Genomic DNA, 144,179 nt, shown 5'->3' with positions numbered 1-144,179 from the left:
CTTGAATCCCCATGCTAGAAACTTCACTTTGGCCAAAAATGCCTTAAGGGCCGTGGCCCTCCTTTGCCATGCCGCGGCCCGCCCCTCAAACAGAGGCGCCCAAACTCAGCCTTCACCAAGGGCCGCGGCTCTCCCTAGCCATGCCGCGGCGCAACCCCCAGTTCAGCCAAAACCCCTGTTTTTCTTCCCTTGCGTTTTCTCTTGAAACTGATGCGTGTCGTATGGCGTACCAAATTTAATAAAGATTTTGATTACACTATCACTAATTAATTTAGTACAATGGCAAATAGAGGTCGAACCCAAGGGAACTATATTCAATTTATTATTCACAAAGTTTAACAAAGTTAAAAGGAAAATGGGATTTTGAAATTTAAAACTAATAAGACGATTAACAAATAAGGATTTATAACGATTTTTAAAGAACAGTTAAGAATTATTCTCCACCTCAAACAATCATGCATGAATATTATTCCGATTCCCAATTAAACTATTAACCCCGTAGATAAAGCTTAAGCAGTCAATTATCCCAATCTCCCTATTACAATCAATCACGGCGAAGCGCTCAATAATTAACTCTTTTTACCAAATAACAAACCTATGAAGCATATGATTCATTTAATTTAGTAAAAGCATTAAGAACAATGGAGATAGGTTAATCTAGGCAATGAATCAATTAGCATATAATTCATTTAACCTAGGTTCTATCCTTCATCACAATCAACAACATATTTGACCATATCATCAATTGCAATTTATCACCAATACTTAGAACCCTAAACTATTAGGTGAATAGAAATTCTAAGGTGATAGTGAAATACTGTAAACCCTAATTAGTTGTACACCCTAACAAGGAATCACAAAATTCATAAGATAATCATAGAAGAATAGAATCAATTTAATATGAAGGAAATCAAGAAATAATACTCATAACTGAAGTCAAACAATCATGTCTGGGTTTTGAATAACCCTTAACCTAAAAGAAACTAGCCAATAATCTTCATCATGATTAAAAACATAAACATAGATAAAGAATAATAGAGTAGGGGAAGAAGAAAACTATTGAGATGTTGATTGCGATCTTCATTCTCCTCCAAAGCTCTCTCTGAGTTTCTCTCTCTAAAAACGTAAAATAAAACCTAATTCCCGATTCTAACCCTAATCCCCTTTTATATCTCCCCTCAAATAATCAGAAAAATTGAATTTAAGTTCAAATTTAAGCGCGCGCCGCGGCAGGCACTTTCCCTTGCCACGGCAAAGAACTTCGAAAAAGCTTTGCTGGGCTGTCGTGCCGCGGCAGGGATTTTCTCTTGCCGCGGCAAGGAACTCTCTGACTTGCCTCGTAGCGGCAGGGACTTTTCCTTGTAGCGGCGAGCACTCTGCTGACTTGTCTCATAGCGGCAAGGACTTTTCCTTGTAGCGGCGAGCTCTCTGCTTGATCACACTTTTATTCTTTTTCAATTTTTTTCTTCTTCTTTGACTTCACTCCACTCGTTAGAATACTACAACATTATCATTTAACCAAAAACTCATAAAAAATATAGACATTATCCTCAAAAATGACGATTTAGTTTAAATGAAACAAATTAGCAAAACGATTCTAACCATCCCCAAACACACTACTTATGAACATAAAACCCTGATGAATACGAAGTAAACTTTATACAAAAATATACTTATCAGAAACCAACCCTTCAAACCCAATTTAAACACCATTCAAACCTCCAATACAATCCCTAGACTTGTTCTATAACACACCCTTAGCAAAACCCAAGACAAACCTCCATCAAAACCTCCATCAATTCCAACAATCCTCCATAAAAACACAAGCTGAAACTTAACATTAAAACAGGGAAAAACCAGAAAGTTAATGGACAAAGCTTACCTCAAACCTGGAATTGAACCCTCTCCAATGGCTGAACCAAGTCTACAACCTAAGCCCCTTGATTTCCTAGCTTAGTTCCACACCTTGAGCTCAAAACTCCAAAGAGGAAAATGAGAGAGATGAACGTACGGGAGAGGAAGGAGGAAAAACTCTGTTTTGGTTCTATTTACTCTACAGCCTTCCAAGCTTCATATATATCCAATCCAAAAGACCAAAGTACCCCTAGGTCTTTTAAAGCTTCTAAACCAACTCAAGGGTAATTTTGACACTTTCCACCTACACCGTTAATCATAATTAACGCTTCCTAATTCCCGCTAGTCTCAATATTCTCAAACTCCAATATTCCACATCTCGTTACCCTTTAATGCCCGGTAACACTCTAATCATTAAAACACCCCGAGACTCACCCCGAGCCCCGAGCTTAAGCATGTTATGACCAAACCGATAATCAACATTCCTTGATCGTCTCATGCCAAATGGCTCGAACAAACCCACATCATAATGTGGTCTCAATTTATATCACCAACATGCGTTCAAATAATCAATTTACCCTCAACGGGCCAAATTACCATCACACCCCTGTATAAAGAAATATGGATTCATATGCATGCATTTCACATCATATCATAATATAATCAACATATACATGCACTTTATCAATTAAAAACACAATTAAGCAAGTATGGCCCTCCCGACCTACTATTCACGCCGTTAAATACATCGGAGAATTTGGGGCATTACATTAAGAGTTCTCCCGTACCTTCTTCTTTTCACCTTTCTCTGTGATTTTTGAACCAATTTTGAGGATTCAAGCTTGGGAAGTAAGCCTTGGGAGTTTGGGAGTGTGTTCCACCATTGAAGAGCATCATAAGCTGAGCTTTGGGTAAGTTTCTAACAATAGATTTCTCTGGTTTGCCCTGTTTTGGTTTTGTTTTGCAGCTGAGATTTCTAGGGTGAATTCTTGGTTTTGTTGGGAGTTTTGGCTAGGGTTCCTATGCTTGTGATGTTTGGGGTGTGTTGGGATGGTTTTTGGGTTCTTTTGGCATCAAGAATGGGATTTGGAAGCTTAGGAATCAGGTTAGAATCGAAGGAGTTGAAGAAGGTCGGTTCAGGGGAGTGCTGGTCTGGAGGTAGCGCTATAGCGCCCACCCTAGGACGCTACAGCGGTCCTCAGGAGGCTTTTTGGCATGTTGGTGGTTCTGAGTATAGCGCTGGGGCGCTAGGGGTTGAGCGCTGTAGCGCTACCCTGTTCCTTCTAAGTCACGTTTTGAGTGTTTTTAAGGGCTTTTGACTTGGGGTTTCAATCCTTAAGGCCCGGGATCAAATCTACTCACCGTGTGGGCATGTTTCGAGGTCCCGAGAGTGGTGCTTAGGTTAAGATCCTATTCATGTGGATTCTCATTAATGGAGGTTATAATTGGTTGTGATTAGGTAACCGCTAAGGAACTAAAAGATCGATCATTCTCAGGGGTCGTCCTTATTATACTTCTTGCTCGAACCTGAGGTAAGAAAATTGCACCCTGTGTATATATGACATGCGTGTTGGCTATTGAGGCATGTTGATTGATAAATGTGGACATGGATTGCATATTAAATGCTAGTGAATATTGATTATCTGTATATGGCACTGATTAGTCAGGGACACTGATCTAAGAGTCAGAAACGGAATAAGCGTCCTGAATGCAGGGCGGAATGAAGATTGGATCTAATCGATATCAGTGTTGAATGGCTCTAAGGCATTAACACTGGACCGACCCTAAGGTCGATGAACTTATAAGCGCTTGGCTAGTTTAAGACTAGTTATTTAGAGCCAGGGCATAAGGCCCGGTGACTGTTGTCACATGGCTAGGGAACGATGTTCCAGGGTTATGACTCTATGGTCATGAGGAAGGTTATGTTGGTGACTATTCACCATACACCTATCCTGGTCAAGCTTATGAAAGGTTCACTTATCAGTTATGCCCTGGTGACCCTATCGTCACATGGCTAAAGGGGGCTGTACCCACTTTTGTGACTTTTGCGACTATCACCTATCTGTTTTGAATTGATAGTCCTCAATGATTATTAAGATCATTGTTGATATTATATCATGCTATATTGCGTTTTCTTGCTGGGCCTTGGCTCATGGGTGCTATGTGGTGCAGGTAAAGGGAAAGAAAAGCTCACCCAACCTTGAGTGGAGAGCTTAGGTGGTGATGTGTACATATGCGGTCGCTTAACCACCATGGCCAAGGCGTTCTCAGAGGAACTAGGGGGTTTACCCTATTTTGCCGCTTAGGTCGGCGGGATTGTAAATTTGAAACAGTAATGACTATTTTGTACTGAGAACAACTTGTAAATATGTGATTAGCTCTGCAAAGCAGTTTGTAATGAAAGATATCCATTCGTTTTTATTAGTTATTCACCTTAACCTGTTAATCACACTTAGAGCACGTTTTTAACCAAAGGACTCGGGTAGCGGATCAAATTTCTGGTTCACCGATCACCGTAACTGTTCTGGGGTAACTAGGGTGTAATGACCCCAAATTTGCTATTAAGGCTTAAGGGCCTGGAGTAGTGTGCCTGGAGGGCATAATGGGATTCTGTGTGTGTCTTTAATGAGTTTAATGCATGATTATGATTTAATGCACGTTATATGACTATTTGATTAATTGTGATGCATGACTATGTGAATTAGTATGCATGTAGACCTGATTGAGCATATTTGTAATTTGGCCATTTTGGGCATGACTGTGTTGATATCGGTGATCCATGACTCGAGACGATCCTAGAGTGAGCGGGTTAGCGGAAAAGTCAAAGCGGGAATCTATACCCGGCTTGGGTTAAGCCTGGGGAGTTTAAATGAGAATTTGGAAATATATTGAGGTTAATATTGATGATGAGGAATGTAAATTTGGTGATTAATCAGGTATTGGGTAGCGAGCGAGAATTATTAGGAACACTTGAGGAATTAGTGGGAATTTGGGTAATATGACTAAAATGCCCCTTTAGGGACATAAAGGTTTAGAATCATTAAGGGAGGGCATTTTGGTCATTAGGCTTGTAAGAGATAAATTAAAGAAGGGCTTTATACTTAGTGGATTTTGTAGAAAAAGGGTTATAGGCTGAAAAGAAAGAAAGAAGAAGAGAAAAGAAAAGAGAGAAAAGCTGAAGGGGTTTTTGCTCCAAAAGAACGGTTTGTGGCTCTCCCAACCATTTTCCTTCATTTTTCTTGGAGTCAAGCTCAGTGGAGAGCTAGGGTAGGCTGAGCATCAAGGATCCTAAGCTAGGCTTGAGGATTGGCAAGGGGTTAGCAAGATCACATCTGAAATTGAGGTAAGTTCTTGGGGATTTTCTGTTTTAGGGCTTGACTGGTTTGGATTGTGTTTTTGAGCTAAATGGATGGGGTTTTTGGGGAAAATAGGTCAAGGTTGTGAAGGTGCAAGCCAAGGAGGTCTAGGGTTCAATTCAAGGTCGAAATTCCACCCACGGTATGATTTCTAAGACCCTATCCTTGTTGTTTGAGTGAATTTCTAGTTTTTGGGTTCATACTGTTAGATTTTGAGTTTTGGGTTGCTTGAGCTTGGGATTGAGTTCATGGGATGCTTGGGATGAGTGTGAGGTGTGGTTATGTGTGTTTTTGGGTTTGGAAAAGGTTTGGGCAAGATTTGAGTTGAAATGGGAGAAGAAAATCGCAAAATGCGATTTTGGGTTTGGTCTGGCTGCAACTAGCGCTACAGCGCTAGTCAGGGGGCGCTGTTGCGCTAGCCCCTATTCTGGTGGGGTGGTTCTGCTTGTAGCGCTACAGTGCCCTCTTTTGAGCGCTGTAGCACTGCACTGTTCACAGAGGGGATTTTTGGGCTTTTGTGAAGGGATTTTGACCTAGGGTTCGGGGCTCGATTCCGCCACTTTGTTTTGGGGATCTAGGACTTCCCGGGGGCTCGGGATTAGTCTCGAGGCTAGGTTTTGGACTTGAGTTTGGTGATGACTTTGACTTGTGAATTTTGCTTAGGTAAGCGCTAGGGCTCGGGTAGGATCGTGCTCAAGGAGTCAGGTGATCAAGGCTACCGAATCTAAAGGTAAGAAAACCGTAACACCCGAGAATAGGGCATGGGCCCACTGTGTGATTGCAGGGCACGGCCCTAGATTGTATTGTGTGCAAATGTGTAATCTTAGATGAACTATTGTATGTTTGAATGGTTATTTCATAATGTATTATATGTGTGATTATAATGGAATGAACGGCTAAGGCCGAGAGCGGCGAAGGCCGGGTACGGCCGTGGGGCCGAAAGTAACGCTCAGCACATGGGATGCTATAGCCAGGGTGGGACCCAAGGGATACATGAGTTATCCTACGGTGAGGACCGAGACCCCAAGCTTTGGTAAGGCCTCTGGGGCGGCATGGCCGTGCTTGTTTAATCTGATAGTTTTCCTATTTATCAGTGAATTATGCCAGCTATATTATTTGCATATGTTATGTACTATTTGGGTTTTCTTGCTGGGCTTCGGCTCACGGGTGCTCCGTGTGGCAGGTAAAAGCAAGGAGTCAGTCAACCGGCCATGAGTATGGAGAGCGTGGGGGCGGCGCGTACATGTTCGGCCTGCCCGACTGCTTTGGTTGGGGGCATTTTGTATATGGCTGTATTAAACCATTCTTTTGATAGTTGATCAAGTGTAAATCTATTTTTGAGTTGTAAATATTTTGTAAACCTTATTTTGGGATCCCATATGTTTGATACTTAACGTTTTCAATGAAACGAAACATTTTCAAAGAGTACAGCCTTAAATTCTGATTTATTCACACTTTTGGTTTTAGAAACCACTTAGAGTCAGTCAAAAGCACGATTTCTATTTTAAACTCACTTAGTAACGGCTCTAAGGTAGTAGGGCGTTACACAGGGCGTTACATAGACTGGGAGAAGAGGCTTAGGAGTGCTTTGGGATGAAGATTGGATCTATCATTTAGAGTTTTTTTCTTCTCTTTTTTATTTTTAGTTTATGTTAATTTCATGTTTATGGATTTCTTAGTGATGAACATGAACTAAATTCTATTTAGGGTTTTTAATTGAATCTCTTGAATCTTTATTATGAATTAATGCAAGTTTATAATTTCTTCTTCATCTAAGATCTATTCAATTTGTAGTATTTATTATGTATGTGATCGATTGCGCACATCGTACATGCTATTTATGAATTCAAATCAAAATCTGAGAAGTGAGATTTGGATATGCTAAAATTGAATAGACATAGATTTCAATTTAGAACGAGAGTATCAAATTGGTCTATGTGATTTAGGGCTGAGTTCATTGCATCCTATTGTTTAGATTTCTCATAGAAATATAGAGAATTTGCATTAGGTCGAGTTTTATATTTTTTAACCTGCATATTTAACACTTTTGCATGTCTTTCATCTTAATGAGAAGAATTATCTTTGTGATTGCATTAATGAATAATAAAGTGGATAGTAGAGGAGATTAGAATCCCTAATTTCTTATATATATTTGAATCGAGTTTGCTGCAAGATTATTGTTCTTTGTTGTTTTTCATTTAATTCTGTTTTTATTTATTATTTTAGATTTAAAAAATTCCAATTTTTGATTACCAAATAGAAAATAAAATAGACTATTGGTACTTGATAATCAGTCTCCGTGGGAACGATATCGGTCTTACTGAAATAAAATACAAAAGAGATTACGTATACTTGCGTAGCTTTAATTTTCGCAACAAGTTTTTGGCGCCGTTGCCGGGGACTGAAAAATTATCAATATTAAAATAGTTAATTTTATTTCTAATTTGGCTGTCTTTTAAATAATTTCTAATTACTTTGGCTGTGGTTGTCCTTTATCTCAGGTACTTTCCTTTTATACGCAGTAGAAGAGGAGTTGACAGTCCAGTTCCAATTAATCTTGAGATCGAGAAATAGTGCAAGCGAAACTGAAGAAACAAGAGGGCTGAAAGTTCCACTGTTGTTGCAGCAGATATTAATAACAACAGTGTGGAAAACATGAGCGGGGGAGCACCACAAAATCATAATCCTGCTGATCAAAGACCTCTATGGGACTATGTACTCCCTACTGTCATAGGGGTACACTCATGCATCCGTCCACCAGCAGTAGAGGCAAACAATTTTGAGATCAAGCCTGCTATCTTGCAAATGGTCCAAAGTGTAGTTCAATTTGGTGCCACTTTCAAGATGACTGGGGGTTGAGTGATGATGCCATTAGATTGCGCTTGTTCCCATTCTCACTAAGGGAGCAAGCGAAAAGTTGGATGAATTCACTTGAGTCCAATACTATCACCACTTGGGATGCTCTAGCTCAGAAGTTCTTAGCGAAGTTCTTTCCACCTGCTAAGGAGAGATCAATAACTTCTCTCAACTTGAGGGAGAATCTTGGTATGATGCTTGGGAGAGGTTCAAGGACTTGATCAGAAAATGTCCCCACCACGATATTGAGAAATGGATGTTGGTCCACAACTTTTACAATGGTTTGTGCAAGACCACTCGCACAATCATTGATGCAGCAGTGGGATGAGTGTTTATGAGCAAAAGTGCTAATGAAGCTTATGAACTCTTAGAGGAAATGGCCACTAATAATTACCAATGGCCAAGTGAACGAGCGGGCATTAATAAAAATGCTGCATGAGTTCATGAACTAGATGCAATCACAACCTTAATTGCTCAAGTTGTGTCTCTAACTAAGCAGTTGCAACAAAATACCATGTCTGCCCAGGTTGTGCAAGCCCAAGTAACGTGTGAATTGTGTGGGGGGGCTCATCCTTTTGACCAGTGCCAAGCTGTTTTAGATCCCAACAATGTCCCATTAGATCAAGCTCAAGTCCAGGCAGTAGGTAATTTTCAGAGGCCCTACAACAACCCCTACTCCAACTCGTATAATCCGGGGTGGAGAAACCACCCTAACTTTTCTTGGAGAAATAATCATGACCAACAAAAACCGTTTCAACCACAGTATCAGCGGCCTATGACTCAAGCTCCACCACAAGCATCAACCTCTCAACAACCTAGGCCACCAGCTCCTACAAAATAACCTAGTGAATTGCGGGCTGCCCTATTGACTCTCACCAACACTCAAACTCAGTTTATGACTCAGACTAGATCCTCCATCAGAAATTTGGAAATGCAAGTGGGGCAACTGGCCAATATTTTGAATACTAGGCCTCAAGGGAATTTTCCTAGCAATACTGTGGTAAATCCTAAGGAGCATTGTCAAGCTATCACTTTGAGGAGCGGGAAAGAAATTGAGGGTCCTTCTCTAAAAAAGAAAAAAAGGCAGAATAAGAGAAGAGTTGTGAGAAAGTTGAGCCCTAAGTGGAGGAAAATGTTACTGAAGGCCTTGCAACCAAAGAGAAGATTCAACCAGTAGTTGTTGATTCTAATGTCAAAATCCCGTATCCACAATGACTTCGGAAGAATTCTCTTGACAAACAATTTTTGAAGTTTCTTGAGGTGTTTAAAAAGCTTCACATTAACATCCCATTTGTTGAGGCTTTGGAGCAAATGCTGAGTTATGTGAAATTCATGAAAGAGATTTTATCGAAGAAACGAAGGTTGGAAGACTTTGAGATAGTGGCACTTACTGAAGAGTGCAGTGCAATTCTCCAAAGGAAACTTCCACAAAAGCTTCAAGATCCGGGGATTTTTACTATCCCTTGTACTATAGGCAAATTTGAATGCAAACATGATACTTGTGATCTTGGAGCAAGTATTAATCTCATGCCTCTATCTGTTTTTCAGAAGCTTGGTCTTGGTGAGGCAAAGCTTACTACTATTAGTCTTCAGCTTGCGGATCGATCAATCAAGCACCCAAGGGGAGTTATTGAAGATGTGCTAGTCAAGGTAGACAAGTTTATTTTTCCAGCAGATTTCATTGATCTAGACATGGAGGAGGATACAACGATTCCCATTATTCTTGGGAGACCATTTTTGGCTACCGGGCAAGCCCTCATTGATGTGAAAAAGGGTAAGTTGAGGTTGAGAGTTCAAGGGGAAGAAGTGGTCTTTAATGTATTTAAGATTATGTCTTATCCAAGAGCAAGTGATAGTTGCTTTAATGTTGATGTGATTGATGAGGAGGTTTCGAAAAAGAGGATTACTAATGATCCTCTTGAATTGGCTTTGGCCTTGGGTGATGATAATGAAGAGGAGGATTCGGAGACTCATGAGTATGTGAAATGGATCAATTCTTATGGTTCATATTACAAGAAGAAATCTGAAGAATTGGGGCAAGGGCCTGAGCGCCCCATAACATCTATTGAGAAGCCTCCAATCCTTGAGTTGAAGTCTTTACCGAAGCATCTTTGTTATGTGTACTTGGGGGAGAAAGAAATGCTGCCTGTTATTATTTCTTCATTGCTGTCAAAAGGTGAAGCAGAAATTTTTTTGAGGGTTTTGATGGCTCATAAACGTACTATTAGGTGGACTTCGGCTGATATTTGAGGAATTAGCCCTTCAACGGTAATGCACAGAATTCTTATGGAAGAAGATAGCAAACCTTCCATTGAAGCTCAGCGAAGGCTAAATCCCTCTACAAAGGATGTTGTTCGGAAGCAAATACTTAACTAGTTGGATGCGGGGGTGGTCTATCCTATTTCTGACAGTGCTTGGGTGAGCCCTGATCAAGTGGTGCCTAAAAAGGGAGGAAGAACTGTGGTAAAAAATGAGAACAATGAACTATTCCCTACTCGTACAGTGACGGGATGGAGGATTTGTATTAACTACCGCAAGCTGAATAAGGCGACGAGGAAGGACCATTTCCTGCTGCCATTCGTGGATTTGATGCTTGATAGGCTTGCAGGCCACAGTTATTATTGTTTCCTGGATGGGTATTCAGGTTATCACCAAATCGCCATCGCTCCGGAGGATCAAGAGAAGACAACATTCACCTGCCCATATGGTACTTTTGCTTTCCGAAGGATGCCTTTCGGTATTTGTAATGCACCAGCCACTTTTCAAAGGTGCATGATGGCTATTTTCTTCAACATGGTAGAGAAAAGTATCGAAATTTTTATGGATGACTTCTCGGTGTTCGGTCTGATTTTGATGATTGATTGGATCACCTAGAAGCGATTCTTATACGTTGTGAAGAATCAAATTTGGTACTTAATTGGGAGAAGTACCACTTTATGGTGAGAGAAGGGATTGTCTTGGGCCACAAAATTTCTAGTGAGGGCATTGAAGTAGATTGGGTCAAGATTTCTATTATTAAGAATTTGCCACCTCCAATTTCAGTTAAAGGAGTGAGGAGTTTCTTGGGCCATGCGGGGTTTTATCGGAGATTTATCAAAGATTTTTCCAAGGTCTTAAAGCCGCTGTCCACCTTGCTAATGAATGGGATCCCTTTTGATTTTAATGAAGAGTGTTTGACTGCTTTCAAGACTCTCAAGGAGAAGCTCATTTCAGCGCCTATAGTGTGTGCACCCAATTGGGACCTTCCATTTGAGCTTATGTGCGACGCTAGTGATTATGCGGTTGGAGTGGTTCTTGGGCAGCGAGTGGACAAGGTATTTCCGAACCATATACTATGCTAGTTGAACTTTAAATGATGCTCAACTAAATTATGCAACAATAGAAAAATAACTTCTAGCTATAGTTTATGCTTTCGATAAGTTCTGTTCGTATTTAATTGGCAATAAGGTGATTGTGTACATGAACCACTCTGCTATTAAATATCTCATGACAAAGAAAGATGCCAAACCCCGTCTCATTCGGTGGGTCTTATTACTCCAAGAATTCGATATGGAAATCCGTGATAAAAAGGGTACCGAGAATCTTGTGGTGGATCATTTGTCTAGGCTGGAAGTTGAGGAAGATCAAATTACCAAGAAAGTGCAAATCAATGATTATTTTCCAGATGAGCAATTGTTCGGGGTGATTGACAAAGCCAAAGCACCATGGTATGCAGATTATGTCAATTTCCTAGTGGCAAAGGTTGTGCCTCTTGATATCTCTAGAGCACAGTTGAAGACTCCGAGAACAAACATTATTATTGGGAGGAGTTCATCCTCTATAAACATTGTGCTGACCAAATAATCCATCGTTGTGTACCAGAAGATGAAATGATCTCTATTCTCAACCACTGTCACACTCTTCTTTGTGGGGGTCATTTTGGTGCTACCAGGACAGCAGCAAAGGTATTGCAATGTGGTTTCTTTTTGCCTACTTTATTTAAAGATGCAAATACTTTTGTTAAGTCTTGTGATAGATGTCAACGCACCGGTAACATCTCACAAAGAGATGAGATGCCGCTGAATGTTATTCTTGAAGTTGAGTTGTTTGATGTGTGGGAGATTGATTTCATGGGCCCCTTTCCATCATCCTACAATAACAAGTATATACTGCTCGCTGTGGACTATGTTTCTAAATGGGTGGAAGCAGCGGCAACTCCTACGAATGATGGTAAAGTAGTTCTAAGTTTTCCGCATAAGAATATTTTTACTCGGTTTGGAACTCCCCGCGCTATCTTAAGCGATGAAGGGGGTCATTTTTGTAATAAATGGTTTGATGCTTTGCTTGCTCAGTATGGAGTACGACATAGAACTGCTTTACCTTATCATCCACAGTCTAATGGGCAAGCCGAAATTTCTAATAGGGAGGTCAAGAGCATTCTTGAAAAGACCGTTAATAGCTCAATGAAGGATTAGTCTAAAAAGCTTGATGACGCTTTATGGGCATATAGAACGACATTTAAGACTCCCATTGGCATGTCTCCTTATCAGTTGGTTTTTGGTAAGGCTTGCCATTTACCAATAGAATTAGAACATCGAGCATATTGGGCAATGAGAAGGTTGAATATGGATTGGAATGCAACTGGGAAGAATAGGCTAATGCAATTGAATGAACTCGATAAGTTTAGGAATGAAGCCTATGAGAATGCTAAAATTTACAAGGAACGCACTAAGAGAAGGCATGACAAGAACTTGTCTCGTAAAGAATTTCAACCCGGTCAGCATGTATTATTGTTTAATTCAAGGTTGAAACTTTTTCCAGGGAAGTTGAAATCGAGATGGTCGGGACCGTACACAGTAGTAATGGTGTTTCCTTATGGTTCGTTGGAGTTGAAAAATCGAAATAATGAAACATTCAAGGTGAACGGTCAACGAGTGAAGCCATACTTGGGTGGTCCCATTGATCAGGTCAAGTCCATTATTTTGTTGAAGCCTCTTTGATGAGGAGTTCATCGGCCGGCTAAATGACATTAACGACAGCGCCATTGGGAGGCATCCCAAGTTCATTTAAGTTTTTTTTTTTTGAGTTTTTAAGCCATTTTAATTGAGACAATTTTTATTTTTTTTATTAGTTTTTGGTTTATTTTATATATTTTTTAATTTTCTTGTAAATATTTGGGATTTTGTCATCGTGAAATACGTGAAAAAAAAAAGAGAAAAGAAAAAAAAAAGGAAAGAAGAAGAATAAAAAAATCGATGAAGTTGTGGTTTGTAGAGCATTCCTGCGACCGCATGAACCACTATCTGCGGTCGCATGTCCAGAAGTCTAGGCGCAAGAAGGAGAATCCTGCGACTGCAGGAATGGTGTCCTGCGGCCGCAAGATCACGTATTTCTATTTAAAAATTATAATAATAATGTATATATTTGCATCAGACTCTTTCTCTCTTCTCATTTTAATTTTCTCACTTTCCTCTTCTTTTCATCCCCAAATCTCATTCTTCTTTCTCTCTTTAATTTTTTTTTTTCAAGAGGCCATATCACTCCAAGGTTTTGTAAGTATAGTTCTCCTTTATTCATTCTCAAATTTCTCTCCATCATCATCTACAATTGTAAGTCTCCTTCATCTTTCTCCTTTTAAGTTCTACATTGTGTTTTTGAGAAAAAAATTTCTTGATTAGCTCTTGAATCCGAAATTTGTGTGTGGTATTTGATAAATGTATATTAGTTCTGGATTCTTAAGTTATCATTGAACCAATTGTATTGCATGTTGGTGGATTTGCATTTGTGTTGAGTTTGCGATTGGGAAATTTTGACCTAATTTTGGGTCCGAATTTTTTGTTGTTGATGATTTTGTTATATTGAAGTGACCTTGGTGAAATTGAATTAGCATGTTTAATATTGATAATTAAAGATAAAAAAAAATATTCACAATAATAGTACTTCTCTAAAATTTTAAAAGTAAAAAAAAAAGGTATCGGTTGTAAATGACTCATAATATAGCATAGATATCCTTCCATAATCATCAAAATTTCTATAATTTAATAAAATAAAACGGAACAAAGCATAACATAACATAAAACATTACAACAGAAAATCAAGATGAACATTGATCTATTTATAGTAGCCAAGATAAATATGCAGAGTTGTTTAAATTAAAATAAGAGAGAATTAATGAAATCGTTTGGAATTCTTTTTCTTCCTAAATCCAAGATCTAAACACATAGGGTTAAAGAGACATTATTAGTAAACTTACTATCTCCAAACTGCTTTTGATTTTCGAGAAAAACCACCACCAACTTTACAATTCAATACCACAAATAAGAGAAAATATAGATGTAAGACTCTCTATTGTACTCTCTTTTAGACTCTCATTCATCCATGCATGATATGTGAATATATTCAATTTTTTATATTTTAATATTTTTTAAATCATTAGTAGAATCCATTTGTCATTCATTGATTTAAGAAAGTACAAAATAAAGTGTATTATATAGTATATTTAGATATAAGAAAAAAAAATATATAGATCTAAGCTTCAACTAAGGATAGAATACAACAACCACTTGACCTCAGAATATAGATTACTTGGAAGACTGGGAAGAATCATTGGATTTAGGAGAGCAGTATATCAACATCACACACACAGTCATGATATAAGCCTTGCCAATCATAATTTCCCTTAGCCAAGTCTTTCTTTTTTTACCCCGTCTTCTACTCCTAAGTGAAGCCTTTCATAATATGTCAATCATTTATAGTTGATGATGACACAAACCTCATCATGTTTACCATTCCTTGTGCTTTTTTTCTCACGCATCGTTTTCCATTCATAACAAATAACACCGAAAAAGATATATTCAAAGTCTGTGAGAAAAACGCGTAATAGCGTTTTCATCATACAACCATTAAGAAGAAAAAGTAGTATTTTTAAGAGAGTTCGAAATGCCAAAGAGTCAAGTTCTCAGTGTGGTCGAATACTCTGCTTAATAATCTGTTGTGGCTGGCTTAGCCAAAACGGAGTACAAACCTCTCCTGTTTTGCATTAAAAATCGAAAGATCACATGGCTCCTATTCCTCTGCTTGTTTTCTTATTTCTCATCGCTCATTCTATGCTTCCAAGCTCTGCTGAAAAAAAGGGTTCCCTTCCAAAATGTCCACCAGTGCTTTGTGGAAATGATGACCAGAATGATTTCTCTTTTAACAATACTATGAGTCCTGAATGTGGGGAGCTCAAAGTGAAATGTTCAGAAGATGGACCGAGGATCCAATTCAAACGAGAAGGGTACTGGTATAGAATTGAGAGAATCTCCCAGCTACATTCTAAAATTTCTATTGTTGTTAAGGAGGAAGCAGTACCGTTTCCGCCGCCGGATTCTAACGAACGACGTTGCCAATTTATCAATGAACACTCACTTCCGAGCCCAACTGATTCATCGCATTTCTCTTCCTATAACTATACGGCTGACAACTTATCAACGATTTACAATTGCGGCAGAAATCTTTGCGTTACCTCAAAAGATTTTGATGAAACTAATTGCACAGGGTATGATTTGCACTACAATCTTTCGTATGGACAACAACGATGTCCAAATATAACGCTTCCATTTTCACTTCCACCACCACCACCACCACCACCTCCACCTCCACCTCCACTTCCACCACCACCACCACCACCTCCAACAATTCATTTCAATTTCAAAGTGCAAATAAGCCCAACTTGTTTGGGATGTCACATTGAAGGAGGAAATTGCCACGATTTTCACCACGAAGATCAATTTCGGTGTATTTTGCCGCATAAAGGTATTTGTATGGGAACTCACACAATCACAAGTGTACGTGAAATGAATAGTATCCCTTGTTTTGTTTTTTTTAACCAACATGTGTTGTCTTCATGGTTATTGTTTCAGGACAAAAGAAGAAACTGAGCTTAGGACTAGGACTAGGACTAGGACTAGGTAAGAGTCCCCTTCAATTGTATTCAATATTCTAGAAATTAATCTCTGTAATATCTTAAATAACTCGAACAAATCATCCATTGGATTAACATTTGACTATTTATTTTCATTTTTCAGGGTTCGGTTTGGGAGTTCTTTTAACTGTAATCAGCTTGGCAATCATTTTGTGGCGCAGGAAACAAAAACGTCAAAAAGGTTCTGCTTCAAGGAACATGGCTGATCCGTACATGAATATGGAGGATCCATGGGGCCCTAGTAGTTACTATCTTGGGGTCTTTGTCTTTTCCTACAAAGATCTCAATGAAGCCACTAATAACTTCGATGCTGAGAAAAATCTTGGACATGGAGGTTTTGGAACTGTTTACCATGGTAAGAAACATCTTTTATTCTTTAAAAAGAAAATTTCATAAGCTAAATATATTTTTACAACTTTTTTCCTAATTTTGTAGTTTTTTTTAATTACAAAAATACATCCCAACACATTTATATATATATATATATATTTATATGGTCTACTTAAATATACTAAATATCTAATAAACTCAACTACACATACAACTTTAGCCGAGCTGAATTTTTAAAAATAATATAATAAGAAAAAATATATATATTTAGAAATTGTATATCAAATTATTTAAATTGATTTTAAATAAAAAAAAAAGTGTGAGTGCTAGGATTTGAAAAATTGTCTTTATTGATTTATATAAATAAACCTGACCATTATGTCAAAATCTTAATTGTTACATATTAGACTTAATTAGAAATATATACATTAATTAATTAAAATACATACATTTCTTTTAAAAATATTTTATATTTTTTTTGGAGCGGTCACTCACCCTAAGCTCTATGTGGGTCCACCCCTATCCTCTCTCTATTCATATATATATATATATATATGTATATATATATATATATTAAAGTCATAAAAAAGAAATTAACAAAATTCCTTTAACAAAATCCTGAAAATAATCATTTTTCTTTTAAAAAAATAGATGTAAATTAATATATCTAATTTTTTACTTGTCCTCATAATTTTTTATTTATTTATTTTCAAATCTAGGCAAACTCAAAGATGGGAGGGAAGTAGCAGTGAAGCGCTTATACGAGCACAATTATAAAAGAGTAGAACAATTTACAAATGAGATCGAAATTCTTACACGCCTGCGCCACAAAAACCTGGTATCTCTCTATGGCTGCACTTCACGCCGCTGTCAGGAACTCCTCCTCGTCTACGAGTACATCCCCAATGGCACAGTTGCAGATCATCTCCACGGAGATCGTGCCAAAACCAGCCCCCTAACCTGGCCAATCCGTCTGAGCATCGCCATTGAAACAGCCAGTGCTTTGGCCTACCTCCATGCTTCAGACGTAGTCCACCGCGATGTCAAGACAACCAACATTCTCCTAGACAACAACTTTTGTGTCAAAGTTGCGGACTTCGGCCTATCACGGCTGTTCCCCAACGATGTCACTCACGTCTCAACTGCTCCACAGGGGACCCCTGGCTACGTTGATCCAGAATATCATCAATGCTATCAGCTGACTAGTAAAAGTGATGTTTATAGCTTTGGAGTAGTTTTGATCGAGCTCCTATCATCCATGCCCGCGGTTGATACAACAAGACATAAGCGTGAGATTAATCTCTCTAACTTGGCAATATGCAAGATTCAAAAACGAGCTTACAATGAGCTGATTGATCAGGGTCTTGGCTTTGATTCAGATACTGAAGTTAGAACGATGACCATTGCAGTAGCAGAGTTAGCTTTCGAGTGTTTGCAACAAGATAAGGAAATGAGGCCTACAATGGATGAGGTTCTGGAGAGATTGAGGAGAATCAAAGATGGGAAAATTGAGACTCACGTTTTTGATGATTTTGAGTTGAATATGAGTATTGTACACCTGCCGCCACCACCTTCACCTGATTGTGATAAGGTTGGGTTGTTAGAGAAGATAAAACATGAACAGTCACCATCGCCCAATGCTGTGACAGAAAACTGGTGTAGTAGTACATCTACCACGCCTAATTTTAGTGGCTAAAAGTCCTATTATTCACTCACACATCTGCTAAAATTTGAATAGAATGGTATAACTAGTCATGTTTGTGGTTCGTAAATGTAGTAATTAAGCAAGTTATGGCTCCAAATTTATTTTTGTTTTTCCTATCTTGCTTGTTTCGTTGTATTTGTCTACTTATGATCTAAGAGACGGGGGGTGAAAATCACCATTATTGGACACACCTAAACAAAGTAAAAATAAACCAAACTTAAACTATAAAAAAAAAAAAAAAAGAAGCAAAAAACAGCAAGACAAATAAGAAGAAGAAAATAAAATAACAATAGACAAATATGCATGAAGAACACTCTTATACTCACACAACCTTAATTGAAAAATAGTAGCTGTCAAAATAACATCTCTAACAGCAATAAAACATTATAGCACATGGAAATTAAATCAAGAGTGTGTAATTCCATTAACATATATTGATTATGGTGAAATTTTGGGAGTTACAAATTAGTAACCTAATTTGTAACTTCCTTTGTATGTTACCAATTGACAAAATAATGTTTCACTGCAAGAAAAAATATTATGGATAGTATATATATATAATATAAGATTAGATATTTAATGATTATATTTATATAAATTTAAATATTATAATATATTTGTTGACTGAGTTTTTAGCCAAATGATGTGGTGTCAAATAATTAATTAGAGAGCTTTCAATTAGACAATCAATGCACCATAAATGAGTCAAGAACCTGATAATAATGAGCAATAAATAATAAAAAAACACCAGGATTTAGAGAAGTTCGACCCCAAAGATTGGTAACGAGCTACTCCCTCTTAGATTTGTATTGATCTTAAGAGTTTACACAAGATAACCAGTGAATATAAGTAGATTTCTAAGTGTAAATAACAATACAGAATGGCAGAATCGCTGCTAAGTACCAAGCTAGGCTGCTTGGTATGTTTTTAATACTAGTCGGTAGGCAATTTCTCTGAACCTCCTCCACTATGGTAGATGGTTCGTATTTATAATGCTTCTGTTGCCCAGGAGTTGTGCCCAAGCGTAACAGTTACAATCCTATTTGTTAGGAGGTTTGACCAAGTCTTCAGGGCTGTTAGGCACTCTTTGAGGGTGGTTGGGCGATTCTTGCAGAGTGCTAACGGAGAGTGTAACTACTTTCATTCGGGCATGTATGTCTATTCGTCATACCGACCAGCTGCTCTCCTGGCAAACATACCGAGCAATGTCTGTTACACTGACCAGCAAGTTTTCTGGGGGTCCTGTCAAGTAGTAATTGGTCGTATATGTTGCAGGTATACATCGACCAACCTTTCGGGGAGTCTGCCTAGCTTACTCCACGTGTCCAATTCTTGTGACATGTCATACATGTCAATTTTTGGGATAACAATATTATTATTATTATTATTATTATTATTATTATTATTATTATTATAATACACAATTTTTGTTTTTATAAAATTTTAGTAGAATAAATATTTATTAATTATATTAATATAAACTCAAATATTATAAAATATCATTATTATAATAATATTTGATACGAGACTAGATATTTAAAAGCCTATTAATATAAATTTAAAAGTTATAAAATATCATTATTATAATAATATTTAGTACATAATTATAATTTTTATAATTTTTCTTATTTGAGTATAAAAAGAAAATATGTTACTTTTTTCATTACTTAATCAAATTTACATAAATATATATATATATATATATATTTATATTTGTTATCCAACAAATTGACATGATGACGTGGCAAGTGATTCCCAGACACGTGGCTGACACCTGGAGGAACTCTGCTAGAGTATCGACCAGAAAGACATACTATAAGCAGTAGGCGGCCCAGTTTTACCTGCGATCAGTCTGGTCGATGGTTCCGCATGCAACATGATATTTCAATAAAGATCTTTATAAATCCCGAAATTAACTCACACAATCTCCTGAGTATCCGATTATTTAGGAAAGAATATCTGTAACAAACTCATGTGATCCCCCTTGAACCTATAAATAGAGAAAGATAGCTCAAGGAAGGGACTTTTGGCTTTTGGATTATTTGAGACTAGAGTAACTCTATCTAAGATATTGTATTGCTCTTCAGAGGTCAGTGAAACTCATTGAACCCTAATTCTTTGATCACCCCTTTGATTCTCACTTCAATAACAATCTAAGTGGACGTAGGTTATTACCAGATCCTGGGACCGAACCACTATAAAAATATCGTGTTCTTATTATTTTTGTCATCACGTTCTTTTCAACGCATTCATTCACATCAAGCATATTCTGACTCCGTGTCAGTTGACCAAAATCTGGGTCAACAATATTAAATAATGATAAATATTATAAATACATTATATATAGGTGTCATGTACAAATAATATGTTTGTGCTTTGAATAATATCATGAATGTTTTGTACCTATTTAATTTGTGATCTAAAATGATATCATATTATTATTTTGTTAGATTTTTCTTTTAACATGCTTATGTTATTTATTTTATATATAATATTGTTTTTTTAAAATTTATATGGCAATCATAGAATCATCTTAATAAAAATAATTAATAAATTTTCTATATAAAACTAAACAAATGTGTATTCCACGTTGCTTATACCTAGTATTAATACATTATCACATTTCTTTAGGTGAGAAAATCTCACTTAAAAAATAATTATGCACATATTATATATATTTAAAATATACTATGTACAAGTAATGTGCAATGTATATTTGCACATTTGCTTAGTTTTATTTATAGAATTTATTAATTATTTTTATTAAATTTGTATCATTGTCATATAAATTTTAAATAAATAAACAATATTATCATAAACATATTAAAAGAAAACTAAACCGAAACATTGTTTATGATTTTTTTAAAAATATATATATATATAATATGTTGACCTTTTTAATTATAAATGATATTTTTTTAAATAAAAATTAACATTATGTATTATATATTATTGTAATAAAGATATTTTATAATATTTAAATTTATATTAATATAAGTATTAAATATCTAGTATTGTATTAAATATTATTATAATAATAATATTTTTTAACATTTGAATTTATATTAATATAATTATTAAATATTTAATTTTGTATTATATATTATTGTAATTATAATATTTTATAATATTTGAATTTAAATTTATATTAATATAATTAATAAATAATATTTTGTTATAGTTAACAAAAAATTCTAACAATGTATATTAATATTTAAAAACTCATTTTGTGGATGATATTGAATTTATAACAGGCAACCAATTAACTCTTTGATTGCAGAGTCATTTGAATAAACATTATTTAATTAGCTTACTTGAGATTATTATCTAGTTTCTACGTTTTTCATTTAAGAGAGGAAAAATATGTTTTGCCGTGGTTTGGGGGGTTCAAATGAGCATTTATAATTAGTCGACTTTGCAAATCAAGTCAAGTCATGAAGCCGAGTACTCAAGTCAACAGGAGTATGGGAAAGTTCGTGGTGAATAGGCAGTTTTGCTTCTTCTTCTTACGCGGCATTTTCCTTGAAACTATTCTCTCATAAATTTCCAAGTCAACAACCAGGTCAAGCTTAGTCTCTCTCTCCCTAATAATAATATGATGTGGCAGGCTTACCCAGAAAAGGAGTACAAACTTCCAACTCCAACCTCTTTGTTGTTTTGCATTAGAAATCTTAGTTTTTGGGATGTTGAAGATGGCTCTGATTCCTCTGTTTGTTCTCTTCTTTCTCATCACTCGTTCTGTGCTTCCAAGCTCCGGTCAAGAAGAGACTGAGTTCCCTTTTAACAATACGACGAACCCTGAATGTGGGGTGCTCAGAGGGAAATGTTCAGAAGATGGGTGGAGGATCCAATTGAAACCAGAAGGGCACTGGTATAGAGTTGAGGACATCTCTCAGCCACATTCTGTAGTTTCTATTCTCGTCAAGGACAAAGCAGAGACCGAGGATTTACTCGATCGCTGTAAATTGATGAATGAATACTCCCTTCCAAGCCCTACCGATTCATCCCATTTCTCTTCCTATAACTATACAGCTGACAACTTGTCAACTCTTTACACTTGCAGCCAAAATCTTAGCGTTACTTCGAAAGATTTTTACCAAACAAAGTGCGGAGAGTATGATTTCTACTTCAATCCTCCAGACGAACAACAATGTCCAAATATCACGCTTCCATTTTCTCTTCCAGTTCCACATCTATCTCATCATCCACTTTCTATTAATTTCACTTTTCGATTGAATATAAGTTTCGAATGTTTTGGTTGTGACATGGGAGGAGGGGAATGCCGCAGTACTCTCCTAAATCATTTTCAGTGTGCTTCGCCCTCGCCCTCGCCCTCGCCAAAAGGTATTTGTATTGGAACACAAATCACAAATGTTGGGCTCCCTCAATACTCATACATCCCTGTTTTTGTTCTCTTTCGAATTATGCATTTCAATCATGGACCCATTGCTTCATTCAATGAAGTTCATTGTGGCTTTATTTGTTAATGTTAATCAAATGCATTTAATTATATGAAATAATGGTATTCTAGAAAGATTTTGTATTATTATTATGAGTACTGTGGCCATTTTGATTTTTATAAATTCCAATTCATCTACGCCTCTCCCTTGTTTTATTTCATTATTAACTGACACGTTTTTTTTTCTTCATGAAGTTGTTTCAGGACTAAGCAAGCAACAAAAGTTGGGACTAGAAGCAGGACTAGGACTAGGTAAGAGTCCTATTGAATTGAATTTTTTATTCTTGTAGTTGTACATACATACATATATATCATCTAAGCTCAAAGCTTGGAAATTATATCAATTCATTCCCCTGCGGATACTACATCTCACAGTGATTAGTGTAATCTATTTAAAATACCTCAAATCACTCAATGCAGTATCCTTTTTTTTTTTATTTAATTCATTATATCTATGGATAATCTATTTAAAAACCAAACATTGAACATCAACAGACCTACTTATCAATTGTACATGAGTGTCCGGTTCTTAATTACACAATTATTTGAGAGTAATTAAACAACGGAAACAAAACCCTCACAATGAAGTAATAGCTATTTCATGTGTATTAGAGCTTTGGAAATATTTGAGACCTCTCAAGTAATAATTTATTATATGTTGGGGAGAAGGGTGCTACGGTTAACCTTCTATTTCAAACTCTTAGTCAACTTCCGACCCAAAAAATACATGTTGGAGTATATTTTTTCTATTTTTTTTCACATAGAAGTGTTCATTGTAATTACCGCATTCTTCCTGCAATTTTTTTTTTTTAAATCTGAATAATTTGCAGTGCCAAAAATATAATTCTTGATATTTCATAATATTCTAGTTTACCATGCGTGTTTGAAATAATATAAGTCTGTTTTCGGCACTATAAACTATTTGTAATTTTTCTAAAATTTGCAGTAAGGATGTCGTAACAATAACGAATACTTACATAAAAAAAATATTTCGACATGTGTTTTTGGGAGTGAAAGTTGACTAAGATGTTGAAATAGAAGATTGTTGCTAGCATTCCTCTTTTGGGTAATATTTGTAGCGTGAGTCCATCATTTTTCTTTCTTTCTTATTGCAGCGATTGCTTTTGGTGGAATTGGAACACTTGTGGTTATGTTGATCTACTGCTTTAGGAAGAAACATAATCATGCTCATCAAAGTATTGAGGCATTCCTAAAGAACTGTGGTCCCTTTCAAATTAGAAGATACAGTTATTCGAATATTAAGAAAATGACGAACTCATTCAAAGAAAAACTAGGCCAAGGAGGCTTTGGTAGTGTTTATAAAGGAAAATTACATGATGGACATCTTGTTGCAGTGAAGATGTTAAACAAATTGAAAGCCAATGATGGAGAAGACTTTATTAACGAGGTCGCAGCAATCAGTAGAACTTCCCATGTCAACGTTGTCAGATTGTTAGGATTTTGTTTTGAGGGTGCTAAAAAGGCTCTCATTTATGAGTTCATGCCTAATGGTTCTCTTGAAAAATTTGTATACGATGAAAATGAAACTGAAGAAAGTTATCAATTGGATTGGGAAACATACTATCAAATTTCACTTGGCACTGCTAGAGGACTAGAGTATTTGCATCGAGGTTGCAACACACGGATTTTACATTTTGACATTAAACCTCATAACATCCTTCTTGATACAAACTTTATGCCTAAAATATCAGATTTTGGCCTAGCCAAAATCTGCACAAGGAAAGATAGTGTAGTTTCAATGTTGGGTCCAAGAGGTACTATTGGGTATATTGCTCCAGAAGTTTTCTCTAGAAACTTTGGAGGGGTTTCCCACAAGTCTGATGTCTATAGTTATGGAATGATGGTTCTAGAAATGGTGGGAGGACGAAAAAATGTCAATATTAGAGTTGCTAACAGCAGTGAATTATATTTTCTGCAATGGATCTACGAGCGCCTTAAGCTTAAAGAACTAGGACTCAAGAGAATTATAAGTGAAGAAGACAATGTAAAATCAAGGAAGATGATTATGACGAGCTTATGGTGCATACAGACTGATCCCTCAAGCCGACCAACAATGAGTAGAGTCATAGAAATGTTGGAAGGTAGCCTTGACTCCTTGAAAGTACCACCTAAGCCTTTCTTGTCCTCCCCACCAAGATCATCACCCTCTGATTCTTCTAACACACTTATATCTCTATAAGTATAACATTTCAAACATATTTGGATTTTATACAAAAACTGTAAGAATTGAAGAACATATTTGAAGAGCAAATTGTCTAGCACAGTTTCTCGGGAAAATTTCAATTTTTTCCCCAAATGTTTCAATTTGGGCCAAAATGTTATGGTGCTGATCGGTAACACTTAAAAAAATAGTTTTTTATTTAATTAATTAAATATAGAAAGTGTTTGGTAACTCTATTTTTATTTATTATTTTCTAAAATTTTAATTAAAATTAATTAAATTTTGAAAATAGAATTTTTCACTTTCAAATTTTTTAAAACTATTTTCGACTTTTCTCTTCTTCAAATCAATACATTTTGTAAACAAAAAATAAAAATAGTTACCAAACATATTTTTGTTTTTTAAAAATAAAGAAACAAAAAAAAATATTTTTTTATTTTTGTGTTTAAAAAATTTTAAAACAAAAATTTTACCTACCACAGCCTATAATTTATTGTTTTTTATTTAGCTATATCACATGTCTTGATAATTATAAAAGCGGTACTAGTTACCACGTTTCCCTCCCCCAATGCATTAGCTTTTTTTATTGGTGCGTGACATGACATTTTTTCCTTAATATAATTGTTTTGTCGGACATGAAGTTATAGAATATTATAGGTATTTTTTTTAATTTATTCACTTTTAGGGGACATGAATTGTATTAAAAAAATGACCGGCCACATATCACATTTTCATGTTAAAAAAAAAAGGACACACTTTGCTGAAATGTCTCTCTGATTGTACCAAAAATGTCACACATATGGTTTAAAAACAAAACAATCTCATTTCTTCCTTCTATAAATTCAACATTTAACTATCTTTCTCAATTAATAAAATAAATTTAAGATTTTAATATTATTAATTAAATAATTTAATAAAAAAATAAAATAATTTTTAATTTGAACTAATAAATAAATTAATTAAATATATAATAAAATTAATTAAAATATAAAAAAGATGATTTATAGAATTTGAAATAAAAAAATATTTTTCATGTTCCACTTTGAGGGGCATTTTTTTAAGACTATAGATATAATGACCTACACACTTTGAGGGGTATTTTTCTCAACTATAAATATAATAATCTGCGCACGTGAGAAAGATTTAATATCACCAATTATACATTTTTTATCCAATCTGTTTTCCATTATTCTACATTAGCTTATCCTAAATTGCTTCAAATTACCTTAAATTATAAAGTTTAATCTCATGTAAAGAAGCCAAACAAACAAATGCAACTTTAGAAAGTTGGATTATATTGTATGGTCAGGGATGGAAATGGGGTGAGTAATTGGCGGGGGTGCTCCCTCCGCCTCATCCCTATTTATCATTTTAATAATCCCCATCCTCGCTCCCATCTCCTCATATTCCTTGTCGGGGGTGGGGTGGAGAATACCCATTGGGGAAGGGAATCCCCACGGGTACCTATTTATTCAAAAATAAAATAAACAAAAATAGATTACCTAAAATTAATATATATTACACTATATTATCACTCAAAGTATTAAACATGTACAAAATAAAATTAAAAATCTTTAAAAAGTTACTAATATTTTACAAAATCAAATAAAGAAATATGTAAACTAAATTAAAAAATATTATAAAATTAATAAAAAATAAAACGGGGCACCATCGGGGCGGGGACTGTTATCCCTATCCTCGCCCCATTTAATATTTGGGATTTGAAAATGGTCTCCGTCCCCGCACCGTTCCTTGTTTAGGCGGGGAATTCCCGCCCCATTAAAGGCGGGTACCTACAGGGCTTTATCATTGTGGGGTAATTTTTTATCCCTATATATGGTTCTTCCCAAACATATTATATATACAAATGCAACTTTAGAAAGTGTCTGCTGTCTAATAATTTAGTGTCTGTGGATGCTAAAATTCCACCAAGGGAAAATAAGGAGGTCGACCCTCATTAGCCTCAGACAGTTCAAGCAACCCGATATTTATCCCTCAACCCATGTCTCATAAGAGGCCTTAATAAAAATGCATTAGGAGATCCGAGGAGTCACGCGAGGCTCCTCAGCGTGTCCCGCGCGAAGCCTCCGCCTCGTCCCCACTGCGCGTCCACGCGAGGCCCCTGCCTCGCTCCACGGTGCGCACCCGCGAGGCCCCTGCCTTGCTTCATCCACGCGCACTAGAGCTGCGCGCGCGAGGCCTCGTCTCCACCTTCGGCACGCCCGAGTCGCACCCGCGAGGCCCCTGCCTCGCTTCATCCACGCGCACCAGAGTTGCGCACGCGAGGCCTCGTGTCCACCTACAGCGCGCCCGAGTCGCACCCGCGAGGCCCCTGCCTCGCTTCATCCACGCGCACCAGAGCTGCGCGCGCGAGGCCTCGTCTCCACCTTCGGCGCGCCCAAGTCGCCTCGCACCCGCACCTTCGGCGCCTCGCGAGGGGACGCCTCGCACCAGCCATGCCGCATCCCTAGAGCCTCGCGAGGGGGCGCCTCACACCAGCCATGCTCCGCCACTAGGGCCTCGCGAGGGAGCACCTCGCGCCAGCCGTGCCGCGCCACCAAGGACCTCGCTCCGCATGCCCAGACATTTTACGAGGCCGCTTTTCCACGGACATCCACGACCGTCTCGCACGCAAACAGGCATCTCGTCAAGAGTGGCGTCACAAGCACCCATCATCCGCGCCTCGTGGGTAGCCTTGAGGCGCTTCGGGTGTCTTATGCCAAGGACCTAAGGAAACCCCACCGTTTAGAAGTGCAAGCCCAAGCATGATTCCGAAAGGTCATGATGGTACAATCTCGTACAGGGTACGACTTGTAAGGCCCCGTACGTCTGACCGTGGCACTCATGCTAGTCAGGTAGTGGAAGCACTGGGAGAAAGGACATGGCTTGCATACTCCTAATCAGATGTCAGAGTCGACACCACTACCACCTGCACCATTCCTCTGACATTGGTACGGACAAGTAATGGAGACATCCTCCTAGTACCTGCCCCTGTACTGGTTGCAAGACCACAACCTCTGTAACCACTCTCCTAACAGAGTACTTGTGTACCACTTGGTCCCCTGGACCACCATGTATCTAAGGCCATTAGAGCCTACTATAAAAAGAACCCCACTCCCACATGGAGGGGGGTTGGGAAATTTACTGTAGCAAGTGCATCCTAGTGAATGAAAATTGATTTCACCATTGTTCTGTTGCAATTGTTCTTAGAGTTGATACTTAGATTCCAAGAGCTTTTCTTTGCATAATCCTAACTCTATAATTTTTCCGACTTAACTTAGTTGACGAGTTCTCACCGTCAACAGTTTGGCGCCGTCTGTGGGAACGTAAGTACCAAGCTACTGTTCCACCATTACTTTCGGCAAGATGAAATGCCAAGACGTTCAAAGCGATTCAGGGAGCCACGAGAGGTGGAGGTCCACCTTAACGGAGTCCAGCTGAAGGCCTCCATGAAGGATCCCCCTCCACCCAGTGAGGTGGAGCCCCCAAGGGACCCTGAGGTTAACGAGGGTGATAGAGAGGCCTCATCACCGGGCGTCCCGCCTGGAGAGAGTCCTCCAAGAGCACCACCGAGAAATGCTAACGAGTTCCCACTCCCTAAACCACCACAAGTACCGAACTCCGGCCGGCAGGACCCGGGTCCCTCTACGCGTAGGCATGATAAGCATCCCCGGGTCCATTCCGTGAACTCGAGTTCGAAATCTCAATTCTATGAAGAAGAAATACATGAGCTCCACCGTAAGAACCAAAGGTTGGAGACCACCCTGGAGAACATGCAAGAGGTGCTGAATGGCTTATTGTAGGATAAGTCAAGCGTGGCCTTTCCCAAGAGGAAAGAGAAAGGTCGGGAGGGGGTAGAGACCACTATACCAGTAGATGATGGGAGGACCCGACACTCTACCAGTAACACCCCCCAAGCAAAGCAACACGAACATCCTGAACCACCAAAGCAGGCCCAGAAACCAGAGCCAAGGACCAACGCTGCCCCTCGCAACGAGGACGAGGTCACCTCTAAGAGAGCACCCTCAGATTTACGGGAGGAGCTCAATAAAAAGAGGGCGGGTAAAGGGACCACGCCCCCTATGGCGCCTCGAGAGGGCAACGGAAAGGCGGATCTTAAACCGTCCGCTTTAAAGGACTCCCTAAGCAAGAGAAGGCAGGACTTGGACACAGAAATGAGGAGCCTGCGAAGCAAGATCGTCATCGCCTCTGGAGGTCAAATTTTTGAGGAGGAGTTCGACCATGAGTCACCCTTTGTCAGGGAGATCCAAGCCATCAGGCTCCCTGCCAACTTTAAAGAGCCCTACATGACCCCCTACGAAGGAAGCACGAATCCAAAATATCATCTAGATACATTTAACGACCTGATGAAGCTGATGGGAATTGGCAGCGGGGCAAGATGTCATTGCTTCGCTGTCACATTAAAAGAACCTGCATGCAAATGGTTCAAGAGGTTTAGACCTGGGTCCATCCGATCTTGGCAACAACCTTCTGATGAATTCCTCCAGCAGCACCACGCTGTGCGAGACTACACGATGTCAGGCACCAGCCTCGCCAATGTGAAGCAAGGAGAAAATGAGAGTCTGAAGAGCTATATCCACAGGTTCAACATGGAGGCAGCTAAGGTAGGAAGCCTGACCCGCCAAGAGCTGAAAATGGCCATCACGGCTAGAGTACGCCCAGGGAGCAAGCTATGGGATAACATGCTCAAGAGAGAGGTCACAGACTTGGATGATTTCTACGAGCGGGCACAAAAGTACATTCGCGTGGAGGATGGTCACGAGAACCTCAAAGCTGGAAAAGGCCCATCGCCCCCGAAACCTTCAGTCTGGGATAACCAAAGCGGTGCATAGAAGAAGGGGGTTTATGAGGGAACGAGGGATGATCGACCCCAGAAGCACTAACGCTCTGATGAGCGCACATAGAGCCCCTACACCTTTTACACTGACCTCACCCACGCGAGGGAGGATATTTTTGTTACGAACGAAAACCAAGTCCCTTTCAAAAGGCCCCCGCCAATAAAAAAAGATCGGTCTAAAAGAGACCCCAGCAAGTATTGCCAATATCACAAGGATATCGGCCACACCACCGCGAAGTGCAACCATTTGAAGGTGGAAATTGAGGAGCTCATCCATAGAGGACATTTGGGCAGATATGTGCGCAAGGAGAACTAGAGGCCAGAAGAAGGAGTGTCCCCGTCGCGGGCATGAGAGGTGGCCCTAGAAGTGCAAGGAGAGGTCAGGACCAGGATTCAGAGGCGATTCAAGGAAGGGGCGAGACAAGTACGCCAAGGAGGCCCGACGAAGTCCACCACCTTGCGTTTTAAGTTTGGAGCAACGCCCCCCGAAGATCTTCAAGGGAGAGAATGACTCGATAACTTTCATTGAAGAAGATGCGCAGGGGGTGAATTTCCCTCATAATGACCCCCTGGTGCTAACTGCCCAGCTTGCTAACATGAGGGTACATCGGGTCTTGGTGGATAACGGGAGCTCTGTGGACATCTTGTATCGATCGGCGCTGGAAAAGATAGGATTGAGCCTCCATCACCTAAAGCCTTGAACTACGACTTTGTATGGGTTTACGGGAGATTCGATGCACCCCCTGGGGGAAATCGAATTAGCTCTCACCATGGGGGAGCAACCCAGGCAAACCACCGTAATGGCTAACTTTGTCGTGGTGGATTGCACCTCAGCCTTCAATGCGGTATTAGGGAGACCCTCTCTGAGAGAATTGAAGGCGATAACTTATGTGTATCACCTAGCTATGAAATTCCCAACCCCCGGGGGAGTAGCATGCGTGAAAGGGGAGCAGAAGGAAGCGAGGGAATGCTATAACATGTCCCTCCGCACAGCCACCAAACCATCTGTACCGATGGCAATGATTGTGTATGAAGGAGCGACCCACACAAGTTAGATTCGCACAAGTTGGACCCACGAGTTACGGAGCCTCTCGAGAAGTGCTACCAGCGAGGCTTCGGCACTCAGTGCAAAAAGAACCTATGTTTAGTTTGTTCCTTGTTGTTTTAGCTTAAGTAAGTAAGAATCAAAGAGGCTACCTAGGTAACCTCCTAGTTAGATGTAACCATTTTATTTACAAGGTTGGCTGTAAACCGCATGCTATGAATGAAACTGTTTGCAACTACATGTGTTATTTTTCTTCGCTACGCGAGCATCAGCCAAAGTGCCTGCCAAAATAAATTTCACCGAACACTTGGGGGGCAGGACAGGAGGCAAAAACATACAGCTAGCAAGGGGAACCTAAAAAGGGCTCCTAAAAAGGACCCTCTATCAGGAGGATCCTAAAAAGGACCCCTTGCCCTCCTTTTCCTCCTAAAAAGGAGGCTCCTAAAAAGGACCCTTTATCAGGAGGATGGTAAAAAGGACCCTTTAACGGAGGATCCTAAAAAGGACCCATTGCCCTCCTAAAAAGGAGGCTCCTAAAAAGGAGGCTCCTAAAAAGGACCCTCTACCAGGAGGATCCTAAAAAGGACCCTCTAACAGGAGATCTTAAAAAGGGCCCTCTATTAGGAGGACCCTAAAAATGACCCCCTATCAGGAGGATCCTAAAAAGGACCCTCCAACAGGAGATCCTAAAAAAGGACCCCCTGCACTAGAGCCTTAAGCAAAATTCTTTGAAAGAGAAATATAATTTGTGGCGAACCCTAGTAAACAGGGAGAGGACCTTGTAAGGCATCTCTTGGGGTTCACAAGGATTAGCTACCCTTGTGAACATCAAGGAGGCCAAAGGGACTTACAAAAAAAATGGTAATGACAGTAATAAGTCTAGAGCGGCCACCAAGCTGTCTAGCCAAAAAGGGTCCTAAAAGAGACCCTTGCAGAAATAGTACTATGAATAATGACGAGAAGGACGCTTCTCGGGAAAAAATAATAAGCGCGCGCAAGAATATATAAAAGGATAGCTAGGACCTAAGGGGTCAAAATATTCTTATAAAAGTAATCAAGAGGCACCAAAAGAGGTCCTAGTGAACCCTTTCACATGGGCTCCAAAGGACCTCCAGCCTGGTAAATAAAAGAGGGGAACCAACCAAACCCCATCATACAGGCTCAAAAGGACCTCAAATGCAGTGGAATAAGAGATAAATAGCAACACATGTATATATACATTGAAAAAGAAAGTTTTGAAGATAGTACAAGATTTACAAACAAAAAAAAGAGAAATAGTAATGACAAGGATATTACAAAGGCTCAAAGAAAAGAGCATACACCCATAAGCGGGCTGGCTGACAAAAGTTATGAAACAACAACTTCAGGGCTTCTTGCCATGGGCGCTCCACACGGCCGCTCGAGCAACAACGTGCTCACCGAAAGAGGAGAAATCAAAATTAGGGTCCTTTCTCCACACGCCGTAGAGAGCTCGGTCTATGGACCTGTACTCAATAGCCGTCCTGTCCGCCTCCAAGGAAGCAATTCTCTCCTGCGACGTGGCAATGTTGGCCCTAGCAGCCTGGAGTTCGGCCCTGGTAGCCTCGACCTCGGCCTCCAAATGAGTGACCCTCTGCTGCGACGCGGCTGCGATAGCTTTGGTCCCCTGGAGTTCGTCCTCCAGGCTCGTAACTTGGCCTTGCAGCTTCGCTGCTTTGGCAGCCGCCTTCAGCCTCCTCTTGGACGAGGCAGCAAGTTTGGTCTGGGCCCTTTGTAGTTCAGCCTAGGTGTTCTCAAGCTCTTTCTCGAGCTCCCTGACTCGGGCCGTGAGACGGTCCCTCTCAGCACTTGACACGGAGAGAATGTTGGTCGACTTAGCAAACCGTCGAGCCACAATATGGGCCTGCACAAGAAAGTTAACAACAGAAATAATGAGTAACAAAAAGAAAAGGATGTATGTATATCTATATATAATAGAGCCGACACAAGATGCATGAACTCACCCAAGCAGTGATGCGCCTCAAGATTTCCCCAAGGTCTGATAAAGCAACACTCCCAAGACTGCTCTAGTCGGGCTCAGGGAGGTCCGAGGCGAGTTGGGTGAACCGCCGCCCATAGGTGGTCGACATACAGTTCACCCAGGGCACCCCATCCAGGTCGGGAGCCTCTGGCTCGGTAAGGACAGATGACCCGCTCGCTGAAACGGGAGGGGGCGCAGGAAAAGTGGAAGCCTGAGGCCCTGGAAGGTCAGAGGGGGGCTCCGGAAGATCGGAAAAGCAAGCACCCGATGGACCAGGGTCGAGGGGAGCTTGAGTGAAGGTGTCATAGCCCTCAGGGTCGGGGCAAACAAAACCCCCCGGAACGGCCTGCTGGTCTCGAGAAGGAGAGGCTATGTTCGGATCATAAGAGGCAAATGGAGGGCACCCCCCAGGAGACGAAGGTGGCTGGTGGGGGCCCCCACGTTCAAGGGGGCTTCCTCCGACTCATCCTCAGCCTCATTTTCATCTGGGCAGGGCTCGACCGACACCTCCTTCATCTTCTTGGACCCAGAGATAGTGCACAACAACTTGGGGTCGGAGACGGGGGACAGCTTATGGCGGTTGAGATTTCTCACGGTGAATAGGCACACCGCCTTTTTCGTAGCGGGGTCAGCGCTGAGGAACTTTCTCATGTCTCTCGCTTCCGACTCGACAACTGCGGGTTCGGCGAATTGCTCTGCATAATACACGCCACGGTCGACACAAACGTAAGGCGCGAAACAATAAGTTGCAAAAAAAGAAAAAGAGAGAAAGTGATGCTTAGGGTACTTACTGGGAGTGGCTCGGAAATGCTCACGGACAGAGAGTGGGCCTTACATGAAGAAAAAGTCCTGCTTCCAGGACCTCGGATTGGACACCGAGCCCTCTATCAAAGAGGCCTCGCTGTTGGTTTTTTGTAAATAGTAAAAGCCCATTGACCTGGGAATGGGCATGAGGTTGTAGAGGAAATGCACCTCTGTCGCCGTAGGAGCGCGTTTCCAACAGCTTCGTAAATGCAACGAAAAGGCAGCTTAAAGTCAGCCAGCCATTGGGTGCCAGCTGAAGCGGGGCAAGGTCGAAGTAGTTGAGGACCGCAACAAAGAACGGGTTTAACGAGATGGTACCACCCGCCTTCAGGATGTGCTCGCTGAGGGCCACGAAGCCGGGCCTAGGACAGTGTAACGACCTCCTTTCTTAACATACATATATAGTGTAAAAACAAATTTTAACCTAAATACGACAATACTGAAATTCTGAATTTACAAAAACTTTATTAAACAATACATAAATAATGTTTATAACCTCAAACCACACAATACTCACAACTAAATAAAAACTTTATCTTACATACAAATCTTAATACTTTTATAAATCATTTTCGTGGCGTTACTACACCTTAACGTAGAAATGAAAATGTATCCAACTGATAAATTGAAAAGCTTTATGTAAATTACAAAGTTCATGAAATACTTTTAAAGCTTTAAGTAAGTGATAAAGTTCACAAAATACTTTTAATGAAATATAATAAAACCAAGTTTCTTGTTTATTTATAAAATAGCATAGCAGAACTCCACTCCCTTCAGGTCAGCCCCATATGTACAGTCATGTTGGCTCCACGTATACTCATCAACGATTTATATTTGGGGCCTCTTACCTACAATACAAAACATTAACTGATGAGCTAAGGCTCAGTAAGCAGAATAACTACCTCATATGCATTAAAATAAACGTGCAACATGCTATGTATTCTCTTTCTTTCTTTCACTTTCCTTTCTTTTGGGCCCTAGAGGATGCTGCTGCCGGCATTACATAGGGAATCACATTCCCACCTGAACATAAACATGATAATAGGGAATTTCCCGCATAAACATTCATCATATAGGGACGTACATCTCCCTCCTTACATTTTTGGGACTTAGGTCTCCCAAGCAGCACCTCTACTTTAACGTTTTCAATAACTTGTCTGTGAACATTAAGCGTGCTTATGCATAATATAACATTCTTGAAAATAACTTATGCATAAGAACAATATGACAGATTAACATATAAAGCATATAAATGCACATAAGACACATAAAATACTTGTATTGTAGATGAGGATTCTACTTACCTTGCGTCTTGATAAAACAACCGAAATTGTTAGCTTCCTGGTAAAAACACAAACTATTAACTTACATAAAATCTACATGATGTAATTTTAGTTTATAATTGTTGTTATTCTATTTTTCTTTTCTTCTTATTTTATTGTTTATTTTATGTCCAGACATATGGTCATACTATAATTGTCCATGGCAAGATCCTGGTCTAAAAGTCGTGGTCATGGTCATGGTCATACGGAAATGTCCAGGTCATAGTATCAGTCCATAATAATAGGGAATAAGGCCATATAATAAAAATCCAAATAGTCCAAAGTGTGACCATAGCCTATATAAGTTTAGTATTATAAAGATACATAACAAAAATAGTTTATATTTCAATTTTGGCATTTGTAAAATATGACGACATGGTAAAATAATCCATATATAAATTTTAGCATTTTAATGGCATAGTAAAGTAATCTATATAAATTTTGGCATTATAATGGCATGGTAACATAATCCATATATAAATTTGGCATTATAGTAAAATAATCTATATATAACTTTTGGCATTATAACGTCATAGTAAAATAATCTATATATAAATTTTGGCATTATAACGGCATAGTAAAATAATCTATATATAAATTTTGGCATTATAACGGCATAGTAAATTAATCTATATATAAATTTTTGCATTATAACGGCATAGTAAAATAATCTATATATAACTTTTGGCATTATAACGGCATAGTAAAATAATCTATACATATATAATAACTAAATAACTGAAAATAAAGGCTCGGGAAGAGCTTACCTAAAAGGTTTTCGTAGGCTAGCGTTATGGATAGAACTTCGCCTAGATCTCCGAGGTTTAGAACTTTAGAAGGATGTTAAGAAGATTTTTAGGTATAGTAAGAGAAAGGAAAATGAGGTTTTTGTGATTTCAAGATGAGTTTTGGAAGGGCTATTTATAGGAAAAACTTGGGATACTATTCTAATAAAATATTAAAAATAATAAGCATAGTGGAATAATAACATATTCAAAATATCAAGCATAGTAATTTGCTTAAGTCATCACTGTGTCACTACTGCATCAACATGTGGAACCCATCGGGTGGACCCCGCTGTGGGACCCATGTGGACCCTACTGTGGGACCCTTGCGGACCCCACTATGGGACCCACTATGAATAGTACCCGATGAATAGTAAAAAAAATGAAAATTTCCCAATCTTCTTATATTACTTAGTCCAACATTTTTTACTCACAAACTTTTCTGAAAAAGTTTCTCTAACACCCATAAATTAATTATTCCCACCTGTTGGTTACTTCAACAACTTAGAATTGTTAAAATCCCATAATAGAAAACAACTATACCCCCAACGGTCATGATCACTATTCACCAACGGTCATAAACGGCTAGTTTTTGTCCTATAAATACTTGTTCCTTCAACCATTTATTTGCACAACTTCTTCACCTCTTAACCTTCTATAAAAATTCATCATCAAATCATGAATTTCTCTTTATTTTTCATAACTTTAGTGATTGTTTGCTTGTATCATTCTATGGGTATTATACTAATGAAATGCCCATGAATGTTATAGTTGCATATTCATTAGTTATTCTTCCACTTTACTTAATAGCTCTAGCCTTCGGTTAGCATTGTAATGCACTTAAAAGTATGAATAAAAACATCTTCTCTTATCTTTCATAATTGTTATAATTTGTAAAAAGAAATGGGAGTTACAGACAGTCAGCCCGGCATGTCTCCAGAGGAACATATAACGCGTACTCCGGAGGGACGCGATAGTGATCCACAATGTCTCTCAGTTTGTTTTCGGACACACGCGACACCAGTTCGGATGCCAATTGTCACGACCCGAGCCCTAGGCCATGGCAAAATTGTAATATCCATAACTTGGGTGGTCAAAGGTCAAACTTTGACCCTCGGTGGAAAATAGTCTTTATAAATGATCCTTTAATTTATATTAAATATTACTATAATTATAAGTCGAAACAATGGAATAACTCCTATAATTATATATGAAAATATTACAGATAAAAGTATGATCATTTATCTTAATACATAGAATAATAATATCCCCGCAGTTATGTAGTCACCAAACAGTTAAATTTAATAAGTCATAAAATACCCAAAATAATACTTAGCATCCACCATTCCTCATTTCTAACTAGGACATAGCTAATTTAGATATACAGATCGATAGGTTCCAAATTAAATACATACAATGTTCAAAACATAGGACTATGGCACTAAACACATTGGCTTCAACAATAATTCACATTTTCCACGTTCGCGTCACTAGGCTCCTGGAATGGGAGAGATAGGGGTGAGCTTATAAAGCCCAGTAGGAAAGCAACTAACAACATAGGACTCAAAAGTTCAATAAAAACCCTGCATGGTTAGCTTTTTAAAACAAAACATACATCATCATGTATAAACCAAAATAGAGAGAAACCACAAATAATCATAAGAGCATAGCTACTAGTGCACATCACACCGTCCACTAGACCCCTAGTTTCCGTTACCCACCATAGAAAATCCGACATCCTAAACCGGGTAGCCGGACCTGATAACCACCACAATGGGGAGGCTCAGAACACTTCCTGTATACAGATGCTAGGTCTTTACACCTACAGGTGAGTGGACACCTGATCTACCTATGATGACACAGAGACTAGGTCGTGAAACAACAACATGCACAAATCATGATCACTATGGCTCTCATCGGTATAACCAAATGCAGGTAAACATGAAAAGAAAGAAACATATTCCCTTTATATTTTAGAAAATTGGGCAGCATAACAACTGCATTTGAATAAAACCCAAACATCATAACCTGCATAATTAAGTGAACAAAAGAATATATTTGGCACTCAGTGCCCTCAGAACAGAACAGAAAACATGCAGATTAAGTTTTCCATTTTTCAAACATTTTATAAATATCAAAATTGGAATATGCTTAATGCAATTCAATACGAGTAAAACAAGTTCAATAGTCAAGTTGAGTCCCTACCTCTTAAGAATTTTCAATCCGAGCCCAAAGCGACACTCCCAAGCTTATCGATGATCTTAGTCCGATTTTAATATCACGTTTTTCCTACGTGCACCAAATGAGCAAAAGATTATCATAATTGCATTCCTTATTCAAAACAGTGTCCAATGACATATAACATGACCATATTTAAAATTTCAAGTTCCGGAACCTCACCCAAGCGGTTGGCGGCGGTACCGGAAACGTCGACGAATATATGCATGGCATATATCAAAACGATCCTCTCGAGTATTACATCATGGAAGTACAACCCCTTTTCCCAACTGACCTCCGGTGTCGCCAGAAAATGCTTCCAAAGGGCGGAGATACCCAAAATTTCACCGGAGAAAAACAGTGAGTTGACTGAGTCCCCGACCACCAAATCTGAACCCGGGTTACCTGACGACGATAGAAATGGAGAACATATAGTTGAGGAGTCAGCTATCCAGAGCAAGTAAGAAAATCGAGGAAGTCTTGGCCCGACTACCCCCTCTTGCAACTGACGTTAACGTTGGAAAGAGGCAAAGCGGGACTCACAAGTCCCACAGGGATAGTCAGCCCAGACCCAGTCGATCAGTCAGAACCTCAACCCCGAGTTCTACACCCATGTCACACCATAAACAGGAAGCTATGTTTGAGGAGTTTCCCAGGGCCAATCAGCAATTCAGCCGATCAGTCAGAACCTCAACTCATAATTCGGCTCCACCATCGAACGCGCCCAGAAGGGCTCGTGGCAGCTCGCGGAGAAGGTCCGGGGAAAGCTCGCGCAGACAACCTGCTCCGGCCAGCCTTCCCTTGCTGCGGTCAGACCATCGGGCGCAGGAAGCTGGAGACGGCAGAGTAGAACGACCGCGAGCTAGTTTAATACGATCGGACGGGACGAGGATCGCTTCACCAATTAGGCATCCCCCTTCACCGATAAGATACCCATCTCTCCCTCATCCTGCTAGAGATATTCCGACGCCTGAGGGCAGCAGAAGGAATCCTCCTCCCACCGTTCTTGCCCATCGCTCACGAGAACGCGGAAATGTTCTGGATCCTCACCCCTGGTAACAGGCTCTAAGCTTTCCCAACGGGAGATGCTGGACCAAGAGCCACCGAAGTGGCAGATCTGGTGGAGACCTGCGTAACCGTTTAAGTTCGGCGCAAAGCCCTCGAGCTGCCTTGAGGGCCGACCTTTGAGATCGCCTCAACTCGCAGATGGGAAATCCGGCCAGAAATGACAGTCATGCTCGCTGAGAGGATGGTCTTTCTGAAATACATGGCAGTGGGAATGTCTCGCCAAACCAAGCTCAAGCTTGGAGGGACAATAACCCGCCTAACGCGTACAATGGAATTGGAGCTGTTGAACAGCCCCAGAACAACCAAGGGACTAAGGACCAGACCCTAGAACGGTTAGCTCAGATGGAGGAGCTAATGAAGAAACTCTTGTCAGAAAAGGACAAGGACGAGTATGACTCGGGGGACGAGCTTGAGCTTTTTGCCCCCAGCATAGCAGCCACGACGTACCCGTCGGGTTTCCGGATGCCCCATCTGTCCAAATTCGATGGGGATGGGGACCCGTCGGATCACCTGGGTATGTTCAATACCCTGATGATGGCCTATAATATCGGCCTCGAGCTGAGATGCTTGATTTTCCCTTCCACCTTAATCGGGCCAGCTAGACAGTGGTTCAAGCAGGGTAAAAAGCAGTCCATTAGCTCGTGGAAGAATTTTTCTGCCGATTTCAAGAGGGCATTCCGAGCTTCTCAAGCGGCCCGCGTCAAAGCCAACACCCTGGAAAACGTGAAGCAACAACCCGGGGAACCCTTAAAAGCTTACTTGAGCAGGTTCGCAAATGTTGCGGCCTGAGCTAGGGACGCAGATGATAGTTCCAAGCTCATGGCTTTGAGGATTGGAATCCTCGTTGGGGGCGGGTTGTGGAAAGAAATCCAAAGAAGAGGTGTCAGCACAGTGGATGAATTCCTGAACAAGGCACAGGAGTGGATAAAGCTGGAAGAGGCGGGAGCATCGGTCACGGGAACTAGCCAAACCCTTGATCAGCCCGTTGGAGCGAAAACGGATGTCGTGAAAACGACTCAAACCGTTCCCCAGAATAACCAAGGGGGTGGAGGCAAGAGAAAGGGGAGCGGCGAGGGTGGCCATCACAGCCCAAAGAAGAACAAACCCACTGAAAAGTTTAAGCCAAGCTATGCGGCTTATACCGAGCTCACGAACACTAGGGACCACATTTTCCTAGCAAATTATGCCCGCCTTCCCTGGAAAAAACCAGAGCCTTTGAAACATCAGAAGGCCAAGAGGGACCCTTCCAAGTTCTGTCGATTCCACAATGACATTGGCCACAACATTGATTGTAATGCCCTGGATAGCCAAGACCGTTACACTGTGTTTATAAAAGTGCCAGACTTGTTAATTAAGTCATTTAATTAAAAACGTGTTACTGAAACTATAATGGAACTAGGGTTAAAAGATTTTGGTCTCAAAAGCTACATTTCTTATAAAAAAAACATTTTCTGTTTACACGGGATCCCAAAAATATAACGATTAAAGTCATTTACAAAGATCCAAGATTTAAATGCAGTAATTAGCCACTCTAAGGCAAAACAGACTGATAGGCATTCCTTGTCCTGATCCACTCCTCGGCCATGGCGGCCGAACAGCTGACTATGTACATTCAGCCCCGCAGCTTTCCATCTCAGGATTGGTCCAACTTGCTTTTGCCTTTACCTGCACCACGTAGCACCCGTGAGCCAAGGCCCAGCAAGAAAACACAATAACAGAGCATAAACAATCAACAGACAACCCAATATCTCACATCACATAAACACGCTCTCAACAATTTAAACATTCATGATAACCAAGTATTCAGCATACTAAACATATCATTTCATATCAATAATCAGTTCACAAATGATAACTAGGGTTAGTGCCCTTAGGCCGCACCCTCTGTTTATCCCATGACTCCGGCCCACTTAAACCGAGCTCAGTGAATATTAAGCTGTCCTCGGCTACCAGTGGCCAAGCCGCACCCTGTGCGCAAATATTGTATACGGCACGCTTAGGTCGCTTATCACATGTCCCATGGTGTAATACCATCATTGACATTATACAGATATCGGGAGCACTTAGTCCCATCTCAAACATATAATCGGGTGCAGTTTTCTTACCTTTAAATTTGCTAGCTTCGTTCACTTGATCCTTGAGCACGATCCCCCTTGAGCCCTAGCGCACACCTATTCGCAACCATAGGCCAAAATCACCACCAAACCTCAAGTCCAAAACCTGTCCTCGGGACCAATTCCGAGCCCTCGAGAAGCCTCAATTCCACCAAACGAGGTGGTGGAATCGAACCTCGAACCCCCGGGCAAAAACCCTTGAAAATAACTCAAAAACCCCTTTCTGGAAACAGGGTAACGCTACAACGCTCTAAGGATGGCACTACAGCGCTACAAATAGAGCCCAAAATCTTCCCAGGACAAATGGCCTAGCGCTACAGCGCCCAAAGGCTAGCGCTAGTCACAGAAAACCAATGTTGCACTTTTCCTTCCTGCGATTTCCTCGAGCCAACCCTTACCAAAACTTTTCCAATTTTCAACCAAACTTAAAAACAAGCTTATCAACACACTCCACTAATCCCAAGCATCCCAAATACACATAACCCAAACACATGCATCCCTAAGCATAGAATTCACCATAGTTGAACCTAGAGTTCAAAAACTCAGAAACTCAGCAAAACCAGAAATCACCAAGCTTGAAACTAAAGTTCCTTACCTCTGATGAATGATCTTAGCTTAGGTTAACCTCCTCACTAGCTTGGCCTTCACCTCCTCAAAGCTCAACTCCAATCGCCCTAGAATTCCCCATCAAAACTCAGCTCAAAACCACAACTATACCAAGAACCATAAACTGAAGAAACCTCAAAATCTTACCTCCACTGAATGAGTTGCCCTGCCAATTCCTCAAGCTTAACTCAGAAACCTAATTTCTCAGCTTGAACTAGCCCTCCTCTGAAATTTGCTCCAAGAAACCTCAAGAAAAATAGTGGAGAAGAGCCTAAACCGACCTTGCTTTTCTTTCCCTTCTTTCTCTTTCTTTTCTTTCCTTTTCTTTCCTTTAGGCTTCTATTTCATTCTACAAACTCCACTAAGCATAAAGCCTCAGTTATGCCTATCCTTATATTCCAAACGACCACAATACCCTCCCCTTTAATTATAAATCCTTTAATCCACCTAGGGGCATTTTGGTCATTTCACCCAATTCCCGCTAATTCCTCAAGTGTCTCTAATATTTTCTGCTTACTTCCCGATACCTAATTAATCACCAATTATATTCCTCAATGTCAAAATTAACCCCAATATATTCTCTAAATTCCCATTTATACCCCCAGGCTCGCCCCGAGCCGGGTATAAATCCCCGCCGTGACTTTTTTGCTAACCTGCTCACTAGGATCGTCTCAAATCACAAATCACAAATATATCCACATAATAATGTGGTCTCAACAATTATCACATATCCATACAGTTGTGCCCTCAACGGGCCAAAATTACAATTATGCCATTTCTAACCTAATCAGGGCCTACATGCATACTAATACACATAATCATGCATCTCAGATATTCAAATAGTCATATAGCATACTTTTAATCATTAAATAACATATATTCCAATTATGCTCTCCCGACACACTAATCAAGGCCCTTAAGCCTTATTAGTAAATTTGGGTCGTTACATTGACGATTGTAGGCACTTGAAGGATGAGATCGAGATATTCATCAGAGCCGGACCTTTGGCTCAGTATGCGCGAAATCGGGTTCCTACTAGTCAGCCAGCCCCGAAAGCTCCGATAAATCAACCCGGGGCCCGGGTAAATCAGGATACCCCTCCTCCTATAATAGGAGGAGAGATAACCACCATCTCCGGAGGCCCTCATCTGGCAGGCACGAGCAGAGGTGCCCAGAAGAGGTACGTCAATGAGCTGAAGTCTCATAACAGAGTTGAATTTATTCCGGAGCAGTATCTACCCAAACAGCGCCGATTGGAGAGGCAACCAATCAGTTTTACGGAAGAGGACGCTAGTCATGTCCAATTTCTACATAACGATCCTCTGGTGGTAACTGAACAGCTCGCCAATCGGAGAGTTAGGAGGATGTTGGTTGATAATAGGAGTTCGGTGAACCTGCTGTTTTGGTCCACGCTAGAAAAAATGGGGTTGTCTGTAGCCGAACTGAAGGCCACCTCCATGATGTTGTATGGGTTTTTCGGAGAAGGGTCGGCAGTGATAGGAACAATCGAGTTAGTATTAACCTTGGGAGGGGACCCTAAACTATCTCAAAACTCCTCATGTTCGTGGTTATCGACTGTGCCACCGCATACAACGCAATTCTGGGTCGGCCTACGTTGATGGCATTTGAAGCCATAACTTCTATTCGCCACCTTGCATTCAAATTTCCCTCATCTACGGGGATATGTATGGTCCGAGGTGATCAGCTCAATGCCAGGGAATGTTATAGCATTTCCATGAAGGGAAAATCACAATCCGGGCAGCAAACGATGACCATCCAGGGTGGAAGCGAGGAATCTCAGGAAGTAAAATCTATTCCTGGGATAGAAAAACCTCAGGAAGTCGATGGCGTAGGTATCGCCTTGAGTGATGATATCGACCCAAGGATAGGCAAAGATAGATCCGAGCTCCAGGCCATCGAAGAGCTCAAAGAGGTGAACATCGATCCTAGAGACCCTTCGAAGGTGGTAAAGCTCGGGAAAAACCTTTGTAATGAGAGAAAGGCGGAGCTGCTGAAATTTCTACAAGAAAATCTAGACGTGTTCGCCTGGTCTCATGAAGACATGATAGGGATCAGCCCAAGCGTCATCATGCATACCCTTAACTTGGACAAAAACATGCCTGCGAAGTCCCAGAAACAGAGGCGCCTGGGCACAACCCGAGCTAAGGCCCTAGAAGAAGAAGTAGCTCGACTTTTAAAATGCAGCTTTATTCGCATAGCGAAATACCTGATCTGGGTCGCCAATCTTGTTTTGGTCATGAAGCCCAACGGGAAGTGGCAGACCTGCATCAACTTTTCTTATCTGAATAAAGCATGCCCCACAGATTTCTTCCCCTTGCCGAGAATTGACCAATTGGTGGATGCCACTGTGGGGCACGAGCTCATGTCATTCATGGATGCATACTCGGGCTATAACCAGATCGCCATGAACCCTGTGGACCAGGAACACACTAGCTTCATGACCCCAACCAACGTTTATTGTTACAAGGTCATGCCCTTCGGGCTGAAAAATACGGGAGCTACATATCAGAGATTGGTCAACAAAATGTTCGCTAATCAGATCGGGAAAAACATGGAAGTATATGTTGATGACATGTTGGTCAAGTAAAAAACAGCCGATAACCATGTTCCCGACCTGAAGGAATGTTTTGAAATCTTAAGGAAATATGGTATGAGGTTGAATCCCCAAAAATGTACCTTCGGGGTTGCGTTAGGAAAATTTATGGGTTTCATAGTCAACACCCGAGGAATAGAGGCGAACCCCGATAAAATGAGATCGCTACTCAAAATGCCATCACCCCAGTCGCGAAAGGACGTCCAAAGTCTGACGGGAAGGGTGGCAGCCCTTAATCGGTTCATTTCCAAATCAACCGACAAGTGTTTGCCATTCTATAACCTGCTCTGGGGAAATAAAAAGTTTGAGTGGACCGATGAGTGCAAGTGTGCATTGCTCGACCTAAACTCACATTTAGCTGAGCCACCCGTGTTGTCTAAACCAACAGCAGGAGAGCTTCTTTTTCTTTACCTAGCTATCACGGAAGATGCGGCTAGCGTCGTACTGGTCCAAGAAGAGAACCGGTCTCAGAAGCTAGTCTATTATATTAGCAAAAGGCTCCTCAGAGCCGAATCTCGATATCCGTTGATGGAAAAAATGGCATTCTGCCTCATCACGGCCTCCAGAAAGCTCAGGCCATATTTTCAGTCACATTCAATCCACGTCATAACCGATCAACCTTTAAGGCAGGTATTGCAGAAACCTGAGGCATCGGGATGTCTTTTGAAGTGGGCCATCGAGCTCAGCCAATTTGAGATACTCTACATACCACGAACTGTAATCAAAAGCCAAGCTCTAGCTAATTTCGTGGCAGACTGCACTGGATTCCAAGAGGAACCGATGGAAGAACCGATGCAGGCCTTGTGGAAAGTCTTTGTGGATGGCTCATCTAATGAGAACGGGTCCGGAGCTGGAATCATTTTTATATCCCCAGAGGGACATCGTTTCCACTCCGCGTTATGATTCAGATTCAAAGCGTCCAACAACGAGGCCGAATACGAAGCTTTGTTGGCTGGGCTAAGGGTGGCCCGAGAGCTGAAGGCCAGGGCCATCCAATGCTATAACGATTCCCAGCTCGTGGTTAACCAGGTATCAGGAGAATACTAGGCACGGGGAACCAAGATGGCGTTCTACTTGGCCAAGGTAAAGAAGGAGCTGTCCACATTTGAATACAACGTAGTCAAATAGGTCCCTCGGGAGTAGAACGCCAATGCTGATGCCTTAGCAAAGCTCACCACCTCCAGGGAAGCCAAAACCTTGGTTTTAATACCGGTGGAATTCTTGGAAAGGCCGAGCGTAGATGAGACTGCGAGAGAGGTCGAGATGATCGACGCCAGGGCAACCTGGATGACTCCCATAATTGAATACCTTACAACAAGAAAATTACCTGAAGAGCGAAGCAACGTGAGGAGAATACTTTATCAGGCCTCGAGGTATACAACCGTAGATGGGACTTTGTACCGACGTGGCCTTTCTTTGCCTCTTCTGCGATGTGTTCTACCAGAAGAGGCCAAGGCTATTCTGCAGGAGGTGCATGAAGGCTTTTGTGGGGATCACGATGGGGGGCAAAGCCTGGCCTTTAAGATATTGAGGCAAGGATATTATTGACCCACTCTATCAAAGGACTCAATTTCTTACGTCCAAAAGTGTGACAAGTGCCAGCGGTTCGCCACGATCGCCTGAGCTCTGCCAGTCGAGCTGAAGATGATCTCGTCCCCGTGGCCGTTTGTGGTTTAGGGAATTGACTTAGTTGGTGCCCTGCCCACGGGAAAAGGAGGAGTTCGCTATGTGGTGGTGGCTACTGACTACTTCATGAAATGGGCAGAAGTGGAGCCCCTGGCGACAATAACATCAAAGAGGGTCCTCGACTTTGTGGTTAAGAATATTGTTTGCCGATTCGAGCTGCCAAAGAAGATCGTATCGGATAATGGAACCCAGTTCGATAGCGACCTCTTCACCGAATTTTGCGAAAGGCACGACATAGTTAAAAAAATTTCCTCCGTGGCCTACCCCCAGGCTAATGGGTAGGTCGAGGCTGTGAACAAGACGCTCAAAGCGAGCCTTAAGAAGAGGCTGGATGAAGCTAAGGGAGTTTGGCCTGAACAACTCCCCCAGGTGCTAAGGGCATACCGGACCTCACACCGAACTTCGACGGGGCATACTCCTTTCTCCCTGACCTTCGGAAGTGAAGTCGTCCTTCCTGTCGAAACAAAGATAGCCTCGCACAGAGTTCGGGCGTTCAGCCAAGACCAGAACGATAAATTGCTTAGCGCTTCCCTTGACCTAATTGACGAAAAACGAGAAGATTCGCAGCTGTAGCTCGCGCATTATCAATAAAAAATCACTCAGTATTTCAACTCAAGGGTCAAGAAACGCGTCTTTAACTTAGGCGACCTGGTGCTCCGAAGGCTCTTTTTAGCCGGTAAGGATCCTAAGGACAGAGTTTTGGGACCAAACTGGGAAGGACCCTATCAAATAATAGAGGTTGTGAAGGAAGGAACCTTTAAGCTCGTTCAACTTAATGGGGAAACAGTCCCACAGACATGGAATGGTGTGCACCTAAAGAAATATTATCAATAGTCGTGCCTTTGTAAGGCTTAATTATAAAAGCCACCCTGTTTTTTGAAAAATGAGAAGTATATTTCTTGTATTGTATGTTTCCATGTGCATATAGGCTTAAAAGAGCATGTTCAAAGTAACTGAGAAAGATCTCTTTCTGCTTACTTAGGGGGCGTATATCCTGGACCTAACCAGGTCCTAAAACTTAGAAGTTAGTTAAATTGATTAACCAGTGTTTTTCCTAAAGAGCACGAGGTGTCGATAAAACTAACGCGAACTAAGTTTTTAAATTAATATCCTGGATACAACCAGGTCCTAAAACTTAGAAGTTAGTTAAATTGATTAACCAGTGTTTTTCCTAAAGAGCACGAGGTGTCGATAAAACTAACGCGAACTAAGTTTTTAAATTAATATCCTGGACACAACCAGGTCCTAAAACTTAGAAGTTAGTTAAATTGATTAACCAGTGTTTTCCTAAAGAGCACGAGGTATCGATAAAACTAACGCGAACTAAGTTTTTAAATTAATACCCTGGACACAACTAGGCCCTAAAACTTAGAAGTTGGTTAAAATTGATTGGCAATACTTTGCAATCTCAAAGAAAAACTGTCAATAAGCTAACACGAACTAAGTTTTTACCAAACACATCAAAAAATAAATAAATAATAAGAGTAATAATAAATAAAGTAGATTGAAATAAAATTCAGGGTAACTGAAATCAATTGTCTCAAGGAGGAAAAACCTCGTGGTAGATTATTACAGGTAAATAAAAAAAGAAAAATACAAAAGTACTAAGCCCCCCCAGATCGCTCCGATGAGGTCACCCCCTCGGTTTCTTGCTCGTCGGCAGTGGAAGTCTCCCCAGTCTCAGAAGGCGGCTCCTGTTGAAGACGGGCCTTGAACTTCTCAAGGAATGGCTCCCACACCTCGGGCGCTAGAAAGGAGAAGTCACCATCTTGGTTGAAGGCCTAGCAATGGTAGATCATGGCCTCCATGGAGGAGCTGGAGGACGCCCTCTCTACCACGGTGGCAGCCTCGGCCTCCAACTGCTTAGCCTTGGCCTCCTCGACCTTGGTCTTCGCAGCGGCCAAGGCGGCCTGTACAACCTTTTTGCTTTCTTTGGCAGCTGTCAAGGCAACCTTGGCACTTTGCTCTTGTTATTGGGCAGACGCGAGAGTGGCCTGAGCAGTCTGGAGCTCGCCCCTGAGCTCGTCAATCCTAGCCCTGGACCGAGCTATGCTGCGGTGTAGAGCCAAACCCGCCTGCAAAGGCATAGATAGTAAGGCACGTGCTGGGAAGAATGCAAAGAAATTTAACTAAGTAAACTTACCGTGAGGTTCATCCTAGCGCGAACTCCATGACATTCTCGGGGCTCCTCGCCTCGGTCTCCCTCAAGTCCCTCGAGGTGGCCTTATAATAATGCTCCACCATATAGCTCGCGATCTCATAGACCGTCCCTCGGAAGGTCTCGGGGATTTTCTCCAGGTCCTGGGCATTAACCGGGATGCGCACGATGGGAAGGGGGACTGGCGGGGTCCCAGCTGGTGCCTCCTGTTCCTGAGTAGGGGCTGGAGATCACGGGGGAGGTGGGGGCATGTTCTCTGTGGCTGCAGGGACCTGGCTCCTCCCTTTGGCGGGAGACTTGGAGGTGGTCCCGGAGGCAGGAGTCTTCTTGGCCAGCCGGGGTCTCTTGACCAGTGGCCTGGACGGTCCGGAAGATGGATCGCAGGGCGTTGTCTCTGGGCTGTGCCATCTCCTCGTTTGAAATAAAAAGAAAGGAACGTTAGTATACATGTAAGGTTATTTTATTACAAGAGAAATCTAAAGGTGTATTGAAAAAGTCCTACCCTCCAAGCTAGAGGAGGAATCTATTGCCACGACCTCCGGCCTCAGAACTTCTATAGGGGAGTCTAAGTTTATTACTACAGGGATAAGAGGGGGCTCTGGGTCCGAATCCGCCTTAGCACTGGACTCCTCTACGTATTGCCTAAGCCCTGGAGCAACTACACCCTCCAGAAGGGAGGGCCACGACCTAAGGTTTGTCCTGTACTCCTCAAAGAAGGCCGACCTAAAGGACAAGGTGTTGTCTACTACTACGGTGCCCCTAGGATGGCCCATATCATGGCGTAACACTAGTTGGTCTACACACTGGAGTAGGGTTATGTTAAGGTATGGGTCATCTCGATGGCGATGTACGAGCTGGTTTGGGTTAAACCTAACAAGCCTTAGGTCAGCGGCAGCCTTGTCTAGGTCCCTAAACGGGTATGGGTTACCTTGGTCGGAGGGGCCGACTGCTGCCCCTGACTAAACCCGGTCCACATCAAGGCCCCGAACGGCCTCGGGAGCTCGCCTTCGTCGCACGAGCGGCACCTCATCTTCTTCGTCCTGCTCGTCGCCGTCACCATCTGTGGCATCCCCCTCGGGGATAGGCACCAGCTCACAAGCTACAGGGTGGTTAGCCAGCGTCCTCCTCAAGGCTAGAGTCTGGCTCGCAGAAATTAACTTGCACGCCATCATCGTCCCATCAGACACGAGCTAGCGATAGTCTTTCTCACTTGACGGAAGCCCCGCCAAAGTATCGTATTGACCCCCAAGGGTCACTGATTTGGCCGTCCTCGCAAAAATGGTTGCACGATGATGTTCAAGTCAGTACGCGCGAAAAGAAATAAAACAATATGGTGATTTCGCGAGTTGAGAATAGAGAGAACTTATGAAGACGATTGAAATAATGATGTTCGCAGTTGCGAAACTCGTTCGACATAAAGAACTGGTCTTTGAAGTCGTTGGGATGGGTGGGCAGTTCGATAACTGGAGGAGAATTCGAGAAGCGGGTTAGGTAGTAGAACCCGTTGCCTCGTCCCCGTTGATCCGGGCTAGCCTTGAGGCAGAAGAAGTAAAGGATGTCCGCAGGGGTGGGAACCTCCCACATCTGTTGCAGGAAAAGATACCTTAGCCCGGCCAGCAGATGGTATGAGTTCGGGGGGAGTTGAAATGGCGCCAGCTTCACATAGTTGAGGAAGTCAGTGAAGTATTGATCGAGGGGGAGGAAGGCCCCAGCCCTCAGGTGCTCGTCACTCCAGGCTGCGAATTCCTCCTCAAGTGGCGCGCAGCTCCTCTCCCCCTCATAGGGAGGTCGGGCAATAAGAACGCCAGCCCCAATCTCGATGTTATGGGACATCATAATCTTATTGACCCTCCCTTGGGTCGTGATCTTCGAGGCTATCCTCTCTGCCTCAAAGAAAGCGTCAGGTTCCACCTTGACCTCCTTCTCCACTGTGGGACCAAATTGGGGGATGGGAGACTCCACCTCGATCTCCTTCCCTTTGTTGGACTGCTGGGATGATGAGCTGGCTGCACTTTTCTTGAACACGTTCTTTCTGGGTCCCATCGGATCGCCTAGCGAACAAGAATGAGGAAAAGCTTAATAGGCGACCTAAAAAGTAAAAAAAAAAAAAAGCGCGAGAAGAAGCGATTTTCATACACGGGCTAAGGTAATCTCAGCCCGTGGTGTGTGAAGCCACGCGTTGCCATAGTCACGCGCCCACGTTTCCAACGGATCCCTAATCTCCAGGGATCTTTGTGTCAGGAGGGGCATATTATTGCTTGCCATGAAAGGGAAGTTTTTAGAGCAAAACCACCTAGGAAGCGTGACCCCTAAGCTACCCAGTTTTGCACCCTAAAAACCTCTCACCTTTCATATTCCAAATAGACATTTCCTAAATTTACCCAGAAAATAACCCAGAAAGTTACCCAAAAGTCCCCTAGTTATGAACATCACATTCTTAGACGTGTTGCTAAGTGTAATCAATATGCCTAGAATTGGAACCTACGCGCCAAAGACTAGCCAAAAACAACCTATTATTTACGACTAAGAAATAGATTTGCCTATCAAAGAAACAGGGAAATCGAAACATGCAAACAGACACGGAACTTACAGTGTATTTTTCTAAGTGAAAGTTGCAGAAAGCGTAAGGGTTGTGGCGAGAACGTGGGGATCTCTGAGATTATGATCGGAAGAAGAAGAACTTCTGAAACTCAAAAAGAGAAAATGAGAAAAAAAAAATTTCAAGCAAAGAGTGACTAGTACTAAAGATTGCCCACCTTATATATACGTAAGAGGCATGAGGAAGCAAGGACCGTCCGATCAAATTAATGCGAGATACGAGGGTCACAACTCGGGAGGTGAAACGACAGCAGAAAGGTGGCTAGGCCATTTAATGCAATTCTCGGAATCCGAATAGTCGCCAATCACGACGTTCCACGTGTCCGATACCAATGTAGTGGGCAGGACATGAAGAGTCGAAAGGGAAGTTTAAAAGCCCCCGCCGTGAAGATCAGAGGTGACGTCATAAGTCACGAGCAGGGGCTTAGGGGAAAATGTACACCTTGAATATCCGCACACTTCGACGAGCTAGAAAATGGCCTAACTCGGTCTGCCATGTGTCAACCGTCCATCCGGAGCTGTTTGTTACCATCCCCTAATTTAACCAGCCCGAGCTGGTTAATCATTTAGCTTTTCCTTGGAGCCATTGTGTCGACATGGTGAGAGCCACGAGCTAGCATCACCTTAAGCTCGTAGTTCATCAGAGGCCTGACACCCCCGAATCCTTGTAAAGTCAACCACGCAATATAAACGTGCATATCCCAGATGTCACGTGTCTATTCTATTCCTGAATTCTCGGACACGCAGTATAAACGTGCGTGTTCAGACGTCCCACACCTGATTTGGGCCATGCGGCCCATTATCCATCCTTACCTATTGATTAGACCACACTTCACTGCAAGGTTTAGGAATTAATCATCGATGTCACATAAATGATTTGATGGATGAAGAGGTCACGGGATGATCCCAATACCTACTCAGAGATCAATCTCCTATAAATACTGAAACCCTGGATAGTGCAATGGGTTGGCTTATTCTTGTAAAACAAACACTTTGTAAGAAATAGTGAGGAGATATCAATAATATCGACTGGTTGACTAAGGGGATTTTAACCTCCGAACCACCTAAAAAAGGAGTGACTATTGTTTCCTTGCAATTAATTCTCACATCCTAGAATACTATCATTTTCATATTACGGTTTATCAATCAACACTAATCTATCCTATTTATTCGTATAATTATCTGTTGGTGAAAAACCGCGTCAACAAATATTATACTTGGATTTTAAATTTAAGCCTCTTGCTAGTTTGTTTTAAAAAAATAATTTGTTGCTAATTGACAATAGATTATATTATATGTTTAATATGATATTATTCTAATAAGTGAGTTTAAGTTTAATTAAATTTTATTTAAGTTATAAAACGTAAGATTTTATTATTTTTAAATAATTATCATTGTAAAATATCTTATTTTAATTTGTTTAATTATTTATTATTTTTAAATAATTACTATTGTAAAATATCTCAAAAATATCTTATTTTAATTTGTTACTTATTTATTATTTTTAAATAATTATCATTGTAAAATATCTCAAAAATATCATATTTTAATTTATTTTATTTTATTTATGTTTAAGTGTTTACAAACTGCCGTTAAATATAAGAATATTCTGTTAAATTTAACATAAAAAAAAAATAAAAAACCGTTAAAATAAAAAATTTATATTATCTACACATTTATATAGAATAGAAATGATTTTTTTTAAAATAAAAATTAACATTATGCATTATATATTATTGTGATAATGATATTTTATAATATTTAAATTTATATCAATATAAGTATTAAATATCTTGTCTTGTATTAAATATTATTATTATAATAATAATAATATTTTTTATCATTTGAATTTATATTAATATATTTATTAAATATCTAGTCATGTATTATATATTACTGAAAGTATAATAACATTTGAATTTATATTAATATAATTAATAAATATTTATTTCTATTAATTTTAAAAGTATATTTGATCAAATATTTAGAATATTTTGTTATAGTTAACAAAAATAAACCTTTAAAACCAAAAATTCTAACAATGTATATTAATATTTAAAAACTCATTTTGTGGACGATATTGAATCTATAACAGGCAACCAATTAACTCTTTGATTGCAGAGTCATTTGAATAAACATTATTTAATTAGCTTACTTTAGATTATCTAGTTTCTACGTTTTTCATTTAAGAGATGAAAAATATGTTTTGCCGTGATTTGGGGGGTTCAAATGAGCATTTATAATTAATCGACTTTGCAAAGCCAAGTCATGGTGAGTACTCCACAGGAGCATGGGAAACTTCGTGGTGATTGGGCAGTTTTGCTTCTTCTTACAAGGCATTTTCCTAGAAACTATTCACTCATAAATTTCCTTAATAATATGATGAGGCTTACCCAAAAAGGAGTACAAACTTCCAACTCCAACCTCTTTGTTGTTTTGCTTGACTGAGAAATCTTAGTTTTTGGGATGTTGAAGATGGCTCTGATTCCTCTGTTTGTTCTCTTCTTTCTCATCACTCATTCTGTGCTTCCAAGCTCCGCTCAAGAAGAAGTTGAGTTCCCTTTTAGCAATATGATGAACACTGAATGTGGGGTGCTCAAAGTGAAATGTTCAGAAGATGGACGGAGGATCCAATTGAAACCAGAAGGGCACTGGTATAGAATTGAGAACATCTCTTGGCCACATTCTATAGTTTCTATTGTCGTCAAGGACAAAGCAGAGCCCGAGGATTTACTCGATCATTGTAAATTGATGAATGAATACTCCCTTCCCAGCCCTACTGATGATTCATCGCTCTTCTCTTCCGATAAATTTACAGCTGAGAACTCATCAACGCTTTACAAATGCAGCCACAAGCACAGACACAAGCTTGGCGCTACCAGGAAAGATCTTTACCCAACTGAGTGCGGAGACTATGATTTCTACTGCATTCTTCCAAACATGAGTTTCCCATACTACAAACCACAATGTCAAAATATCACGCTTCCATTTTCTCTTCCACCTCTATTTCATCATGATCATCCACTTCTTATTAATGTCACTTTTCGATTGAATATAAGTCTCGAATGCCACAATATTCTCCCAAATCAATTTCAGTGTGCTTCACCCTCGCCAAAAGGTATTTGTATTGGAACACAAATCACAAATGTTGGGGACCCTCAATACTCATATATCCCTGTTTTTGTTCTCTTTCGAATTATGCATTTATAACGTGTCATATTTCAATCATGGATCCATTGCTTCATTTGTTAATGTTAATCAAATGCATTTAATTATATGAAATAATGGTATTCTAGAAAGATTTTATATTATTATTATGAGTACTGTGGCCATTTTGATTTTTATAAATTCCAATTCATCATATACGCCTCTCCCTTGTTTTATTTCATTATTGACTGACACTTTTTATTTCTTCATGAAGTTGTTTCAGGACTAAGCAAGCAACAAAAGTTGGGACTAGGTAAGAGTCCTATTGAATTGAATTTCTGATTCTTGTAGTTGTACATGCATACATACATATATATCATCTAAGCTCAAAGCTTGGAAATTATATCAATTCATGCCCCTGCAGATACTACATCTTACAGTGATTAGTGTAATCTATTTAAAATACCTCAATTCACTCAATGCATTATCCTTTCTTTTTTATTTATTTATTTATTTCATTATATCTATGGATAATCTATTTAAAAACCAAACATTGAAAACATCAACAGAGCTACTTATCAATGGTACATGAGTGTCCGGTTCTTAATTACACAATTATTTTAGAGTGATTAAACAAAGGAAACAAAACCCTCTCAAGTAATAATTTATTCTACTTTTGGGAGAGGGGTGCTACGGTTAACCTTCTATTTCTAACTTTTAGTCAACTTCCGACTCAAAAAAATACATGTGGAGTATATTTTTTCTATTTTTTTCACATGGAAGTGTTCATTGTAGTTACCGCATTCTTCCTGCAATTTTTTTTAAAAATCTGAATAATTTGCAGTGTCAAAAACATAATTCTTGATATTTCATAATATTCTAGTTTACCATGTGTGTTTGAAATAATATAAGTCTGTTTTCGGCACTATAAATTATTTAGAATTTTTCTAAAATTTGCAGTAAGGATGTTGTAACAATAACGAATACCTACATAAAAAAAATATTCCGGCATGTGTTTTTGGGAGTGAAAGTTGACTAAAAGGTTGAAATAGAAGATTGTTGCTAGCACTCCTCTTTTGGGTAATATTTGCAGTGAGAGTCCGTCATTTTCTTTCTTTCTTATTGCAGCGGTTGCTTTTGGTCAAATTGGGATACTTGTGATTATGTTGATCTACTGCTTTAGGAAGAAACATAATCATGATCATCAAAGTATTGAGGCATTCCTAAAGAACTGTGGTCCCCTTCAAATTAGAAGATACAGTTATTCGAATATTAAGAAAATGACAAACTCATTCAAAGAAAAACTAGGCCAAGGAGGCTTTGGTAGTGTTTACAAAGGAAAATTACATGATGGACATTTTGTTGCTGTGAAGATGTTAAATGAATTGAAAGCCAATGATGGAGAAGACTTCATTAACGAGGTCGCAGCAATCAGCAGAACTTCCCATGTCAACGTTGTCAGATTGTTAGGATTTTGTTTTGAGGGTGCTAAAAAGGCTCTCATCTATGAGTTCATGCCAAATGGTTCTCTTGAAAAATTTGTGTACGATGAAGATGAAACTAAAGAAAGTTATCAATTGGATTGGGAAACATACTATCAAATTTCACTTGGCACTGCGAGAGGACTAGAGTATTTGCATCGAGGTTGTAACAGACGGATTTTACATTTTGACATTAAACCTCATAACATCCTTCTTGATGCAGACTTTGTTCCCAAAATATCAGATTTTGGCCTAGCCAAAATCTGCACAAGGAAAGATAGTCTAGTTTCAATGTTGGGCCCAAGAGGTACTATTGGGTATATTGCTCCAGAAGTTTTCTCTAGATACTTTGGAGGGGTTTCCCACAAGTCTGATGTCTATAGTTATGGAATGATGGTTCTAGAAATGGTGGGAGGAAGAAAAAATATCAATAATAGAGTTGATAACATCAGTGAATTATATTTTCTGCAATGGATCTACGAGCGCCTTGAGCTTAAAGAACTAGGACTCAAGAGAATTATAAGTGAAGAAGACAATGTAAAATCGAGGAAGATGATTATGACAAGCTTGTGGTGCATACAGACTAATCCCTCAAGCCGACCAACAATGAGTAGAGTCATAGAAATGTTGGAAGGTAGCCCTGACTCCTTGAAAGTACCACCTAAGCCTTTCTTGTCCTCCCCACCAAGATCATCACCATCTCATTCTTCTAACACACTTGTATCTCTACAAGTATAGCATTATGTCAAACATATTTTGGATAGTATACAAAAACTGTATGAATGGAAGAACTTATTTAAAGAGCAAGCTGTCTAGTACAGTTTTTCAGGAAAATTTCAATTTTTTCTCCAAATGTTTTATTTGGGCCAAAATCTTATGGTGCTGTTCGGTAACACTTAAAAAAATAGTTTTTTATTTAATCAAGGGTTTATACCTTTTTGGACCCTGTGTTTTTTCCCATTACCTGTTTGGACCATGTGTTTTGACAAATTACTTTTTGGACCCTATGTTTTGTAAAATAGTTAAAATAGAACCCTGAACCCGATTTTGGTCAATGTTTTCTCAACTAAAATCACAAATAATTTACCAAACTAACAATTCAGAACAAAAATAAAATCATTCTGCTTAAAAACTGTGTTGTTATATTCAATTTTTTGTTCATCAAAATTGAGTTTATGGTTCTATTTTAACCATTTTACAAAACATAGGGTCCAAAAAGTAATTTGTCAAAACACAGGGTCCAAACAGGTAATGAGAAAAAACACAGGGTCCAAAAATGTATAAACCCTTTAATCAATTAAACATAAAACAATGTTTGGTAACTTTATTTTTATTTATTATTTTTTTAATTTTAATTAAAATTCATTAAAATTTGAAAATAGAATTTTTTTTCTCTTTGAAATTTGTTTTAAACCATTTTCGACTTTTTTTTCTTCTCTTCTTCAAATCGACACATCATTTTATATTTTTAAACAAAAAATAAAAAATAAAAGTTATCAAAAACATTTATTATTTTTTGTTTTTAAAAACAAAAAACAAAAATAGTTACTAAACATATTTTTATTTTTTTAAAATAAAGAAACAAAAAAATATATTTTTATTTTTGTGTTTAAAAAATTTTGAAACAAAAATTTTACCAAACACAACCTATAATTTATTGTTTTTTATTTAGCTATATCACATGTCTTGATAATTATAAAAGCGGTACTAGTTACCACATTTCCCTCCCCCAATGCATTAGCTTTTTATATTGGTGCGTGACATGAAAAGTTTTTCTTAATATAATTGTTTTGTGGGACATGAAAAGTATTATAGAATATTATTGGTATTTTTTAAAATTTATTCACTTTTAGGGGACGTGAATCGTATTAAAAAATGACCGACCACATATCACATTTTCATGTTAAAAAAAAAAAGGACACACTTTGCTGAAATGTCTCTCTGATTATACCAAAAATGTCACACATGGTTTAAAAACAAAACAATCTCATTTCTTCCTTCTATAAATTCAACACTTAACTATCTTTCTCAATTAATAAAATAAATTTAAGATTTTAATTTTATTAAATAAATAATTTAATAAAAAAATTAAAATAATTTTTAATTTGAACTAATAAATAAATGAATTAAATATATAATAAAATTAATTAAAATATAAAAAAATGATTTATAGAATTTGAAATAAAAAAATATTTTTCATGTTCCACTTTCACGGGTATTTTTTTAAGACTATAGATATAATGACCTACACACTTTGAGGGGTATTTTTCTCAACTATAGATATAATAATCTCCACACGTGAGAAAGATTTAATATCACCAATTATACATTTTTTATCCAATTTGTTTTCCATTATTCTACATTAGCTTATCCTAAATTGCTTCAAATTACCTTAGATTATAGAGTTTAATCTCATGTAAAGAAGCCAAACAAACAAATGCAACTTTAGAAAGTTGGATTATATTGTATGGTCAGGGATGGAAATGGGGCGAGTAATTGGCGGGGGTGCTCCCTCCGCCTCATCCCTATTTATCATTTTAATAATCTCCATCCCCGCTCCCATCACCACATATTCCTCGTCGGGGGTGGGGTGGAGAATACCCATTGGGGATGGGAATCCCCGCGGGTATCTATTTATTCAAAAATAAAATAAACAAAAATAGATTGCCTAAAATTAATATATATTACAGTATATTATCACTCAAAGTATTAAATATGTATAAATAAAATTAAAAATCTTTAAAAAGTTACTAATATTTTACAAAATCACATAAAGAAATATGTAAACTAAATTAAAAAATATTATAAAATTAATAAAAAATAAAAAGGGACACCATCGGGGCGGGAACTGTTATTCCTGTTCCCGCCTCATTTAATATTTGGGATTTGAAAATGGCCTCCGTCCCCGCACCGTTCCCTGTTTAGGCAGGGAATCCCCGCCCCATTAGAGGCGGGTACCCACATGACTTTGTCATTGTGGGGAAAATTTCCATCCCTATATATGGTTCTACCCAAACATATTATATATATACAAATGCAACTTTAGAAAGTGTCTGCTGTCTAATAACTTAGTGTCCACTTAATCATAAAATGACACTTATCTAGTTATGTTGACTTTTTAACAAATATCACACCTAATTAATAATTAATAGTAATATACAACTAAAGTAAAGATTATTCTATAAATTAAAATTTTCCAGTATTCAATTGTACAAGAGACACTTGAGTTGACTATAATGATCTCATCTCTCTCCTTTTTCCCACTTCTTCCTACCAAGCACATTTTTGGTTCTAGTTTTGAATTTGTTTCTTCCAACTTGGTTTCCTCTGTCCAATCATGTCTTTAGATTTTTCCATTCAAAACTCCTCACCAAAATAAGAAAAAATATAGATGTAAGCTTCAAATAAGGATAGAATACAATCCATACAAGACTAGGAAGATTGGGAAACAGTCATGGCCTCAGAATATCAACATCAGATACACAGTCATGACCGAAGGCTTGACAATAGTAAGTAAAATTACCGAAAAAAAAAGCTAAACTTGATTGCTGTCATTTATTGTAGTAGAACATTTCATTATGTTGACCAGCTCTAGTTGATGACACATATTTCTTGGTCCTCATCATGTTCACTAGTCCTTGTGCTTTTTTTTTTCTCATGCATCATTGTTCATTCATTACTCTCAATCTAACACCAAAAGCTATAATATTCAAAGCCTCTGTGAGAAAAACACGTAATAGTATTGTTGAACTTATTGAAGAGAGTTTGAAAAGCCAAAGAGTCAAGTCCTCAGCGCGGTCGAATACTCAACAGAGAATTGTTGAACTTGAACGCATTTACAAGGTATTTTCCTTGGAACTATTTTGTCATCCAAATTCCAAGTCAAGCAGAATAGCCTCTCCTTAATAATATGTTGTGGCTTAGCCAAAAAGGAGTACAAACCTCTCCTGTTTTGCATTAGAAATCTAGATTATTCTTTGGAATTAGAAAAAATCTATTCACAAGTGACTAAATAGTCTCTATATATAGAATTTTTTATCACCATTTGATTTTAAATTTTCATCAACCCCTTGGATATTATCAATGATAAATTTGGATTTTATGAAATTAAATGGAAGATTTGAGAGTTACTTGGGGAGCTACAACGTTCAAAGAAAAGATGCTTTAAAACAGAAACTGTCATGTTACTCATTTGTAACCCCAAGTAACAACTTTGATTACAAGTTGTCAAAAAGTCTCAACTTTTCTCTCGTGCAATTTTGTAACATCCAAACATTTATTGGTTGACAAAATAACACCCTAAGAGCATATAATACATTATAGCACATGAAAATTTAAATCAAGAATGTGTAACTCTATTAACATATTGATTAAAGTGATATTTTGGGAGTTACGAATCAGTAACCAGATTTATAACTCCCCATACTATGTTACAAATTGAAAAAATAGTGTTTTGTCACACCCACTTTTTTTCACTTATTTAATCAACATTATTAGACTATGGTGTCCCACATGGAATAAGTGTAAGAATATTGAACTATTAATAAGAACATGTGTAACTCCACTAATCACCAATTGATTTTTAGATGGAGTCTCATGATTCTTGTCATGGTATCAAGAGCCAATTCCCTAGCGGGCATTCGATCCACATTGATCCAAAGAGTGAGCCAAGCCGCATGAGATCCGCATAGTGCGAAAAGACACTTGAGATCCAAAAAAATAAGCGAGCTGAAATAAATGAGTCACTTGTGATCAGGTGATTCAAGATTGGTGAGTGAAAAAATCGCCACCATCTTGAGGGGGGATATTAGACTATGGTGTCCCACATAGAATAAGTGTAAAAATATTGAACCATTAATAAGAATATATGTAACACCACTAATCACCAATTGGTTTTTAGATGGAGTCTCATGATTCTTGTCAAACATTATATTATTTTGTAAAATAAATAATATAATATAAAATACAATTTTGAATAGATTTCCTCAAGACTAGGAAAACAGTAATCATGACCTCAAAGAGTATGATATAGCTCTATCTCAACAACAACTCAGGTTCTCTTGTAATGATTGTGAGAATATATATATATATATATATATAATCTTTGATTTAGTAAAGCAGACATATAGTGAATGCCAACCTAATAAGAATTGACAATGGTAATTCTAGTTAGCAAATTCTTACTTTAATTTGCCACTATTTATTAAGACATAATAAAGAGAAAATTTTAAATCTAGAATTCGGTTTTCGGTCCGGATTGGTGCGATCCAAAAACCGAAGTTCATTTTTTTTTTTAAAAAAATTCCATAATTTTTTAGAAAGTTTTAGTTAAAAAAATTAAAAATTTTGGATTGTTGGAATCCATTTTTGTGTTTTTTTAAAACATAAATACACAGAACACAGTTACATTCACAACTTTAAAAGTTTGAAAACATAATTAAAAGTCCATAAACATAACATAACCTACATATATTTATAATTTCGGTCGGTATTGGTTCAAACTGGTCGGTCCACAACGATTTTTCAAACCGATCGAACAGTGGTGGTTTACACCGTTAATGGTTTTTTCGGTGTTCAGTTTAATTGGTTTTTGTTTTTTCGATGTTCGGAAAGTCGGTGTACTTGGTTTTTTTAGTTTTTCAGATTTTATGCTTAACCCTACATGCACCTAGTATTATGTTGACCCTGATTTTGGCCAACTGACATGGAGTCAAATATGCTTGATTTGGACAAACACGTTGGAAAGAATGTGATGACGAAACAATAAAGAACACAAGAGTTTATAGTGGTTTGGCCCCAGAATCTGGTAATAACCTACGTCCACTTGAATTGTTATTGATATAGGATTCAAAGGAGTGATCAAAGAACTAGGGTTCAATGAGTTTCACCAACCTCTGAAGAACAAGACAATATATCAAATAGGATAACTCTAATATCCAGTGATCAGAAAGCAAAAAGAAAGAGGATCCTTTTCCCTTGAGCCCTCCTCTCTATTTATAGGCTCAAGGAGGATTTACATTAATTTGTTATAGATATTATTTCCTAAATAATAGGATACTCAGGAAATCACGGGAGATAATTTCGGATACTATCATAACTGCATAGGATCTTTTCCGCGTATAGCATGCGTACGACCAGGCTGGTCGTATGAAGAGATCGAACGTCGTGACAATAGATGTCTTCCTGGTCGATGGTCAAGCACGAATTCTGCCAGATGTTAGCCACGTGTACTAAATGTTTGCCATGTCATCCATGCTTATTTTTTGGATAACATTTTCCCCCCAAGTTTGTTTAGTGCGACCAGCAATAAAGAAACTTTAAGGAAACAACCGTTCATATCCCCACGATGTCTGTCAGGATCCCCGTGCGTTTTTTAAAACCGTGACATAATTTTGTCTAATCAAGCCTTTTCAGTTTTCAAGAAACAAATTGATGGCTTATACACTTCCCCACGTTTCGAGAATTAAAAGTAATGATTGCTACTTTTTGGCCATACCTTGGTCCCCATAAATACCTTCTTTTTCTTCTTTATAAAATTTTGTATCCTTCAGGGGCTGCTAACTCTAACTGCTGGCTAGCGCCGCGTTGGGGCGTTGGTTTCTCGCGGAAAGAATTTTGACTCTAGGCTTGCTCAGGCTAAGCAAGTACTTGAGGCTGACAAGGACAAGCTGCTCGAGGAGAACAAGGAGCTGTCCAGACAGTACGAACAAATGTGTGAGGACCAAGCTGTTCTCACTAAGGAGCTTCAGGACAGCCAAGAGGCCTTGAAAAAAGCCAACGAGGACCGGAAGAAATGGAGGGAAAGTTCTGTACTTGTTACCCAAGAGTATAAGCAGCTTGGACTCGATCTGACCGCCAGCAGGGAAGAGGCGAAGAAGCTCGAGGAGCGAGTGCAGGAGCTCGAGGAGGAAGGGGCCAAGAGTTTGAAGGGGTACAAGGAAGCTACCCACCTCTGCTTCTACGAGTTATGGAAGCACAACCGGGAGGCCAACTTCAACTACTTGTCCGAGCGGTTGAAGAGGAATCTGATGGCGCAGTGCGCCATCCAGTTGGAGGCAGAGGAGAAGGCTAAGGCTAAGGCTAAGGCTCCCGCTCCCGCTGCTGATGCTGAAGTTGGTCCTCCTGCCGACTAGGGCACTCCCCCTAATCCTCAAGACCCTCCTGCTCAGTAAAATTTTTTCTTTTGTTTTGTTTTTATGGCCCACAGGTCTGCTTGTAAAGACAATTTATTTTTATTGCTGCAAGGGCAGCTTTTTTACTTATAACTGAACAATTACATCCGAGCAATACTGCTCGCGGTGCAAAAGCTTTTTACTTTTAATTAAACAATTACATCTGAGAAATACTGCTCACAGTGTAAAAGATTGCCTTATTGATATTATAATGTCTCTTTTTATTATAATATCTGTTCGCATGACCGAACTTAGCATAGTACTTTGGTTTGATTTAACAAAACATAAATTTTGAAAAATACTCTAAGTACCGTAGCATGCTTTCACTCATTTTGTTCATGTGTTTACATACCCTTTGGTATGCTTTGCTATCGATGTACCTTATGTGCCCCCCAAGTGATCGAGGAGCTTTAGGTCCTTGGTCACTTGCCTTGACCACGACCTGTGCGAACATTGATGCTCGGGAGGAAACGTAACACTTATAATATAGCAAAACAACACACGTAATGAACAAATACTTGTAAAAATAAATGTACAATGGTTGGCAAGAATGACTGGCTGCGCACAGTCCCTTATAATCTCGTATTAAAAATGGACTAAACATGTCTTTACGAGTGATCTTAAATAAGATCTTACACTTATAAACGATTAGCCATACAACGTGGCTAACCCTTTTTCGAAACTTGTAAAAAGTAAAAATTTATACAAGCCAGTCCTTTAAAAAGGACTGTTCATTGGTAGTACTTGCGCAGGTGTTCACCGTTCCAATAGCGTGGAACAATCCATTTAAGCGTGCAAGTTTGTAGGTGCCCGGATGAAGGACTTCTTCAATCTGGTAAGGTCCTTCCTAGTTTGGTCCGAGCACTCCAGCAGTGGGGTCGCGGGTATTCAAGAAAACTCGTCGTAGCACTAGGTCACTGACGTTGAATTTTCTTTCTTTCACCTTTGAGTTAAAATACCCGGCAACCTTTTGCTGGTACGCAGCAACTCGGAGTTGGGCCCTTTCTCGTATTTCTTCAATTGAGTCTCGGGATTCCATCATCAGTTGGCTATTCTGGCCCTGGTCGTATGTAAGGCGCCGATGTGAGGGGGGATCTAATTCGACAGGTAACATAGCTTCATACTCGTATGCCAAGGAAAACGGGGTGTGACCTGTCGCTGTTTGATGAGAAGTTCTATACGACCAGAGGACTTCAGGCAGCTGTTCTAGCCATGCTCCTTTAGCGTCTTCAAGTCTTTTCTTCAGGGTGTCCTTAAGCGTTTTATTCACTGCTTCGACCTGCCCATTTGCTTGTGGATGCGCGACTGAAGAAAAGCTTTTGATAATCCTGTGCCTTTCGCAGAAGTCGGTGAATAAGTCGCTGTCAAATTGGGTTCCGTTGTTTGAGACAATCTTTCGAGGCAAACCATATCGGCAAACAATGTTCTTGATGACAAAGTCAAGAACTTTCTTGGTCGTTATGGTAGTGAGTGGTTTAGCTTCGGCCCATTTGGTGAAGTAGTCGACTGCTACAACTGCATACTTCACTTCGCCCTTTCCCGTTGGTAGGGATTCAATCAAGTCTATACCCCATACTGCAAAAGGCCAAGGACTCTGCATCTGTTTTAACTCATTTGGAGCTGCGCGTGGGATTTTGGAAAATCTCTGACACTTATCGCACTTTCGCACAAACTTCATTGAATCTTCGTTCATAGTCGGCCAGAAATAGCCCTGCCATAGAATCTTTTTCGCCAAACTTTTCCCCCCAGCGTGATCCCCGTAGAAGCCTTCATGCACTTCCTTCATCAGTTCCTTAACTTTCTTTGGTGTAATACATCTGAGCAGTGGCATGGAATATCCCCTTCGGTATAGAGCACTGTCGATCAGTATATACCTAGCAGCCTGCCTCTGAAGAGTTCTGGCCCTGTTCTTATCTGCTGGTAGTACACCATTTGTAAGATACTCCAAGTAAGGCGCCATCCACGTATCTTCCATTTAGATTTCCATACTGGTTTCATTTGCTCGTATGCTTGGCTCGCTCAATCTTTCCACTGGCACAATATTCAAAGTGTCAGCATCTTTTATGCTCGCGAGTTTGGCTAAGGCATCCGTGTTCGAATTCTGATCCCGAGGTATTTGCTGGAGGGTATACTTAGTGAACTGGGCTAACAGGTCTTTAGTTTTGTTCAAGTAGGCCACCATTTTTAGGCCTCGTGCTTGATATTCCCCTAGAACTTGATTCACTACCAGTTGTGAATCACTGTAAATATCCAGCACCTTTATACTCATGTCTTTTGCCATTCTTAATCCAGCGAGGAGTGCTTCATATTCGGCTTCATTATTTGACGCTGTGAAGTCGAACCTAATGGCGCAGTGAAATCGATGCCCTTCTGGCGTTATCAAGATCACTCCTGCTCCCGCGTGAGATTCGTTTGACGACCCATCTGCGAATAACTTCCACGAAGGAGCTTCATCTTGAGGCTCAGGCGCACTAGGCTTTTCGCACTGCTCGTTATCTGGGAGTTCGGTGAACTCTGCAATAAGATCAGCCAAGACCTGTCCCTTTACTCCTGCTCGCGGTGAATATGTAATATCGAACTACCCCAGTTCGACAGCCCATTTCAATAAATGCCCAGCCGCCTCTGGTTTTTGGAGTACTTGCCGAAGGGGCTGGTCAGTTAAGACGGTAATGGGATGGGCTTGGAAGTAAGGACGTAGCTTCCTTGAGGCCAAGGTTAAACAATACGCTAACCTCTCAATGGGAGGATACCTCAGTTCTGCTCCGATTAGCCTCTTGCTTACATAGTAAACCGCTTTTTGTACGCCTTCTTCCTCTCGTACTAGTACTGCACTAGCAGCAACTTCAGTGATCGCCAGGTAAATGAACAAAGTTTCTCCTTTGATAGTGTTATCCCCAAAAATTGGAGATCGATGACGTGGCAATAGAGGTGACAAGTGGCAGTGCATGGTCAGTAAAAGACACATTAATAGTCAATAAATATATTAGCTCCTCAGAGTTGTGATAAAATTTTGATTGGCTTGAAAAGTGTCATGACCGACCAGGCATGACTTTGTCCGACCAGTAGTGACATTAGTGCCCAGGAGTGACATACTGCCCAGAAATGTCATGCTAGACCAGTGTGCCATGTTAGACCAGAGATATGGCATGCTAGACCAGAGTGCCATGTTAGACCAGAGATATGGCATGCTAGACCAGAGTGCCATGTTAGACCAGAAATGTCATGCTAGACCAGTGTGCCATGTTAGACCAGAGATATGCCATGCTAGACCAGAGTGCCATGTTAGACCAGAGATATGGCATGCTAGACCAGAGTGCCATGTTAGACCAGAAATGTCATGCTAGACCAGTGTGCCATGTTAGACCAGAGATATGCCATGCTAGACCAGAGTGCCATGTTAGACCAGAGATATGGCATGCTAGACCAGAGTGCCATGTTAGACCAGAGTGCCATGTTAGACCAGAGGAGTGCGTGTCCTACCAGCCAAGTGCGTGACTGTCCAATAGAGGTGTGTTCGACCAGATTGAAGGTGATATGGATCAACCAGGTAGAACAGACTACGTCAAGATTCCCAGAAACAGCTTCAACAAGAATCGGTCTTGGCATACGCGGGAATCTCTCATTCTTCCCACGAATTAGGGGTTCTGTTACATTTTGAATATTTGTGTAATTTAAATGTAATCAATATAATAAAATATCCCGATTCTAGGGGATATCAGATGTATGATCCTAAGCCTATAAATATATGGCTTATGGGATTAGAAAAGGGGCTTCTTCTTCTTTGGAGACTTTTGGGAAATTTTGGGTCTGAGTTTTCTAGAGAGAGAAAGTGCTTGTATTCTTGTAATCTGTACTCAAGAAACTCAGTTGGCTCAGTTCATCTGATCTTGAGTACAGATCTATAATCACAACTCTAAGTGGATTAGGCTATTACCAACACATTGGGGCTGAACCACTATAAAAATTGCGTGTTCTATTTACTTTCTGTTAAAAACTGTCTGTGTCGTTTTATTTCTCTTGAATGCTTTATCGTTTTTGACGTTCTCACGTCGTTGGCCAAAAACGCGGTCAACAGATAGGCTTTGATAAAATAGGAGGTTGTGCCATATGGGCTTTTAAGGCCTGAAAAGCTTGCTCGCAGTCTCCTGTCCATTCAAACTTCTTGTTGCCCCTAAGTAGATTGAAGAAAGGGACGCATTTATCCGTTGACTTGGAAATAAATCTACTTAGGGCTGCAATTCTCCCAGTTAAACTTTGTACATCCTTGATCTTTTCTGGAAATTGCATGTCGATCAGGGCTTTTATCTTGTCGGGGTTGGCCTCGATTCCTCTTGAATTAACAATGAACCCCAAAAATTTCCCTGATCCAACTCTGAAGGAACATTTGAGAGGATTTAGTTTCATCTGGTACTTGTTCAATACATTGAAACTGTAACGCCCTGGTTGCCCCAGAACAGTTACGGTGAACGGTGAACCGGAAATTTGACTCATTGCCTGAGTCCTTTGGTTAAAAACGTGTTCTAAGTGTTACTAACAGGTTAAGGTGTAAACTAGTAAAAAGGAAAGGATATGTTTTTATTGATACATAAAACTGTTCATGGGCCCACAAGAACATTTACAAGTTATTTACAACCCAAAAAGGTCATTACAGTTCCAAAATTTCAAACCCCGCCGACCTAAGCGGCAAAAATAGGGTAAACCTCCTAGTTCCTCTAAGAACTCCTTGGCCGTGGTGGTCAAGCGGCCGCATATGTACACATCACCACCTAAGCTCTCCACTCAAGGCTAGGTGAGCTTTTCTTTTCCTTTACCTGCACCACATAGCACCCATGAGCCAAAGCCCAGTAAGAAAACATAACATTATATGTAAACATCATCAAATGATTATTATTATAATCACACATAGTTCATAGCTTTCAAACAGATGAGTGAATATCACTTGAGGTTCTGATAAACCATACTGAGTGACTGACAAGCAAGTCACTAATTCAAATGGAAGAGTGGCTACTAGGTAAGCCACTAGCCTTCAATAGGTTCTGGTAAACCATACTAAGTGACCAACAAGCAGGTCACTTATTCAAATGGAAGAGTGGCTGATGGGTAAGCCACTAGCCTTCAAGCGCTTATAATACTCCTCGAACTTGAGGTCAGTCTAGCATTAATGCTCTTTGAGTCATTCAATGCAAAAAGTCGATTAGATCTAATCTTTATTGGCTTGCGTTGAACACGCTAAGGCCGTCCTGACTAATGAGTCAGCCCATTGTGACCAGTGCCCAGTACCACTGTCGAACCTGACTAATGAGTCATAGCTTCACAGTTTATACTAGCACCTTTGCCAAATCTGACTAATGAGTCAGTTCAATGCACAAGTGAGCAAGATTTGCTAAGCATTCCACAATCAATTCATGTCCACATTTATACAACCAACATGCCTCAAGAATAACCATGCATGTCACATTTGGGGCGTAGTTTTCTTACCTCTGATTCGAGCTAGAATGAACAAAAGAACGACCCTTGAGAACGGTTTAGCTTTTAGTCATTTAGCGGTTACCTAATCATAACACATTATAGGATACCATCAATAACATGATAATCAAAGGTTCTCAAACCAATATCTAGCCTCCAAGAGATCAATCCAAACTAATCCAAGTAGTAGGGACACTCCCGAGGCCTAAAACTAGGTTCCCGGGGTCAAAATGAGCAAACGGGGCGAAAACTGGGCAAGGGCTGCGGCCCTAGCAACTTGGGTCACAGCCCCCAGAGTTCCCTGAGACAAGGGCCGCGGCGCCCAGCAAGCACAAAAACTCCACCTGCTTCTTCAAGGCAGGGCCGCGGCACCCCAAGAACAGGGCCGCGGCCCTCAACTCTGGGCCATTACCAAACGTGTTTTTAACACTCCAAAGCCTCCACAATCATACCTAAACATTCCCCAATCATCAAAACAAGATTCCCAAGCTTCCCAATGCTCCAAAACCCTCAAAACCCAAGGTTCAAATGGATCTAAAACTCAACAATTCACCAAGTCCAATTCAAAGCTTAGAAACTCTAAAAACTCAAAACTTTAAACTTAGATTACCTTCGATTAGGTTGTTTTATGTCAAATCCTTCGGTCAAGAATCTTCTAATCTTTCCTAGGATCGCTATGCCTCGATCCTCGCTCGATTCCGACTCCTAGAACTCCAAACTTCTTCAAATATGCTTCGGGTGGCAAAAATGAACTAATGAAGGAGAACGAGAGGTTTTATTAACGTACGTTCTATCTGACAGCTACTTCAAGCTTAAGTAACCTCAAATAAAACCTAATGCTCGGGGTCCCGAAAATACCCCCTGGGACATTATAGTCAAAACCTCCAGAATTTCATCCCGATCTCAAATATTTCCAATTTATCATCAAATAAACATTCTTATTACCCCAAAATTGACCCCGTTATGACAAAACCGCTAATCTACTAAAAATGACCGTCTCATGCCGAATAGCTCGAATATATCTCCATAATAATGGAATCTCATTCACAAATCACATCATGCACCCAAATACACAAATTTACCCTCAATGGGCCAAATTATCAAAACAGCATAGTATATCAAATGTGGACCCACATGCATGCATATATCATTATATCATAATATAATTCACATAAACATGCATATATTCATTTAATGACGTAATTAAACAATTACGGCCCTCCCGACCAACTAAACCGCCACTAAACCACATCGGAGAATTCGGGGCATTACAGAAACACTCTTGTAAATCCTTCACATGTCCTTCTGCTTTTTTCGACTTTACCAGCATGTCGTCCACGTACACCTCCATGTTTACCCCGATTAATTCTTTAAACATGTGGTTAACCAATCGCTGGTAAGTCGCACCTGCGTTTTTCAGTCCGAAGGGCATTACTTTATAACAGTATAATCCCGTATCGGTCTGAAAGCTGGTGTGATCCTCATCAGGGGGATGCATGCTGATCTGATTGTAGCCTGAGTATGCATCCATGAAGGAGAGGATCTCGTGTCCTGCAGTAGCATCGACCAACTAGTCGATCCTTGGGAGTGGGAAGCAATCCTTCGAGCAGGCTTTATTGAGGTCTGTAAAATCCGCACAAGTTTGCCATTTTCCGTTAGGCTTGGGAACCAGTACTATATTAGAGACCCACGATGGATAAAACGCCACCCTGATGAACCCATTCTCCTTTAATCTTTCAACTTCTTCTTTTAAGGCTCTCGATTGATCCTTATCGAGCAGCCTTCTTTTCTGTTGCACGGGTGGAAAACTCTTGTCTATGTTCAGGACATGGCTGATAACTGCAGGATTTATCCCAGCCATGTCTTTGTGCGACCAGGCAAAGACTTCCTGGTTTTTCCGCAAAAACTCCACCAGTGCATGCTTCGTGGTTGGTTCTATGTTTTTCCCGACCTTCACGACTTTGGTCGGGTCATTCTCGTCAAGTTGGACCTCTTCTAGGTCCTCGACGGGTCCAACATTTTCTTCAAAATCCCCAAATCGAGGATCTAAATCTCTATCCTCACTTTGGGCAACACCCTATTTGGTGACTTCATCACCGGATTGGGCTTGTGTATCAATTGCCATCTACAACCTATCTGGGGGAGTGCTCTTTGATGTTCCTTTCTTCGCCTTCGTGACTGAGGCATTGTAGCACTCCCTGGCCTCCCTCTGGTTTCCCAACACACGTCCTACCCCTGCGTCTGTCGGGAATTTCATGGCTAAGTGCCCTATAGAGGTGACGACCCGTAGATCAACCAGTATAGGCCTCCCAATGACGGCATTGTACGCTGAAGGACAATCGACTACTATGAAAGTAGCGAGTAATGTCCTGGTAGCAGGCGCTGTACCTGTTGTCACTGGTAGTCTGATTGACTCTGTTGGGGCGAGTCCCTCACCAGAGAAGCCGTATATTGTTTGGTTGCAGGGCTCTAGGTCCTTAACGGACAACTTCATGCGTTCTAGCAAAGACTTATACAGAATGTTCACCGAATTTCCTATATAAACTAGCACTCTCTTCACCATCATATTGGCCATTTGGATATCCATGACCAGCAGATCGGAATGTGGGAACCGAACATGTTGGGCGTCGCTATCAGAGAAGGTCATTTCGCCCTCTTCTAACCGAGCCTTTTTCGGCGCGCGGTCATCCACAGTCATCATCTCGATGTCCTGGTCGTGGCGCAGAGTCCGAGCATATCGTTCCCTGGCCTTTCCGCTGTTTCCCGCGAGGTGCGAGCCTCCGCAGATGGTTAACAATGTGCCAGTTACGGGATCAGGCTGCAAAGGTGGCGAGCGTTGGCGTGTAGGCGCTTGCTCGTTGCCACCTGGAGCTTCTCGTTGGGAATTTCTCGAGGCCCGTATATATCTTCTCAAGTGTCCTTGTCTAATAAGGAACTTGATCTCATCCTTCAACTGGTTGCATTCATTGGTATCATGTCCATAGTCGTTATGATAACGACAGAACTTGGTAGTGTCTTTTCTTGAAATATCCTTTCGAATGGGAGCAGGTTTCTTATAAGGCACACTGGAACTCGTGGCCTGATAAACCTCTCCCCGAGACTCAATAAGGGCAGTATAGTTAGTGAACCGAGGTTCATAACGATTACCCTTGGCTCGTTTATTGTCAGAGGTGGAAGGCTCATTGTGTGGCCGTTTCCCCCCATTCTTGCCATTGCCGTTGCCGTTCCCGTTTCCTTTGCCGTTGCCGTTGGGCTTGGACCCATTGGCGGCTTTGGCGGGCTCGACAGTCCCCTTGTCCTTGCCTAGGGGATTTCGTTCGTTGGCGAAGGCATCTTCGAGTTTGATGTAGCGATTAGCCCGATCCAAGAATTCCTGGGTAGTTCTATACTTGCAGGAGGGAATTTGAAAAACCACACATGTGCGGCATCAAAAAGTATTGCAGGGAAGATCCTGCACCAAGCGTCTTCGGATACTTTCTGAATGTCCATTTGTATCTCAAACTTGTTGACGTGAGATACCGGGTCACCATACCCATCAAAGTTCGGAAGCGTAGGCATCTTAAACTTGCCAGGAGTTTCTGCCATAGCTATCCTCTGGATGAAAGGAGTGCATTTTCTCCTATCGTGGTCGATATAAGATGTTCTTCCCCTGACCAGCTGCTGTACCGCCTGGTTGAGGGCATCTATCTGGGCTTGCACGGCGCCAGGAATCGCCGTGGCCTCTGGTGCTAGGGGGACGTTCTCGTCTTGCCGCTCCCAGCGATCGTTGAGTACGTCTCTCAAATCCTCGTCTCTCCTCCGCTGCTCGCTATCTCCGAGCCGGTTGAAGACGTTATTTTGTCTGGGTTGCCCCCCAGCGTCCCGTCTATCGGGTTGGTCATCCCTAGGCGGCAGGCTTCTGCCTCCACCCCTTTCTTCATTCCTCCAACCGGCATTTCCTCTGCCTGAGTCGGCCTCATTATAACCATGGTCATCTCTGAATCTTGATTGGCTATGGTGGGATCGACTGTTACCTCGGTTGCCTTCCCGGGATGGAACCTCCTGAGCGTTAGAGGGTGGTCTGCGTTGGTCGGTAGGTCCTCGTGCATTATCATGCCGTGGGGGGCCTCGGACTGCAGAGCCTAACTCTGAGTTCCTCCTGTTACCAGGAGGACACTGTTCTCTGCTCGGAGGGTTTGGCTCATCGCCCCTATGGCGTCTAGGACTGCGAGGCAGCTGCCCGGCCCTATTCTGCCTCTGCTACGGTGGATTACCACGACCAGCTTGGGATGGAGGCTGTGCTTCAGGGTCCCTTAGCGGGACATCGTCCTGAGGCGCCGGTGGCTGCTCGGGCCTTTGTGGGCTTGAGAGTTGGATAGGCGGGCTAGGATTGGGACCCCTGTGGGGTGGCCCATTCGCAGGTTGATCAGGCTGCGAGGCAGGCGCAGCCTGATTCCTAGCCAGTTGTAGGGCTGCCTCGAGGGCTGCCATGGCCTTCCTCTGGCGACGGTCCATCTCCGCCTATCTTTCACTCAGCTCCAGGCGCTGCCGTTCAATTTCTTGTTGCTGTCGCGCCATGATTTCGGCAGCACTTTCCTGGCTGGCCCTCAGATTGGCCAGTTCATCCTGCAATACCCCTAGGGTATTCTTCAGTGTCTCGGAGTCCATTTCTTCGTCATCAAATTCCAAATGTGGCTCATCCTCAGCCACGTTTGGAGGAGGAGGAGGCGGGTGAGATGGTGCAGCGCCAGCCGCCTGTCCAGTTTTCTTAGTAGTTTTCGCCATTGATCTTTCAATGATAATGTATCAACCTCTCAATGAAAGCACCAGAATGTTGACCCTGATTTTGGCCAACTGACACGGAGTCAAATATGCTTGATTTGGACAAACACGTTGGAAAGAATGTGATGACGAAACAATAAAGAACACAAGAGTTTATAGTGGTTCGGCCCCAGAATCTGGTAATAACCTACGTCCACTTGAATTGTTATTAATATAGGATTCAAAGGAGTGATCAAAGAACTGGGGTTCAATGAGTTTCACCAACCTCTGAAGAACAAGACAATATATCAAATAGGATAACTCTAATATTCAGTGATCAGAAAGAAAAAAGAAAGAGGATCATTTTCCCTTGAGCCCTCCTCTCTATTTATAGGCTCAAGGAGGATTTACATTAATTTGTTACAGATATTATTTCCTAAATAATCGGATAATCAGGAAATCACGGGAGATAATTTCAGATACTATCATAACTGCATAGGATCTTTTCCGCGTATAGCATGCGTACGACCAGGCTGGTCGTATGAAGAGATCGAACGTCGTGACAATAGATGTCTTCCTGGTCGATGGTCGAACACGAATTCTGCCAGATGTTAGCCACGTGTACTAAATGTTTGCCATGTCATCCATGCTTGTTTTTTGAATAACATATTAATATGTGGGTATATTTATTTACGTGAAGAAATCTCACTAAAAAAAATAATTATGTACGTATTATATACATTTAAAATTCATATCTCTTCTATATAATAAGTGTGTAGATAACGGAAATTTTTTGTTTTAACGGTTTATTATTTTTTTAATGTTAACTTTAACGGAATATTCATATATTTAACAAAATATTATTATATTTAATTGTAGTTTGTAAGCACTTAAAGTTAAATAAAATATATAATTAAAAAAATTAAATAGGATATTTTTGAGATATTTTACAATGATAATTATTTAAAAATAATAAATAATTAAACAAATTAAAATTGAATATTTTTGAGATATTTTACAATGATAATTATTTAAAAATAATAAAATCATACGTTTTATAACTTAAATAAAATTTAATTAAATTTAAACTCATTTATTAGAATAATATCATATTAAATATATAATATAATCTACTGTTAATTAGTAACAAATTGATATTTTAAAAATTAGCAAGAAATTTAAATTTAAAATATACGTATAATATTTAATATTACATTAAACATATAATATATAATCTTTTGTTGTCACTTCCAAATTCAAAAATTAGAACAAACATAAACTTAAACAAAAATAAATAAATTATTTCATTAAAATATTATATTTATTTAAAATTTATATGAAATTAATATAAATTTAATAAAAATAATTAATAAATTATATAAATAAAACTAACAAAAACGTGCAAGTTTGTATCTAGTAATAATAATGTATATCAATATTTAAAAACTCATTTTGTGGATGATATTGAATTTATAACTCTTTGATTGCTGAGTGAAATGAATAAACATGATTTAATTAGCTTACTTGAGACTATCTATCTACGTTTTTCATATAAGAGATGAAAAATATGTTTTGCCGTGATTTGGGGGGTTCAAATGAGCATTTATAATTAGTCGACGTTGCAAAGCCAAGTCATGGTGAGTACTCAACAGGAGCATGGGAAACTTCGTGGTGATTAGGCAGGCATTTTCCTTGAAACTATTCTCTCATAAATTTCCAAGTCAACAGCCAGGTCAAGCAGACTCTCTTCTCTCTCTCCTTAATAATATCATATGATGTCCCAAAAAGGAGTACAAACTTCCAAGCCTAATATGATATCTGTTGTTTGTTTTGCTTGCATTAGAAATAATCTAAATTTTTGGGATGTTGAAGATGGCTCCTATTTCTCTGTTTGTTCTGGAAAAAAATTTGCTGTCCCCAATTTCCTATCCCTTCTGTGTCCCACCAATTAGTTTAAGACACCTCATTTATTTATTTAATATATATTTAAATTATTTACAACTTTCTTTTTTTCCAATTATATTAATACTATAAATAAATGATGTTTCTTACAATAATTGGTGGGACATGGAGGAGATAGAATATTGGCGACAGCAAATTTCTTTTCGTTTGTTCTCTTCTTTCTCATCACTCGTTCTGTGCTTCCAAGCTCCGGTCATGAAGAGATTGAGTTCCCTTTTAATAACAATACGACGAACACTGAATGTGGGGTGCTCAGATGGAAATGTTCAGAAGATGGACGGAGGATGATCCAATTGAAACCAAAAGGGCACTGGTATAGAATTGAGAACGTCATCTCTCAGCCACATTCTATAGTTTCTATTGTCGTCAAGGACAAAGCAGAGCCCAAAGATTTACTCTATCCTTGTAAATTGATGAATGAATACTCCCTTCCCAGCCCTACTGATGATTCATCGCATTTCTCTTCCTATAACTATACAGCTGAGAGCTCATCAACGCTCTACAAATGCAGCCACAAGCTTGGCGCTACCAGGAAAGATCTTTACCCAACTGAATGCGGAGACTATGATTTCTACAGCAATCCTCCTGGAAACACGAGTATCCCATACGAGCAACAATGTCAAAATATCACGCTTCCATTTTCTCTTCCACCTCTGTCTCATCATCCAGATCCTCCACTTTCTATTATTTTCACTTTTCGGTTGAATATAAGTCTCGATTGTTTTGGTTGTGACGTGGGAGGAGGGGAATGCCACAACACTACTCCCGAAAATCAATTTCAGTGTACTTTTCCCCATCAAAAAGGTATTTGTATTGGAACAAAAATCATTCATCCATTGCTTCATTTCATTGTGGCTTTATTTGTTAATGTTAAACAAATGCATTTAATTATATGAAATAATTGTATTTTAGAAAGATTTTATATTATTATGAGTGCTGTGGCCATTTTGATTTTTATAAATTCCAACTCATCTACGCCTCTCCCTTGTTTTATTTCTTTATTAACTTAACTGACACATGTTTTTTTTTTCTTCATGATGTTGTTTCAGGACTAAGCAAGAAACAAAAGTTGGGACTAGAACTAGGTAAGAGTCCTATTATATAGAATTTCTGATTCTTGGAGTTGTAGAAACATATCATCTAAGCTCAAAGCTTGGAAACTATATTAATTCATTATACTATCTTACAGTGATTAGTGTAATCTATTTAAAATACCTCAAATCACTCGGAGCATTATCCTTTTTTCTTTATTTGTTTATTTCATTATATCTATGGATAATTTATTTAAAAATCAAACATTCAACATCAACATAGCTACCTATTAATGATACATGAGTGTTGTTTTCGACACTATAAATTATTTGAAATTTTTCAAAAATTTGCAGGAAGAATGCTATATCTATAACGAATACCTACATGAAAAAAATTGGAAAAAAATATTTCGGCATGTATTTTTGGGATTGAAAGTTGACTAAAAGATTGAAATAGAAGATTATTGCTAGCAATCTTCTTTTGGATAATCTTTGCCGTGAGAGTCTATCATTTTTCTTTCTTTCTTATTGCAGCGGTTGCTTTTGGTCAAATTGGGACACTTGTGGTTATGTTGATCTACTACTTTAGGAAGAAACATAATAATGATCATCAATGTATTGAGGCATTCCTAAAGAACTGTGGTCCCCTTCAAATTAGAAGATACAATTATTTGAATATTAAGAAAATGACAAACTCATTCAAAGAAAAACTAGGCTAAGGAGGCTTTGGTAGTGTTTACAAAGGAAAATTACATGATGGACATCTTGTTGCTGTGAAGATGTTAAACGAATTGAAAGCCAATGATGTAGAAGACTTTATTAACGAGGTCGCAGCAATCAGCAGAACTTCCCATGTCAACGTTGTCAGATTGTTAGGATTTTGTTTTGAGGGTGCTAAAAAGGCTCTCATCTATGAGTTCATGCCTAATGGTTCTCTTGAAAAATTTGTATACGATGAAGATGAAACTGAAGAAAGTTATCAATTGGATTGGGAAACATACTATCAAATTTCACTTGGCACTACTAGAGGACTAGAGTATTTGCATCGAGGTTGCAACAGACGGATTTTACATTTTGACATTAAACCTCATAACATCCTTCTTGATGCAGACTTTGTGCCCAAAATATCAGATTTTGGCCTAGCGAAAATCTGCACAAGGAAAGATAGTGTAGTTTCAATGTTGGGTCCAAAAGGTACTATTGGGTATATTGCTCAAGAAGTTTTCTCTAGAAACTTTGGAGGGGTTTCCAACAAGTCTGATGTCTATAGTTATGGAATGATGGTTCTAGAAATGGTGGGAGGAAGAAAAAATGTCAATATTAGAGTTCATAACAGCAGTGAATTATATTTTCCGCAATGGATCTACGAGCGCCTTGAACTTAAAGAACTAGGACTCAAGAGAATTATAAGTGAAGAAGACAATGCAAAATCGAGGAAGATGATTATGACAAGCTTGTGGTGCATACAGACTAATCCCTCCAGCCGACCAACAATGAGTAGAGTCATAGAAATGTTGGAAGGTAGCCTTGACTCCTTGAAAGTACCACCTAAGCCTTTCTTGTCCTCCCCACCAAGATCATCACATTCTAATTCTTCTAACATACTTATATCTCTATGAGCATCACATTTCAAACATATTTGGATTGTAGACAAAAATTGTATGAATGGAAGCACTTATTTAAAGAGAAAATTGTCTAGCACAGTTTTTCGGGAAATTTTTAATTTTTTCTCCCCAAATGTTTTTATTTGGGCCAAAATCTTATGGTGCTGTTCGGTAATACTTAAAAAAATTGTTTTTTTTATTTAATCAATTAAACATAAAACAATGTCTAGCAACTTTATTTTTATTTATTATTTTTTAAAATTTTAATTAAAATTCATTAAATTTTAAAATAGAATTTTTTCACTTTCAAATTTGTCTTAAACCATTTTCGACTTTTTTTTCTTCTCTTTTTCAAATCAAGACCTCATTTAATATTTTTAAACAAAAAATAAAAAATAAAAATAGATGCCATGCTCCAACAAGAAGATATACAATGATGACATCAAATATAGCTAAATCAATAAATGCTGCATTGAAAGCTGCAAGAACACTGCCAATCACTACAATGATGCAGGGCCTTCAAAGTTTAGTTAAAAAATGGGTATGGAAAAATGGTAACGAAGCAAACGGAACATTCACACAAGTAACAACAGATACTGAAACTGTGCTTAGAGAAAACTTTATTCGTGCCATTAAATTTCAGGTACCTGACATATATTGAGCATTGAATATTATTTACCAAAACTTTTAGTAACCAGTTACTCAAAAATATCACAGTATCCAGTTTCTAACATGTATTCCTCTACTAAAATAAGCAGGTCTTCCCAGTAAACACTATACTGTACCAAGTTGTGGTTGAATAGAAAGGAAATTTTTTGGTCAACCTAATGGAGAAAACATGTGAATGCAAAAGATTCCAACAAGACGAAATACCGTGTGCACATGCAATAGCAGTATTCGCCAAAACACGGCTGAAAACATATGATTATGTTGCTGATTACTACAAAACTACAACTATGAAAGCAACATATGACTCAACTGTTCATCCATTGCCAAATGAAAGCGAATGGACACTGCCAGAGACTTTAAACATAATTTTCCTACCACCAAAATCAAGAAAACCACCAGGCCGCCCTAGAAGAAAAAGAATCAGATCTAGAGGAGAACCAAATGTGCAAATAAAATGTGGAAGATGCGCGCAGCAAGGGCATAATAGAAAAACATGCAGGAGTGAACCAATCCCAAAGCTGCGAAACTCAATAAAGTCAAAGAAAATAGACAAATAATTTTCTAAAGAATAGATATACTACAATTTCAATATTTTCATTTGATGTAATAAAATTGTATCCTAATGTTTTCTACTTCAATAAAAGTACAAACTTCTTAAACATTTTACATTTTATAAACTTGATACTCAACTTCATGGTTCCAAACACAAAGATATTCAAAATCTGAAGACTCAAGTACCTGGTTACAACACATTAGAAAGAAAAAAAAACAGATACTATAAATAAATTCAACAAACAACTACATATACATGTAACCAACGATTTAAAAACCTAATTATATAACCACAAATCTTTCACAAAAAACAAAAAAACATAAATATTATAAACTTGATACTCAACTTCTAGGTTCCAGCACAAGATATTCAAAATCTGAAGATTCAAGTACCTGGTTACAACACATAAAAATAGAAAAAAAAAAAAAGCAGTTACTATAAGAAAATTTAACAAACAACTATATATTAATAAAACCAACTACTTAAAAAACCTAGTTATATAATCACAAATCGTTCACACAAAAAAAAAACACAACAAACATAAATAAATAATAAAATAATTAAAAAAATAGAAATAAAAACTAAAGAAACAGTAACCAGGTACCTGAAACATATAACTTTTACAATCTAACACATAAGTAATTGGTTACACCATCTTCATACAATAATAATCGAAACCTATATGGAAAAAAAACATGTACATAACAATATCTTCACACTTAAAAAAAAAAAAAAACACCAACTCTATTGAAAAAAAAAACACACACACACATTAAAATAAAATACATTCAAAAAAACTTTATATTAAGCCAAAAGTTGAAACCAATTCTTTACATTGACCAAAAAAAAAAAAAAAAACCATACATAAGTCCAGTACTAAAACAGTATCCAGTTACAAACCACAACTTCACTATTAAACAAAGAAAAAAAAAAGACATAGTCGTTAATACAGCTAAAGAAAAACTCCAACATCTCTACTTATAATTCCTCCTCCTCTTTGATTTCTTTGATGGAGCTTCATATTCTGTCTTGTACCCACCAATCTGCTTCTTTTTTGCATGACTATACAAGTTAATGGCAAGATAATCACGATAGGTAGCAATTTTCGCAGCCATGTTCTTCGGGATGTCATCAATCTTCCCATGGATAAACAAATCAGCATACTTGATAACAAATACTCCACAATCACTGCAAAAAAAAAAACACAAAAAACAGCATATGAAATTATTTAAAAACAAACAAAATAGAAAAATAAACAACAATATACAAAAACCAGTTACTTACTTATCATCTTGAAACGACAAGTCTTTGACAAAGTTAAAATCAATTGGATCCTTCTTCCCAACAGAATATGGACCAACATTCAAGTCCAAATCTTTCCTAGAACAATAAAAATCAAGAAAATCTAGAAAATATGGTAAAACAACAGAATAAGCATTCACATATGGCAAAGCAATACTCTCATTCTTCTTCCCCGTCAAAGAATTGTAGACAGTTAACATCCTACTCTTAATGGAAAAGTGAATAAAAACTCAATGCAACTGAACCTTCACATGCACAGGAAAAAGAACATGATCCACATCCACCCAAGGAGTGTTACAAAACAAATATTCACCAATAATGTAATCTGAAATGAGGTTATCAAAACGAATGCTCCTTGAATCACATTTGGCTGCCACAAAGTTATCATACAAACTCTTGATAGTTGCATCAAACCAAGAGTCTGTAGTTGTAACCCTCTTGTTCAAACCATCAATCAACTTAATCTTCTTCCTCAAGTAATAAAAACATATATTGATATGCTACAAAAAATAAATAAACATACAAAAGTTAGGAACCTGGATACTAGCCAATATATAATAAAAAAAACAAGTTACACACAATACTACAAGAACCTGGTTACTACCCATAAATAATAAAAACAATTTACACACAGTACTAAAAGGAACCTGGTTACTTGTCTTAACCATGATCAACAAAAAAAAAACAAAACATCTAAACAAACAAATACTAATTAATAAACATTATACCAAGAACCTGGATACTAGCCAATATATAATAAAAAAAACAAGTTACACACAATGCTACAAGAACATGGTTACTACCCAAAATTTAAAAACAATTTACACACATAACTAAAAGGAACCTGGTTACTTGTCTTAAACATGGTCAAAAAAAAAAAACATCTAAAAAAACAAATACTAATTAATAAACATTATACCAAGAACCTGGTTACTTACATTGTCCATAAGGTCCTCCCCACAAGTTTGAAGCTTGTAAAACTACATCTTCTCAGAAATTTTAACAAAAGAATAATCCATTGGTGGATTGATAATGTTATTGACATTAGAAAATTTCTTCTTCCTTCAAAAAAAAAAAAAATATATATATATATTAACAAACAATTAAATATCAAGAATAATAATATTAAACAAAATATAAAAAAACATACTTATTCTTAAAATTCATTTTATCCTCAATCCAAGAAATATAATCCAGGCATTCATTCTTTGAAGCATTCTGCCCAATTTCATCTTCAAATGGAAGCAATCCTGTAACAATCACCACTTCCTCTCCCTTCCTCTTCACAATTTCTTTTACTTCAGAAGAACCAAACTCAGTAACAAAAGGAGATTTGACATGAGTACTAGGTTTAGGCTCCCTCTCTTCAATAGCAACAGGAACTTCATCATCATCACCAACCATCACAACTTTCCAATCATCCTTACTCCCACTAAATCTCTTTTCTCCTTCTGCATACTTAACAGTTTTATCAATAACATTCAAAATCTCTAGATCCACATATACTTCTTCAAAACTTAAACCAACTGAATTGAACTCAGGCTTCTTTGAAAAATCCTATAATGAATAAAAATAAAATCAATTACAACAAATTCAATTTTAAATAAAATAATACAAGAAACAAAAACAAAAATAAATTACAAAACCTTATCTCCACCCACAACATTTGACAACTCCAACCCAGAATAAACAGCATCAAAATTTTCATTTAAATCCTTCTCGACACCCTAAAATAAATAATGAAACTGGTTACAACAGTAACTGGTTACACTAAACAACTACAAAAACACAACATACTATTAAGAAACATAAACCAGTTACCTTACTACCATCAGACTCTTCAGCTGAATCAATTCCACAATCCTAACCCAAAAAAAAAAAAAACAATCTGGTTACAACTAAAAATGGTTAAAAAAAACAATAAAGCATAAAAACAAACAAGTTACCTTAGAATCATCAGAAATAGGACTGGAAACATTATCAAAATCAGCTGGCTTTCCCCCTTCATTAAAACCAGCACTTTCATCACTTGTATTTGCAACTTTTTCAGAATTTTTTGCAACAAATTTTGCAATCATTGCAGATAAATCACTGAGTTTCCCCATGAACTCAGATCTCATAACTGCAATGTCACTAATAATAGTTTCTTGGCATGCTTTTATTGATGAGATTGATTCACAAATCAATCTCAACTTTTCACTATCAACCTAAAAAAACAAAATAAAATACTTTACAAAACAGCAAAAAAAAAAAACATAAAAAGTAACCTATAAATTTCAAAACAAAATAATATATTTTTTTTAACTAAAACAAACAACAAAACTAACCAGTACCTGGGTACCCAGACTACTGTGTCCATCTTCAACACACACCTTCGGCAAGTATAGAGGCTCAAACTTAAACTTCTTTACTGCCAGTTTCTTTCTCTCCTCAGAAGACGGATAGACATTCAGGATAGTCAACTGAATAAATTAAAAATATATATATATACAAAATCAAGAAGCTGGTTACCATCAACTGCAACCAGGTACACAAACACAAATCCAAAAATGAATAAAACAAATTTAGCAAGAAACCATTTACAAAACAAAAATATTATACCTTCTGATTGTTGAAAACCTTTCCCACCAAGTTTGCATAGAAGGCATTATCAGTACTCTTCCAATTCAACAAACGTGGAAATTTTTTCCCAACCCGTTGACAAAACTCAGGACTCAACTCAGCTATACTTTCATATATCCATACAAGAAAAGCAATGGGAAACCCAAGAAGTTTGTAAGGGTGAAGGCCAACCTTCCCATCAACGAAAAGTCCATCAAAGATTTTATTCCCACCCTTCAAAGCAGTTTTCAAATAATGAAAACTCCTATCCCATACAAACTTGCCAAAACTAATATTTGCTAATTCAGAAAAATCTCGATCAACCATCTCAAAAAAGAAATCATCAACCAACTTATCACTAGTATAGTCGTACAAATAGTTAACTAAGATATGAACTATACCCAATTTGACAACATCCTCATCATCAACTAGATCCTTACTAATAAAAGCATTTCGTAATTCAGACTTTGACACCTTACTAACAAAACGGCCAAATATTTTTTTCTTAAACAAAATTTTCTTTTTTTGAAAACGACTTAAATCAAAATCACCATCACATCTAAGACCCGTAACTAGAGCAAACTCTTCAACAGAAAACCTACACACTCTACGACCAAGCTTAAACCACATTTCCTCTTCCTCCCTCTCATGAGAGACCTCTCTTAATAACACAAGCTGGGCAAGTTGAGTTTGAAAATGAATATCACATACTTCTAAAAAGTGTCCAAATGGTGTCTTCTTAAACAATGATTTCTGACTTTTCGTCAACTTAGATTTCAAGTCAGTAATGACACTCTTGTCATTAAAATGTTGAACCTTACTACCAAACCTCTTGGAGGGGTTTATCTTTAAATGAGCCTGCAGAAAGAAAAAAAAAACAATTAAACATGTAACCAGTTTCAAAAAATATAAACATGAAAAATTGATAAGTACTTTACATTTATAAAACCACTTATATGTATTTAACTTTGTATGGTTGAAATATACATATAAAAAAAAACAATTCATTCACTAAGGTAACCAGTTAAAAACTCATTAAGCAAAATCGTTCACTATTATCTGCAAAGTAACTAGGTACACATGTAACCAGGTACAAAAAAAAAAAAACAGTTTAACAAAAAAAAAACACAACAATAACAATAAAACAAACACAATACAAAATTGAAAATTATGCAAATTAACTACAAATCTACAAGAAACCAGATACACAACCATCAAACAATAAAACAAATAGAATCCACATGTAACCAGGTACAAAAAAAAATAAAAACAGTTTAACAACAAAAGAAAACACAACAATAACAATAAAACAAACACAAAACAGAATTGAACACTATGCAAATTAACTACAAATCTACAAGAAACCAGATACACACCCATAAAAAAATAAAACAAACAGAATCCACCGAATGTGAAACACAATAACATAAACATAAACAGATGGACAGTTTTTTATTATTATACTTAAAAAAATAAACACATACCACAACATGTTTAGTCTCATGAGAATCACCTCCAGCATCCTTACTACCAGATTCACATGAATCCTTCGTCTGTTTAACAGTGGAAGGCGATTTACTTGTCTTCCTTGCAACAGAGGAAGGGGATTTACTCTTCTTCCTTGCAACAGACTTCAAATGTGTAATGTTACGCCTTCGAGGAAGAATCTCACCAATATCATCCCCTACATTCTTCGATTCATCCTCTACTATACCAAAAATTTTCTTCTCAGAAACAGAAACACCACCGGTTTCTCCAGAGTGATCCATGACAGAACTTCGAAAATTAAAATATACAATGCACTGCATAAAAAAAAAAAACAACACAAATGAAAAAAGAATAACAGATATACATATATATAGAGCACAAATTACAAATAACTACCCATAAACTTCCCAAAAAATAAACTGATAAAAAACTGACAAAAACCCCACTAAAAAACTAACGATAAAATCGTGCACCAAAAATAAAAACCACCATTAACACAGATTAAAAAACAACCACCCACGACAGAAAAATAGATAATACAAAGCAAAATTAACAATCAATATACATTAAAAAAATAAACCCTGAAACCGGGTACTCACCGATACAAAAACACCACAAAGAGGCACAAATCCACAACGAGAAACTTATTAAAATCCTAAGAAAAAGAAAAAAAAGAAGAAATCAACACAAAAAATCAAATGCTGAAGGAAAGAAAAAATTTGAACCAAACGATATATAAAAAATGTGATACTGAAGCAAACGGAAAATACATACCTGAAACCAGGTACTCACCGAGACGAAGACACGCACAGAGGGCACAAAATCCACAACGAAAAACTGAAATAAACCGTAAAATAGAACGAAAACTAAGAACAAATATCACGACTGAAGAAAACGTGATGCTGAATAAAATATACTAATATAATCAAGAAAACGTGATGCAGATAAAAACGTGACAGAGCATATGTACTCAAGTACCTGCATGCATACTGGGAATTGATTTCCTTACAAAAAAAATTTTTAAAAAAAAAATAAAAAAAATAAAAAACAAAATACTTAAAATGAATGAAAAACCCTCACAAAAATTCACATAAATGCATGATAAACAACTACTGAATTAAAATTTCCTTACAAAAATGTTTACCAAAATAATAAAAATAATAATAATAAAAAGACAGAAATTCCCTCATAAAAATACCCATATAGAATAAATAAACGTATACAAAAAAATATGGGATACAGAAGCAATATTTTGATAAATATGAGAAAACAAAACCCATAAAAAAGGAAAACAACAAAAAAAACCATAAAAAATGCACACACAAAAAAAAGCCATATATATCAAATTTTATTGAATTTTCCCATATTTCATGTAAATTCCTCTATTGTATTTGTCAGTCCAATATTCAAGAGCCCATGATTTAGTTTTAAGATGTTGGCCCAATTTTTCAATAATAGCAATTTTTGAAAAAAAAAGTCATTTTTTAATGTGATATAAACTCTAAAATGTTGTACTAGTGTCTACAATGCAACTTTAGAAAGTGAAGTGTCTACTTAATCATAAAGTGACACTTATCTAGTTATGTTGAATTTTTAACAAATTATCACACCTAATTAATAATTATTAGTAATATAGAACTAAAGTAAAGATTATTCTATTAATTAAAATTTTCCAGTCTTCAATTGTACAAGAGACACTTGAGTTGACTATAATGATCTCATCTCTCTCCTTTTTCCCACTTCTTCCTACCAAGCACATTTTTTGTTCTAGTTTTGAAATTGTTTCTTCCAACTTGGTTTCCTCTGTCCAATCATGTCTTTAGATTTTTCCATGCAAAACTCCTCACCAAAATAAGAAAAAATATAGATGTAAGCTTCAAGTAAGGGTAGAATACAATCCATAAAAGATTAGGAAGACTAGGAAACAATCATGGCCTTAGAATATCAACATCAAATACACAGTCATGATCGAAGGCTTGACAATCGTAAGTAAAATTACAGAAAAAAAAGCTAAACTTGATTGCTGTCATTTATTGTAGTAGAACATTTCATTATGTCAACCATTTCTAGTTGATGACACATATATCTTGGTCCTCATCATGTTCACTAGTCCTTGTGCTTTTTTTTCTTTCTCATGCATCATTGTTCATTCATTACTCTCCATCTAACACCAAAAGCTATAATATTCAAAGCCTCTGTGAGAAAAACACGCAATAGCATTGTTGAACTTATTGAAGAGAGTTTGAAAAGCCAAAGAGTCAAGTCCTCAGCGTGGTTGAATACTCAACAGAGAATTGTTGAACTTGAACGCATTTACAAGGTATTTTCCTTGGAACTATTTTGTCATCCAAATTCCAAGTCAAGCAGAAAAGCCTCTCCTTAATAATATGTTGTGGCTTAGCCAAAAAGGAGTACAAACCTCTCTTGTTTTGCATTAGAAATCTAGATTATTCTTTGGAATTAGAAAAAATCTATTCACAAGTGACTAAATAGTCTCTATTTATAGAATTTTTTATTACCATTTGATTTTAAATTTTCATCAACCCCTTGGATATTATCAATGATAAATTTGGATTTTTATGAAATTAAAGGGAAGATTTGGGAGTTACTTGGGGAGCTACATCGTTCAAAGAAAAGATGCTTTAAAACATAAATTGTCAGGTTACTCATTTGTAACCCCAAGTAACAACTTTGATTACAAGTTGTCAAAAAGTCTCAACTTTTCTCTCGTGCAATTTTGTAACATCCAAACATTTATTGATTGACAAAATAACACCCTAAGAGCATATAATACATTATAGCACATGAAAATTTAAATCAAGACTGTGTAACTCTATTAACATATTGATTAAAATGATATTTTGGGAGTTACGAATCAGTAACCAGACTTATAACTCCCCATACTATGTTACAATTGACAAAATAGTGTTTTGTCACACCTATTTTTTTTCACTTATTTAATCAACATTATTAGACTATGGTGTCCCACATGGAATAAGTGTAAGAATATTGAACCATTAATAAGAACATGTGTAACTTCACTAATCACCAATTGATTTTTAGATGGAGCCTCATGATTCTTGTCATGGTATCAAGAATTAATTCCCTAGCGGGTATTCGATCCACACTGATCCAAAGAGTGAGCCATGCCGCATGAGATCCGCATAGTGCGAAAAGACACTTGAGATCCAAAAAAAATAAGCAAGCTGAAAAAAATGAGTCACTTGTGATTAGGTGATTCAAGATTGGTGAGCGAAAAAATCGCCACCATCTTGTAGGGATATTAGACTATGGTGTCCCATATGGAATAAGTATAAAAATATTGAACCATTAATAAGAATATGTGTAACTCCACTAATCACCAATTGATTTTTAGATGGAGCTTGATGATTCTTGTCAAACATTATATTATTTTGTAAAATAAATAATATAATATAAAATACAATTTTTAATAGATTTCCTCGAGACTAGGAAAACAGTAATCATGACCTCAAAGAGTATGATATAGCTTTATCTCAACAACAACTCAAGTTCTCTTGTAATGATTGTGAGAATATATATATATATATATATAATCTTTAATTTAGTAGAGCAGACATACAGTGAATACCAACCTAATAAGAATTGACAATGGTAATTCTAGTTAGCAAATTCTTACTTTTAATTTGCCGCTATTCATTAAGACGTAATAAAGAGAAGATTTTAAATCCAGAATTCGGTTTGGGCAGTTTTTTCATATTATTAAATTCAGAATTCGGTTTTCGGTCCGGATTGGTGCGATCCAAAAAGCGAAGTTTATTTTTTTTATTTTTTTAAATTCCATAATTTTTTAAAAAGTTTTAGTTAAAAAAATTAAAAATTTTAGATTGTTGGAATCCATTTTTGTGTTTTTTTAAAACATAAATACACAGAACATAGTTACATTCATAAATTTAAAAATTTGAAAACATAATTAAAAGTCCATAAGCATAACATAACTAACATATATTTATAATTTCGGTCGGTTTTGGTTCAAACCGGTCGGTCCACACGGATTTTTCAAACCGACCGAACAGTGGTGGTTTACACTGTTAACGGTTTTTTCGGTATTCGGTTTAATTGGTTTTGGCTTTTTTGGTGTCCGGAAAATCGGTGTACTCGGTTTTTTTAGTTTTTCAGATTTTATGCTCAGCCCTACATGCACCTAGTATTAATATGTGGGTATATTTATTTAGGTGAAGAAATCTCACTAAAAAAATAATTTTGCACGTATTATATTCATTTAAAATTCATATAATAATAATGTATATTAATATTTAAAAACTCATTTTGTGGATGATATTGAATTTATAACTCTTTGATTGCTGATTCAAATGAATAAACATTATTTAATTAGCGTACTTGAGACTATCTATCTACGTTTTTCATTTAAGAGAGGAAATAATATGTTTTGCCGTGGTTTGGGGGGTTCAAATGAGCATTTATAATTAGTCGACGTTGCAAAGCCAAGTCATGGTGAGTACGAAATACTCAACAGGAGCAAGGGAAACTTCGTGGTGATTAGGCAGTTTTGCTTCTTCTTCTTACAAGGCAGGCATTTTCCTTGAAACTATTCTCTCATACATTTCCAAGTCAACAACCAGGTCAAGCAGACTCTCTTCTCTCTCTCCTTAATAATATGATAATATGAAGTCCCAAAAAGGAGTACAAACTTCCAAGCCTAATATGATATTTGTTGTTTGTTTTGCTTGCATTAGAAATAATCTAAATTTTTGGGATGTTGAAGATGGCTCCTATTCCTCTGTTTGTTCTCTTCTTTCTCGCTCGTTCTGTGCTTCCAAGCTCCGCTGAAGAAGAGCCGCACCTTCCAAAATGCCCACCAGTCCTGTGTGGAAATCATAGCCAGCATGATTTTCCTTTTGACAATATGATGACCCCTCAATGTGGGGGGCTCAGATGGAAATGTTCAAAAGATGGGCCGAGGATCCAATTGAAACCAGAAGGGCACTGGTATAGAATTGAGAACGTCATCTCTCAGCCACATTCTATAGTTTCTATTATCGTCAAGGACAAAGCAGAGCCCAAAGATTTACTCTATCCTTGTAAATTGATGAATGAATACTCCCTTCCCAGCCCTACTGATGATTCATCGCATTTCTCTTCCGATAAATTTACAGCTGAGAACTCATCAACGCTTTACAAATGCAGCCACAGCCACAGACACAAGCTTGGCGCTACCAGGAAAGATCTTTACCCAACTGAGTGCGGAGACTATGATTTCTACTGCAGTCCTCCTGGAAACACGAGTATCCCATCCGAGCAACAATGTCAAAATATCACGCTTCCATTTTCTCTTCTTCCACCTCTATCTCATCATCATGATCATCATCCAGATCATCCACTTCTTATTAATGTCACTTTTCGGTTGAATATAAGTCTCGATTGTTTTGGTTGTGACATGGGAGGAGGGGAATGCCACAACACTGCTCCCGAAAATCAATTTCAGTGTACTTTTCCCCAGCAAAAAGGTATTTGTATTGGAACAAAAATCACAAATGTTGGGCTCCCTCAATGCTCGTATATCTCCCTGTTTTTGTTCTCTTTCGAATTATGCATTTATAACGTGTCATATTTCAATCATTGATCCATTGCTTCATTTCATTGTGGCTTTATTTGTTAGTGTTAATCAAATGCATTTAATTATATGAAATAATTGTAATCTAGAAATATTTCATATTATGAGTACTGTGGCCATTTTGATTTTTATAAATTCCAATTCATCTACGTCTCTCCCTTGTTTTATTTCTTTATTAATTAACTTAACTGACACATGTTTTTTTTCTTCATGAATGTTGTTTCAGGACTAAGCAAGCAACAAAAGTTGGGACTAGAAGTAGGACTAGGTAAGAGTCCTATTGAATAGAATTTCTGATTCTTGTAGTTGTAGAAACATATTATCTAAGCTCAAAGCTTGGAAATTATATTATTAATTCATGTCCATGAATGCCCTGCGGATATATGTTGTGTTCGATCTTATCTCAAATCATTCTGTAAATTAACATTTGATGACGTACGTTCATTTTTCAGGGTTCGGTTTTGGCGTAGTTTTTACCATAATCGGTTTGGCAATCATTATCTGGCGTAGGAAACGAAAACGTGCTGCTTCAAGGAACATGGTTGATCCGTACATGAACATGGAGGGTCATCCAGAGAGGACTAGTAGTGGCGATCTTGGGGTCCTTGTCTTTTCCTACAAACAACTCGCTGAAGCCACTGATAATTTCAATGCTGAAAAAATACTTGGACATGGAAACTCTGGAGCTGTTTACCATGGTAACAAACATTTTCCTTTTTTAAAATTAAATTTCATAAAGATATAGCTTCAGCAAGAATAACTATTGTATAGGTTTTTACGAGCTTGTAATGGGCTATGTTATATTTGATTTTATTAGGAATAATTCTTGAAAATGAACTATTTTTTTTTAGGTTATTTTGCACTGATATAGTTTTGATAATTTTTTACAAAATAGTCTCTGATTAAAATTTTGATAAGTCTGAATTTTTTTATTAGTTGTCTGAAAAATTTCAAATGTTTGGAATGTTAGTTATTTTATAAAAAATTATCAAAAATAACTCAGAGTATAAAATAACTTAAAAAAATATACCCTTTTAGTAATGAAGATTACCTATTTTCCTTCTAAAAAACTATTGTATAAGTTTTTATAAATTTTTACTATTTTTTTTAAATAGTAAGCTCTCCTAACAATATACTTCACATATTAAACGTCTAAAGGTCAACTTCACATATATCATTTATATACCTTATATGTACCAAAGCCATATAATTTACTTATTTTTTGAAAAATCATTTCACAAATAGCTTAAAATAATCATTTCTCTAAAATGAAGTTGGTTTATTTTTGACTTGGCCTCATAGTTTTCTATTTTTGAAAGTTTTTTTTTTAATTATAACAAAAATATATACGATATCCAAAAATTATATTTGTCTGTGTTTTTGACTTGGACTCATGTTTTTCCCCCAAATCTAGGCAAACTCAAAGATGGGAGAGAAGTAGCAGTGAAGCGCTTATACGAGCACAACTATAAAAGAGTACGAGAACAATTTCAAAACGAGATTGAAATTCTCACCCGCTTGCGTCACAAAAACCTGGTTTCTCTCTATGGCTGCACTTCACGCCATTGCCAGGAACTCCTCCTCGTCTACGAGTACATCCCCAATGGCACAGTTGCAGATCATCTCCACGGAGATCGTGCCAAAACCAGCCCCCTAACCTGGCCAATCCGTCTAAGCATTGCCATTGAAACAGCCAGTGCTCTGGTCTACCTCCATGCTTCAGACGTAGTCCACCGCGATGTCCAGACCAACAACATTCTCCTAGACAACAACTTTTGTGTCAAAGTTGCGGATTTCGGCCTATCACGGCTATTCCCCATTGATGTCACTCACGTCTCAACTGCTCCACAAGGGACCCCTGGCTACGTTGATCCAGAATATTACCAATGTTATCAACTGACTAGTAAAAGTGATGTTTATAGTTTTGGTGTAGTTCTGATGGAGCTCTTATCATCCATGCCTGCGATTGATATGACAAGACATAGGCGTGAGATTTATCTCGCTAACTTAGCAATAAGCAAGATTCAAACTAGAGCTTACAATGAGTTGATTGATCAGAATCTTGGGTTTGATTCAGATACTGAAGTTAGAACGATGACCATTGCAGTAGCAGAGTTAGCTTTCGAGTGTTTGCAACAAGATAAGGAAATGAGGCCTACAATGGATGAGGTTTTGGAGAGATTGAGGAGAATCAAAGATGGGAAAATTTAGACTCAAGTTGTTGATGATTTTGAGTTGAATATGAGTATTGTACACCTGTCGCCACCACCTTCACCTGATTGTGATAAGGTTGGGTTGTTAGAGAAGATAAAACATGAATAGCCACCATCGCCCAATGCTGTGACAGAAAACTGGTCTAGTAGTACATCTACCACGCCTAATTTAAGTGGCTAAAAGTCCTATTATTCACTCACACTTGTGCTAAAATTTGAATAGAATAGTATAGCTAGTCATATTTGTGGTACGTAAATGTAATAAGTAATTAAGCAAGTTATGGCTCCAAATTTACTTTTGTTTTTCCCATCTTGCTTGTTTCGTTGTATTTATTTGTCTACTTATGATCTAAGAGACAGGTGAAAAATCACCATTATTGGACACACCTAAACAAAGCAAAACTAAACCAAACTTAAACTATAAAAAATAAAAAGCAAAAAACAGCAGGACAAATAAGAAGAAGAGAATAAAATAACAATAGAAGAACAGTGTTGTTATTTGACATCTTAAGGTGTCCAATGTCACGGGCTGACATTTTGACAATGAAAATGCCCGTGCGGCACCTTGACTCCTTTGAGCCAAGGTCAGCCTTCCAACCATTTGAATAACAATTGACACTTTTTTTGCGCGACTGTGTGCCTCTGTACACTTTCGTCTCTCGAACAACTCATGCTGAGTCATGCTCTTAAGCATCTATGAGTACAACCATGCATCACGGCTATCTAGCCAAGACACTCACACTGTCCATAGGTTCTCATTATGGCAAGACAAATCCCAACACCAATGCTCATCCAGACATTCGCAAGCCAGGGTAGCATGTGTGACTAAGAGCCAACACCAAGCTGATGTTCCAACACCTCTCATCATGCCCCATTCGATACTATCTGAATAGCTCATGTCACAGACTAAGGATTCCCATACGTCCATGGTCCAATCCTCAAGGCACCATGCCTTATGCATGTTGGCAAACCCTTGAGACTAGCTGACAAACTAGTAGCACACACTGGACTTCTGTCCCACTCAAGCATAGTGCACCCTCCAATGCTTGCATGCTACAAGTCCCACGAACGACTTCCCGTGCCATCTCGTGTCGAGACTCGTGGCCATGGCGCACCATGACGTCTCTCGAAGGTTTGGGTCACGTTCCATGCAAGCGGCATCCCGGCAAGCCAAGGGAACCGTACCCATAAACCTCTAGCAGCACACTTCGACGCACTACCGGGGCGACCCGGTAATGTCCATGAGTACTCCTACTCATGGAGACATATGATTCCCCTCGTGGTCCTCATATGAATGCCCTACTATTCCTTCTAACTAGTAGTAGCTCACTTGACACACCTACGCCAGGGGGTGGTGGAGAGCTGACACCAGGTGCTCCCCCTACAAAGAGACTTCTAAGCTTTTAGCCTTCTACCAGGAACATATATGATTTTTACTTGGGAGACATATTTGGCTCTCAGCTTGCCAATTCTCCGATTCTCCCAAATCCAATTGCACCATTGCGTTCATTGACCCTTCAATATGGAACCTTCCAGGTTTCGTCTATTTTCGGGCAATATTGAAGATATTTACGAAAATGTCACTGTCGTACAAACTAGGCATCAACATGCTCACCAGCCTGCACCCTCGCGTGCGCATCTGACCGAGCACCATCCTAGCTTGTAACATGCCTTCAATGCCAGCATGTTACACCCAACACCACATAAGGTGACACTTCATGTTTGGTTAATGATACTCCATAATACTTACTAAATTCAAATAACTGGGACCCGATATTGGATTGCACCAATAGCATTATGTCATCTCCTTGTGGTGTTGAACACTACTGGTGCCCCTTAGTAATTCTCATAGAATAATATGCATAAAGAACACTTTTATACTCACACAAACCTTAAGTAAAGAATAAAACATTATATATATATTGGCTGTCAAAATAACATCCTAACAACAATAAAACATTATAGCACATGAAAATTAAATCAAGAATGTGTAACTCCACTAACATATATTGATTATGGTGATATTTGGAAGTTACAAATTAGTAACCTAATATGTAACTTTTCTTTATGTTACCAATTGAGAAAATAATATTTTGTCGCACCTATTTTATTATTCAAACTTATTTAAACAACATTATATTATTTATCAAGCTTTATCCCAACAACAACTCAAGTTCTCTTCTAGTGCATTGCTGGGAACATATATATACTGTGATTTAGTAGAGCAGACTTGCATTGAATACCAACCTAATAAGAAGGCTTGACAATGGTTATTTTAGTTAGGAAATTATTCCTTTTCATTTACCGCGTCCTATTATTGAGACCAAAGAGAAAAAAAAGTTAAACATCATTACTAAACAAACTTCTCATAATGTGGACCATTTCTACTGCAACTTCAGTTGATGACAAATCTTTCTTTGTCCGGTGACCCACAAACCCCTCACCAGTCATCATGTTTACTAGTCTTGGCCTTGTACTTTTTCTTCATGCCTTATTTTCCATGCATTGCTCTCAACCTAACGCCAAATGCTATAAAGCAAATTCGTATTGGCCATTTATGCTATTTTTTTAGGTTCATGCATGTCAGATACAAGATAATTTTTTTTGGGGGGGTTTTAGTTGTTTCACAATTATTCTATGAATTTTTTCATAAAAGAACGTGAAACTCTAAATTTTTTCCAAACCACCATATCTATTTTCTTCTTTTTTTTCTCATTTTTTTAATTCTAATTTATGCTATTAATTAATAAAAGAACAAATATCTATATTAATAATTATAATAGATATCAATTAAAAATATCTATAATAATTATAAAATATATAAATGATGCGGAATGAAAGAAAAATGTATATTCAATCTTGAATTGTTTTAATACAGAGATGAAAAGAACCTAAAACTCTAATTTATAGAGATAGAAAAGTCCAAAACTAACCTTAACAAATATATAAATATTGACTAAGTCAATGTCACTAAATAATAATAAAAAACAAATTAAAAGACCTAAATATAATGCTAATACCACCTTCAAGGTGGACTGTATATATATCATGTACAATCATCTTGCTTATTATGTGGGAATGAACAGTAGTGGAGGGCAAAACTTTGGTGAAGGCGTCTGCTAGTTGGAGTTGGTTGCTGACAGGAATTAGGCGAATGGCTGAGTTGTTGATTTTGTCCTGAACAAAGTGACAATCTAGTTCAATGTGCTTCGTCCTCTCGTGAAATGTTGGATTGTTGGCAATGTGAATCGCTGAATGGTTGTCACAGTATATAAAAGCAGGAGAATGAGAAATAACATTGTAACGACTCGAATTTGCTAATAGGGCTTAGGGCCTTGATTAGTGTGCCTGGAGGGCAATAAATGAATTATTATGTTAATATATGAATTGATGTGAATATATGATAATGATGCATGTTTAGTTGAGTTAAATGTGCATGTGGGCCCCGTCTGGATATTAGGGGTATATATGTGATAGATGCGATATATATGTGATATATCTGCGCAGCACGATCCGAGACAATCCTGGGGAGCAGTTAGCCAGAAAGTCACAACGGGGTTGAGAATCCGACTCGGGGCGAGTCGAGGGGTAATTTGGGCATTAGTTGTTATATGGGGTTATCGGGTTATGAAAATAAATATTTGGAGATATATTTGAGGATAGAATGTCTAGGAGGGAATACTGGGGAAATTTACCATTTTGCCTCGGGGACGTTTTGGTACCCCGAGCCTTGAGGTAACCCTATAGACTTAAGTTGAATAAAACAAACCTTAGAATTTCATAGAACTCTTAGAAACCGACTCACCTCTTCTCTCCCTCTCTTGAAGTGGTTTTCTTATCTTTGAAGGCTTAAGGAAGATCTTGGTGAGGTTAGCTAGAAGCTAAGAGGATTCAGCTGGGAAATCTTAGGAGCTAAAAGCTTGAGGATTAAGGATCAGATTCGGAGATTTAACTCAGCAAAGGTAAGCTCTAACCTTGGGAATTAAGCTTGAATTTCTGCTGTGTTTTTAGGATATGCATGTGATTGGAACTTGATCTGTTCTTGAGTGTTTTAGTTGAGTTTTGGAGCAGGTTTTGATAGGTTTTGATGTTGATGTTGAGCTGGAATGTTTGTGTTGATTATCTGGGATTGTTAGCTAAGTTTTGGGTAAATTGGCTTGAGGAAAAATGCAGAAAAATGGTGAAGATTTATGGGTTGGAGGTGAGGGCCGCGGCCCTAGGATGGGCATGTCGCGGCCCGTGTGCGCGCGCGGCCATGGGAGGCCGAGATGCTTGAGGCGCTTGGTGATGTGCGCCGCGGCTCATGTGGGTTTCAGAGTGGTGCTAGTCTCTGTTTCGAGGCTAGCCGTGGCGCTTATGGGTAGGGCCGCGACTCTTAGTGCCAGTCTGAGTTTTTAAGTGTGTTTAGGCTTGGGAACTCAATGGTTAAGGCTCGGGATGGATTTTATCATTCGGATTGATAGAATTCAAGGTCCCGGAGGTTAGAGATATGGCTCAAAGTTATTTAATGGATTAGAACTTGATGGATGGATATTGTTAATGTGTTGTGACTAGGGTTTCGGCGAGGCTCAAGTTAGAGGACTGTGCTCGGGATAGCGGTGCTCAGAGAGCTCGGGACTCAAGTAAGAAAACCCTTGTTCCCATAGAGCTTGTATGCAGGGCTGAGCCCAATGTGCTTGAATTGCAGGGCATAGCCCTTTGATTGAATTTGCTAGTATTCTGTATTTGTTTATTATGCTATGAATGCAATTATGTGAATGATCGGCAAGAGCCGTGAATGGTGTAGGCCGAGGTCGGCAGGGGCCGGGAACGGCGTTGGGCACGTTGAGTGCAAGGCCGAGTACGACAAGGGGCCGGGAGCAGCGTTGAGCACGTGGAGTGCGAGTTGCCAGGGCGAGTCCCTAAAGGATACCTGAGATATCCTCACGGTGTGGACTGCGAAACCCAAGGCCTGGTAAAGCGCCTGGGACGGCTAGGCCATATGTGTTTAGCCTATTGATGGCCAGTTTATATATTTGGTGTATGTTTTGCATATGTTATCTGTTATGGGTTTTCTTGCTGGGTTTCGGCTCACAGATGCTCTGTGGTGCAGGTAAGGGTAAGGAGAAGGCCAACCAACCATGAGTGTAGCAGGCGTGAAGCGGCGTGTACATGTTTGGCCAGCCTGGCTGTCACAGCCAGTGGATTTTGGGAGATGATTGTCAATAAACCTAGATTTTGTCGTTTAGTCGACTTTGTTCAATTTATATGTTGTAAACATTTCTAAACTGTATTTTGGGATCCCAAGTGTTAAACTTTTATGAATTTCAATGAAATAGAGTTATTTCTAAAGCTTTTCCTCTATATATGGCTTATTTATACTATTTGACTTAAAATCTCGATTAGCGAGTTGAATACACGTTTTTAAACTCACTTAGTAACGACTCTAAGGAAGTAGGGCGTTACAAACATGAAGATGACGAAGTAGATATTGATATAAGTATTAAATATTTAGTCTTGTATTAAATATTATTATAATAATAATATTTTTTAATATTTTAATTTATATTAATATAATTATTAAATATTTAGTCTTGTATTATATATTATTATAATTATAATATTTTATAACATTTGAATTTGAATTTGAATTTATATTAATATAATTAATAAATATTTATTTATATTATTTTTAAAAATATATTATGTTAAATATTTAGAATATTCAATTAAAGTTAACAAAACAAATCTTTAAAACAAAAAATTCATATTATTTACACATTTTTTTTTTATATATAAGACATATAATAATGTATATTAATATTTAAAAACTTATTCTGTGGATGATATTGATTTTAGGGTGGGTAATTATTTGATACATGTATTTTTCTAAAGTATCGTTTTGGTACCATGTGTTTACCATAATGCTCATTTAGTACACTGTATTTAGAAATCATACATATTTAATATCATAAACTCAAATTGAATTAATAAAATTTTGCTAATTTAATCAATATGCTCTCAATTATATGAGTTTCAAATTGAATTTAATTATTTAATTACATATAACATAACTGATTGATAGCATCTTGAACATATTGGAACATATTGATATCAAATATAAATTTAAAGAATGAAATATATATAATTTTAAAATATAGATTACCGAACATTATTGAAAGATAAAAAAAAAAAAGTATAAAAATGATAATTCGGAAAAACAGAGTTACAAAATAAGTAAGCACGGGGTAACCAATTAACTTGTTGATTGTAGAGTCAAATGAATAAACATTATTTAATTAGCTTACTTGAGATTATTATCTAGTTTCTACGTTTTTCATTTAAGAGAGGACAAATATGTTTTGTCGTGATTTGCGGGGTTCAAATGAGCATTTATAATTAGTAGACTTTGCAAATTAAGTCAAGTCATGAAGCCGAGTTGGGAAAGTTCGTGGTGAGTAGGCAGTTTTGCTTCTTCTTCTTACACGGCATTTTCCTTGAAACTATCCTCTCATAAATTTCCAAGTCAACAACCCGGTCAAGCGGAGTCTCTTAATAATATGATATGGCAGCCTTACCCAAAAAGGAGTAACTCCAACCTCTTTGTTGTTTTGCTTGACTGAGAAATCTTAGTTTTTGGGATGTTGAAGATGGCTCTGATTCCTCTGTTTGTTCTCTTCTTTCTCATCAGTCATTCTGTGCTTCCAAGCTCCGGTCATAAAGAGAATGAGTCCCCTTTTAACATTACGATGAACCCTGAATGCGGGGTGCTCAGAGGGAAATGTTCAGAAGATGGAGGGAGGATGATCCAATTGAAACCAGAAGGGCACTGGTATAGAGTTGAGGACATCTCTCAGCCACATTCTGTAGTTTCTATTCTCGTCAAGGACAAAGCAGAGCACGAGGATTTACTCGATCCTTGTAAATTGATGAATGAATACTCCCTTCCCAGCCCTACTGATGATTCATCGCATTTCTCTTTCTATAACTATACAGCTGACAATCTTAGCGTTACTTCGAAAGATTTTTACAAGTGCGGAGAGTATGATTTCTACTGCAATCCTCCAGACGAACAACAATGTCAAAATATCACGCTTCCATTTTCTCTTCCAGATCCACCTCAATCTTATTATCATCCAGATCCTATTAATTTCACTTTTCGATTGAATATAAGTCTCGAATGTTTTGGTTGTGACGTGGGAGGAGGGGAATGCCACAGTGCTCTCCTAAATCAATTTCAATTTCAGTGTGCTTTGCCCGCTTCAAAAGGTATTTGTATTGGAACAAAAATCACAAATGTTGGGCTCCCTCAATACTCGAATATCCCCCTGTTTTTGTTCTCTTTCGAATTATGCATTTATAACGTGTCATATTTCAATCATTGATCCATTGCTTCATTTCATTGTGGCTTTATTTGTTAATGTTTATCAAATCCATTTAATTACGATAAATAATAGTATCCTAGAAAGATTTTATAGTAGGAGTCTGGACATTCATCTACCCATCTCCCTTGTTTTATTTCTTTAACTAACACATGTTTTTTTTCTTCATGAATGTTGTTTCAGGACTAAGCAAGAAACAAAAGTTGGTACTAGGACTAGGAGTAGGTAAGAGTCCTATTGAGTAGAATTTCTGATTCTTGTAGTTGTAGATACATACATTTTGACTACGTTTCATTTTTCAGGATTCTGTATTGGAGTTCTTTTTGCAGTAATCGGCTTGGGAATCATTATGTGGCGCAGGAAACAAAAACGTGTTGCTTTAAGGAACATAGCGGATCCGAAATATGTGAATATGGAGGATCCAGAGGGGAGTAGTGGCTATCTTGGGGTCCTTGTCTTTTCTTACCAAGATCTCTCTGAAGCCACTAATAACTTCGCTGCTGAAAAAGAACTTGGACATGGAGGTTTTGGATCTGTTTACCATGGTAAGAAAAACCCTTTCATTCTTTAAAAATAAAATTTCATAAAATAAAGAGATTTTTTTTACTATTTTTGAAAGTTTTTCTGGTTTATAAAATATGACTTTTATTACAAAAATACCTTCTCCTAACATTATCTACATATATATATATATCACATGTACTAAGCTAATTACACATATATTATAGTGTATACACTAGTTTACAAATTATTTTTAGAACCTCATATATTGTAAAATTGTTCAAATAAATCACCAAACCAGATTTCTCTAAACCAGATGTAAATTTAGAAAAGATAAAAAAAGATATGTAAATTTCTCTAAAATGAAGTTGATATATTTTTGACTTGGACTCATATTCTTCTAATTTTTTAGTTATTTTCAAAAAACCATTTTCATTACAAAAATAAGATATACAAAAAATATACTCATATATAATCAACATCTACACACATATATATTATATAAGACCACTAGTTACTCACTCATTTGTTAATTGGTTTTGAGAAGGACCTATGATTCTTACCAAACCCCCCACTTTATACTATACATATTTTCTTTCTCCAACTATATCTAAAAGTATACATTTTATTAATAACTAACGAGAAAAAAGTCTTTCAATGAAGTTGAAGTTGATATATTTGTTACTTATTGGCCTCGTAGTTTTTTAATTTTATTTTAAAATCTAGGCAAACTCAAAGATGGGAGAGAAGTAGCAGTGAAACGCTTATACGAGTACAACTCTAAAAGAGTTCAAGAACAATTTATAAACGAGATTGAAATTCTGACCCACTTGCGCCACAAAAACTTGGTATCTCTTTATGGTTGCACTTCACGCCAGTGCCGGGAACTCCTCCTCGTCTACGAGTACATCCCCAATGGCACAGTTGCCGATCATCTCCACGGAGAACATGCGAAAACCAGCCCCTTAACCTGGCCAATCCGTCTGAGCATCGCCATTGAAACAGCCAGTGCTTTGGCCTACCTCCATGCTTCTGAAATAGTCCACCGTGATGTCAAGACCAACAACATCCTCCTAGACAAATATTTCTGTGTTAAAGTTGCGGATTTTGGCATATCACGACTGTTTCCTAACGATGTCACTCACGTCTCAACTGCTCCACAAGGGACCCCTGGCTACGTCGATCCAGAATATCACCAATGTTATCAACTGACTAGTAAAAGTGATGTTTATAGTTTTGGTGTAGTTCTGATCGAGCTCTTATCATCCTTGCCTGCGGTTGATATAACAAGACATAGGCATGAGATTAATCTCGCTAACTTAGCAATATGCAAGATTCAAACAAGTGCTTACAATGAGTTGATTGATCAGAATCTTGGGTTTGATTCAGATACAGAAGTTAGAACGATGACCATTGCAGTAGCAGAGTTGGCTTTTGAATGTTTGCAACAAGATAAGGAAATGAGGCCTACAATGGATGAAGTTTTGGAGAGACTAAGGATAATTAAAGATGGGAAAATTCAGACTCAGGTTGTTGATTGTTTGTGACTGAGAAATGGCCAATAATACGTCTAGCTTGTTATAATGTAGAAAATGTAGAAAGTGGTGCATGAAGGATAAGATTTTATTTCAAAACCAATTGGTGATGAGTGGAGTAACTCATGCTCTTATAAATGGTATGATAATCCTCTCTTTGTGTAGAAGTTGGCCAATAGGGTATTGTTGTAACTAATGGCTTGGATTTTTTGTTTTGCTTCCTTGTCCTCTTGAAATGAAGCAACTTTGTTGGACACATTCCCGGAGTAGTTCGGGAATGAATCGTGAGCTACAACGATCAAAGACGGAAATCTCATACACCCATACATTATACCTAGTATAGTACGATTCGAAAAGACTATAAATTCTGTTTCACGGCTCTCTACTTTCTTTATCCTCATCATTTCTGCCATTTCTGAATTATCCTGTATACTTTTCATGTGGGATTCTATTATCCAACATTGCTACCGCATCAAATTTTCAGTGACTACAAATTCTATATTTTACTCTTACTTTTGCAAAAATTTGGATAAAATGGTATAATTAATTATATTTATGGTACCTAATTAATTAAGCAAGTGATGAGTCCAAATTTACTTTTGTTTTTCCCATCTACTTGTTTCGTTGTTTTTGTAAGATTATGATTCATAATTACAGATTTCAACAGAATAAAATTTGTAAAGTCAGAGATTTATTGTACATATGTAAAGAGATGATTTATTAATTATTACATACATAGTAATTTCGCATTACTTTTCCAGCTGAGTTTTAAAATCTGAAAATTTGTAAATAATGATGATATATGTTTTGGTATTATTACTTGTGTCCATATAGATGTAGGAGTGACATGGTTTGGGTTATAATAAACTTTTTATTCTTAATATTTAATGAGAATATTCATGTCAATCTACTAAAATAATATATTTAGTCATTAATTAAATAATATTTAAAAAAATAAAGAAGACCCGACAAAAAAAAAGAAAATAAAGAAGAAGAAATGCAATAGTCGCACCCTAAGAATAATAACTACTAAAGAAAATATATCCCTGGATATCTATGACAATTATTTCATTACTTATTCATCATCAAATGACCATTAAACCTAGCATTTCAATAATTAAAAAAGTTTATCAAATACCAAAACTAATTTTGTTTAGGGTATTTATCTTTTTTACTTTTCTCTAGGAAAAACGACACCACCTACTTTAAATATTCGTTTCGAGGAATAAGAAAAAATATAGATGCCAAACTTCTTTTTTTTTTTTTTTGTTCTTTTATACGTAAAAGATTAACTTATATAAAGATAGAATACAATCCATAATTTAATGACGGTGTGGTAAACAGTTATGTATGATTTTTGAATGATATAAGTTTATTACAGTAACCACTTGGACTCTCTTCAGGGCCGGCCCTGAGCTAAGGCGGGTTAGACCCGCGCCTAGTGTCCCCTTAGCCCAATGGTCCATTTTTTAAATAAATTATTTTAAAAATAACCATAAACTTTTAGAAACTTGGTAAAAAAAAAATCTTTAATTTTTAGGGTATGATTGGTTCGCGATTAGAAAACTGTATTTTTGAAAAATGGAATTCTGAAATGTAAATATGAATTTAGTGACTGAAAATATGTTTCTGAAAATGTGATTGGTTCAATGTCAGTAAACTGTTTTTGAGTTTTAAAAAACTGAATCTGTGATTGGGATTAAATTTGAAAATATAACAGAAACTGAATACGTGATTGGTTTAGCTGAAAGTAAAATTTAATTATATTGATAAATTAAAATTTAATAATAGTGCATTAATTAAATTCATAACAATATTGCATTGTCATTAACTTTGATTTTTTTTTATATTAAAGTTATATTTTTTTAGGGCATGATTGATTAATGATTTAAAAATTGTATTTTGAAAAAATATGATTCTGAAAAAAGAATCTAGATTTAGTGCTGAAAATATGTTTATGAAAATATGATTGAATGTATTATCCGTTAACTATTTTTGAGTGTTATAAAATTGAATAATTTTTTGGTAGAAAATCTAAAAATTGAATATGTAATATATATTTTTTATTTTTAGTATAATAATAATTGAAGTGAAAATATTTTTTTCTTTATTTGTTGTAATTTTTATTTGATCAATGATTTTTTTTTTAGCAAATATATTGTAAATTAGAATTAAATTATATTTTGTTATATGATTTTATAATTAATTATTTTATTAAATTTATATAGATAAAAATTTTAAAAAGTAGATTGAGTTGTAAAAAGGATAAAAGAAAAAAAATCAAGACTATAAGAAAAATAAAAAAAATTAGCAAGAAAAAAATATTTTTTAAAATAGTAAGATTATACTAAAAACATGAAATTTTCGTTTTCAAAATCCTTTATTAAAATTGAAGTTGTTTTTGGAATTAATTTTAAAAAATGTTTAACCAATCAAGTTTTATTTGTAGGTCCACAATTTTTAATTTTTGAAAACATAAAAACATTCTTGAATCCTATACCAATGATGCCAATTTTCCTAGGGCTAATAGTGGCCCTTATTCTCTTGTAGTGCACTGGGAACAATCCTGGATTTAGTAGAGCATCATATCATCATCAGACACACAGTGATGACAAATCTTTTGTCCTGGTGACCCACAAACCTCATCATCTTTACTAGTCGTTTCTTTTTCATGCACCAAAAGCTATATTCAAAGTCTTGTGTGCAACTTATGACATTTTTCAAGTCTCAGAAAAACGCGTAATAGTGTTATTATCAAACAACCATATATTTATTTGTTGGGTACATCTATTTCTACACAGTCAGAGACTACTCATACAATAATATCTGTTTTGCCGTATTGAGGGGTTCAAATGAACATTTTGAATAGACTTTGAAAAGCCAAATAATAGTCAACACCCAGAGTATGGAAAGGTTCTTAAATCTATATTCTCTTATCTAAAGTTCCAAGTCAAGCAGAAAAGCCTCTCCTTAATTAATGTGTTTTAAGTAGTAAAATTTCTGCTGTTTTGCATTAGAAATCTAACTTTTTGGGATGTTGTTGAAGATGGCTCCTATTCCTCTGCTTGTTTTCTTCTTTCTCACTAGTTCTCTGCTTCCAAGCTCAGCTGAAAAGAAGGAATACCATTATAAATGTCCACCATTCTCTTGTGGAGGTCTTGGCCAGATTCATTTCCCTTTTAACAACAAGACGAATCCTGAGTGTGGAGTGTTTACAGTGGATTGTTCACAAGAAAAATCGAAGATACAATTGAAAGAAGGAGGGTACTGGTACACAATTGAGGACATCTCTCAGGCAGATTCCATTGTTGTCAAGGAGACAACACTGTTAAGACACCTCTGTAACAGTCTTGTAATTGTATTAGTTCCAGTTGTTAGTTCTGTTATTTGTCTTAGGCTTTCTGTTAGAAGATTAGTTCTTTCAGTTGTATTCAGTTACTTACTTGTATATATACTCAGTTGTACTCATTTTTGGGAATTAATCAATAACAATCAACTTCTTCCAAATCGTTCTGTTTACAAGTTTCAATATGGTACCAGAGCCATAAAGCTTCTAAGCCGATCCTTCGTCTCACTTCGTCTTCTTGTCACCATGGCTGCTCAAGCTTCCACCTCGAAAGCTACAGTCAACTTCAAACATGCTCTATCCATCAAATTAAATGACAACAACTTCCTTCCATGGAAGCATCAAGTTCTCTCCACCGTCAAAGGACATCGTCTCACAAGTTTCTTTGACGAAGATTCTATTCCAGAGAAATATACCTCCACTGCAGATCGTGCCCTAAACAAGATTTCTACCACCTATCAAGATTGGGAAGCTCAAGATCAGCTCCTTCTTTCCTGGCTGCTTTCGTCCATGACTGAGCCAATCCTCACTCGAATGGTAGGGAATGACACCTCTGCTGCTCTTTGGGCTGCTCTTCACGAATTTTACACAGCTCAAACCAGAGCCAAAATTAGTCAATTCAAAACACAATTGCGGAATACAAAGAAAAACTCTCTTTCAATCAGTCAATACCTCCTCAAGATCAAGAATCTTGTTGATCTCTTGAATTCCATAGGTCACAAAATCACCCCCTCTGATCACATCGAAGCCATCTTCAATGGTTTGGGGAAAGAGTTCGAAGTCTTCATCACTTCAGTCAATACTCGGACCGAGGAGTACTCCGTAGCTGAAATCGAAGCTCTTCTCATGGCCCAGGACGCTCGCAACGACAAAAGCACTCAAGATCTTGATATTGTGGTTGGTGAGGCCAATCTTGCTGCTCACAATCCTGGCCTTCGCTCCTTCGGATACCCTCGAGGTGGCTACAATCAATTTCGAGGTGGCTATAATGGAGGATACCAACAGCAAATTCATGGTGCCAACTCACATGGTTTCTTTGATGGTGATTCCCGTGGTGGATACCCCAATAGAGGTGGACGACCTAGCAATCGCGGTGGCCGTTGGTCTTCTTCATCTTCCTGGCCTAGCAAACCGATGTGCCAACTTTGCCTAAAACAGGGACATACTGTTCTTCAGTGTTTCTATAGATTTGATAAATCTTATTATGGCCCTTCTAACACTTCTCCAGGCACTAGTACTCCTTCAAGCACATCTATGCAAGCCCTCATTGCAACCCCTGAGACTGTAGCAGACCAGAGCTGGTATCCCGATTCAGGAGCCACAAACCATCTCACGCCTGATGTCCACAACGTTCACAATGGGTCTGACTACCAAGGACAGGAGCAAATTCTTGTTGGTAATGGAACAGGTTTGGATATTCATCATGTTGGTTCTTCCACCTTTCTTCCCCCATCTCAAACTCATTCCCTTATTCTCCATAATGTTTTACATGTACCCTCCATTACCAAGAATCTACTTAGTGTTTCCCAATTTTCCAAAGATAATAATGTCTTCTTTGAATTTAATGCTGATTCTTGTTTTGTGAAGGATCAAACTACCAAGAAGACTCTTCTTACTGGGACTGTTAACCGTGGCCTTTATGTCTTAGATCACTCTCAAATTGATCTCAAGTCTTCATTTCCAAGTCTCAAGTCTGCTCTTCTAGGGCCTGTCTCAGTTCAACCATCGTGCCCACCTCAAGCTTTTGTTTCTGTTTCTACAAATCCATCTTTGTTTCAGCTTTGGCATGGTCGTTTAGGCCATCCATCTTCCAAAATTGTAAAGTCTATACTACAAAAATGTAATATTCATTCGATCAATAAAAATGTTTTTGAGTTTTGTCATGCTTGCTGTCTTGGAAAGTCTCATAAACTACCTTTTTCTAGCTCTGAAACTGTCCATACTAAGCCATTGCAGCTCATACATACGGACCTATGGGGTCCCTCACCAAATCCATCATCTTGTGGCTACACCTACTACATTAGCTTTGTTGATGCATTTAGTAGATATACTTGGTTGTACCTCTTAAGATCCAAATCTGAAGCATTTCAAACCTTTTTAGTCTTCAAAACCCAAGTAGAAAAACAATTTGACACACAAATTAAGGCCATTCAATCTGATGGTGGTGGTGAATTTCAGGCATTTGATCAATTTTTACAAGCCCATGGCATTTTACACAAACTGTCCTGCCCTCACACACATGAACAAAATGGAACTGTAGAAAGAAAACATAGACATTTGGTTGAATGTGGCCTGTCCCTTCTTGCCCATGCTTCCATGCCTCTAAAATTTTGGGATGAAGCCTTTAGAACTGCAGCTTATCTTATTAATCGATTACCTACACCTACTCTTAACTCTATCTCACCATTTGAGCTTCTTTTTCACAGGGCACCCAACTATAACAATTTAAAAGTGTTTGGCTGTGCTTGCTATCCAAACTTGCGCCCTTACAACAAAAATAAACTTCAGTTCAGGTCCACTAGGTGCACATTTCTGGGTTACAGCCTTGTTCACAAAGGCTACAAATGTCTAAGTCCAGAAGGTCGAATATACTTGTCTAGGGATGTTAGGTTTGATGAACATTCCTTTCCCTTTTCATCAAATGCCACTCAAAAAGCTTCAGCCCGAGTCCTCTCTTCAACCCCTGTTATTCTTCCTTCTGCTTCCCCACCAATTCTTCAAACTCCTACAACAACTGAGTCCTCTTCATCTCACAACTTGTATTCTCAGCCATCATCCTCTTCTAATGTCCCTTCTCACTCAATTTCAGAAACCACACTTAATCAACATGCTGCAATATCCACTTCTGATCCATCATCTCCAAGTGTTGATTCTAACCCTTTGGCTGCTCAGTCTGTTGTTGATGTTGCAGGTACCAATATAGCTTCAGCACCAGCCTCCGATTCTTCTATTGCTCCAGCTGCCATTGTTCCATCAACAACAAACACTCATGCTATGCAAACACGAGCCAAAAGTGGGATTCATAAACCAAAGGTGTTCCTCTCTACATTGGTTCCCACCTCATCCAAAGAAGCTCTAAAAGATGCCAACTGGACAGCAGCTATGAATGCAGAATTTCAAGCTCTCACCACCAACAAAACTTGGTCTCTTATCACTCTTCCAGAAGGTAGACAACCAGTAGGATGCAAGTGGATTTTTAAAGTTAAAGAGAATCCAGATGGCACTCTAAACAAGTATAAGGCACGGCTGGTAGCAAAAGGGGATGGAATATACATCAGCTGGACGTTAACAACGCATTTCTCAATGGGGATCTCATGGAAGATGTCTTTATGCAACAACCACCTGGTTTTGAAGATGCCAACTACCCTAATGCAGTTTGTAAACTTCACAAAGCCATTTATGGTCTAAAGCAGGCACCTAGGGCTTGGTTTGACAAATTAGCTTCCGCTCTACTCTCTCTTGGCTTTATTGCCTCCAAAGCTGACCATTCCATGTTCACTCGAGCTGCAAACAATCATCTGACCATTGTATTAGTGTATGTTGACGATATACTTATAACAGGCAGCTCTACGTTGTACACTACCTCACTTATTTCAGCTCTCAACAAGAACTTCTCACTGAAAGATTTGGGTGAGTTTAATTTTTTTCTTGGCATTGAAGTCAATCACACAGCTACTGGGATGCATCTTTCTCAAGCCAAGTACCTCAAAGACTTACTTGCACGAACAAAGTTTCAGTTTGCAAAGCCACACTCTACTCCAATGAATGCAGGCCTTAGATTATCTGCTTACAACAGTGATCCGGTTGAAAACCCTCAATTCTATCGCTCCATAGTTGGGGCCCTGCAATACCTCACTGTCACACGCCCAGAGATTTCATACAGTGTAAATAAGGTCTGCCAATTCATGCAAAATCCCTTACAAAGTCATTGGACAGCAGTGAAACGAATCCTAAGGTATCTCTCTGACACTATTGACTATGGTCTGCACTTACAAAAGTCTACCACACTTGATCTTGTTGGATTTTGTGATGCGGATTGGGCTGCGGATCCTGATGATAGAAGGTCCACAAGTGGCTTTTGTATCTTTCTTGGTCCTAATTTGATTGCCTGGAAGTCAAAGAAACAGCAGACTGTTTCGAGGTCCTCTACAGAAGCAGAATTTCGAAGTCTTGCAACTATAACAGCTGAACTCACTTGGGTTCAATCACTACTCAGTGAACTCAAAATTGGCTTGTCTCGTCCTCCTGTGGTCTGGTGTGATAACCTCAGCACAGTTTTGCTTACTGCTAATCCGGTTCTTCATGCTAGGACTAAGCATATTGAGCTTGACTTATACTTTGTTCAAGAGAAAGTTGCAAGCAAAATGCTGGAAGTCCGACATGTACCAGCATTTGATCAAATTGCAGATTGCTTTACCAAGGCCATTTCGAGCTCAAGGTTTCCTCTTCTTCGTGGCAAACTCACTGTTGAGTCTCTCTCAACCATGAGTTTGAGGGGGGCTGTTAAGACACCTCTGTAACAGTCTTGTAATTGTATTAGTTCCAGTTGTTAGTTCTGTTATTTGTCTTAGGCTTTCTGTTAGAAGATTAGTTCTTTCAGTTGTATTCAGTTACTTACTTGTATATATACTCAGTTGTACTCATTTTTGGGAATTAATCAATAACAATCAACTTCTTCCAAATCGTTCTGTTTACAAGTTTCAATAAACACTACTGTCTAAGTCGGATTCCATCAATGATTGTGAAATCATCAATAGTTTCTCTCTTCCCAGCTCTAAATCATCGCTCTTCTATTCCTATAACTTAACAGCTAAGAAACCATCAACGCTTTACAATTGCAGCCACAGTCTTGGCATTACTCCCTCGAAAGATTTTCATCAAACTAATTGCAGAGACTATGATTTCTACAGCAATTCTCGAAACATAAACTTCCCATTGGAACAACTATGTCCAATCGTCACGCTTCCATTTCTACTTCCACACCATGAACATCATCAACTTTCAATTGATTTCATTTTTCAAGTGCAAATAAGCCTTGATTGTTGGGCATGTCACTTGAGCGGAGGGAAATGCCACAATGAAAACGAAAATCGACTTCAGTGTTTAAATCCTCTGCTGCCATTGCCAAAAGGTATATGCATATTGGAAAACAAGCACAGATTTCATGTTTTTGTTCTCTTGCATTTTTAATTATTCTTCTGAATTTATATAACGTGTGTCATATTTGAATATTATTCCAGTTCCTTGCTTTCATAATTGCACGTGGCTTCATAAGTTAATTGTTAATTGTTGGGGATTAGGCCCTCACAACACAGCCAATATATTATATAAAGAATAGCAACAAAAGAAGAACAAGTAATAGACAATTAAACAAACCTAAAGTAATCAAAAGTAAAACACAAAAGAAAAAACATCAAGAATACTTGATTCACATACAACCAGTTTGGTTGATCCTACATCCAAGGCTAAGCAGCAATGCCTAAGTCAAATACACTATATCTGAAACTTGATTGCACCCACCAAGCTCTCAAGATTACAACAATACTCATCTAACTTCTCTTTAAAACACTCTCTCACTTGAGTATTACAATATAGTTCACTCTCTCAGCTAAAACTCTCAGAAATTAAATTATCTTAGGTTGATCAGGCCTAAAACTATATATAAGGCCGAGATACAAGAACTATAGAGCCAAACATAAACTAACAGTAACTAACAACAATCTCATGCAGATGCGACTAGAGAAAACGTAGATGCAACTGAAAACTGCAACCTACTGTGAGTTGTCATTTTACTAATATTTTGATTGTTTGAGGAAAGAAGTCACAATCTTCACAATTCTCTACCTTGACTTCTTATTCTGAAATATGATTAAGTGGATTAGACAATGCTGCCTTAGTTTTAGCTCTAAGGGATTCCCATCTTGATGCCAAGCAAGTTTAAGGCTGAAGCGAACTTGCTCACGGGTATGACCATAGTCATCATATCAGCTGGGTTGATCTCAGTGGATATCTTCACAATCTTGACAAGTTGTTTTGAGATAATATCCCTGAGAAAATGGAGATTAACATCTATGTGTTTCGTTCTTTCATGAAACACAGTATTCTTAGACAAATGTATTGCACTTTGTGAATCACAATGTACAATCACATGATCTTGTCTAAATCTCAGTCCAATTAGGTTAATATAAGAACTCTGGCATATTAGATCTACTCATCATACTTCTGATCATATCCATAAGAGTACAATTTCGTCTCTCAACAACTCCATTTTGTTAAGGATTACCAGGCATAGTGTATTATGCAATTATATCGGATTGCGACCCGGATTGCGATACAGTCAGGTCCGACGGATTTCTGGCCAGAAAATAGGTGTTTTATGAGTGTTTAATGAGTGGTTTTCATCGGAGGATCAAGAGGAATAAATTTATGGGGTTTGCATCGAGTAAAAGATTATATGCAAAAAAAAAAAACATAAAAAATTCGAGTAAAAGTATGTGTAATAGACGAATCTATACAAAATTAAAGCATGGTATATCTTTCACAAGCAATAATAAATGCATACAATAATGGAATTCAGAAAAATAACCATTAAATTAAGATATAACAATTTAACAATTTCGAAATTTAAGAAAAAATCCTAAAATTTTAAATACAAAATTCTTCATCATTATGTAATGAAATTAATCATATCATAAATGAGCACAAATATAATTTCGAGATAAACAAAATCCCTAATATTTTAGGAACTAACTATAAAAATTTAGACATAAAATAATAACGAAAATTATTTAAGGTTTATCAATGATTAATCTCAATTTAGATTAAACAAAAAAATTATAAGTCATAAATCGTATATAATTGGTAATCTGATACCACATTTAGATATTCATACAACATCTTATCAATATTAACGTAAATCAATTTCACTATATTGATCCCCGAAAAGACATTTGTATTGGAACACAATCACAAATGTTGGTGTCTCTCTCACTACTCTGATACAAGTGTTTTTGTTCACTTTCAAAACATACATTCTGATTTATTCTTCTCAACTGATACAACTTGTCATATGCAGTTCATTAAACTTTTGTCAGTCAATGCATTTAATTATGAGTATTGTCTAATATTAATCAACAAAGATTTTATATTATGAGTCCGGCCATTTTTATTTTGATAAATTCCAAGTCATCTACGCCTCTCCCTTGTTTTATTTCTTTATTAACTTAACCGACACATGTTTTTTTTCTTCATGAAGTTGTTTCAGGACCAAGCAAGAAACAAAAGTTGGGACTAGGACTAGGTAAGAGTCCTATTATATAGAATTTCTTATTCTTGTAGTTGTAGAAACATATCATCTAAGCTCAAAGCCTGGAAATTATATTAATTCATTATATTATCTTACAGTGATTAGTGTAATCTATTTAAAATACCTCGTATCACTCGATGCATTATCCTTTATTTATTTAATTCATTATATCTATGGATAATCTATTTAAAAACCAAACATTGAACATCAACAGAGCTACTTATCAATGGTACATGAGTGTGCTATTCTTAATTACACAATTATTTGAGAGTGATCAAACAAAGGAAACAAAAACCCTCACAATGAAGTAATAGCTATTTCATGTGTATTAGAGCTTTGGAAATATTTGAGACCTCTCAAGTATTAATTTATTCTATTTTGGAGAGAGATGTGCTACAGTTAACCTCTTATTTTAATCTTTTAGTTAACTTTTGGTCCAAAAAATATATGTTGGAGTGTATTTTTTTTATTTTTTTTTACATGGCAGTATTCATTGTAGTTACCGCATTCTTCCTACAAATTTTAAAAAGAAAGCCGAATAGTTTGTAGTGCCAAAAATATAATTCCTGATATTTCCTAATATTCTAGTTTACCACGAGTATTTGAAATAATATAAGGCTGTTTTCGGCACTATGCTATTTGGAATTTTTCTAAATTTTACAGGAAGAATGCTGTAACTATAACTAATACCTACATGAAAAAAAATTGGAAAAAAATATTCTGGCATGTGTTTTTGGGAGTGAAAGTTGCCTAAGAGGTTGAAATAGAAAATTATTGCTAGCACTCCTCTTTTAGGTAGTATTTGAAGTGTGAGTTCATCATTTTTCTTTCATTCTTATTTCAGCAGTTGCTTTTGGTGGAATTGGGACACTTGTGGTTATGTTGATCTACTGCTTTAGGAAGAAACATAATCATGCTCATCAAAGTACTGAGGCGTTCCTAAAGAATTATGGTCCCCTTCAAATTAGAAGATACAGTTATTCGAATATTAAGAAAATGACAAACTCATTCAAAGAAAAACTAGGCCAAGGAGGCTTTGGTAGTGTTTACAAAGGAAAATTACATGATGGACATCTTGTTGCAGTGAAGATGTTAAACGAATTGAAAGCCAATGATGGAGGAGACTTTATTAATGAGGTCGCAACAATCAGCAGAACTTCCCATGTCAACGTTGTCAGATTGTTAGGATTTTGTTTTGAAGGTGCTAAAAAGGCTCTCATCTATGAGTTCATGCCTAATGGTTCTCTAGAAAAATTTGTATACAATGAAAATAAAACTGAAGAAAGTTATCAATTGGATTGGGAAACATACTATCAAATTTCACTTGGCACTGCTAGAGGACTAGAGTATTTGCATCGAGGTTGCAACAGACGGATTTTACATTTTCACATTAAACCTCATAACATTCTTCTTGATACAGACTTTGTGCCCAAAATATCAGATTTTGGCCTAGCCAAAATTTGCACAAGGAAAGATAGTCTAGTTTCAATGTTGGGTCCAAGAGGTACTGTTGGGTATATTGCTCCAGAAGTTTTCTCTAGAAACTTTGGAGGGGTTTCCCACAAGTCTGATGTCTATAGTTATGGAATGATGGTTCTAGAAATGGTGGGAGGAAGAAAAAATGTCAATATTAGAGTTGATAACAGCAGTGAATTATATTTTCCGCAATGGATCTACAAGCGCCTTGAACTTAAAGAACTAGGACTCAAGAGAATTATAAGTGAAGAAGACAATGCAAAATCGAGGAAGATGATTATGACGAGCTTATGGTGCATACAGACTAATCCCTCAAGTCGACCAACAATGAGTAGAGTCATAGAAATGTTGGAAGGTAGCCTTGCCTCCTTAAAAATACCACCTAAGCCTTTCTTGTCCTCCCCACCAAGATCACCACCATCAGAGTCTTCTAACATACTTATATGAGTAAAACATTTCAAACATATTTGGATTGTATACAAATAATGTATGAATTGAAGAACTTTAAATTTAAAGAGCAAACTCCCTAGCATAGTTATTCGGGAAAATTTCAATTTTTTCTCCAAGTGTTTTTATTTGGGCCAAAATGTTATAGTTTATTGTTTTTTATTTAGCTATATCACATGTCCCAATAACTATAAAAACATGACTTCAATTGTACAAGAGTAACACTTGAGTTGACTATAATGACCTCATCTCTCTCCTTTTTCCTACCAAGCACATTTTTGGTCCTAATTTTAAATTTGTTTCTTCTAGAGCTTGGTTTCCTCTGTCCAATCTCATGGATAAACAATAATATATTACATATAGAGGAAACAAAATAGATTTTTTGAAAACTACCTACTTTTTTTCCTTCATTAGTCATAAATAATCACGTATTTTATTTTTAAAATCAAAACGTACCCACAATTAGAGACAAAGTAACAAAAATATTGGTTTATATTTTTAGGCTTATGGTTAACATTTATGAATGTGTGGTTTACATTTTTTTTATTTGTAGTTTACATTTTAAATAGTTGTGGTTTACATTTCATAGTCTAGAAATAGTAAATTAGGTATTGTGATTAGAAAAGTAGGGTGTTAAAAATTAATTTTAAAATTTTTGGTAAAAGTAGAAGGGGCTAATTAAATTTGGGGTACAACATGTATTTTCTTCAAAAAAGAAAATCCTAATCTAAAAAAACAAGATTCTCATCAAATAGTATGCACAATTATCCATGAACAACAGCCATAGATTAATGACACTCTTGGAAAATTGGAAATTTTTTTTGTAATATCCTTCAAAGCTCATGGCTTAAAAAAATCAAGGATAGCTTAAAAAATACAAAAATCACGGAAAATAACCAATCCAAATCACGGTATGTATCTTTTTTACTTTTCTCCAGGACAAACACCACTATCTACTTTAAATTTCATTTCGAGGAATAAGAAAAAATATAGAAGCCAAAACATCAATTATTTTTTGTTCTTTTTATATATAAAAGATTAACATATATAAGAATAGAATACAATTCATAATTTAAAAACGGTGCAGGAAACAGTTATGTATGATTTCTAAATGATATAAGTTTATTACATTAACCACTTAAATTCTTTTCAGGGCCGGCTTTGAGCTAAGGCGGGCTAGGCCCACGCCTAGGGTCTCCTTAGCTCAAGGGTCCATTTTTTAAATAAATTATTTTGAAAAATACCATAAATAAAAAAAAATTAATCTTTAATATTTTCTAGTGCTAATCATATTCACCACCGGCCCTTATTCTCTTGTAGTGCATTGGGAACAATACTGGATTTAGTAGAGCATCATATCATCATCAGACACACAGTGATGACAAATCTTTTGTCCTGGTGACCCACAAACCTTATCATCTTTACTAGTCGTTTCTTTTTCCTGCACCAAAAGCTATATTCAAAGTCTTGTGTGCAACTTATGACATTTTTCAAGTCTGAGAAAAACGCGTAATAACGTTATTATCAAACAACCATACATTTATTCGCTGGTGTACATCTATTTCTACACAGTCGGAGACTACTCGTACAATAATATCTGTTTTGCCGTATTGAGGGGTTCGAATGAACATTTTGAATAGACTTTGAAAAGCCAAATAATAGTGAACACCCACAGTATGGGAAGGTTCTTAAATCTATATTCTCTTATCTAAAGTTCCAAGTCAACAACCAAGTCATTCGGAAAAGCCTCTCCTTAATTAATGTGTTTTAAATAGTAAAATTTCTGCTGTTTTGCATTAGAAATCTAACATTTTTGGATGTTGTTGAAGATGGCTCCTATTCCTCTGTTTATTTTCTTCTTTCTCACCCATTCTCTGCCTCCAAGCTCCGCTGAAGACAAGGAACAACCTTATAAATGTCCACCATTCTCTTGTGGAAAATTTGGGCTGATTCAATTCCCTTTTAACAGTATGAAGAGCCCTGGATGTGGAGTGTTCTCATTGGATTGTTCAGAGAATAAAACCAAGATTCAACTGAAAGAAGGAGGACACTGGTATGGTGTCAAGAGCTTCTCCCAGGCAGATTCCATTGTCGTCAGCGAGACAATATCACTATCTCATTCGGATATCATCGATGAGTGTAAAACTATCGATATTTTCTCTCTTCCCAGCCCCAAATCAACGCTCTTCCAGTTCTATAATCTAACAGTTAAGAATTCATCAACGTTCTACAATTGCAGTCACAGTGACAGTCGTGTCGTTACTCCGCCGAAAGATTTTCATCAAACTAAGTGCGGAGAGCACGATTTCTACAGCAATCCCCGAAACATAAGTTTTCCATTCGAACAACAATGTCAAGTTGTCACGATTCCTTTTCCACTCCAACATCATGAACACCCCACCACACAAACAAGAAAAGTTTCAGTTGATTTCAATTTTCAAGTGCAACCTAGCCATGCTTGTTGGACATGTCACCTTAATCGAGGGAAATGCCATAATACTAACGAAAATCAATTTCAGTGTTTAGATGATCTGGTGACACTGCGAAAAGGTGTCATATATATCAATATTATTCCACAGTCTTCTTTCCTTTCTTTCATACATGCACGTGGCTTCATATGCTGATGTTAGTCAATATGATTTTATATCATGAGTAGTTATGAGATTATGTAACTAACACATATTTTCTTGACGAATGTTGTTTCAGGACATGATGAGAAGAAAAAGCCAAAGTTAGGACTAGGACTTGGTAAGAGCTCTTTTCGATTGAATTTCTGATTCATGTAGATAGTATAGTATATATAAGGTTAGGGAGGGACTTAGCTTATATTAAACTAGTTGGGTTGGGCGTCTTTGTCAGAAAGCACACATTTCTGCTTCAACTAGACTTCTATAGATACTAAGCCTACAAACAAGAGATCACTAAAATTAAATGGACTAAATCAGCAAATAACTATTTATCAACCCATATATTATAAAACATTAAAATAAATAATGTAACCCCAAATAAAAATCAAACAGTAGATACATATCATCTAAGCTCAAAGCTTCGAAATTATATTAATTCATTATATTATATATCTTACAGTGATTAGTGTAATCTATTTAAAATACCTCAAATCACTGGGTGCATTATCCTTTCTTTTTTATTTGTTTATTTCATTATATCTATGGATAATCTATTTAAAAACCAAACCTTAAAAACATCAACAGAGCTACTTATCGATGGTACACATGAGTGTCCGATTCTTAATTACACAATTATTTGAGTGATTAAACAAAGGAAACAAAAACCCTCACAATGAAGTAATAGCTATTTCATGTGTATTAGAGCTTTGGAAATATTTGAGACCTCTCAAGTAATAATTTATTCTATTTTGGGAAGAGGGGTGATACGGTTTACCTCCTATTTCAATATCTTCGTCAACTTCAGGCCCAAAAAATACATGTTGGAGTATATTTTTTCTATTTTTTTTTTCACATGGAGTGTTCATTGTAGTTACTGCATTCTTCCTGCAAATTTTAAAAAAAAATCTTAATAGTTTGCAGTGCCAAAAACATAATTCCTGATATTTCCTAATATTCTAGTTTACCACGCGTGTTTGAAATAATATAAGCATGTTTTCGACACTATAAACTATTTTGAATTTTTCTAAAATTTGCAGGAAGGATGAAACATAAAAAAAAATTGGAAAAAAAAATATTCCGCCATGTGTTTTTGGGAGTGAAAGTTGACTAAGAGGTTGAAATAGAAGGTTGTTACTAGCACTCATCTTTTGGGTAATATTTGCAGTTTGGGTCTATCATTTTTCTTTCTTTCGTATTGCAGCGGTTGCTTTGGGTGGAATTGGGACACTTGTGGTTATGTTGATCTACTACTTTAGAAAGAAACATAATCATGCTCATCAAAGTATTGAGACATTCCTAAAGAACTGTGGTCCCCTTCATATTAGAAGATACAATTATTCGAATATTAAGAAAATGACAAACTCATTCAAAGAAAAACTAGGCCAAGGAGGCTTTGGTAGTGTTTACAAAGGAAAATTACATGATGGACATCTTGTTGCAGTGAAGATGTTAAACGAATTGAAAGCCAATGATGGAGGAGACTTTATTAACGAGGTCGCAGCAATCAGCAGAACTTCCCATGTCAATGTTGTCAGATTGTTAGGATTTTGTTTTGAGGATGCTAAAAAGGCTCTCATCTATGAGTTCATGCCTAATGGTTCTCTTGAAAAATTTGTATACGATGAAAATGAAACTGAAGAAAGTTATCAATTGGATTGGGAAACATACTATCAAATTTCACTTGGCACTGCTAGAGGACTAGAATATTTGCATCGAGGTTGCAACACACGGATTTTACATTTTGACATTAAACCCCATAACATCCTTCTTGATGCAGACTTTGTGCCCAAAATATCAGATTTTGGCCTAGCCAAAATCTGCACAAGGAAAGATAGTGTAGTTTCAATGTTGGGTCCAAGAGGTACTATTGGGTATATTGCTCCAGAAGTTTTCTCTAGAAACTTTGGAGGGGTTTCCCACAAGTCTGATGTCTATAGTTATGGAATGATGGTTTTAGAAATGGTGGGAGGAAGAAAAAATGTCAATATTAGAGATTATAATAGCAGTGAATTATATTTTCCACAATGGATCTATGAGCGCCTTGAGCTTAAAGAACTAGGACTCAAGAGAATTATAAGTGAAGAAGACAATGCAAAATCGAGGAAGATGATTATGACGAGCTTGTGGTGCATACAGACTGATCCCTCAAGCCGACCAACAATGAGTAGAGTCATAGAAATGTTGGAAGGTAGCCTTGACTCCTTGAAAGTACCACCTAAGCCTTTCTTGTCCTCCCCGCCAAGATCATCACCCTCTGATTCTTCTAACATACTTATATCTCTGTGAGTATAACATTTCAAACATATTTGGATTTTATACAAAAACTGTATTAATTGAAGAACATATTTAAAGAGCAAATTGTCTCGCACAAGTTCTCGGGAAAATTTCAATTTTTTCCCCAAATGTTTTTATTTGGGCCAAAATGTTATGGTGCTGATGAGTAACACTTAAAAAATAGTTTTTTTATTTAATTAATTAAATATAAAAAAAGCTTTTGGTAACTCTATTTTCATTTATTATTTTCTAAAATTTTAATTAAAATTAATTAAATTTTGAAAATAGAATTTTTTTTCACTTTCAAATTTTTTTAAAACTATTTTCGAATTTTTTCTTGTTCAAATCAACACCTTATTTTATATTTTTAAACAAAAAATAAAAAATAAATGTTATCAAAAGCATTTATTATTTTTTATTTTTATAAACAAAAAAACAAAAATAGTTACAAAACATATTTTTAAAATAGAGAAACAAAAATAAAAAATAATATTTTTATTTTTGTGTTTAAGAAAATAAAAAATAAAAATTTTACCAAACACAACCTATAATTTATTGTTTTTATTTAGCTATATCACATGTCTTGATAATTATAAAAGCGGTACTAGTTACCACGTTTCCCTCCCCCAATGCATTTGCTTTTTTTATTGGTGCTTAACATGAAATTTTTTTCTTAATATAATTGTTTTGTGGGACATGAAAAGTATTATAGAATGCTATAGGTATTTTTTTTAGGTATTTTTTTTAATTTATTCACTTTTAGGAGACGTGAATCGTATTAAAAAAAAGATCCGGCCACATATCACATCCTTCATGTTAAAAAAAGGACACACTTTGCGGGAATACTAAATGTCTCTCTGATTATACCAAAAGTGTCACACATAGTTTAAAAACAAAACAATCTATTTTCTTCCTTCTATAAATTCAGCACTAAACTATCTTTCTAAACACAATTAATTATAATCAAATAAAATTTAAAATTTTGATTTTATAAATTAAATAATTTAATTAAAAAATAAAATAATTTTTAATTTAAATTAATAAATAAATGAATTAAATATATAATAAAATTAATTAAAATATAAAAAAAAGTGATTTATAGAATTTGAAATAAAAAAAATAGTTTTCATGTTCCATTTGAGGGACATTTTTTTTACGACTATAGATATAATACACACTTTGAGGGGAATTTTTCACAACTATAGATATAATAATATGCGCAAGTAAGACATGAGAAAGATTTAATGTCACCAATTATACATTTTTATCCAATATGTTTTTCATTATTCTACATTAGCTTATCCTAAATTGCTTCAAACTACCTTGGATTATAAATTTTAATCTCATGTAAAGAAGCCAAACAAACAAATGCAACTTTAAAAAGTTGGATTATATTGTATGGTCAGGGATGGAAATGGGGAGGGTAATTGGCAGGGGTGCTCCCTCCGCCCCCATCATCATTTATCATTTTAATCCCCATCCCCGCCCATATCCCCGCATATTCCTCGTCGGGGATGGGGTGAAGAATACGCATTGGGGTGGGGAATCCCCGCAGGTACCCATTTATTCAAAAATAAAATAAACAAAAATAGATTACATAAAATTAATATATATTACACTATATTAATCACTCAAAATATTAAATATGTACAAAATAAAATTGAAAATCTGTAAAATTTTACTAATATTCTACAAAATCACATAACATTGGGGGTTTGAAAATGACCACATCCCTACACCGTTCCCCATTTAGGCGGGGAATCCCAGCCCCATTAGAGGCGAGTACCCACGGGGCTTTGTCCCTGTGTGGAAAATTTTCATCCCTATACATGATTCTTCCCAAACATATATTATATATACATGTAATAATATATATATATATATATCTATACAAATGCAACTTTAGAAAGTGTCTGTTGTCTGATAATTTAGTATCTACTTAATCATAAAATGACACTTATCTAGTTTTGTTGACTTTTTAACAAAATATCACACCTAATTAATAATTAATAGTAATATACAACTAAAGTAAAGATTATTCTATTAATTAAAATTTTCCAGTCTTCAATTGTACAAGAGGCACTTGAGTTGACTAAAATGATCTCATCTCTCTCCTTTTTCCCACTTCTTCCTACCAAGCACATTTTTTGTTCTAGTTTTGAATTTGTTTCTTCCAACTTGGTTTCCTCTGTCCAATCATGTCTTTAGATTTTTCCATGCAAAACTCCTCACCAAAATAATAAAAAAAATATAGATGTAAGCTTCAAGTATGGATAGAATATAATCCATAAAAGATTGGGAAGACTGGAACAGTCATGGCCTCAGAATATCAACATCAGATACACAGTCATGATCGAAGGCTTGACAATCGTAAGTAAAATTACAGAAAGAAAAAAAAGCTAAACTTGATTGATGTCATTTATTGTAGTAGAACATTTCATTATGTTGATGACAAATTTTTCTTTGTTATCATCATGTTCCCTAGTCTTTGTGCTTTTTTTTTCTCATGCATCATTGTTCATTCATTACTTTCAATCTAACACCAAAAGCTATAATATTCAAAGTCTAAGTGAGAAAAACACGTAATAGCATTGTTGAACTTATTGAATAGAGTTTGAAAAGCCAACAGAGAATTGTTGAACTTGAACGCATTTACAAGGTATTTTCCTTGGAACTATTTTTTCATCCAAATCCCAAGTCAAGTAAAAAAGCCTCTCCTTAATAATATGTTGTGGCTTAGCCAAAAAAGAGTACAAACCTCTCCTGTTTTGCATTAGAAATCTAAGTTATTCTTGGGAATTATCAAGCTTTTTTTTTCGACCAATGAAAATATATATTCACAAGTGATAAAATAGTTTCTATTTATAGAGTTTTTTTTATCACCATTTGATTTTAAATTTTCATCAACCCCTTGCATATTATCAATGATAAATTTGGTTTTATGGAATTAAATGGATGATTTGGGAGTTACTTGGAGAGGTACAACATTCAAAGCATAAAAAAGATGCTTTAAAACAGAAACTGTCAGTTGCTAATTTGTAATAAAAATATAACATTGACCAATAATAGAGTGACACGTTGCAACTTAGTTAGTTGAAGTGGCACTTAACAGAGGTGGTGATGATGGATGCAAGGAAAACATAACATTAAGTGGTTTACCGTAAAAAAAATTAGATATATAAGTGTATAAACGCAAAAACATAAATTATTTATACGAGAAATATCCTAATTTATATTGTTAATAGTTTTAATACGTATAAATACCTTTTAAAAAAAATTACGTATACATGCATTATAGATATGGGGCACACTATCCATAATTCATTATTATCATGTCAATCTTCTTTTTTTAGGCTGTCTTTAGTAGGAAGTTGATAGAAGGGAGAGGAGAGAGAGAGAGAAATGGGAGTACTTTTCTTTTAGTTATGAAAGGAACGAGAGAAAAATTGAAAAGCAAAGTCTTCTCTTGCTTGGTAGGAGGAGGGAGTACTCTTGCTTGGTAGGAGGAGGGAGTACGATGCTAATTTTGGGAAAAATACAAAATTCAATATTTTATTTAATTAATATAACTTTTAACTAAAAATAACAAACAAAAAAAAACAAAGAACATTGCTAACAGTTAGCAACATTACTAAAAATTAAAGTTGAATATGTATTATTTGTTGATTTTGGGACCCACTTTAACATAAGCACCTATTTTGGCCACGCCTGTTAATGATGCTCTTAATAGAAGGCCAATTGAGTTGTATAACAGTGACACTTGAGTTGACTGTAATCACTTCATCTCTCTCCTTTTTCCACTACTCCCTCGAACTTGGTTTCCTCTGTCCAATCTTGATGAAGTAAACAAAGAAAATCATGTATTTGAAATGATTGGGTGGCGTTATTAGTAACACCCTATTTTAACATTATATCTTTTTTATTTTTCTCCACGAAAAACGTCACCACCTACTTTAAATTTCGTTTCGAGGAATAAGAAAAAATATAGATGCCAAAGCTTCATTTTTTTTTTGTTCTTTTTATACTTAAAAGATTAACATATCGAAAGATAAAATATAATCCATAATTTATTGAAGGAGTGGTCTTATGAATGATACAGGATTATCACAGCAACCACTTGGATTCTCTTTAAGGCTGGCCCTGAGCTAAGGAGGGCTAGGTCCGCGCTTAGGGCCCCTAAGCCTAAGGGCCTGTTTTCAAAAAAAATATTTTGAAAAATAATATAAATGTTATGAAACTTTATATAAAAATGGTTTTTAAATTTTAATATTTACTACGGCTAATCCTATTCAGGACCGGCCTGATTATATTGTATTGAGAACAATCCTGGATTTAGTAGAGCATCGTAACATCATCAGACACGCAGTGATGACAAATCTTTTGTCATGGTGACCCACAAACCGTAATAGTCGTTTCTTTTTAATGCACCAAAAGCTATATTCAAAGTCTTGTGTGCAACTTATGACATTTTTCAAGTCTGAGAAAAACGCGTAATAGCGTTATTATCAAACAACCATATATTTATTTTCTGGTGTACATCTATTTCTACTGACTACTCATACATTAATATCTGTTTTGCCGTATCGAGGGGTTCGAATGAACATTTTGAATAGACTTTGAAAAGCCAAATAGTCAACACCCAGAATATGGGAAGGTTCGTTTTGTTTCTTTCTTCAACTTATTTTTCTTAAATCTATATTCTCTTATCTATGGTTCCAAGTCAATCGGAAAAGCCTCTCCTTATTTAATGTGTTGTAAGTAGTGAAATTTCTGCTGTTTTGCATTAGAAATCTAATTTTTTGGGATGTTGTTGAAGATGGCTCCTATTCTTCTGTTTATTTTCTTCTTTCTCACCCATTCTCTGCTTCCGAGCTCCGCTGAAGACAAGGAACAACCTCGTAAATGTCCACCATTCTCTTGTGGAAAATTTGGGCTGATTCAATTCCCTTTTAACAGTAAGAAGAGCCCTGGATGTGGAGTGTTCTCAGTGGATTGTTCAGAAAATCAAACGAAGATTCAATTGAAAGAAGGAGGGCACTGGTATGGCGTCAAGATCATCTCCCAGGCAGATTCCATTGTCGTCAGCGAGACAATATCACTATCTCATATCATCGATGAGTGTAAAACTATCAATAGTTTCTCTCTTCCCAGCGCCAAATCATCGCTCTTCCAGGTCTATAATCTAACAGTTAAGAATTCATCAACGCTCTACGATTGCAGTCACAGTCACAGTCGTGGCGTTACTCCGCCGAAAGATTTTTATCGAACTAAGTGCGGAGAGCACGATTTCTACAGCAATCCCCGAAACATAAGTTTTCCATTCGAACAACAATGTCAAGTTGTCACGATTCCTTTTCCACTCCAACATCATGAACACCCCACCACACAAACAAGAAAAGTTTCAGTTGATTTCAATTTTCAAGTGCAACCTAGCCATGCTTGTTGGACATGTCACCTTAATCGAGGGACATGCCATAATACTAACGAAAATCAATTTCAGTGTTTAGATACTCTGGGGACACTGCGAAAAGGTATCATATCGTATATCAATATTATTCCACAGTCTCCTTTCCTTTCTTTCATACATGCACGTGGCTTCATATGTTGATGTTAGTCAATATGATATTTATCTATGAGAAATAATAGTATTGTAGAAAGATTTTATATCATGAGCTCCCTTCTTCTATTTCTGTAACTAACTGTTAGAATGTGGATGGTAGTTTAGAAGTAGAACAATGTGCATGCTAAGAAGCATGTCGTTCTATTTCAAAATAAATTGGTAATGAGTTGAGTAGCTTATGCTCTTATGTATTATTATATTTACCTACACACTTTTCATGTTTGATATTTTTCTCTAACATCTCCCTCAATATAGTGGCTATTTTTGTTCACCACAAGTGCTCTTTTTTTTTTTTTTTTTTTTTAACGTTTAGACTGATTTTGGATTTGTTCGTTAGAGTTTTCTTTGGCTTTTGATACTATGTTAGAATGTGAAAAATGGTCTAGAAGTAGAATAAAGTGCATGGTAAGAAGCATGTGTTCTATCTCAAAACCAATTGGTGATGAATGAAGTAACATATATATTCTTATGTATTGTTGAATTTACTCACACACTTTCCACGTGACATATTTTTCTCTAACACTAACCCATATTTTCTTGATGAATGTTGTTTCAGGACATAACGAGAAGAAAAAGCCAAAGTTAGGACTAGGACTAGGACTTGGTAAGAGCTCTTCTCGATTGAATTTCTAATTCTTGCAGATACATCATCTAAAGCACAAAGCTTGGAAATTAATTCATCTCACAGTGATTCTAGAAACTAATAATTTCTTTAATGCCTTAAATGCTGTTCCTTAAAATAGCAGCTCAAATCACTTGTTTGATTAACATTTTGACTGCTTTTCATTTTCCAGGGTTAGGTTTTGGAGGTCTTTTTGCTATAATGGGCTTGGCAATCATTAGGTGGCGCAGGAAACAAAGACGTGCTGCTTCAAGGAACATGGCTGATCCGTATATGAATATGGAGGATCCAGAGTGGGCTAGTGGCTATCTTGGGGTCCCTGTCTTTTCCTACAAAGAACTCACTGAAGCCACTAATAACTTCGATGCTGATAAAAGACTTGGACATGGAGGTTTTGGAACTGTTTACCATGGTAACAAACATTTTCATTTTTTTAAAATAAAGAGAATTTTCAAAAATAACAACTATTGTTTAATAACTCTTTTACTATTTTTGAAGTTGATATTTCTTGCATGGCCTCATTATTTTTTTTAAAATTTTAATATCTAGGCAAACTCAAAGATGGGAGGGAAGTAGCAGTGAAGCGCTTGTACGAGCACAACTATAAAAGAGTAGAACAATTCATAAACGAGATAGAAATTCTCACCCTCCTACGCCACAAAAACCTGGTAGTCCTCTATGGCTGCACTTCACCCCGCTGTACGGAACTCCTCCTCGTCTACGAGTACATCCCCAATGGCACAGTTGCAGATCATCTCCACGGAGATCATGCGAAAACCAGCCCCCTAACCTGGCCAATTCGTCTGAGAGTCGCCATTGAAACCGCCAGCGCTTTGGCCTACCTCCATGCTTCAGACATAGTCCACCGTGATGTCAAGACCAACAACATTCTTCTAGACAACAATTTTTGTGTCAAAGTTGCAGATTTCGGCCTATCACGGCTGTTCCCCAACGACGCCACTCACGTCTCGACTGCTCCACAAGGGACCCTTGGCTACGTTGATCCAGAATATCACCAATGTTATCAGCTGACTAGTAAAAGTGATGTTTATAGCTTTGGAGTAGTTCTAGTCGAGCTCTTATCATCCATGCCTGCGGTTGATATAACAAGAGATAGGCATGAGATTAATCTCTCTAACTTAGCAATATGCAAGATTCAAAAACGAGCTTACAGTGAGTTGATTGATCAATGTCTTGGGTTTGCTTCGGATACTAAGGTTAGAATAATGACCATTGCAGTAGCAGAGTTAGCTTTTGAGTGTTTGCAACAAGATAAGGAAATGAGGCCTACAATGGATGAAGTTTTGGAGAGACTAAGGAGAATCGAAGATGAGAAATTTGAGATTCAGGTTGTTGATGGTTCTATGTTGAATATGAGCAGTAATGTACAACCCCCATCACCACCTTCGCCTGATTGTGATGAGGTTGGGTTGTTTAAGAAGATAAAACAAGAGCAACCGCCATCTCCCAATGATGTGACTCGAAACTGGCCCAGTATTACGTCTAGCAAGTCTTATTTCAGTGGCTAAATATTCTAGCTTTCAATCTCACTTGTACAAAAATTCAAGTAGAATGGTATAATTAATTATATTTGTACCATCAGCGAGTAGGCAAGCTGGGTCCAAATTTATTATTATTATTATTATTATTATTATTATTATTCTCTTGTTTCGTATTTTTTATCTAAATAAGTTTATTATTATTATTCAGACAAAAAAGATAAAACGTACAAACTGTAGGAGAATAATCCTCCACCCAATATAAAATCTTCGTCTAGTTAAAGAACATGTAAAGATGTTCTCAAAAATTTAGACAAAGACGTTCACATAAGGTAATCAAATATAACTGTTTAAGAACAACTGCAAAAATGGGTTTAAACTAAAGACAATAAAAAAAAAGTAATTTTAAACAATTGTCTCTGATAGTACCAATGCTTCAATTTAAAAGGACATAAAATACCTGCATCGCAAAAACAAACTAAATATAAGAAAATATTAATGAAATCAAGTTGAGAACTCTTTCGAGGAATTGTTTATCGAGCCAAAGATCCAAATCTAAGAATAAACCTTAATAAAATTTCTAGTATGACTAAATAGTTCACCTCACCTAAAATTTGTAGAAAAGTATGAATTTTTTTTTTTGGTAAATCAGAAGCTTCATTAAAAAACCAAACCAACATTACATCTTAAACAGCACCTTGTGTAATACCCTTTAATCTATACAAGCTTTGAGTAAGTCTATTATAAAGATTCAAACCAATTCAAGTCAATGTTACTGACTTTTTTCGGCATGACACTCCTAACTCTGTTTTTTACATCACTAACAATATTATGCACAATTATCTCTATCATTTTCACCTGAAAAAGCCAAACAACATCATTCCGTGCTTTCCAAATATGATAGACCACCGCAGCCACAACAGCCGCATACACCATTTTCCGAAACTTACTCAAGTGAGCTCGAGAAATCCATCTCATGAGGCTGCTTAGTGTTTCAGTTTGGACAGCCCAGCGCATCTTCTCTTTCACCTGTTGCAAACATCTCTTACTAAAGTGACAATCAAAGAAAAGGTGAGCTATACTTTCATCATGAACATCACATAACAGGCAGACTGAGTTGTTCACCATCTGAAATCTCATTAATCTTTGCTTAGTTTTTAATCTGTCAAGCATGGCCATCCACAAAATGAAACTATGTTTCGGTATGTTGAGTCTACTCCATACTTCTGAGCACCATTGGGCACGTTCTGAGACTGAACAGAGTAAATGGTAACCATTTTTGATAGTATAGTCTTCTTGAATGAATCTAGAGATGTCAATAAGATGCTTGAATTTTTCTTTCACCTCCACTATTTTTTTCCAATACCAACTACTCTGTAAAGGGCCACAATGATCCCACCAATCTTCATTCTTAATATAGACATGATGTACCCATTTCACCCAAAGATTATCCTTTTTAGAAGCTACAGCCCAGATGTATTTCCCGAGGGCTGCAATGTTCCATTTGAGTATGTTCCGGAAGCCAAGTCTACCTTTTTTCTTTGGTCTGCAAACCTTCTCCCAAGCCACATTTCCAGTCCCCTCATAAACAGCCTGACCTTTCCATAAAAAAGCACGACATATAGAGTTAATTCTTTTCAACACCTGCTTGGGAATAAGCATAATTTGAGACCAATATGAATGTATGGAAATCAGAACAGAATTAATTAGGATTATTCTTCCTGCATATGACAGATTTCGAGAGCTCCATGTCCTGATTCTCGCCACCATCTTTTCCAATAAAAGTTCACAATCCTTTGCTGAAATCTTGGAAGCCTCAAGGACCCTTTGTATATCATATTCCGGCATACCACAACAATATATTGCTGATTTGGCTTCATTTGGATGAAGACCTGATGTAGCTGTAAATAATTTCAAGCCTTGCAACATATAATATATAGACTTAAAGTCTCCATGGCAGAACAGAAGCACATCATCAGCAAAACTCAAGTGATTCAATTGTAAGCCCGCACATCGTTCATGAAAACGAAAATCCTCTTTTTGTCCAATTTTCTTCATTATTCGTGACAAGTATTCCATTCCCAAGACAAATAAAAGTGGTGACAATGGATCCCCCTGTCGCAACCCTCTTTGAGCAGCAAAAAAGCCATGAAGTACACCATTAAACATTAGTGAAAATTTTGGACTGATTACACATTGCATTACTAGATGTATAAATTTCCTCGGAAATCTATAGGCATCCAGCATTTCCTCCAAAAAACCCCACTCCAATGTGTCATAAGCTTTCCGAAGATCAAGTTTGAGCATACAATTAGGCTTTGCATTCTTCCTTCCATAAAGTCTGACTAGATCTTGACACACCATAATGTTATGAGCTATGAATCGTCCCTGAACAAAGCCTCCTTGATTTTGGGCAATCAAATCAGGTAGAATTAATCTCAGCCTCGAACAGATCATTTTAGTTGCTGCCTTATAAAGCACGTTACAGCAAGCAATGGGTCTGTAATCACCCACACCACTTGGACATTTACTCTTAGGGATAAGAGTAAGTATTGTAGAATTAAGTTCTTTCAAAATTTTACCCGAATGCAAGAAGGATAGAATTGCATCACTCACCTCTTTACCAACAATTTCCCAATTGTCTTGAAAAAAATAACTCGAAAAACCATCAGGTCCAGGCGCTTTACCTCCAGGAATTGAAAAGATAGCTTGTTTGACCTCATCAACTGTGTATTCAGCCATTAACATATCAGCTTGCTCTGTAGAGACTAGAACCCCTTCTTCAACTACTCCTTTAATTACATGTCTTCGGTCTGCCATTTTAGAGCCCAACAGATTAGTGTAAAACTTCAAAAAAACATTCGTTACCTTATCTGGCTGATCATGCCATATGCCACTCTCATCTGTGATTGAATAAATTCTGTTTTGCGCATTCCGTGCTCGAATACTGGCATGGAAAAAAGCTGAATTTTCATCCCCATCTTTCAGCCAAGTTAATCGCGCCTTTTGGTGGAGGAAAGAGCAATATGCTTTGTGGGTAAGTACAAACTGATCTCTTGCATTTTCCTCCTTCTGAATCAACTCACTATTTAAATGGTCCTGTTGAAGTTCCATTTGACAATCTGTTAAATATTTCCTCTGTTGTAACTCTGCCACATATATATCATTAAATCCCTCTTTATTGATCTCTTTGAGAACCAATTTAACTTGTTTCAGCTTTGAGAGCAACTTGTACATAGGTGTCCCATTTTTACTTATGCTCCAGCTATTGATCAGTTTGTTTTTAAACTCAGGTGCACTCTTCCACATTCTGAAATACTTGAATGGCTTCTTCCCAAAATTAATATCCTGATACACAGACAAGAGGGCTGGGCAGTGATCAAAAAGCTCTTCATTTAGAAAGTTCACCTCTACCTCTTTGTACTTATCTAACCACACTTGATTAGCCAATACCCGATCTATCTTAGAATAGATACGAGCATCTCCTTGTTGCTTATTATTCCAAGTAAAAAAACTCCCTCGGTACTTCACATCTTCTAAATAACAATCTTCCACACATTTTTGGAAAGCTTCAGATTTTTTATATTTCACCCGCATGCTAATTCGCTCCTCCTTATTAAGAATGTCATTGAAATCCCCCATAACTATCCATGGATACACCATTCCACTAGCAAGATGTGTCAAGTCAGCCCACAAATTGGTTCTTCTCTCTTCTTCATTGAATCCATATACAAAAGTAACAAAAAAACTTTCTATGGAATGCATAGGTCTCACAAGTAAATGAATTACTTGACTTGAACAAAACCTAATGCTAACATCAAACATAAGAGGATTCCAACTTACAATAATTCTTCCTCCACTATGCCATGCATTATTAGACGTAAAACACCATCCATCAAACATACGAAGGTACAAGGCTCCCAAGTGTTCCACCTTGACCCTAGTTTCAAGGAGACCAATCAATCCAACGCTCTTTGAAGAAAATAATTTCTTAACCTCAAATTGCTTTTTTGGGTTATTGATCCCCCTAACGTTCCAACTAAGGATCCTAACCATTTGGTATAAAATTTCCATATATGAGTTTGGTATAATTACTTGTGCCCATAGGTGTAGGAATGGCATGCTATTCATAATTACAAGCTGACGCCATGTGTGTACAAGGATAACAACTCTATTTGAATTTGTATTTCTAGAGGAGCAAACGATATGTTTGATGGGATCAAATTAAATTTGGAGGTTTGATGATGAATACCAACCATGCTTCATTTAAGCACTAGTAATTAACAAGTGTAATTTATAATAGAGAAATTGGTGGAAATAGACATCTTTTATATAGTGTATTTTGCACAATAACCTACTTTCAAAACATTTTAGCTAAATGGCTTATTTTATTAATGAATTTTTTGTATTACTCATTTTACCCTTAAAATAAAATAATAATAAATTAAAATAAAAACCCTAATAATTATCATATTCTTCCTCTCACCCATCCACAACCACCCACTATCATCCCCCGCCGCCATCACCACCACCACCGGCGACCACTGCCCCCTACCGCCGGCAAACACTGCTCATCACCGGATGCTGTTGTAACGCCCTACTTCCTTAGAGCCGTTACTAAGTGAGTTTAAAGACGTGCGATCAGCTCGCTAATCGAGGTTTTAGAATAAACAGTGTAATTAAGCCATAAACAGAGGGAAAACTTTAGAAATAATTCCATTTCATTGAAAACCATCAAAGTTTGACACCTGGGATCCCAAAATACAGTTTAGAAATATTTACAACATAAAAATAGAATTAAGTCGGTTAAACGACAAAATCTAAGTTCATTTACAAGCATCTCCCAAAATCCTCTGGCTGTGGCAACCAAGCTGGCCAAACATGTACACGCCGCCTCACGCCTACTACACTCATGGTTGGTTGGCCTTCTCCTTACCCTTACCTACACCACAGAGCATCTGTGAGTCGAAACCCAGCAAGAAAACCACAAACAGATAACATATGCAACACATACATTAAGCATATAAACAGGCCACCAAAGGCTAAACACATACGGCCTAGCCGTCCCAGGTGTTTACCAAGCCCTGGGTTCGCGGACCACACCGTGAGGATATCCCAGGTATCCTTTTAGGGACTCGCCCTGGCAACTCGCACTCCACGTGATCAACGCTGCTCCTGGCCCCTTGCCGTTCTCGGCCTTGCACTCAACGTGCCCTTCGCTGTTCCCGGCCTCTGCCGTCCTCGGCCTACACCGTTCCCGGCTCTTGCTGATCATTCACACAATAGCATTCATAGTATAACAAGCAATTACAGAATACTAGCTAATACAATCAAAGGGCTACGCCCTGCAGTTTAAACGCATTGGGCTCAGCCCTGCATATCAGTTCTATTCAGACACATTGGGCTCAGCCCTGCATACAAGCTCTATGGGAACAAGGGTTTTCTTACCTGAGTCCCGAGCTCACCGAGCACCGATGTCCCGAGCACAGTCCCCTAGCTTGAGCCTCGCCAAAACCCTAGTCACAACATACTAACAATATCCATTCATTAAATAACTTTGAGCCATAACCCTAACCTCCGGGACCTTGAATTTTATCAATCCAGGTGATAAAATCAATCCCGAGCCTTAACCACTGAGTTCTGTAGGATCTTGAAATTTAAATCTAGATGCATGCTTCCTATTATTTTTCCAAACACATAATAGAAACATAGAATAACATGACATACATATGAACATTAGATTCGTAAATTAACATAAACACAATGATATAGAAACTTACGAATACGCAGCGGAACTGGAACAACTCCTTCCTTCAATCTCTCTAACTCTTGATTCCTTTCTGTAGCAGAGTATTATCAAGAGATTGAACTAGATCAGCAACACAGTCTTCCTCACCAAGCCTTTGATCAATCTAGAACTAGTGTGGGCTAGTTCTCAACACATGAGAGAGAGATCTAGAAAAGAAGAAGAGAAAGTGGCTAAAAAAAAAATTAGAGTGTCTAGGTTTTCACTTACCCAATGAATCAACTGAGACTGACTTACTTTTCAAAACCCTAGATATCATATTCCTTATATAGGCAACTTAATTGGATTTATTTAAATTTAAATTAATTAAAAATAATAAACAAAAATAAAAGCCTTGGGCTGCCATAAATGGACTTGGGCCCAATCTCTTTATTTTGAATTTAAATCCCAACTGGGCCTAAATTCAAAACCTTTTATTTATTTATTTTTAATTAATTAATTAAATCCTTATTCAAATTAACTAATTATAATTTGAAACTTGATTTAATATTATTTATTTATATTGATACCAATTTATCAATATTAATAAAGTTACCCAAATATTCTCTTTTATTCTCTAAATCTCATATCTCTGTAAATTTTCCAAAATTGACCTAGTCAACTTTAAAAATCCTAACTGACAATTAAATCAATTAATTGAGACATTCTAGATGATTTAGTCAAAGGTGATGCGGGGACCATGGATCCATGAAATCAAGCTCCAACAAGTTACCGTGAATTTATTTACGAATAATTTTTTTTTTTTTTGATGAATCAGCAAGTATATCATTACTCCAAAACAACTTTTACAACCTATTAGCATCCTCCAAACAGGGGGATCTGATCAACTATACAGTAAATTTCTTTACAAAGTATTAAACCAATCTATGTCTCTTTTAGTTACATTCCTAGGCCACAAGCATATGATTCTATGTTTAACTGCATCCTTAGTTTTGAGCACAGCTGCATCAGTACTTTCCAAATTTGACAGCCACAATTTACAATTTATGTTGTGCCAAATCTGGTATACAAGAGCTGCAATGACTGCCGAAAACAAATTCTTCTTAAACTTGCTAATCTTAGCCTTTCCTATCCACCGAATTATTCTTGATAATGATGTTGTTCTCATGCTCCAGTTCAGCCATTGTTTAATTTTCTCCAGGCAGTCAGTTGAGTATGGACACTCAAAAAACAAATGGTCTACTGATTCTATGTTTCTACTACAGAGCAAACAATCGGCATTATCTATGACCTGAAAACTGAGTAATCTATCCCTGGTCTTGAGTCTTTTTAGTACAGCTAGCCACATCATGAAGCTATGCTTGGGAATGTTAAGTCTACACCAAACCACTTTGCTCCAAAAAACTCTGTCAGTTATAGGACACAGCAGCCTATACCCCTGTGAAGTCGTGTGCTTATCAAGAGTAAACAGGGAGGTATCAACTAAGGTCTTCATCTTGTCCTTAATTGCCACAAGTTTCCTCCAGTACCAGCTCCCTTGTACCGTAGCCTTGTAATTCCACCAATCTTCCTGTTTTATATACACATGATGAACCCATTTAACCCACAAGTTATCCTCCTTATTAGCTATAGCCCAAACATACTTGCTCATAGCCGCAATATTCCATTTAGAGATGCTTTTAAAACCAAGTCCACCAGAAATTTTAGATTGGCACAAAACTGTCCAAGCAACTGCAGCAGCTCCATTCAAACAGTGATGCCCATTCCATAAGAAGCCTCGGCATATTGATTCTATTTCTCTAACAATTCTCTTGGGCAGTACCAGCACTTGACACCAATATGAGTGAATAGACATCAGTACAGAGTTAATTAGTACCACTCTTCCTGCAAAAGATAAGTTTCTTGTACTCCATGTCTTGATTCGAGCTATCATTTTCTCCACTAGTACATTGCACTCCGCTGCTGAAATGCGTTTAGCACAAATGGGAACACCCAAGTACTTGAAAGGAACCTCACTCTTCCTGAAACCGGATGCATCTAACTCTCTCTGAACTTCACTGTCCTGCATATTACTGCAATAAAATGCAGATTTTGAGCAGTTAGGCAACAGCCCCGAAGTAAGAGAAAACAATTTGAGGCCCTGCAACATAAAGTAGATGCTCTTGAAGTCTCCATGACAGAATAGTAGTACATCATCCGCAAAGCTAAGATGGTTTAGCTTCAATTCGCCACACCGTTCATGGAATTTAAAACCCTGTTTTTGTCCCACTTTTTGCATAATCCTAGAGAGGTATTCCATTCCTAAAACAAAGAGGAGGGGGGACATTGTTTCACCTTGCCTCAGTCCTCTCTTTGCCTCAAAGAAACCTTGCAGGGAACCGTTTATCATTAGTGAAAATCTCAGAGTTCGGACACACTTCATGATCAACTTTATAAAATTTTCTGGAAACTTAAATGCAGTTAGCATTTCTTCAATGAAGCCCCACTCAATAGTGTCATATGCTTTTTGTAGATCTAGTTTGATCATACAATTAGCCTTGGCAGATTTCCTCCCATAATGTCGAATGAGATCTTGACATATCATGATGTTATGCCCAATAAATCTTCCTTTCACAAATCCCCCTTGGTTCTTTGCCACCAAACTAGGGATAATGAGTTTGAGCCTTGAACAAATTAATTTGGTAGCAGCCTTATAGATGACATTGCAACAAGCAATGGGGCGGTAATCACTAACTGAATTTGGGCACTTAGTTTTAGGAATAAGTGTCAAAACAGTGGAATTTATTTCTTTTAGAAGCTGCCATGTATGGAGAAAAGAAGTAATAGCTTCATATACATCACTTCCAACAAGATTCCAATTATCTTGGAAAAAGTAGCTACCATATCCATCTGGTCCAGGAGCTTTGAGTCCAGGTATGTCAAACATTGCTTTCTTAATTTCTTCCATGGAGTAATCAGCCTGCAACAAGTGAGCTTGGTGCTGTGAAACCACAGGCCCATCTTGCATAACTGAGGTCAAAACAGTCTTTCTGTTTGCTAATGTGCTGCCCATTAGCTTCTTGTAATACTCCAAAAAAGCCTCAATAATTTGTTGTGGTTCTTCTACCCGAACTCCACTTTCATTCAGTATAGTAAGCACTCTATTTTGTGACCTTCTGTCCCGAATACTTCTGTGAAAAAAAAACTGTGTTGTCATCACCATCTTTAACCCAACTCAACTTAGCCTTTTGCTGTAAAAAAGATTGATATGCACTATGGACCCTAGCATAATCTTTTCGAGCTTCTAGTTCACGGAGCTGCATTTCCTAACTCATAGGATCCCCTCTGACTGCATCTTGACATGCATCCAGATGTGTGCTAGCTTTAAGAACAGCAGAATGCAGATCAGAAAACCCCAACTGATTAATTTCTTTGAAGATTAATTTGAGTCTCTTTAGCTTTGTCACTAGCTGATACATGCTAGTACCATGTGCCTGCTGCTGCCAAGACTTACTAATCATTTCTGAACTATTAGGATGAGAAGACCACATCCTAAAGTATCTGAAAGGCTTTTTCCCACTCAACACTACCTCATACACAGTCAGAATTGCAGGCGTATGATCAAACAGTCCTTCATTTGGAAAAAATACTTCAGCAGTAGGGTAAGAATCCAACCATTTCTGGTTAGCTAACACTCGGTCCAGTTTTGAAAAAATCCTCTCCTCTCCTTGTTGCTTATTATTCCAAGTAAAATAGTTGCCACTGTACTTAACGTCTTCTAATTGACAAGCTTCAACACAGTTACGAAAATCCACCAAACTCTTGAATCTTACCCTTGTACCAACTCTCTCTTCTTTACTAAGAATATCATTAAAATCACCCAGGGCAATCCAAGAATCCAATCTAGAGAGCTCCTGCAGATCTTTCCAAAGTCCTCTCCTCCCATCCTCATCATTGAAACCATAGGTGAAAGTAACATAGAAATCGCCCTGTTTACCTACTGGTTCAACAAACAGATGAATGAATTGGCTTGAGCATCTCAAAATATTCACCGTAAAACTAAAAGGGTTCCAGCTTACTATAATTCTACCCCCATCATGCCATGCACTATTAGATGTGAAACACCATCCCGAAAACATTCTAACATATAAAGCCCCAAGATTCCGGGCTTTAACTCTCGTCTCGAGGAGACCAACAAGCCCTATTTTTTGATTAACAATCAGTTGTTTGACTGAATGTTGTTTTTGGTGGCTGTTGATCCCTCGGACGTTCCAACTCATTATTTTATCCATATGAAAGAGGAGGTCCTCCCCCTCCTCCTGTGTCATTCCTATCTGCAATCTGTTTTTGGCTTTCCTCAATCTGATCTCCCTGTCCAGTAGCTGAGGTTAGTGATTCTGGTAAAGATTCTGCTAAAGCCTGAAAAGGATTGTCCATTACAGTCATTGCCGGAACCGGATCTTTTGGTTTCCATCCTTTAGTAACTGGTTGAAAACCATCATCATCAAGCTTATTGGCTTTGCTAGATTCAGCAGCAGCCTTCTGGTTTCCATTATGTTTGATTACCCACTCTTGTTTCCTTCCTTCTTTCTTCCTACATTCATCCGTGGAGTGGCCCAAACCAGAACAGTGATTACACACAATTGGCTTCCATTCATATGTGACTGAGACTGAAGTATTAAATCCATTCTCATCTTCAAAGTATATTATGTCCGGAAACTCTTGATTCATAGAAACTTCAATTAAAATTCTAGGAAAACTGAGTTTATCCCTGAATTTAGTCACTTCGTCCACCATTAAAGGAGTCCCAACCTGACCAATGATCTTGAACAAAGATTTCTCCCCCCAGAATTTCAAGTCCAAATCATCTAGATGTACCCAAATCGGCACCAGCCTGATATCCTCCTTTTTGAAATTAATTGCAGGGTCCCAAGCCTTTATGACTATAGGCCTTTTGTTAAAAAAGACATAGCCTCCTTTAAGTACCTCATCTCGATCTGCAATGGATATGAACCGAATTAAGAAAACACCATAAGACAGCATGCCTACCTTGTCAATCTTGTCATTCCACATCCTGCGAGCAAATCCTTCCAGAATTGATAGTGGTGGGTTTGCCCCCAAAGCGTAGCAGACAATAGACGATTTCCAGAAATCCACTTCTTCTTTTATATCATCCATAGTGATTTTGACCTTCGTCTTCGATCTAGTACTCAGGCTAGAATGTCCAATGCATCGTTCAACAGTTCCAGTCTGTAAAACAGGAGGATGAGCAGATTTACCTTGTGAAATATTACCAGAGCATCGATTAGTAGCCTCCAAGAATTGAGCAAAATCCTGCCGAATGTGCTCCTGCTGTTGAATCGATTGAAGAGACAATCTAGGTGAGAGAGGCTCAGGAGACAATTCACACAACACAGGTGACTGTTTCACCAGATCAGAATCATCAATGCGTTCTTCCTCCACATCTGAAAACACTATTGGGTCCACCCCCAGAACCGCCTCCATGGATTTCGTCTTTTGGATATCTGAGATGGAATTAGGTCCTTTCTTCTTCTTCTTCTTGTTCGAATTCAGATTCCCCTGCACTCTAGATCTTGTTTTTGCCATAGCTCCAGCTCAAGAGCTGCAAGAACTTCGCGCGGGAAAAAAAAAAAGGGTTGTGAATTTTATCATAGGGATTCTTTTCGTACTCTATCCATCCCAAGAAGTAAGATGAATCTTGGCCATGTGAATCGCTGCTATTTTTACGAATAATTTCACTACCTTATTAATTCCTCGTGACTCCACTATAGACTCGGAATTGAACTCTTGAATTCATAGAACGTATTTTCAAAACCATAAATACGTTATCCATTGTTATAACCATTACAATCAATCAATCCTCTATCGATGACTTACTAACGAGCTAGGTGCGAATTACCGTTTTACCCCTCATCAGTATTTTATCCTTAACTCCCACTAAGTTCCTTATAAATGATATTTCCGTGAACTTAATCACAGAAATGAGATCTCAATCATTTAACCTTTTGAACAAAGCAATTAAGGAAATCATCTTTTCACTTCTCATACAGAAGTTATAGATTTCGTATCTATGAATAATACTCCCACTCAATTACACTAATAAATCTCCAAGATGTAAGTATGGGCTAGACCGTAGGGTAAGCTGGTAACGAACAAGTCAAAATATTTAAATAATATAATTAGTAGAATATTATCACTCAGAATTAAGATCGACTTAATATATGGTCAACGTTGTGACATTGATTAGATTTGATAACAACGATACTTATTTATCAATCAATAATCAATATCGGTCCTAGTCCGATGTAACTAAATACATCCGATCTTATCTACTTGGTCGATGCCTTGGACAAGACATCACACCCTGAATGTGTAAGTAGATCATATCGTAGATTGCCTAATCAGTGAAAATCCAATGCACTGATCTAATCTTAGGACTCGTTCTTTTGAACATATAATTACAACTATAATCCACTGTGACCTACTCACTATAATTGTAACTATCCATATGTTCAGGATTTTATAAATGTTTGTATTATTTCAATAATCATGTAATAAAACAAGCAAGCAACACAGTTGTCAAACTAAATGATTTCTACTACTTTTATTGATAATATGAAATCGTGCTACATGTCCGACATGGTTTTATAAGGGCATAAAACCCAACATGATCACCATAGTAGTTTGATTGAAATATGTACCACTCAATCTCTAATCATCATAATCTCATAAAGATTAAGTTTTGTTTAACTTTATAAAATGTTAATTGAGATATATGTTCTTTTATTGTGTTATTGGAGCCTTTTTAGACATTTCAAATATTTTAGACAACCTGTCGAAATTTGAGACTAGCTGTCGAAAGTTTTAGACATGCAGTTAAAATTTTAGACTAGCTGTCGAAATTTTTAGACAAGCAGTCGAAATTTCAGACTAGCTGTTGAAATTTTTAGACAAGCAGTCGAAATTTCAAACTAGTTGTCGAAATTTTTAGACAGGCAGACGAAATTTTAGACTAGCTGTCAAAAGTTTTAGACAGGCCGTCAAAATTTGAGACTAGCAGTTGAAATGTTTAGACAAGCAGTCGAAATTTCAGACTAGCTGTCAAAAGTTTTAGACAGGCAGTCGAAATTTTAGACTAGCTGTCGAAAGTTTTAGACAAGCCGTCAAAATTTGAGACTAGCTGTCAAAAGTTTTAGATAGGCTGTCGAAATATAACATAAAGAGGTCTAAAACAGAAACATCCAACACAAGTAGTCTATAACAGTTTGTGGTATACCAGAACATTTTTATACATAAACAAAATACCATTCCATTGCCTTTGCTAATAAATATCCAATACATGTCATACTATAAGAGTTTGATACATAAACAAAATACCATTCCATTGCCTTTGCTAATAAATATCCAATACAAGTCATACTATAAGAGTTTGATACATGAACATTGTCATATTACAAGGAGAGGATGGCTCTCGGGTAGAATAATTTTGAAAGTAGGTTATTGGATCTCTATTAACATTTGTAGTATAATCAATATTAATAATAAGTTTATCCTTAATGAGCACATTTTCCATCTTCTTGATCAAACTCACACATAATGGAACCAAATCACGCTCTTGCCATGTAAAGAAACTAACAATGTCTCTACTATTTTTTATTGCAATTGGTTCAATCTCCACCATTGTCGTTATCTTGTAAGTTAATTCTATATCGAAGAGGCTGCGATCGATTTCTGTAACTTCATAAATATGTTCAACTAACTCCTCATAAGTTAGGTTAGTTTGTACCAAACTTGATCTTGATCGTGAGTCATTTGAAATCCATTTCCACGAGTCCTCATTCTTTTTCCACATTCCATCACATAATATTACAATATTTTTTAATGACATCTAAAAATATATATATAATAAACAAATCTAAATTATTGGTATTACTTTGATTAAAAAGTTATATAAAAAAAATGAAAATGTAATGCCCCAAATTTCCTAATAAGGTTTAGGACCTTGATTAGGAGGCCGGGAGGGCCATAATTGATTTATTATTGTATTTAATGATTATATGCATGTTTACGTGAATTATATTATTATATGATGGTAAATGCATGCATATGGGTGTATTTGTAATGATAAGGGCATTTTGGTAATTTGGCCTATTGAGGGCATATTTGTAATTGGGTGCATATCGTAATTTGTGAATGAGATTTAATTATTATGGAGATATATTCGAGCTATTTGACATGAGACGGTCATATATAATGGATTAGCGGTTTTGTCATAACGGGGTCAATTTTGGGGTAATAGAAATGTTTATTTGGTGATAGATTGGGAATATTTGAGATCAGGGTGAAATTCTGGGAGTTTTGACTATAGTGTCCCCGGGGGTGTTTTCGGGACCCCGAGCACTAGGTTTTATTTGAGGTTACTTAAGCTTGAAGTAGCTTGTCAGATAAGAACGTACGTTAGAAACCTCTCGTTTTCTCTCAAGGACGGTCCGTTTTACCGTTTGAGCGTTTTCGAAGATATCTTGAGTTCTAGGAGTCGGAATCAAGCGAGGGTCGAGGCATAGCGATCCTAGGAAAGAATAGAAGCTTCTTAGCCGAAGGATTTGACGGAAAACAACCCAATCAAAGGTAATTGAAGTTTAAGTTTCGAGTTATTTCGAGTTTCTAAGCTTTGAATTGATTTTGTGAATCGTTGAGTTTTCGGTTTGTTTGAACCTTGGGTTTTGAGGGTTTTGAGGTATTGGGAAGTTTGGGAACTTTTTTTTGATGATTGGGGAATGTTTAGGTGTGTTTTTGAGGACTTTGAAGTGTTGAAAACACGTTGGAGAATGGTTCTGGGTTGGGCGCCGCGGCCCTAGCTCAAGTTAGCAGGTGGCCCTTCTGTTTCGCTGGGCGTCGCGGCCCTTGTGTGGGGCGCCGCGGCGCTTGCCTCTGGAAATTCTGGGGGCCGCGGCCCAAGGTGCTAGGGCCGCAGCCCTTGCCCTGTTTTCACCCCGTTTGCTTGTTTTGACCCCGGGAACTTAGCTATGGGCCTCGAGAGTGTCCCTACTACTTGGATTAGTTTGGATTGATCTCTTGGGGGCTAGTTATTGGTTTGGAAACCTTTGGGTTATCCTGTTATTGATGGTGTTATATGTTTGGTTATGATTAGGTGACCGCTAAGGGCTTAAAGGTTGACCGTTCTCAAGGGTCGTTCTTATATTGGTTCTAGCTCGGACTTGAGGTAAGAAAACTGCACCCTGTGTATATGTGACATGCATGGCTATTATGATGCATGTTGGTTGATTACTGGGTATGACATGCGTGGTTATTCTTGATGCATGTAGGCTGGCTATTAAACGTGACATGCATGGCTGTTATTGGTGCATGTTGGATTGTTGAATATATTGCATATGATGCATAAGAAACATGTGATTAGGACATGCTTGTATACTGGGTGTGATATCGTTCAGAGCTTGAGCCTCTGTGTTAATGCATAGTCCTAATTGTACTAATATCTGTTAAGTAAGCATGCTGAATACCTTATTTATGGATATTGGACATGTGTTATATGTTTGGTGGCATGGCTTACCTGTGTATGGCGCTGACTTATTAGTCAGAATCGACAATGGTGTCAGATCCGTCTGTGAAGCTGTGACTTATTAGTTAAGTTCACCACGGGCTGAGCACTGGTCGTGTTTTATCGACCTAAGGGTCAGAGGTGGCAGTGCGTTGTGAACGCCGGGCCAAATAAAGATTAGATCTAATCGAGGTCGGCATTGAATGACTCATATGGGGTACTAGTGCTGGACCGACCGGAAGGTCAATGAGAATTATAAGCGCTTGCCTGGTCTACGACCGGATGACTATAGCCAAGGTATTGACCCCGGTGACCGTTTGTCACGTGGCTAAGGGACGTTGTCCATAGTTTCGGCTCTAGAGTCGTGAGGAAGGTTATGTTGGTGACTAATCACCTTGCACCTGTCCTAAACAAGCTTAAGTCGAGAATTACGCATTGAATGACTCATATGGGGTATTAATGCTAGACCGACCCAAAGGGTTGAAGAACTTATAAGCGCTTGCCTAGTCTACGACCAGATGACTATAGCCAAGGTATTGACCCCGGTGACCGTTTGTCACATGGCTAAGGGACGTTGTCCATAGCTTCGACTCTAGAGTCGTGAGGAAGGTTATGTTGGTGACTAATCACCTTGCACCTGTCCTAATCAAACTTATGAAAGGATCATGTATCAGTTAAGCCCTGGTGACCCTATCGTCACATGGCTTGAAGGAGCGATGCTCATTATTGTGACTTTTGGATATTGTCACCTATTTGCTTGGACTGATAGTCCTGAATGGTTATTATGATCGTTGTTGATATTATATCATGCTTTATTGTGTTTTCTTGCTGGGCTTCGGCTCACGGGTGCTACGTGGTGCAGGTAAAAGCAAGAGGAAGTTGGACCATCCTTGAGTTGGAGAGCTTAGGTGATGATGTGTACATATGCAGCTGCTCATCCGCCACGGCCGAGGTTTAAAGTGGAACTAGGGTTGAACCCTGTTTTGCCGCTTAGAACAGCCTGTTGTAAATATTTTCTGTAATAGACTCTGAAATTATATTTTCGGGATCCCAATGTGTATATTAAACGTTCTAGTGAAACGTTACATCTTACCCAAAATGTTTAAACCCTAAACCGCTAATCATACTTAGTTCACGGTTTTGGCCAAATGACTCGATTAGCGAGTTTAGCACTGTTTACAAGGCACACCGTAACGGTCCCTGGAGTTGGGGCGTTACAGAAAATCAAGTTGAAAATCTAGAAATTCGACAACCTGTCTAAAAATTATACAACATATCTCATGATTCGACAACCCATCTAAAAATTCGACAGGTGGTTGAAAATTTATGATGATCTGTCTAAAAATTAGACTACCTGTCTAAATTTGACAGGTGGTATAAAATTTAGACAAGTGGTCTAAAATTTAAACAAATGGTCTAAAATATTAGACTCCTTGTCGAAAAATTAGACAAGCTGTCAAAAAATTCTGGATTTCTCTATCTCGAAAATAGCCGAAACCACCATTAATTCTTTTAGATTTTCAAGATTTAACCTCCATAAAACCCCAAAAATAAACATAAATCCTTACTTATGCTTTCAATATATTAAAACAATCATTTTGCATTTTAAATCTACAAAAATAATATCAAAAATCTCATATTTTATATATATATATGTGTGTATAAAAAAAAACATTTATAAACCAACCTTTTGAATGAGTGGTGGTTGGATTTGTGGAGAAATGGCAACATCCAGTGATGAGCAGTGTTCGCCAGCGGTAGGAGGCAGTGGTCGCCGGTGGTGGTGGTGGCGGCGGCGGCGAGGGATGATAGTGGGTGGTTGTGGATGGGTGTGGGTGGATGGGTGAAAGGAAGAAAATGATAGTTATTAGGGTTTTTATTTTAATTTATTATTATTTTATTTTAAGGGTAAAATGGGTAATACAAAAAATTCATTAATAAAAAAGGTCATTTGGCTCAAAACTATTGAAACTAGGCCAAAGTGCAAATTGCACTATAAAAAAAGGTCATTTTGCCAAGGACCCCTTTATAATATCATACTTCGTTTTATTTTACCATTTATTCGAAGAGAATCAGTATTGAATAGTGAATATCCCACTTATTATAAAATAGATGAATAAATATTATATACAAAAACAATATATATATATATATTAGGTAGAAGCAACTTTCATGCACGTTTGCTTAATTTTAAAGTTGTAAATATTGTCTATAATTTTAATAAAAACAGGTTCACTTTTTTTTTAAATATATATATAAATAAATAGCATTTTTGCCCCCCGAACTATGACTACTGTATGATCGTCCTCTTGAATGATTCACGATGTAAATAAAAGTAGTAAAATACATTTTTTTTAGATCAACATTTACAAACATGTAAATATCTATTACAAAATTGTAAATATCTATTACATGTTTGTAAATAATATTTACAAAAATCAGTGTTAGAAATGTATATACATAATAATATTATACTTTTCCATATTGTTACAATATTGTACCAAAAAATTACAGGAACCATCAAATTTATGCTATACAACTTAAAAATATAAATTTAAGATATTTATTATTTATAAAACACTTTATTGAGTATATATATATTTATATGAAAAATGCGGTTAAAGATGGGTGAAATATAATATATTTTTAAACAACA

General features: G+C 37.5%; 11 protein-coding genes and 1 non-coding gene across 15 annotated transcripts; 11 read left to right on the top strand and 1 right to left on the bottom strand.

The window, feature by feature from the left end:
• Window positions 1-8,205: 8,205 nt before the first annotated feature.
• Window positions 8,206-8,312, bottom strand: LOC133827946 (small nucleolar RNA R71). Its single transcript, XR_009890595.1, has one exon. It is a non-coding gene; the product is annotated as a small nucleolar RNA R71 (small nucleolar RNA).
• A 1,065-nt stretch (window positions 8,313-9,377) lies between these two features.
• Window positions 9,378-10,316, top strand: LOC133821744 (uncharacterized). Its single transcript, XM_062253889.1, has one exon. The coding sequence runs from the start codon at window positions 9,378-9,380 to the stop codon at window positions 10,314-10,316; it is 939 nt and encodes a 312-aa protein (XP_062109873.1).
• A 1,619-nt stretch (window positions 10,317-11,935) lies between these two features.
• LOC133821742 (uncharacterized) lies at window positions 11,936-12,520 on the top strand. The gene has a single exon (XM_062253888.1). The coding sequence runs from the start codon at window positions 11,936-11,938 to the stop codon at window positions 12,518-12,520; it is 585 nt and encodes a 194-aa protein (XP_062109872.1).
• A 60-nt stretch (window positions 12,521-12,580) lies between these two features.
• LOC133821741 (uncharacterized) lies at window positions 12,581-13,045 on the top strand. Its single transcript, XM_062253887.1, has one exon. It carries the CDS (start codon window positions 12,581-12,583, stop codon window positions 13,043-13,045), a length of 465 nt encoding a protein of 154 aa, XP_062109871.1.
• A 1,921-nt stretch (window positions 13,046-14,966) lies between these two features.
• LOC133821894 (LEAF RUST 10 DISEASE-RESISTANCE LOCUS RECEPTOR-LIKE PROTEIN KINASE-like 1.1) lies at window positions 14,967-18,162 on the top strand. 2 transcript variants are annotated; one of them, XM_062254060.1, is made up of 4 exons: window positions 14,967-15,842; window positions 15,950-15,986; window positions 16,116-16,366; window positions 17,061-18,162. In XM_062254060.1, the coding sequence occupies exons 1-4, from the start codon at window positions 15,104-15,106 to the stop codon at window positions 18,035-18,037; spliced, it is 2,004 nt and encodes a 667-aa protein (XP_062110044.1). In that variant the 5' UTR covers window positions 14,967-15,103; the 3' UTR covers window positions 18,038-18,162. The 2 variants fall into 2 exon arrangements, with proteins under 2 accessions (XP_062110044.1, XP_062110043.1); XM_062254059.1 differs by having other exon boundaries at window positions 15,950-15,997; window positions 16,115-16,366.
• Window positions 18,163-21,621: 3,459 nt separating this feature from the next.
• LOC133821897 (rust resistance kinase Lr10-like) lies at window positions 21,622-24,803 on the top strand. Of its 2 annotated transcripts, none has more exons than XM_062254066.1 (3): window positions 21,622-22,390; window positions 22,710-22,757; window positions 23,621-24,803. In XM_062254066.1, exons 1-3 carry the CDS (start codon window positions 21,730-21,732, stop codon window positions 24,703-24,705), a joined length of 1,794 nt encoding a protein of 597 aa, XP_062110050.1. In that variant the 5' UTR covers window positions 21,622-21,729; the 3' UTR covers window positions 24,706-24,803. The 2 variants fall into 2 exon arrangements, with proteins under 2 accessions (XP_062110050.1, XP_062110049.1); XM_062254065.1 differs by having other exon boundaries at window positions 21,624-22,390; window positions 22,701-22,757.
• Window positions 24,804-52,942: 28,139 nt separating this feature from the next.
• Window positions 52,943-56,048, top strand: LOC133821898 (LEAF RUST 10 DISEASE-RESISTANCE LOCUS RECEPTOR-LIKE PROTEIN KINASE-like 2.4). Its single transcript, XM_062254067.1, has 3 exons — window positions 52,943-53,679; window positions 53,983-54,021; window positions 54,837-56,048. The coding sequence occupies exons 1-3, from the start codon at window positions 53,028-53,030 to the stop codon at window positions 55,925-55,927; spliced, it is 1,782 nt and encodes a 593-aa protein (XP_062110051.1). The 5' UTR covers window positions 52,943-53,027; the 3' UTR covers window positions 55,928-56,048.
• An 18,292-nt stretch (window positions 56,049-74,340) lies between these two features.
• Window positions 74,341-113,758, top strand: LOC133821893 (rust resistance kinase Lr10-like). The gene is made up of 3 exons (XM_062254058.1): window positions 74,341-75,333; window positions 75,579-75,614; window positions 112,498-113,758. Exons 1-3 carry the CDS (start codon window positions 74,814-74,816, stop codon window positions 113,574-113,576), a joined length of 1,635 nt encoding a protein of 544 aa, XP_062110042.1. The 5' UTR covers window positions 74,341-74,813; the 3' UTR covers window positions 113,577-113,758.
• Window positions 88,323-91,912, top strand: LOC133821892 (LEAF RUST 10 DISEASE-RESISTANCE LOCUS RECEPTOR-LIKE PROTEIN KINASE-like 1.1). The gene is made up of 4 exons (XM_062254057.1): window positions 88,323-89,284; window positions 89,609-89,659; window positions 89,844-90,089; window positions 90,806-91,912. Exons 1-4 carry the CDS (start codon window positions 88,534-88,536, stop codon window positions 91,600-91,602), a joined length of 1,845 nt encoding a protein of 614 aa, XP_062110041.1. The 5' UTR covers window positions 88,323-88,533; the 3' UTR covers window positions 91,603-91,912.
• On the top strand, window positions 98,112-101,525 carry LOC133821891 (LEAF RUST 10 DISEASE-RESISTANCE LOCUS RECEPTOR-LIKE PROTEIN KINASE-like 1.1). Its single transcript, XM_062254056.1, has 4 exons — window positions 98,112-98,852; window positions 99,149-99,190; window positions 99,268-99,510; window positions 100,193-101,525. Exons 1-4 carry the CDS (start codon window positions 98,225-98,227, stop codon window positions 101,011-101,013), a joined length of 1,734 nt encoding a protein of 577 aa, XP_062110040.1. The 5' UTR covers window positions 98,112-98,224; the 3' UTR covers window positions 101,014-101,525.
• A 1,634-nt stretch (window positions 113,759-115,392) lies between the features above and the next one.
• On the top strand, window positions 115,393-118,608 carry LOC133821890 (LEAF RUST 10 DISEASE-RESISTANCE LOCUS RECEPTOR-LIKE PROTEIN KINASE-like 2.3). The gene is made up of 3 exons (XM_062254055.1): window positions 115,393-116,126; window positions 116,283-116,324; window positions 117,405-118,608. Exons 1-3 carry the CDS (start codon window positions 115,394-115,396, stop codon window positions 118,487-118,489), a joined length of 1,860 nt encoding a protein of 619 aa, XP_062110039.1. The 5' UTR covers window position 115,393; the 3' UTR covers window positions 118,490-118,608.
• Window positions 118,609-123,085: 4,477 nt separating this feature from the next.
• Window positions 123,086-126,379, top strand: LOC133821888 (LEAF RUST 10 DISEASE-RESISTANCE LOCUS RECEPTOR-LIKE PROTEIN KINASE-like 1.1). Of its 2 annotated transcripts, XM_062254054.1 has the most exons (5): window positions 123,086-123,131; window positions 123,434-124,008; window positions 124,654-124,701; window positions 124,892-125,131; window positions 125,269-126,379. In XM_062254054.1, the coding sequence occupies exons 1-5, from the start codon at window positions 123,124-123,126 to the stop codon at window positions 126,246-126,248; spliced, it is 1,851 nt and encodes a 616-aa protein (XP_062110038.1). In that variant the 5' UTR covers window positions 123,086-123,123; the 3' UTR covers window positions 126,249-126,379. The 2 variants fall into 2 exon arrangements, with proteins under 2 accessions (XP_062110038.1, XP_062110037.1); XM_062254053.1 differs by lacking the exon at window positions 123,086-123,131 and having other exon boundaries at window positions 123,173-124,008.
• The last annotated feature ends 17,800 nt before the right edge of the window (window positions 126,380-144,179 follow it).

This window comes from Humulus lupulus, chromosome 3, assembly GCF_963169125.1.
Source record: "Humulus lupulus chromosome 3, drHumLupu1.1, whole genome shotgun sequence".
NCBI lineage: Eukaryota > Viridiplantae > Streptophyta > Magnoliopsida > Rosales > Cannabaceae > Humulus > Humulus lupulus.
This window is presented reverse-complemented; position numbering and strand designations above follow the sequence as displayed.

Coding starts and splice junctions, on each gene's coding strand:
- LOC133821744 (XM_062253889.1), top strand. CDS start 9,378: ATGCTGAGTTATGTGAAATTCATGAAAGAGATTTTATCGAAGAAACGA.
- LOC133821742 (XM_062253888.1), top strand. CDS start 11,936: ATGATCTCTATTCTCAACCACTGTCACACTCTTCTTTGTGGGGGTCAT.
- LOC133821741 (XM_062253887.1), top strand. CDS start 12,581: ATGTCTCCTTATCAGTTGGTTTTTGGTAAGGCTTGCCATTTACCAATA.
- LOC133821894 (XM_062254059.1), top strand. CDS start 15,104: ATGGCTCCTATTCCTCTGCTTGTTTTCTTATTTCTCATCGCTCATTCT. Junction 15,843..15,949: donor GTGTATTTTGCCGCATAAAG/GTATTTGTATGG, acceptor TTATTGTTTCAG/GACAAAAGAAGAAACTGAGC. Junction 15,998..16,114: donor AGGACTAGGACTAGGACTAG/GTAAGAGTCCCC, acceptor TTCATTTTTCAG/GGTTCGGTTTGGGAGTTCTT.
- LOC133821897 (XM_062254065.1), top strand. CDS start 21,730: ATGTTGAAGATGGCTCTGATTCCTCTGTTTGTTCTCTTCTTTCTCATC. Junction 22,391..22,700: donor GCCCTCGCCCTCGCCAAAAG/GTATTTGTATTG, acceptor TTCTTCATGAAG/TTGTTTCAGGACTAAGCAAG. Junction 22,758..23,620: donor AGAAGCAGGACTAGGACTAG/GTAAGAGTCCTA, acceptor TTCTTATTGCAG/CGATTGCTTTTGGTGGAATT.
- LOC133821898 (XM_062254067.1), top strand. CDS start 53,028: ATGTTGAAGATGGCTCTGATTCCTCTGTTTGTTCTCTTCTTTCTCATC. Junction 53,680..53,982: donor TGCTTCACCCTCGCCAAAAG/GTATTTGTATTG, acceptor TTCTTCATGAAG/TTGTTTCAGGACTAAGCAAG. Junction 54,022..54,836: donor GCAACAAAAGTTGGGACTAG/GTAAGAGTCCTA, acceptor TTCTTATTGCAG/CGGTTGCTTTTGGTCAAATT.
- LOC133821893 (XM_062254058.1), top strand. CDS start 74,814: ATGATCCAATTGAAACCAAAAGGGCACTGGTATAGAATTGAGAACGTC. Junction 75,334..75,578: donor TACTTTTCCCCATCAAAAAG/GTATTTGTATTG, acceptor ATGTTGTTTCAG/GACTAAGCAAGAAACAAAAG. Junction 75,615..112,497: donor AAAGTTGGGACTAGAACTAG/GTAAGAGTCCTA, acceptor TTCTTATTTCAG/CAGTTGCTTTTGGTGGAATT.
- LOC133821892 (XM_062254057.1), top strand. CDS start 88,534: ATGTTGAAGATGGCTCCTATTCCTCTGTTTGTTCTCTTCTTTCTCGCT. Junction 89,285..89,608: donor TACTTTTCCCCAGCAAAAAG/GTATTTGTATTG, acceptor TCTTCATGAATG/TTGTTTCAGGACTAAGCAAG. Junction 90,090..90,805: donor CTCTGGAGCTGTTTACCATG/GTAACAAACATT, acceptor CCCCAAATCTAG/GCAAACTCAAAGATGGGAGA.
- LOC133821891 (XM_062254056.1), top strand. CDS start 98,225: ATGTTGAAGATGGCTCTGATTCCTCTGTTTGTTCTCTTCTTTCTCATC. Junction 99,191..99,267: donor GGTACTAGGACTAGGAGTAG/GTAAGAGTCCTA, acceptor TTCATTTTTCAG/GATTCTGTATTGGAGTTCTT. Junction 99,511..100,192: donor TTTTGGATCTGTTTACCATG/GTAAGAAAAACC, acceptor TTTAAAATCTAG/GCAAACTCAAAGATGGGAGA.
- LOC133821890 (XM_062254055.1), top strand. CDS start 115,394: ATGTTGTTGAAGATGGCTCCTATTCCTCTGTTTATTTTCTTCTTTCTC. Junction 116,127..116,282: donor TCTGGTGACACTGCGAAAAG/GTGTCATATATA, acceptor ATGTTGTTTCAG/GACATGATGAGAAGAAAAAG. Junction 116,325..117,404: donor AAAGTTAGGACTAGGACTTG/GTAAGAGCTCTT, acceptor TTCGTATTGCAG/CGGTTGCTTTGGGTGGAATT.
- LOC133821888 (XM_062254053.1), top strand. CDS start 123,282: ATGTTGTTGAAGATGGCTCCTATTCTTCTGTTTATTTTCTTCTTTCTC. Junction 124,702..124,891: donor AGGACTAGGACTAGGACTTG/GTAAGAGCTCTT, acceptor TTCATTTTCCAG/GGTTAGGTTTTGGAGGTCTT. Junction 125,132..125,268: donor TTTTGGAACTGTTTACCATG/GTAACAAACATT, acceptor TTTAATATCTAG/GCAAACTCAAAGATGGGAGG.